At 45.4% G+C, this 144,179-nt stretch overlaps 2 protein-coding genes across 2 annotated transcripts; one reads left to right on the top strand and one right to left on the bottom strand.

Moving 5' to 3' along the window:
- Positions 1-3,270: 3,270 nt before the first annotated feature.
- Positions 3,271-25,350, bottom strand: ANKRD46 (ankyrin repeat domain 46). Its single transcript, XM_040432606.1, has 4 exons — positions 25,199-25,350; positions 21,839-22,166; positions 19,665-19,898; positions 3,271-4,123 (listed from the first exon to the last, which is right to left on the bottom strand). The coding sequence occupies exons 2-4, from the start codon at positions 22,147-22,149 to the stop codon at positions 3,907-3,909; spliced, it is 762 nt and encodes a 253-aa protein (XP_040288540.1). The 5' UTR covers positions 22,150-22,166; positions 25,199-25,350; the 3' UTR covers positions 3,271-3,906.
- Positions 25,351-57,007: 31,657 nt separating this feature from the next.
- SNX31 (sorting nexin 31) lies at positions 57,008-125,551 on the top strand. Its single transcript, XM_040433461.1, has 14 exons — positions 57,008-57,136; positions 80,252-80,326; positions 103,444-103,558; positions 103,777-103,841; positions 104,470-104,580; positions 108,207-108,297; positions 109,492-109,579; positions 111,170-111,239; positions 118,715-118,807; positions 120,192-120,395; positions 121,908-121,997; positions 122,625-122,702; positions 122,804-122,851; positions 123,457-125,551. The coding sequence occupies exons 1-14, from the start codon at positions 57,077-57,079 to the stop codon at positions 123,535-123,537; spliced, it is 1,269 nt and encodes a 422-aa protein (XP_040289395.1). The 5' UTR covers positions 57,008-57,076; the 3' UTR covers positions 123,538-125,551.
- The last annotated feature ends 18,628 nt before the right edge of the window (positions 125,552-144,179 follow it).

The following is a 144,179-nucleotide window of genomic DNA, read 5'->3' as shown; positions in this document are numbered from 1 at the left end:
GGCTCCTAAATTGAAGGTCAGCACATGGGGGAGTCCCAAAAATAGCCAAGTTAGCATGCTCAGCTGTTTTCAGAGGTTCTTATAGCGGTGAATGGAGAGTTCAATGCGCAAGCGTGGCATCTGCTCCATTGACCATTATGGGACTGCTCGATATAGCCAAGCCAGGCTGTTTTGGAACTTCCATAGCGGTAAAGGGAGGGTAGCAGCGCATGCGCTGCTGCTCTCCATTCATTTCAGAGGCCCCATTCTGGAGATGGAACGTGCACTTTTCTGACGATGACATATCCTAGTGATATGCCTTCAATGCCCAAGATAGTTCAACCCCTTTAATACCTTCACTGACAAAGCAGGCAAATATGTCCTTCAGGCAGCCTCACTAACATTATAGACCCCTCCATCATTTCATATTATGGCACTGTGCTGAATCACTGAGCAAATGCCCACATAACCACCGAAAAGGATTTTTTTTTTTTTAAATGAGTGATTTAATTCAGCGCAGATACAGACAGACCAATCATCACACTGCATATACATTCTCTTGAAAATGATGATGGAAGTTACCTTTGTGTATTAAGGACTATTACAAATGTTTGAACAAGGCCTTTTAACAAAGCTACGTCCAGGCATTTAACTTAGTGCAGAAAAAAAGTTATAAAAAAACATATATGACTGCAGCTCCCAGCAACCACTTTTAGATGATTTTCCCTTTAAAGAACACTCCCACAAAAAAGGCTTACTCTGACCCATCTGATCTATGATATAAACTCTAGTGAAGGTAATCTTCTTACCAGTGTCTGTATTTGAGTTATAACCTCCTTTCTGATCCTCAGCTGTGTCATGTGACCAGCACTCTGACTCTCCAGATAACACAGCATCTTATGTGTGGACTGGAAGTCCGTTTCTCTATGTATTCCTACGGGAGCCTAAATTTCAGTCTTATAGGAATGAATAGAGAAGCAACCGACTTCCTGTCCTGCGTCAGCTGGAGTATCAGTGTTGGTCACATGACACAGCTGAGGATCAGAAGGGAGGTTATAACTCACAACTACAGTCAACGGTAAGAAGATTACCTCCACTACAATTTATTGCATGCGTCTAACAGGTCAGAGAATAAAGATTTTTGTGGGAGTGCTTCTTTAATATAAGTAATCCGATGTCACTGTGGGTAGCAGAAAGCAAAACACAATGAGCACCGACTTGCCCTTGCTACTGATGTCTATATACAAAAACAAGGAAAATTAAATGGGAAATAACACATTTTCCCAAAAGCCCAAAATTTGCAAACAATTCAATGTTTAGAAAGAAAGAGCAAGAAGTGAGTCATGTAAATGTATTTCAATAAAGAACACTGCAATACAGGTACAACAAAAATATGTAAGTGGGAATAGATTTATTCAGTGGAAATATTATACATTACAGATTGCTCTGGTTATACATAATGTTTTTTTTTGTTTTTTTTTGCATATTTCATCATGTGACCCTTACTATTTTCTACTTCGTTCCAGTCTGGTGGTAGCAAGCGGTCATGGGTTCGACTGTAAGACTTCCTGTCTATTAGAAAACAAAGCATTGGGAATACCCTTGTAACATATTCCTGCACATATGGAGCCATGTGAAGTTATACATTTTGGCTGGAGTCCCACTTTAATCATCAAGTGATAACATTTCCAATGTCCAGGCAGTATGGAACACAGTTGGCATACAAGTATAGACAGACACTTCTATTACTGTCGGGTTACTTCCATAGTCATATATCAGAAACAAAACTGCTCCTCCTTGGGTTTTCATCCATTTTAAGGGAATGTATCTTGTATTTTGATTAACTAATACATTTTTTTATTTTTATTTCTGTACTACCTTCCGTACATGATTATTCTGTATCTTGCCTGAGCTTTTGTTAACAGCCTCCAGAATACATTTTACAGCAGCCTTATGGATCATGAGAACCTGCAATCTGGAGATGTCCACTGAATTCTCTGGGAGAGTGGGCATGCTCTGTGACCCGTGCAGGGAGGAAACGGTTAAGATGTGACATCACCTATTATGAATGTTGGATATCAATATCTATATATAGGTGTTATCTACCATTGTAATCCTGCCTGTGATGATCAAGAGACAACTGCTGAGACTCGATCTCTACAGAGCACAAAGTGGCAGCTTAATAAAGAGGCTGCACTTTATTTGAACAGTATTTTATGATTTCCCCCTCCTTAGGATGCACTTGTGATACAGGGACCATAACTTACAGATATCCAAATGATTTCCTAGTGCAATGCTTGCTTTAAAAAATACTGTTCCAACTAGAACTCATGTCGTATCGCCGTACATAACCACATTATGCTATATCATATATAAATATATATCCCTCCTCTTATGGCGCCCCCCTGAGGAGAGGGGAACAACATGTTGTTGACTGCCCACAGACCCCAATTACACAGCCATAGGGAAGCTGTGCGACTTCTCATACACCTCGATGGAGTACTATTTTTGTTTTTAGAGGCATCTATGGGCCCTGGTTTAGACAGTGAGGGCCCATTGAGCGGAGGCTGGGTTGGTAATGGGTAACTGTGCCAACATCATATAAGGAACAAGGTATCCTCAGGATAGGTCATCAATATCTGATTGGCAGGGATCTGACACCGATCAGTTGTTCCCAAGTAACTTTGGAACTTCACAGCTCCATCCATTGTGTAGTGAATGGAGCTGATAACTGCCACCCTGCTCCCATTCACTTCAATGGATGCAGAGATACAGTTACACAGTGAATGGAGCGGTGTTACTCGGCCAATCAGATATAGATGGCCTATCCTGAGTATAGACCATCAATATTAAATTCCTGGAATGCCCCGTTTAAGTTATAGGAAATGTAGCTCTCGGTGATCCCGATTCTTTTTGGGGCGATACCAGCTCGTGAAGGAAGTCTTACAGGTATGCAAGTTAGCTCTCCTCCAGAAGGAAGAAAACGGTCTCGCTCATGCCCTCTACAGGCGGCTACCCTGTAAGTCTATGTCTGACCCATTCAAGAGCCTTAAACATGACCCATCAGTGACACAATATTACCTGTGGATAGGTCATCAGTATCTGATTGGTGGGGGTCCGACATCCAATACCCCTACCGATTATCTATACGAGAAGGCACTGGCGCCCACAGTAGCGCAACGGCCTTCTCTCAGCTTTCCCTAGGCCATGTGACATCACGTTTATTGGTCACATGGCCTGGGCGCAGCTCAGCCCCACTGAAATGAATGGGGGAGAGTCAAATAGGTCATCAGTTAAAATATCTCGGGGGGCGGGGACGGGACTACGGCAATAATCCTGTATGTTAAACTTATGGTAGGAATTTTTTTCCACTTTTAACTAGAATTGTCCGATGATGTGTAATGTATTGTAAAGGCTTTAATTACAGTTTCGGAATATCACAATCCAACCATTTACCCTAAATGCTACGATGTGATACAAGAAAGAAAACCGAACGCTACTAAGAAACGAAGACATCAAAATGAATAACTTGTAACACTTCAGGTTCTCAGACCAAGGAGGATAGGGAAGGGATGAAATGGTAATGACGGCCAACTCCAGTCACCGGTCAGATGGAACCATAAGTCGAGAATCTTGCTCTTCTTCAAGGCTGTCCTAGCCATCGCCAAAAGAGGTCGTTATTTTCCACATGACTAGAAAACCAGTAGCAAGAGTTTGTTTAAGAGTCCTCCATCTACTACATCACGTAAAATAGGGCACGTCGTCTGTATGTCCAATGTCCTTTAATATGGTGAAACCTTCCCACCTTCTGAGAATGTCCCATCATGTAATGAGAAGGAGGGGGTGACAGTAAGTGGTTTGGTCCAGAAGCACAGCACCCACCATCAGCGCTGCGCCGGAAAGCATCAAGCAAGCTTTGCTCTTCTCCTAGTGAACTAGTTCTGGCTGATTTTCCACAAATGGCAGCACCCCGCTGACATAGTATGCAATGCCTAGAGAAAGTAGGGCAATAACAATGAGGAGGAGAAGGACTCTCCAAAAGCCAAGGTCCTCCACAAATTCCTGCCAAGTGGTGCGGAAGCTGGAGAGGACTCCCTCTCCCTGTTGAAGGTTTGGATTCAAGAGGGAATGACTTTCCATAGCACTGTAAGAAAAGAGGACACGTCAATGCACATCTAAGAACACATCTGCAGTCCATTAGAAAGCCTAGGCTTGGAGACTGGAATTCTCTGTAATAGGTCATACAAAAAGTTAAAGGGACACTCCCCCTATATTCTATCTCATGGCCACGTAATTGATCACTATAAAAGGTCATTTTGGGCCGAAGAGAGGCTGACTGTACTAACGGGATAGTCCAGATATAGGTCTGCCCCCCATGATCCCTACTATTTATTCTGCATATCACCTCCCATTTGCGGCTTTTGTTAGATCTACCAGACCTTAAAGGCATTGTCTGGCTGATTCATTTTAAATAACCTGGCATGGTGTAAAATAATACTAATAAGTGTACATTCACACAACCCTATTAATTTTGCCGTGGGCAAAACACGGGTCTGCAAAATACAGATGATATCCGTGCGGCATCATTTTTTTTTCTTTTTTTTTTTTTGCAGAACCTTGGACTTCAATGGGCCCATGGTCTGCATTTGTGGCCAAGAATAGGACATGTTCTATCTCTTTCGGACCGGACATACGGATGTGGAAAGCACATGGATTGACTGGACAATCCCTTTAAGGCCATTTTACACAAGAATGTTTGGTCCAACAAACACACGCTGTGCAATGGCTGCATTTACCAGACAGAAGGCTGCTCCTCTAACGTGAACTCACAGCATCATAAGGATTTATGATGCTATGAGTTCATGCCAGACAGCTGGTCTACCAGACGGTACTCACATAATGTCATGAGTCCAACAGGAGCTGACAGCATCAGAAGTCATTATAATGCTGTGAGCAGCCATCACACTGAGCAGGTCTCCAGGATCGGGCCTAAAAGGTAACTAATACGAATTCCAAGATGAACACCATCTGTAGGTATATAAGTCTTGAATAAATCAGATCAGGTGCAAATATCCCAACTTGGGCAATTAGCTGGAAACTAAAAGGGGATATTGCAGCAGTCCAGAAGGCAAAAAACGTTACATCCAGATGTTCCAGCCGAACATTCGTAATCGGGTGTCACTGCCAGACCGCTGAATATCACCCCAAGAGCAGGGTGTGCAGGCTCACTGGTTTGGGGGCAACCAAAGCCCCAAGTAGCCTAATGTGAGCCAGTAACCTAGCAGAGCATGTGCGGCATACATGCACCTTAAAAGCCCAGGTGCAGTGCAGCACAGCCGAACGCTAGTAAACACACCCTGAGCTGCCTATTAGGAACTGATAACCTACATCTAACGCGTCATACTCGATGTGTTTCATTGGTGGCAAATCATCAGGAGTACACAGAATGCGCTGGTAGGTTAGGAAGCTAGTAGGTGCAGCTGCCACACTAAAGGTGTGTGTGACCGCCCTCCGGCGCTGGAATGGCCGTAAAGCGGCCGCTCCGCTCGCCGTTTTTTAAAGGCTAAGCTCCACCCCCAGAGGGGTGGGGCTACCGACATGCGAGCGGGCAACGCTACTCAGGAGACTAAGCTCCGCCACCGAGAAAGGGGAGGGGCTAACGAGGAAGCACGAGCCAGTAGCGCTGCTCAGAAGGTGGCGTAATAGCAGAGAGCCCGCCCGGCAGCACTGCCCCCATGCCTAGAAAATGCATCTGCCCCAAGTAAATAGAAGTAGAAAGGGATGGATATTTTTTGATACAGATACCTGCCAGGAAAGGAAGGAAGGGACCAATAAGTGGGGGATAAGTAAAAAGCCACCTGTGGCTGTGGCTATAGTCAAAGGGGCCCTGATGACAAAGACCCTAATAAATATGAACAGTGACAATTGTGTATGCGCTAAAAACAGAACCTACCAGGAAAGCTGGCAAGTAGCTGTATAAGGGTACTTTCACACTTGCGGCAGGACGGATCCGACATGCTGTTCACCATGTCGGATCCGTCCTGCGGCTATTTCGCTGTGCCGCCGGACCGCCGCTCCGTCCCCATTGACTATAATGGGGACGGGGGCGGAGCTCCGGCGCAGCACGGCGAAAGGCCGCCGGACTAAAATTACTGCATGTCAGGCTTTTTAGTCTGGCGGCTATCGCCGTGCACCGCCGGAGCTCCGCCCCCGTCCCCATTATAGTCAATGGGGACGGAGCGGCGGTCCGGCAGCACAGCGAAATAGCCGCAGGACGGATCCGACATGGTGAACAGCATGTCGGATCCGTCCTGCCGCAAGTGTGAACATAGCCTAAAACCTGCAGGTGCTAAGCGCAACAATGTGACAACATCAATATGAAAATAGAGAAAGTAACACTGATAAATGATATAGAGAGTGCAAACCACTGCATAATTAATCAAAATAACAGAGTGTATGCTTGTACAGCAGGAGCAACCCCAAGGAAATTTTTCCCAGGGGTCAACTGCTGCAAACAGAGGCTAAAAAATAAATGGTGCCAACGGGACAAATATTGGAAGGAAAGGAACACTGTCCAACATAGCTATATGAAAATGACCAGCCAGACCCTTTTAGCCAAGAGAACTCCTCTATTCAAAGGGAGGGCTGCATAATGGCTATTCAATAAAGCAGGCAAATGAAATGTAATCATTCAAACCCTGGGGTCGGACAGTGCCCAGCCTAAATGTCCATTGGGCCTCCTTCTGGAGAACCCTTTGGTTGAGATTACCTCCCCTGGGGGATGGTCTGACCACTTCTACCCCCTGGAGGGTGACCACACGGACATCACCTGCATGCAGTGCATGGACATGACGTGGGATTGGGGTGTCCGCCTCCTTTCTAATGTCATTAAGGTGTTCCCCAATCCTGCAGCGGAATTTGCGGATCGTTTTACCCACGTATTGCAATCCGCATTTACAGGTGACCAGATATACCAGTCCGGACGACCTACAGTTCACAAAGGATTTGATACTGTAGGACTTGTGTGTGACTGTACTGACAAACACCTTCGCTGTTTTAATGGAGTTACATGCGATACAGCCACCGCAACGGAATGTGCCTGCTATTGAGCCCTCAAACTAGCTGCCCGAGTGTGGGGTTTGAAAAAAGCTATGGACAAGTCCGCCCTTCAAATTACGGCCTCTACGAATAAAGCTACCAGTGACAGGCCTCATAGCTGCTAGGGGAGATTTATGGCAGGAGTTTCCATGTCTTCCCCGTCAGTCATCAGGTCTGAGGCAGCACCAGGTGCCACAATCCGTCTGGTATAAGAGCCCAGCCCAGACTGTCAGTCAGGGGAGAGAGAATCCTGCTGTAGGCTCTGTACGAGTGGTCTCCGCCGGGCTGGCTGAGGGGCCACGGGGCTAGGTGCTAGCCGGGACGTTGAGGGACGCTGTGACTGTATGGCTGGAGAAAGCCGCATTTAAGTTCCACGTGTGAGCAGCGCTCGATCTAGGCGAGTCAGGGCTTGTGTTTTTGTATTAGCAAGTGCCAAGACGGACAGGTGTTCATTTTGTTTAATTTATGTTTTGTTGCTGCGTCTGGACCTGCAATCCGGCTGTTGTGAAGATAATTGTGAGAATGACCCCTGAAAAAAAGATAATCCCTCACAATATATATATTAGAAGTATCTTGCGCACAGTTTCGTGAAAATTAGAAGCTCCTTGCGCACATTTTTATCAAAAATGTACCAGGCCCATCTACCAACAACAAGTTAGCTTTTAACAGATGGGACCTACACTAAAAGACTTAACTCTATTGTGCGTCCCCTATTTAGATCTTGCACTTCAACCCATCTGCTTAGTACTTCTAATGAAAGTACCATATAGATAGATTTTACATTGCCGGGTCCGCATTTCCATTCCTGAAAAAAAACAAAACAGAACATGTCCTATTCTTGTCCGCAATTGCGGACAAGATTAGGAATATTCTATTATAGTGCTGGCGATGTGCGGTCCGCAAAATGCGAAACGCACACTGCCTGTGTCCGTGTTTTGCGGATCCGGACCCTTAACCATGTTTTCAGCATTTGCATGTGTCTGTGTGTATATGTATATATATAATGCTGTATGATCTGAACCACAGGGTGGTATGAATGATGCAGTACATAATCCTGAGTTATAGGATTGAGAATAGCTGTCACGTGCCTTCGAACATGGTGGCCAGGGAGGGTGGATATTGCAATCAGATGCACAACAGAAGAGGACAATGGACCTTTAAGATGACACTCTATACTGTCATATGACAAGCGTGCTCATACAACGGCGTGCTTTGCCTCTATGCGCATTGTTATTCTTTCCTGTAAACCACGTCCTGACGCTTCCTGCCAAGAAGGTTTTCAGTAAAGTGCAGCCAGTAATCCGAAAGTTCAAAGCATAATTCTTTGAAGAGAACACAATGTTCCCGCAGGTGGGAGGTCCTGCTACCACGACACAAGATATGGATAGATGATATATATATATATATATATATATATATATATATCATCAGATACATCTTGTAACATATACACACATGCAGAAGCCAGACTGCCAGCAGAGGGACTACCAGAATGTCTTCCATCATATGGAAGAACAGTCCATGTCAGGCACTGCTGGTGATCCAAGGGGCTCAGACCCCCGCCAAGTCTTAAGGCTGTATTACACAGTCCGATGTGTCAGGCGACTCCGTTTCCTCTTGTCAATCACCTGCTCGCTATTATATGCAGCGATCTCCTCCACACCATGGGGAGTGTAATACAGGCTTTAGAATAAAGGGGCTGTGGATCTGAGTTGCACCTCCCCCTATATAATAGTATCTATCGATAGATCTATAGGAAAATTGGATTTCAGAAGTATTTCCTCAATAATGAGAAAGCATCTTGACAGATCAGTGAGAACTGAAAATCACCCAAAGGTAGAAATGGCTGAATGGCAGGGCGGCCAACCAGACAACTTATCACAGCCAATATTTATTTTACGGACAGATTGGAAAACCATAATGAATGATAAAGATAAGTAATTCAGGTCTATAGCTCAGTATACTGATGGGAACTCATCACCGCCATATATTGCGAGCTGTAAAAAGATAATAATTGCAACAAAATAATTCATCACCAACCTCAAAAAATCATGGACTCCTATTTTTTATTTTTTGCAGGGATACAGGAAAAAAGTTACCTATTTTTACAGGCTGTCCAGAAATAGCTGGACGGTTGGCAACCCTGCTGAACGGGGGTTTAGTAGTGCTGTGAGTACCCTCTTCAGACACTCCTGTACCCCCATGGTGTAGCCATACCACAGTTTCAGAATCCATCTCTAGATTCAAAATAACATTGTAAGAGGTGAGAAGCTGACCTGTGGGCCTCATGCACTGGAGATGGAGAGAACACATTCAACTTGTGTCCTTCCATAATGTTAAGCTCTCCCGCACTGATCATCCTTTAAGAACCTATTAGACTGTACAATTATCATGAATAACCGTTCAGAGGAACAGGCTGTATAATCATGCAGCCGATAAATGAGCAAATATTCGTTCATTGGCTGATGGTCATCTTTCATCAGAATGAATGACATGATATTATCGGGCAGCACATTGGATGAGGCAATCAATACAACTGAACGAGGGAGGAACGACTGCGGTAGTGATCATTCCTCCCCAGTTCACTTTGTATCAGCAAACGAGCGACGATCAAAGTGTTTATCACCTATCGCTGCTTGTCCTGTACCAATACTGGGCAGTCTGATAGGGTCCTAAGGCCGTGTTCACATCTAACCTTTGGAGGTATACATCGGGAGTCCCCAAGACCACTCCAATGTAGATCACTGTATAAGCATATATTGACCATTGACCAAGTTTTTTCACTCTGTATAGAAGAGTGCAGAAGACCACGGTTCCCCTAAACTGTATTCCAACATATATTGGCCTAGTGTAAAAGGACGCTCTACTCCAGCTGCTGTGAAACGACAACCCCCAGCAGGCAAACATGCTCGGCTGTTCTTCTTACTCCCACAGAAGTGAACGAAGCATTCTGGGAGTTGTAGTTTCTGAACAGCCGGAGGTTGCTGATCCCTGCTCTACAGCATGGGGGTCCATGGACCTGCTTGGCTTCTGCGAACAGAAACATACAAGATAAACACCAGCAAAAGACCACCGGGTCCATCCAGACGGCCATTATAGGTGTATCCCAGGCCAGTTTACAGTCACTTACTGCTGATTTTCCGACCACCTCTGCTGGTAGTTAGTAGTAGTAGTTATACATCCACTACTCTTTTGTTAATATAATATTTTCTGAAATCGCTTCTGATCTTCCCACAGCTCATTTCAGAGGCACCGTGTGTGGAACATAAGCAAAGTGTGAACAGACCCCAAATGATCTAGTAAAAGAGAGAGGATCGGAGGGTGAAACTCTGCATAGCAGCACACACTGATAGGCCATTCCGGGTCTGTAAAAAGTGGGATGACAACCCCTTAGGCGATTATGACTGGTAGTGGTTGTCACCCAACAGTTCTTACCCATGTAAGATAACCAGTGGTTTCGGTGAGGTTACAGAAGATATGTAATATGATTGATGATAGATATATGTGCAGAATATCGGGTCACATAATCTTGCGTTCATGAAGCGGTTAATAGAGAGCGAGTCTTCGGTGACATCAGGGCACCCACATCAACCTATGTCAGAACTTACAGCACTCCCTGGCAGAGAACTATGAGCAACTAGAGCCATCTGCTGGCCACTCTGGAGAACAGCATGGGATGACACAACCCTGGGATCTCCGGAGTCATCAGAGCTCAGGTTCACTACTGTGTCTTAAAGGGATTGCCCACTCTTTATGTGATGTTTCCAGCACCCTTTGGAAAATAACTAAAGTGACTTACAAACATAATGTATGTAGAATATCTGTCCCCCTTTCCCTCCTTTGAAAACAGTCACCCAATGGTTCACACAGGTCTATCTGCATCCCTGGCTGCTAGTTGTTGGTCATGTGAACTGATCCATCTATCGATCACTGGTCTCCACTGAGCTGCGCTGCACATCCAGCCAGCAAACAGTACATTAGTAAGTGGCTTGTATTACCTTTCTCTACATAATAAATGCTATTTGCTTAAAGGGGTTGTCCCACAAAAAAAACGATTCTACAGTTTTAAAACCAGCTCCTGGATCTGAATACTTTTGTAATTGCATGTAATTAAGAATTTAGTATAGCCACTGAGCTATTCAATAAAATGTATCTGTATAGCGCCACCTGCTGTTTTTTTTCCTTATTTCTTTGATCTGCTCATTAAGCTGGCCGCACATGCTCAGTTTCATCCTTCAACTGCCTCCTGAGCTGTGATAGGGAGAGCTGAGACACGCCCCCCTGAGCTGAGGCAGAATAGACCCCCCCTGAGCCATCAGCTTGATATAAATGAATGGGGAGATCTCTGGATCCATGTGAGGTACAGGGCTGGTTCTAGCTTTGTTAGATAGAGATTCCCATGTACTATATGATGTCTGATTTCCATTTTTTACATTAATAATGGAAGAACCCCTTTAAGTTAGACAACCCCTTTAAATAATATTTGAATTCTCATCTAACTGATATAATGTATAGATAAGTCAGTGCCCATCTTCAGTCACTTAGCAGTGACTGGGAGATAACTACACTGACCATAAATATAAACACAACACTTTCGGTTTTGCTCCCATTTTGCATGAGCTGAACTCAAAGATCTGAAACCTTTTCTACATACACAAAAGACCCATTAATCTCAAATATTGTTCACAAATCTGTCTAAATCTGTGTTAGTGAGCACTTCTCCTTTGCCGAGATAATCCATCCCACCTCACGGGTGTGGCATATCCAGGTGCTGATTAGACAGCATGAATATTGCACAGGTGTGCCTTAGACTTCCCACAATAAAAGGCCACTCTGAAATGTGCACAGTTTTGCCTTACTGGGGGGAGGGTCAGAAAACCAGTCAGTATCTGGTGTGGCCACCATTTGCCTCACGCAGTGCAACACATCTCCGTCGCATAGAGCTGATCAGGTTGTTGATTGTGGCCTGTGGAATGTTGGTCCACTCCTCTTCTGTGCGAAGTTGGAGAATATTGGCAGGAACTGGAACACGCTGTCGTATACGCCGATCCAGAGCATCCCAAACATGCTCAATGGGTGACATGTCCGGTGAGTATGCCGGCCATGCAAGAACTGGGATGTGTTCAGCTTCCAGGAATTGTGTACAGATCCTTGCAATATGGGGCCGTGCATTATCATGCTGCAACATGAGGTGATGGTCGTGGATGAATGGCACAACAATGGGCCTCAGGATCTCGTCACGGTATCTCTGTGCATTCAAAATGCCATCAATAAAATGCACCTGTGTTCGTTGTCCATAACATACACCTGCCCATACCATAACCCCACCGCCACCATGGGCCACTCGATCCACAACGTTGACGTTAGCAAACCGCTCACCCACACAACGCCAAACACGCTGTCTGCCATCTGCCCTGAACAGTGATAACCGGGACTCATCCGTGAACAGAACGCCTCTCCAACGTGCCAGACGCCATCGAATGTGAGCATTTGCCCACTTAAGTCGGTTACGACGACGAACTGCAGTCAGGTCCAGACCCCGATGAGGACGAGGAGCATGCGGATGAGCTTCCCTGAGACGGTTTCTGACAGTTTGTGCAGAAATTCGTTGGTTATGCAAACCGATTGTTGCTGCAGCTCTCCAGGTGGCTGGTCTCAGACGATCATGGAGGTGAACATGCTGGATGTGGAGGTCCTGGGCTGGTGTGGTTACACGTGGTCTGTGGTTGTGAGGCCGGTTGGATGTACTGCCAAATTCTCTGAAACGCCTTTGGAGACGGTTTATGGTAGAGAAATAAATATTCATTGCACAGGCAACATCTCTGGTAGACATTCCTGCAGTCAGCATGCCAATTGCACGCTCCCTCAAACGTTGCGACATCTGTGGCTGTGTGATCAAACTGCACATTTCAGAGTGGCCTTTTATTGTGGGCAATCTAAGGCACACCTGTGCAATATTCATGCTGTCTAATCGGCACCTTGATATGCCACACCTGTGAGGTGGGATGGATTATCTTGGCAAAGGAGAAGTGCTCACTAACACAGATTTAGACAGATTTGTGGACAATATGTGAGAGTAATGGGTCTTTTGTGTACGTGGAAAATGTTTCAGGTCTTTGAGTTCAGCTCATGCAAAATGGGAGCAAAACTGAAAGTGTTGTGTTTATACTTTTGTTCAGTGTATTAACCACCTCCGGACCGCTGTACGCACAGACGCGTCCTGGAGGTGGTTGATTCATTCCGCCTGGACGCGCCGGCGCGTCCTCTCGCGAGACGCGAGATTTCCTGTGAACGCGCGCACACAGGCGCGCGCGTTCACAGGATCGGAAGGTAAGCGAGTGGATCTCCAGCCTGCCAGCGGCGATCGTTCGCTGGCAGGCTGGAGATGTGATTTTTTTAACCCCTAACAGGTATATTAGACGCTGTTTTGATAACAGCGTCTAATATACCTGCTACCTGGTCCTCTGGTGGTCCCCTTTGTTTGGATCGACCACCAGAGGACACAGATAGCTCAGCAATATGTAGCACCAAGCACCACACTACACTCCCCCCCTGTCACTTATTAACCCCTTATTCGCCCCTGATCACCCCATATAGACTCCCTGATCACCCCCCTGTCATTGATTACCCCCCTGTCATTGATCACCCCCCTGTAAAGCTCCATTCAGATGTCCGCATGATTTTTACGGATCCACTGATAGACTGATCGGATCCGTAAAAATCATAGGGACGTCTGAATGGAGCCTTACAGGGGAGTGATCAATGACTGTGGTGATCACCCCATATAGACTCCCTGATCACCCCCCTGTCATTGATTACCCCCCTGTAAAGCTCCATTCAGATGTCCGCATGATTTTTACGGATCCACTGATAGACTGATCGGATCCGCAAAATGCATACGGACGTCTGAATGGAGCCTTACAGGGGCGTGATCAATGACTGTGGTGATCACCCCATATAGACTCCCTGATCACCCCCCTGTCATTGATCACCCCCCTGTCATTGATCCCCCCCCCCCCCCCCCTGTAAGGCTCCATTCAGACATTTTTTTGGCCCAAGTTAGCGGAATTTATTTATTTTTTCTTACAAAGTCTCATATTCCACTAACTTGTGTCAAAAAATTAAATCTCACATGAACTCACCATACCCCTCACGGAATCCAAATGCGTAAAATTTTTTAGACATTTATATTCCAGACTTCTTCTCACGCTTTAGGGCCCCTAGAATGCCAGGGCAGTATAAATACCCCACATGTGACCCCATTTTGGAAAGAAGACACCCCAAGGTATTCCGTGAGGGGCATATTGAGTCCATGAAAGATTGAAATTTTTGTCCCAAGTTAGCAGAAAGGGAGACTTTATTTTTTTCTCACAAAGTCTCCCTTTCTGCTAACTTGGGACAAAAATTTCAATCTTTCATGGACTCAATATGCCCCTCACGGAATACCTTGGGGTGTCTTCTTTCCAAAATGGGGTCACATGTGGGGTATTTATACTGCCCTGGCATTTTAGGGGCCCTAAAGCGTGAGAAGAAGTCTGGGATCCAAATGTCTAAAAATGCCCTCATAAAAGGAATGTGGGCCCCTTTGCGCATCTAGGCTGCAAAAAAGTGTCACACATCTGGTATCGCCGTATTCAGGAGAAGTTGGGCAATGTGTTTTGGGGTGTCATTTTACATATACCCATGCTGGGTGAGAGAAATATCTTGGCAAAAGACAACTTTTCCCATTTTTTTATACAAAGTTGGCATTTGACCAAGATATTTATCTCACCCAGCATGGGTATATGTAAAATGACACCCCAAAACACATTCCTCAACTTCTCCTGAGTACGGAGATACCAGATGTGTGACACTTTTTTGCAGCCTAGGTGGGCAAAGGGGCCCATATTCCAAAGAGCACCTTTCGGATTTCACAGGTCATTTTTTACAGAATTTGATTTCAAACTCCTTACCACACATTTGGGCCCCTAGAATGCCAGGGCAGTATAACTACCCCACAAGTGACCCCATTTTGGAAAGAAGAGACCCCAAGGTATTTCGTGATGGGCATAGTGAGTTCATAGAACTTTTTATTTTTTGTCACAAGTTAGTGGAATATGAGACTTTGTAAGAAAAAAAAAAAAAAAAATCATCATTTTCCGCTAACTTGTGACAAAAAATAAAAAGTTCTATGAACTCACTATGCCCATCAGCGAATACCTTAGGGTGTCTACTTTCCGAAATGGGGTCATTTGTGGGGTGTTTGTACTGTCTGGCCATTGTAGAACCTCAGGAAACATGACAGGTGCTCAGAAAGTCAGAGCTGCTTCAAAAAGCGGAAATTCACATTTTTGTACCATAGTTTGTAAACGCTATAACTTTTACCCAAACCATTTTTTTTTTACCCAAACATTTTTTTTTTATCAAAGACATGTAGAACAATAAATTTAGAGAAAAATTTATATATGGATGTCGTTTTTTTTGCAAAATTTTACACCTGAAAGTGAAAAATGTCATTTTTTTTGCAAAAAAATCGTTAAATTTCGATTAATAACAAAAAAAGTAAAACTGTCAGCAGCAATGAAATACCACCAAATGAAAGCTCTATTAGTGAGAAGAAAAGGAGGTAAAATTCATTTGGGTGGTAAGTTGCATGACCGAGCAATAAACGGTGAAAGTAGTGTAGGTCAGAAGTGTAAAAAGTGGCCTGGTCTTTCAGGGTGTTTAAGCACTGGGGGCTGAGGTGGTTAACAAAACCCTTTTTTTTTTTTACCAGAAGACCAAATACAAAGTGAAATAAAGTTATCCACTTTAAGTCCTCATGCACACGACCGTGTCCGTTTTGTGGTCTGCAAATCACAGATCTGCAAAATATGGATGCGATCTGTGTGCTGTCTGCTATTTGATGGTCCATGGTCCACGTTTGGCAGACATATGGTAGCAGAAACCTCACGGATGATTTGTGCGCTTTCTGCAACCGTATGTCCATTCTGCAAAAAGATAGAACATGTCCTATACGTGCCCGCAAAATGCAGAACACTGACCCAGTGAAGTCAATGGGTCCGCAAAAAATGCAGATGCAAAACGGACGTTATCTGCAATTTGTGGACTGCAAATACATAATCATGTGCAGGAGGCCTTACAGCACTGACTACATTCACATCATTTCAAAGATGTCTGTCGGAGGTATACATAGAGAGTATTTCAGGATGTATACCTCCGGCAGAAGGCTATGGCTTAGTCATACAGCACTATGGATGGCAACACTGCAAGGTGTGTGGGATTAGCTGCGATTTGGAACACAGCAAAATAAAAAATAAATGCTTGACAGTACATGCCCCAACCAATTGGTGTCCTCCTGCAATCACAGTAGGACTGTAGTCCAAAAAAAGGACTGATGGCAAACACCCTACCTCTTGGCAGCGGATGTGCAGGGACAAAACTAGTTCAGGATCTGACAGTGGCACAGTCACTGTACTATGTTTACATCAGGTCTCATTTATACAACCGTATTTTTGGTCCACATCCGATCTGCATTTTTTTGCGGATCAGATACGGACACCTTCATTTCCACAAAAAATCTGTATGTCCGTTTTGTGACCCCGCAAAAATGATAGAACATGTCCTATTCTTGTCTGTTTTGCGGACAAGAATTGGCATCGTTACAATGGACATACGGACGTCATCCGTTTTTTTTTTTTTTGAGAAATAAACCCTTATTAATAGGTTTTTTGAGAGTTCTATAACTCAGAATATCTAAGAATTTGACGGCTCGTGTAACGACTATTTTAAAAGTAATTCGACTGTACGCACGCGATTGCCCGGAATCTATACTGTATTACCGGCGGCAGAATTTCTGGCTCCACCTGTCGGCCGGTTATGAATCAGAACATAGATTGAAACAGAAAGCTACAGGAAGTAAACCAGAACCTGAATTGCATCAGATGGGCACGTACGAGCTAATGTGTAACCGCAGTTATACCACAAGCAAAGGTCGCTTTCACTGCTGTGAATACCAAGTAAGAATTCGTCTCATGTGGTCAAAGTCACCGTCCGGGTCAAGAAAAAATAAAAAAAGCACATTAACTGGGGAATGAACTGTCACTTACCAATGCCCTCCTTTTCATCAGAAAAAGTTGCAGATCCATCAATTCTTGGGGTCCTATTCGGTCATCCAAGATGTCCGCGCCACTTCTTACACGGTACATCGGTAGGCCAAGACAATTCTTACTTGTCCAGCCTTGATCACGTGAGCAGTGCTAGCCAATCCAAGGACCGCAGGAATGGTCTTGGACTACCAAACGCACGGCAAGCATCCGACAGTCTGAGAAACGGTGTGGACATCTTGGAGGGCAGAAGAGGAGCCCAGGAAGTGATGGATCTGCAGCTAGATGGTCACCAGGTAAGTGTTCTGTCCATTCCCCAGTTAAAAAGAATGTTTTTTCTTGAACCAGAGGGTCACTTTAAAGATTTCCTGTGGTGTGGGGGAAAAGTAGATATTGCGATTTCATGATGTATCACAGTACATGGATTGAGGACCTCTTAGAAGACAATTCTCCCTACTTCCTTCATACCCCTGGCTCTCGGTTCATGTGCAGTAAACTCTGCTCCAGTTTACAACAAAAAAATAAAAAATACCGTAAGGAATTGCCTACATGACAATTCCCTCCATGATGTTTGTTGCCGGCGTCACTTTTAGCTTGGTGCCGCTGTGTATGTAAAATTCCTGTTTCCCTGTAATTAAACGTTCTCCACTAGGAATGATGACACATTGCTGGGATCCTGTACAATGGGAAGGACTACTTATGATTCTTCATAACTGCCCCCTGCAGAGTGGCGCGCCCGTCCTCTGGGAGGGGGACGAAGCTTCCTTCATTCCCGGGATCAGATGGTGCCCCACTGATCATGAAGTGATGGCCTATGCCTGTGACAGGTCACCTCTTGTTAGGATGGGAATATCCCTTTGAGATAACTATTCTGTGTTCAGTAAGTAGTAGTGAGGGCTCAAGCTTGCAACAGAAAATGAAAAGCATTCCCCAAGAGTTGATCCATAAGGGAGAGGTAAACCTGTATTCACATGTCGCTGTAGACAGATCTAAAGGGGGTTTTCTGGGGCATCTTGATGGTCTATCCTCAGAATAGATCTTCAGTATCTGATCGGTGGAGGGTTGACTCCCAACACCCGCACCGATCAGTTGCTGGAAGGGGCTGCGGCCTCTGACTTGGCCGGTGAAGTCACATCCATGGACTTTAGGCATTCACGGGAAAGGGATTGAGCTGCAACCCCAAGCACAGCCACTATACAACATGCACCTGGTAAGCTACGAAAAGTGCTCCGGCTTCTTCAAACAGCTGATCGGTGGAGGGTTGACTCCCAACACCCGCACCGATCAGTTGCTGGAAGGGGCTGCGGCCTCTGACTTGGCCGGTGAAGTCACATCCATGGACTTTAGGCATTCACGGGAAAGGGATTGAGCTGCAACCCCAAGCACAGCCACTATACAACATGCACCTGGTAAGCTACGAAAAGTGCTCCGGCTTCTTCAAACAGCTGATCGGTGGAGGGTTGACTCCCAACACCCGCACCGATCAGTTGCTGGAAGGGGCTGCGGCCTCTGACTTGGCCGGTGAAGTCACATCCATGGACTTTAGGCATTCACGGGAAAGGGATTGAGCTGCAACCCCAAGCACAGCCACTATACAACATGCACCTGGTAAGCTACGAAAAGTGCTCCGGCCTCTTCAAACAGCTGATCGGCGGAGGTGTTGAGAGTTAGACCCCTGTTGATTAGATATTGAGGACATTGAGGATAGGTCATCAATATGTAATTTGTGCAAAATCCCTTTAAAGAAGCACCCCCACCAAAAATGTTTATTCTCTGCTTGTTAGAAAGGTACAGGATGTAAACTGTAGTGAAGGTATTCTTATTACCAGTGACTGTATTTGTTAGAACCTCCCTTCTGATCCTCAGCTGTGTCATGTGACCAGCACTCTGGCTTTCCAAACAACATAGTAGCTTATGTGTGGACTGGAAGTCAGTTTCTCTATGTATTCCTATGGGAGCCTCAATGTCAGTCTCATAGGAATGAATAGAAAAAGTAACTGACCTCCTGTCCTGGTCACATGACACAGCTGAGGATCAGAAGGGAGGTTATAACTCACAAATACAGTCACTAGTAAGATTACATTTTGTACCTTTCTAACAGGTCAGAGAATAAACATTTTTGGGGAGTGCTTTTTTAAAGTATAACTGTCGTATTTCTTTTTTTTTGTATTGGATTGTGGTGATTAATATCTCCTTGGTGGCCCTATTTCAACTTTTCACTGTGTATTCAATTACCCCTTAATTCCACATTTTTGTCCCCTGTACTGCCTACTTTTACCTGTGCTTATAATAGGGTTGGATTCGTACTTGTTCTATTAACCCCTCATCAAATGCCGTTTAGGTTTCTGTGCTAATAGTATTAATTAAATGCTGTGCTCTTTTGATTACCACATGGTGACATCATTTCAGGCTCTTCTGATGACACGTTAACACTGAGGAGCAAAGGCAGAAGTTAGAGAAGAGACAATTATTATGAAGGAATAGAAACTGCTCCCAACATACCAATCTTCCTCAGTGGATCCTTCCGACAGAGTGCTGTGCCCCTTTTCCATCAGCAGCTCAGAGCACTGGACGTACCGTTCACTTTCGACAGTTTGCATGGTTTCCATCTTGGAGTGAGTGCCCCTGTTGAAGCCCTTCACCTCTTGTTCCTCCAAGGATTCTAACATGCGGATAACCTCTTTATTCACCCCCCTGCGCTTTGCCAGAACAAGTGGGGTAGCGCCTTGGTGATTGCTGGAAGAACATGAGAATTATAGAATGTGTTAAAAAAAAAAAAATGCAATAGGTGTTAATTAACAATTTACTACCATTTTGTTTTTACAGCTACTATGCAAACTGTGTCTCCATGGTAACAGACAACAAACTCTGTAGTCAGATCCTGCAGTCATATTACCTTCAATCCGTCCTCTACTTCTGGCCAACTGTGTTAGCACAAAGCACAGGATGAGGACATGATAAAGAGTCAGATTTTGTTGCCCTTTTGCCCCAAATACAGTTGCTTTTTTGTTGTTGTTAAAAAAAGATTATATTTCCACAAATTTCATTGACATTTCTGTAACACCTGAATGTGCAAGCAGTGCAGAAACGCAGAAAAAGATCAAGTCTCAATCCAGCTTCAGCCCGATTCAGATGGACTTATTTGAACGGTGTTGTCCATCCAATTAAAATGTTCCTGCCTGAAAATGGTGTAAAATAAGTAATCATGATAATAATAAAAAAAAATGCTAAAAAAAAAGTAATACTTGCCTCCCTGATCCCCCAATGCCTGTCTTCTAACGCCACCTGGGTCCCCCACCAGTTTCTACTTCCTGGGTCCTTTCAAAACAGGAAACAGGACCACTCATAGCTAGGAGACCAGCAGAGGACCCGGGAAGCGTCAGAATGAGAGCGGCAGTGAATCGGTAAAGGGAGAGTTAGGCTACTTTCACACTTGCGCTTGATCGGATCCGATCATATTAATGCAGACGGAGGCTCCGTTCAGTACGGATCCGTCTGCATTAATAACTTAGAAAAATTTCTAAGAGCGAAAGTAGCCTGAGCTGATCCGTTCAGACTTTCAATGTAAAGTCAATGGGGGACGGATCCGCTTGAAGATTGAGCCATATGGTGTCATCTTCAAGCGGATCCGTTCCCATTGACTTACATTGTAAGTCTGGACGGATCCGCTCGCCTCCGCACGGCCAGGCGGACACCCGAACGCTGCAAGCATCCATTCAGACTGCATCAGGGCTGGACGGAAGCGTTCTGCTCCGCTCGTGAGCCCCCTCAAACGGAGCTCACGAGCGGACAGCAGAACGCTAGTGTGAAAGTAGCCTTACTTCTTGGATTCAATTCTGAGCCTTTTTAGAAATAATTTTAAATCATTGACTTGAATGTGGCTAAGCTGAAACCAGGTCATGTGACCGACATACGGTGACGTTACATGGCCTAGGAAGAGGCCACGGTGCCCATGGAGTGCCACGGCCTCTATAAACAGCTGACCGTCGGGGGTCCCGGGAATCAGACCCCTACCATATGACCTTGAGGATCAGTCATCAGTATTAAAGGGGTATTCCCATCTGAGACAATGGGGGCATATCGGTAGGATATGTCCTCATTGTCTCATAGGTGAGGGTCCCACCACTGGGACCCACACCTATATCAAGAACCGAGCGGGGAAGGATTTCCCGGCCACCAGCGAGCACTCTGCCCATAGAAGTGAATGGGAGCGCACTGCGCTTGCGTGGCCACTGCTCCCATTCATTTCTATAGGGGCCGACGGAAATAACCGAGCCAGCACATGCGCAGTGCGCCCTCCACCGCTTTCAGGGCTCTGTTCTCTGTGTAGGTGTGGGTGCATCTGGGACCCGCACCTATGAGACAATGGGAGCATTGAAATGTGGTCATATAATAGCTGTCAGAAACCAGTCTGTGTGTGCTTTTTTTTATTTTATTGCATCTTGGCTATGGATGCTCCTGCAGGGAATGTGTGTGTAGCGGTAACCTACAGAGGAGATCTGGGCCATGAAACCTTCCAATGACTGCTTGTAGTAGTGCAGCCTGCTAGTCGGTCTCTATCCAAGCAGTAGGTCTGATCATGTATCATGTGATAGAACACGCGATCCTACATGCACGTTCTTCATTGGTAGCAGGAAAGATATCGGAGCTCATGCCCCTGGATGCTGTCAACTCACCAAATATCAATTTTGAGGCCATTGGAGACCAGGAACTGTATGGTGTCCACGTGGCCGCACAGGTGCAGGGCAGTGTTCCCCTGATAGTCGGTGGCGAGGAGATCTGCTCCAAATTTGTGCAGTAGTTGGCAGATGTCTACGTTGCCTCTGGCTGCAGCCAGATGAAGTCCCGTGCGGCCCCGGCTGTCCCGGATATTGGGATCGAATCCGCTTTCTAGAAGGCGCTTGGAGTAGGTGAAGTCCCCATCAATGCAGGCCTGCAGCAGGGGAACGTTGGTCTGGGATGAATCGTTCACAAAGACGTAGGACATGTCTGTATCTTGATGTGCTGGAATTAGGAAGAGAGAAAACCAGGGGATCAATGAGGGACAAATACAATACAAATCTGCATAATCATAGTTAGGGCTCATTCAGACGGCCGCATGCTGTCCGCAAAAATGCGGACAGTTCAGCATGTCTGCAAAAAAAAAACAACGGATTGCATTCCGTTTTTTTGCTGATCCATAGACTTCATGTTTAATTTTTTTGCTAATTTTTTTGCTGAGCCGTGCAATGGAAGAAAAGGGCCCCATAAAAGTGAATGGGACAGCATTTAATCCGCAAAAAAATGGATCCGCATTTTTGCGGACAGCATACGGCCGTCTGAATGAGCTCTTATGATGAGGTCCAAATTAAAGGGGTAAGTCCTGATCCCCCACTCTAATCATCAGGGAAACGGACACATCAATCACTGCAAGCAAGGAGCTTTATGGGTTCTGCAGTCCTGACCATCTCCAGGGACCGCAAATTATAGAGTCAGCATGTGAACGCTCCCCTAAAGACCAGGCTGGTTTGGTTTGCTGCCCTTAGTAGACCGCAGGCAGGTAACAAACGACAGATCTGCACCCCAGCCGCTCCCCAAACACGACTTCTGCCAATGCATTACAAAGCACAATACCAATTTCCCATGAAACACATAATACAGAATTAAAGGGGCCGGCTGCTTTGTGCCTACATTTCTGTAATGATTCACAGCCTTAGGCCTCCTTCACACAACCGTATTTCCGGTATGCATCCGATCAGCATTTTCTGTTTATCGCACACAGACCCATTCATTTCTGTGGCAGCACAAAAAAACGTGGACAGCACCCAGACTTCATCTGTGCGCGCTCTGTGCGCTGTGGATTTTAGAACATGCCTCACTCCTGTCCGTTTTGTCTGTGAAAGTGCTGGATGCACACGGCCGGTATCTGCATTAGGCAGAAAGCAAAACGGATATGGCCGTCTGAATGCAGTCTTATGAAAATAATAATAAAAAAATGAAATAAAAAAAAACTAGAGAGTTTATTGGAATAGAAATAAAAACGGACAGAAACCCAGTATTAAATGTAAAGCCGTAAAACCCCAAATAGCAAGGGTGCAGAGGTGGGGTAAGGTGTAGGGAGGAGCGCACTTCTGTTTTAGAAGTTCACGTTCGGGTTCCGGTTACCGCAGAATTGCGTTATGGATAACGCTAAGGATCCATAACGCAATTCTGCGGAGAGCGAACTTCTAAAACAGAAGTTTCGCTCATCCCCAGTAAGGTGTAGAACAGGGATCAGCGAACTCCAGCTGTTCTGAAACTACAACTCCCAGAATGCTTCATTCACTTCTAGGGGAGTTACAAGAATAGCTGAGTAAGTGTGCATGCTGGGAGTTGTAGTTTCACAGCAGCCGGAGTGCCGAAGGTGGCTGATCTCTGGTGTACAATACCTGGCACAGGTGCTAGCGCCTATAGACTTGACACCATCCCCGCTGCCTCAGACACCAGTATTTACCGGGGCTAAAGCACATGTTGCATCCTCAGAGTTCATACTGATGCCCTATCCTGCCTCTGGATAGGTCATCAGTATATAATCGGTGGGGTCTGACACCCGGGACCCCCGCTGATCATCGGTTTGAGAAGGCACCAGAGCTCGCGGCAGCGCCGTGGCCTGTCCGGCTTTGCCTTGGCCAATGATCTCGCGTTCACCGGTCACATGACCTAGGCGCAGCTCAGCCCTGCCCTGCCCTCTAACCCGTCTTCTTATCTAAGTGAAGATAAGAGTCACAACCAGCACTTCACAGGTAAACACCGGAAGGTGTGACCGGCCCAGATCCCTCACAAATGACATTTATATGTCCCCACCACTACAGCGGGGAGGAGGAGGTTAAACAGAGGGGTGGTCCTGCAGGCTGCCACCCAATTCAGAGTCTATGGGGCCGACGGTCACAGCCGGGACTCAACCACCTCCTCACTGTGCTCGTGCGGTAAGGAGAAACTGGGGGGCTCAGGACCCTATTCTAGTGACTGGTGGGGGGTCCCAACAATCAGACATTAGTCAGGACCTTCTATTCAAGAACCACTTCAGAAAAGCAGCAGCAGCAGCACTCCGATGGTGTGTATTCACTGCATGCCACCCAGATGCCCCAGTCCCTCCATGGCACCATCTTCACCTTGCTGTTTCCTTTAGTTGTGCTGCTCCATTGCATTGCATTGCATTTTTTATTCAAAATCCAGGAAGCTCTGGATGAACAAGTGCCACCAAAAAGCAACATCTGAATATTTATTGCAGGAGAAGAGAGGGATAAACATTTTAACGGACGGCAGTTTCTTATCCAAATCATGTTCGCATCTGAAAGTAATATGTAATCTATGGGAGCCACCAACACAGAATACTGAATGGCAGCGGTATGCTGTTAGGACCGGGTACTAGGGTGGCATCCTCCAATACTGGCTACAAGGGTGGCACAAGACCTGGCAGGCACGCCATTGTGGAGGAAAAGCTGAGGATCCAATCACCTTGTCTCCGCTCAATGGCTGATGTGGTGCCACCCCAAAAGGTCCTAATGGTGGGCACCTACTGGCACACAAAAGGCCGTGTCTGCTTTGTTTGGGCTCTGCTAACCCGGTATTGTGGGCACAGACTCTGGTGTGACATTACCCAATCTATCATCCATGATGACAACTGAGGACCGGGCAGTGCCACTTGGCATCCTGACCACAGTAACTGACTGATGCCAACCTGACAGTGAAGAAAGGCATACCATGGCTGGAGTGGCACATCAGTGCGGCACTGATCGGGTAGACTGCACATGATGCCAGGCTGGGCACAGCGTGGGCAGCCCGGGCACAGCGTGGACAGACCGGGCACAGCATGGGCAGCCCGGGCACAGCGTGGGCAGCCCGGGCACAGCGTGGGCAGCCCGGGCACAGCCTCCAGGCCCAGGCCGCCCCCTCTCCAGAGCTGCTTGCCGACCCACATCCCGGTTCAGCAGCGGAAGCAGCGCTCCAGGAAAGGCCAAGGTCGGCCTCCATGATGCAAGTACCTCCCGGTGACACACACAGCGAGGTGCACTTACCGGCCCCCTGGGGAACACACGGTCCTCGGCCGCTGGTATCTATGATGTTATTGTATGCTGACCGCTGGCGAGGAAGAGCAGCGACAAGATCCGTATGATCAAAGGAATAGCGACACCCAGCGGCCGCCACCGGGCATTACAGCTACACGGGGCAGAGACACAGCAGAAGGAAGGGCTTTGACAAGGAGTGTAATTTTAGCGAGGTCATGGACATGTGATCAGTCACGTGTGTGGGAGGAGTTAGGCTCCAGGACTATTTATCTATTTTCTGCTTCTTCTGTGAGCAATTCATAGAGGTGTGCGCCCCCCTCAGGCTGTAAACGGAAAATCAGGGCCGCCTGACCCACACAGATCTACACTCTATATTTTACACACACAGCTCTGCCCTGTATACTCTACACACAGCTCTGCACTGTATATTTTACACACACAGCTCTGCCCTGTATACTCTACACACAGCTCTGCACTGTATATTTTACACACACGGCTCTGCACTGTATATTTTACACACACAGCTCTACACTGTATATTTTACACGCACAGCCCTGCCCTGTATATTTTACACACACAGCTCTGCACTGTATACTCTACACACAGCCCTGCACTATATATTTTACACACACGCAGCTCTGCCCTGTATATTTTACACACATAGCTCTGCCCTGTATATTTTACACACACGGCTCTGCACTGTATATTTTACACACACGGCTCTGCACTGTATATTTTACACACACAGCTCTACACTGTATATTTTACACACACAGCTCTGCCCTGTATATTTTACACGCACAGCCCTGCCCTGTATATTTTACACACACAGCTCTGCACTGTATACTCTACACACAGCCCTGCACTATATATTTTACACACACGCAGCTCTGCCCTGTATATTTTACACACATAGCTCTGCCCTGTATATTTTACACACACGGCTCTGCACTGTATATTTTACACACACGGCTCTGCACTGTATATTTTACACACACGGCTCTGCGCTGTATATTTTACACACACGGCTCTGCCCTGTATATTTTACACACACGGCTCTGCACTGTATATTTTACACACACGGCTCTGCACTGTATATTTTACACACACGGCTCTGCGCTGTATATTTTACACACACAGCTCTGCACTGTATACTCTACACACAGCTCTGCACTGTATATTTTACACACACAGCTCTACACTGTATATTTTACACACACAGCTCTGCACTGTATATTTTACACACACAGCTCTGCACTGTATACTCTACACACAGCTCTGCACTGTATATTTTACACACACAGCTCTACACTGTATATTTTACACACACAGCTCTGCACTGTATATTTTACACACACAGCTCTGCACTGTATATTTTACACACACAGCTCTGCCCTGTATATTTTACACACACAGCTCTGCCCTGTATATTTTACACGCACGGCCCTGCCCTGTATATTTTACACACACGGCTCTGCCCTGTATATTTTACACACACGGCTCTGCACTGTATATTTTACACACACAGCTCTGCACTGTATATTTTACACACACAGCTCTGCCCTGTATATTTTACACACACAGCTCTGCACTGTATATTTTACACACACAGCTCTGCACTGTATATTTTACACACACAGCTCTGCCCTGTATATTTTACACACACAGCCCTGCCCTGTATATTTTACACACACAGCTCTGCACTGTATATTTTACACACACGGCTCTGCCCTGTATATTTTACACACACGGCTCTGCCCTGTATATTTTACACACACGGCTCTGCCCTGTATATTTTACACACACGGCTCTGCCCTGTATATTTTACACACACGGCTCTGCCCTGTATATTTTACACACATAGCTCTGCCCTGTATATTTTACACACACAGCTCTGCCCTGTATATTTTACACACACAGCTCTGCCCTGTATATTTTACACACACAGCTCTGCACTGTATATTTTACACACACAGCTCTGCACTGTATATTTTACACACACAGCTCTGCACTGTATATTTTACACACACAGCTCTGCCCTGTATATTTTACACACACAGCCCTGCCCTATATATTTTACACACACGGCTCTGCACTGTATATTTTACACACACGGCTCTGCACTGTATATTTTACACACACGGCTCTGCCCTGTATATTTTACACACACAGCTCTGCCCTGTATATTTTACACACACAGCTCTGCACTGTATATTTTACACACACGGCTCTGCACTGTATATTTTACACACACGGCTCTGCACTGTATATTTTACACACACGGCTCTGCACTGTATATTTTACACACACGGCTCTGCACTGTATATTTTACACACACGGCTCTGCACTGTATATTTTACACACACGGCTCTGCACTGTATATTTTACACGCACGGCTCTGCCCTGTATATTTTACACACAGCTCTGCCCTGTATATTTTACACACACAGCTCTACACTGTATATTTTACACACACGGCTCTGCACTGTATATTTTACACACACAGCTCTGCACTGTATACTCTACACACAGCCCTGCACTATATATTTTACACACACGCAGCTCTGCCCTGTATATTTTACACACATAGCTCTGCCCTGTATATTTTACACACACGGCTCTGCACTGTATATTTTACACACACGGCTCTGCACTGTATATTTTACACACACGGCTCTGCGCTGTATATTTTACACACACGGCTCTGCCCTGTATATTTTACACACACGGCTCTGCACTGTATATTTTACACACACGGCTCTGCACTGTATATTTTACACACACGGCTCTGCGCTGTATATTTTACACACACGGCTCTGCCCTGTATATTTTACACACACGGCTCTGCCCTGTATATTTTACACACACAGCTCTGCACTGTATACTCTACACACAGCTCTGCACTGTATATTTTACACACACAGCTCTACACTGTATATTTTACACACACAGCTCTGCACTGTATATTTTACACACACAGCTCTGCACTGTATATTTTACACACACAGCTCTGCCCTGTATATTTTACACACACAGCTCTGCCCTGTATATTTTACACGCACGGCCCTGCCCTGTATATTTTACACACACGGCTCTGCCCTGTATATTTTACACACACGGCTCTGCACTGTATATTTTACACACACAGCTCTGCACTGTATATTTTACACACACAGCTCTGCCCTGTATATTTTACACACACAGCTCTGCACTGTATATTTTACACACACAGCTCTGCACTGTATATTTTACACACACAGCTCTGCCCTGTATATTTTACACACACAGCCCTGCCCTGTATATTTTACACACACAGCTCTGCACTGTATATTTTACACACACGGCTCTGCCCTGTATATTTTACACACACGGCTCTGCCCTGTATATTTTACACACACGGCTCTGCCCTGTATATTTTACACACACGGCTCTGCCCTGTATATTTTACACACACGGCTCTGCCCTGTATATTTTACACACATAGCTCTGCCCTGTATATTTTACACACACAGCTCTGCACTGTATATTTTACACACACAGCTCTGCCCTGTATATTTTACACACACAGCTCTGCACTGTATATTTTACACACACAGCTCTGCACTGTATATTTTACACACACAGCTCTGCACTGTATATTTTACACACACAGCTCTGCCCTGTATATTTTACACACACAGCCCTGCCCTATATATTTTACACACACGGCTCTGCACTGTATATTTTACACACACGGCTCTGCACTGTATATTTTACACACACGGCTCTGCCCTGTATATTTTACACACACAGCTCTGCCCTGTATATTTTACACACACAGCTCTGCACTGTATATTTTACACACACGGCTCTGCACTGTATATTTTACACACACGGCTCTGCACTGTATATTTTACACACACGGCTCTGCACTGTATATTTTACACACACGGCTCTGCACTGTATATTTTACACACACGGCTCTGCACTGTATATTTTACACGCACGGCTCTGCCCTGTATATTTTACACACAGCTCTGCCCTGTATATTTTACACACACAGCTCTACACTGTATATTTTACACACACGGCTCTGCACTGTATATTTTACACACACGGCTCTGCGCTGTATATTTTACACACACGGCTCTGCGCTGTATATTTTACACACACGGCTCTGCGCTGTATATTTTACACACACGGCTCTGCGCTGTATATTTTACACACACGGCTCTGCGCTGTATATTTTACACACACGGCTCTGCGCTGTATATTTTACACACAGCTCTGCACTGTATATTTTACACACAGCTCTGCACTGTATATTTTACACACATGGCTCTGCGCTGTATATTTTACACACATGGCTCTGCGCTGTATATTTTACACACAGCTCTGCACTGTATATTTTACACACATGGCTCTGCGCTGTATATTTTACACACATGGCTCTGCGCTGTATATTTTACACACATGGCTCTGCGCTGTATATTTTACACACAGCTCTGCACTGTATATTTTACACACGTGGCTCTGCGCTGTATATTTTACACACAGCTCTGCACTGTATATTTTACACACGTGGCTCTGCGCTGTATATTTTACACACAGCTCTGCACTGTATATTTTACACACGTGGCTCTGCGCTGTATATTTTACACACAGCTCTGCACTGTATATTTTACACACGGCTCTGCACTGTATATTTTACACACGGCTCTGCGCTGTATATTTTACACACACGGCTCTGCACTGTATATTTTACCAGCAGAAGGACTCGGCTTCGCATGGGTATATTTCATCTATTTCATTTAATGTTTGTGTGTGTTGTTAAAAGATATCGACAGTATCCACTATAACAGTGACATCTACAGCACCCCGCCCCCTTAATATTAAAGGGCTTCTGTCAGCCCACTAAACCCTTTTTCTTTTTTTTTGTTTACTAAAAATCCCTATACTGCGAGCTCTGCATACATAGGTTAAATAATCATTTTGGTTCAGTAGAATTTGATAAAAAGCTATTTTTAAAATATGCAAATTACCTTGCTACCAGCAAGTAGGGCGGCTACTTGCTGGTAGCAGCCGCATCCTCCGATGGTAATGACGCCCCCTCCGCATTGTGATTGACAGGGCCAGGGAACGGAATCGTTCTCTGCTGGGCCTGCCTGTTTGCATTCAAAATCTGGCGCCTGCGCCGTGGCCGTACCTATCTTCAATCTGCGCAGGCGCACTGAGAGGCGGCCAGTCGCTCGGCCGCTCCATCCTCAATGCGCCGATGACGTCACATCTACACCCGGCGCAGGCGCATTGAGGAGCGAGCGGCCGCGTCTCAGTGCGCCTGCGCAGATTGAAGATAGGTACGGCCGCGGCGCAGGCGCCAGATATTGAATGCAAACAGGCAGGGCCAGCAGAGAACGATTCCGTTCCCTTGTAATGCGTTTTGCACTTCACAGAAGTTCGGGCTTGGGTTAGGTGTTGTGTAGATGTTATTATTTTCCCTTATAACATGGTTATAAGGGAAAATAATAGCATTCTGAATACAGAATGCTTAGTAGGTGATCAATTGAGGGTTGTTCGCGTAGTTCCGGGTCTCTTCTTTACTTCTTTAATGATGAGTTGTGGGCTAAAGGACCTTTGGTGACGTCAGATCACATGCTCCAATCACATGGTCCATCACCGTGGTGATGGACCATGTGATTGGAGCATGTGATCTGACGTCACCACAGGTCCTAGCCGATAGTTCATCTTTTAAGAAGTAAAGAAGAGACCGGGAACTACGCGAACAAGAGGAGAAGGTGAGTTAATTTTTTAATTTTTTTTTAACCCTCAATTGATCACCTACTATGCATTCTGTATTCAGAATGCTATTATTTTCCCTTATAACCATGTTATAAGGGAAAATAATACAGTGAATAGACTGTCACCTAGCAACCATGCGTGAAAATCGCACCGCATCCGCACTTGCTTGCGATTTTCACGCAACCCCATTCACTTCTATGGGGCCTGCGTTGCGTGAAAAACGCAGAATATAGAGCATGCTGCGATTTTCACGCAACGCACAAGTGATTGGTTATTGGTTTGGGGGCGTGGTCGGTGAGGTCCGGCTTTCTGGGGTGAAGTCAGTGGCCACCCTATCCCTGTCCTCCGTCTGGCGCAGGGCCCGGACGACACAGGGATGTTCTTTTGAACAGCTCACTCTCAGACAGCAGCACTGTGATGTCTGAGCATGAACTGCAGGGAGAAAGTCACTCCCTCCCACCCCTGCAGCTGACAGAAGTTGATTTTTACCTTCATTTTTTCAATCCCCATCGGCTGCGGAGTGGGAGGGGCGTGGCTTAAACGGGTTGGGCGTGGCTTAGAGGGACCGTGGGTGGGGTTTTTAAGTCCATCTTGCCCCTGAACTGTGACCTCCACAGCACTCTGCTCCCTTAACAGTGTCATCCACAGCACCCAGCAGCAGTGAAGAAAAATGGCTCGGTTGTTAGGGAAACCTATTTTAAAACTGTGTGTATGTGGAGACTAAGGGCCTGCGAGCTTCTATTGGCTGATAAGGTTCATGTGACCAGGCTTCTATTGGCTAATGCATTTTTTGGGAATATCTCAGGAACGGTACATGCTAGAGAGCTGAGACCTGGTCTTAAACCGTCCCGAACACCTGAAAATGTTGTGATTGTAAATGCGACAGTGCGGATTCCTTTAGCGGACATACATACATACACACACACACATACACTCAGCTTTATATATTTTACACACACAGCTCAGCACTATACAGTACAGAGTACAGTATCAAAAGTTTGGACACACCTTCTCATTCAAAGAGTTTTCTTTATTTTCGTGACTATGAAGGCATTAAAACTATGAATTAACACATGTGGAATTATATACATAACAAACAAGTGTGAAACAACTGAAAATATGTCATATTCTAGGTTCTTCAAAGTAGCCACCTTTTGCTTGATTACTGCTTTGCACACTCTTGGCATTCTCTTGATGAGCTTCAAGAGGTAGTCCCCTGAAATGGTCTTCCAACAGTCTTGAAGGAGTTCCCAGAGATGCTTAGCACTTGTTGGCCCTTTTGCCTTCACTCTGCGGTCCAGCTAACCCCAAACCATCTCGATTGGGTTCAGGTCCGGTGACTGTGGAGGCCAGGTCATCTGGCGCAGCACCCCATCACTCTCCTTCATGGTCAAATAGCCCTTACTTTCAAAGTTTTCCCAATTTTTCGGCTGACTGACTGACCTTCATTTCTTAAAGTAATGATGGCCACTCGTTTTTCTTTACTTAGCTGCTTTTTTCTTGCCATAATACAAATTCTAACAGTCTATTCAGTAGGACTATCAGCTGTGTATCCACCTGACTTCTCCTCAACGCCACTGATGGTCCCAACCCCATTTATAAGGCAAGAAATCCCACTTATTAAACCTGACAGGGCACACCTGTGAAGTGAAAACCATTTCAGGGGACTACCTCTTAAAGCTCATCAAGAGAATGCCAAGAGTGTGCAAAGCAGTAATCAAAGCAAAAGGTGGCTACTTTGAAGAACCTAGAATATGACATATTTTCAGTTGTTTCACACTTGTTTGTTATGTATATAATTCCACATGTGTTAATTCATAGTTTTGATGCCTTCAGTGTGAATCTACAATTTTCATAGTCATGTAAATAAAGAAAACTCTTTGAATGAGAAGGTGTGTCCAAACTTTTGGTCTGTACTGTATATTTAAGGCCCCTTTCACACTAGTGTTTAACTTTTCCGGTATTGAGATCCGGCCTAGGGTCTCAATACCAGTAAAAAAACACTTCTGTTTTGTCCTCATTCATTGTCAATGGGGACAAAACTGAACAGAACGGAATGCATGGATCCAGCATTAAAACCATTGCAAGTCAATAGTGCCGAATCCGTTTTCTCAGACACATGTTAGTGATGACCCTCGAAAATGGGGTCTTATAATTAAATTTTAAAAAAAGTACTGCAGACATGAAAAGAGGAATATACGTGTAATAAATACAATTCATCATACAGCACCAGGATATATGACGTCACCCAATTTACTTACAGTAACTTAAAAAGGTATTCATACCCCTTGAACATTTCCCCATTTTTCATGTAAGGCTGGGTTTACATCATGTTTTAAGCCTCCGTTTGACGTATACGTTACAAAAAAAAAGGATGCAAAAATGCAACACACCACGTTCTTGTATCCTGCACAGTCTGGTAAAAAAAAAAAAAGTATACTTTTTTTTATTACAATGGTAGTTTTTTTACAGTGGAAGTCTGTGGTGAACGGATGCCACTGTATGGCATCAGTCTGAGGCATCCGTTTAACATATACATTTTTTGTATACGTTAAATGGATGGGAAAAACATGATGTGAACCCAGCCTAACACCCACAAACTTCAATGTATTTTATTGGGATTTTATGTGAAAGACCAACACAAAGTTGCAAGTATGTATAAAGTGAAAAGAAAATGATTCATGGTTTTCAAAATTTGTAATAAATAAAAATCTGAAAAGTGTTATGTGCATTTATATTCAGCCCCCTGTACTCTGATACCCCCAAATGAAATCCAATGTGACCAATTGTCTTCAGAAGTCACCTAATTACTGAATAGAGTCCACCTGTGTGTAATATATTCTCAGTATAACTACAGCTGTTCTGTGAAGGCTTCAGAGGTTTGCTAGTGATCAAACCGCATCATGAAAACCAAGGAACACACCAGACAGGTCAGGGATAAAGTTGTGGAGAAGTGTAAAGCAGGGTTAGGTCATAAAAAAATATCCCCCAGCTCTGAACATCTCACAGAGCACTGTTTAATCCATCATCTGAACATGGAAGGAGTATGGCACAACTGCAAACCTACCAAGACATGCCCGTCCACCTAAACTGACAGCCCAGGCAATAAGAGCACTAATTAGAGAAGCAGCAAAGAGGCCCATGGTCACTCTGGAGGGTTAGGATTGCAGAGATCCACAGCTCAGTGGGAGAATCTGTCAACAGCACACCTATTAGTCATGTACTCCACAAATACATACATTCTTACACTTAGAATCAGCGCTGGATGCGCTAAAGTTATGTGGAGGCGGGCACCTCTTAATAACTCCAGTGTATCCACCGCCAGCTATAGGGCTTATTAAGACAGGCGACTAAAACTCGGGTTTTTATAAATGTGCCCCTATGTGTGGTGGAAAACTAACACTGCACATCACCCTGAGCACACCATCCCCACAGTGAAACATGGTGGTGGCAACATCATGCTGTGGGGATGGTTTTCTTCAGCAGGGACAGGGAAGCTGGTCAGAGTTGATGGGAACATGGATGGAGCTAAATACAGAGCAATCCTGGAGGAAAACCTGGTAGAGGATGCAAAAGACTTGAGACGGGAGAAGATTCACCTTCCAGCAGGACAACGACCCTGAACATCAAGCAATCAAGAGCTGCAATGGAATGGTTTAGATCAAAGTGTATTTATTTGTTAGAATGGCCCAGTCTAAGTCCAGACCTAAACCACACCGAGAATCTGTGACTTGTAAATTGCTGTTCACAGATGCTCTCCATCCAATCTGGCTGAGCTTCAACTATTTTGCAAAGAAGAACGGGCAAAAATTTCAGCCTCTAGATGTGCAAAGCTGGTAGAGACATATCCCAAAATACTTGCAGCTGTAATTGCAGTGAATGATGGTCCTACAAAGAATTGACTCAGGGGGACTGAATACAAATGCACGCCACACTTCCCGGAATTTTATTTATGAAAAATTTTGAACACCGTGTATTATTTTCTTTTCACGTCACACATGCTTGCTACTTTGTATTGGTCTATCACATAAAATCCCCCAAAAATACATTTAAGTTTGTGGGTGTAACGTATAAAAAATGTGGAAAAGTTCAGGGGGGATGAATACTTTTTCAAGGCGCTGGGACCTGCACCTATCAGACAATGGGAGCATATCCTAGTGATATGCCCCCATTGTATATGATGGGAAAACCCCGTTAAGGATCCATTCACACGGCGGGTTTTACAGCGTAATTTTGGACACAATACTGCACATAACACAGGACACACTGCGCACACAATACACACATATTGCATACAACACTCACACACAACAGACACCGCTAATGTACAATACCGCTAATGTACATAGCTCACACAACGTGTACTCATACAATAGATATACACTACATCAATTACACTATAAGAATCAGTTAAGCACACAGCACTTCGTGTAGGCTGCTGATCCTGGTAAGTGGTAAGCAGTATGCTGGCTGGACATGGACATCTTTACCTGAGACTCCCCTCCACCACTAAGTCCTGCCACATGCCACTAATCCACACCAATTCTGCTAAACCAAATATATACAGTCGTGGCCAAAAGTTTTGAGAATGACACAAATATTAGTTTTCACAAAGTTTGCTGCTAAACTGCTTTTAGATCTTTGTTTCAGTTGTTTCTGTGATGTAGTGAAATATAATTACACGCACTTCATACGTTTCAAAGGCTTTTATCGACAATTACATGACATTTATGCAAAGAGTCAGTATTTGCAGTGTTGGCCCTTCTTTTTCAGGACCTCTGCAATTCGACTGGGCATGCTCTCAATCAACTTCTGGGCCAATTCCTGACTGATAGCAACCCATTCTTTCATAATCACTTCTTGGAGTTTGTCAGAATTAGTGGGTTTTTGTTTGTCCACCCGCCTCTTGAGGATTGACCACAAGTTCTCAATGGGATTAAGATCTGGGGAGTTTCCAGGCCATGGACCCAAAATGTCAACGTTTTGGTCCCCGAGCCACTTAGTTATCACTTTTGCCTTATGGCACGGTGCTCCATCGTGCTGGAAAATGCATTGTTCTTCACCAAACTGTTGTTGGATTGTTGGAAGAAGTTGCTGTTGGAGGGTGTTTTGGTACCATTCTTTATTCATGGCTGTGTTTTTGGGCAAAATTGTGAGTGAGCCCACTCCCTTGGATGAGAAGCAACCCCACACATGAATGGTCTCTGGTCTCAGGATGCTTTACTGTTGGCATGACACAAGACTGATGGTAGCGCTCACCTTTTCTTCTCCGGACAAGCCTTTTTCCAGATGCCCCAAACAATCGGAAAGAGGCTTTATCGGAGAATATGACTTTGCCCCAGTCCTCAGCAGTCCATTCACCATACTTTCTGCAGAAGATCAATCTGTCCCTGATTTTTTTTTTGGAGAGAAGTGGCTTCTTTGCTGCCCTTCTTGACACCAGGCCATCTTCCAAAAGTCTTTGCCTCACTGTGCGTGCAGATGCGCTCACACCTGCCTGCTGCCATTCCTGAGCAAGCTCTGCACTGGTGGCACTCCGATCCCGCAGCTGAATCCTCTTTGGGAGACGATACTGGCGCTTGCTGGACTTTCTTGGACGCCCTGAAGCCTTCTTAACAAGAATTGAACATCTTTCCTTGAAGTTCTTGATGATCCTATAAATTGTTGATTGAGGTGCAATCTTAGTAGCCACAATATCCTTGCCTGTGAAGCCATTTTTTGTTAAATTGTTTATTTTATTGATTTTTTTATCAATGAAAAAATAGTACAGGTACATTGTCTCATTGCACAATCGTAAGAGGCAATACAGGTACATTACTATGTTGCATAACGTCAATTCCAACAAATGTACATTAGTATACAAAACATACATTTTGCATCTGAGGCCAATAAACGCACTAAGGGCTGAAACCACAGAAGGACATAAGACAATTACAATGACACGACACATGGGGGAAGTGAAGCCATTTTTATGCAACGCAATGATGGCTGCACGCGTTTCTTTGCAGGTCACCATGGTTAACAATGATTTCAAGCATCACCCTCCTTTTAACATGTCAAGTCTGCCATTTTAACCCAATCAGCCTGACATAATGATCTCCAGCCTTGTGCTCGTCAACATTCTCACCTAAGTTAACAAGACGATTACTGAAATGATCTCGGCAGGTCCTTTAATGACAGCAATGAAATGCAGTGGAAAGTTTTTTTTGGGATTAAGTAAATTTTCATGGCAAAGAAGGACTATGCAATTCATCTGATCACTCTTCATAACATTCTGGAGTATATGCAAATTGCTATTATAAAAACTTAAGCAGCAACTTTTCCAATTTCCAATATTTATGTAATTCTCAAAACTTTTGGCCACGACTGTACAGTGGATATAAAAAGTCTACACACCCCTGTTAAAATGTCAGGTTTCTGTGATGTAAAAAAATGAGACAAAGATAAATCATTTCAGAACTTTTTCCGCCTTTAATGTGACCTATAAACTGTACAACTCAATTGAAAAACAAACTGAAATCTTTTAGGTAGAGGGAAGAAAAAATATAAAAATAAAATAATATGGTTGCATAAGTGTGCACACCCTTAAACTAATACTTTGTTGAAGCACCTTTTGATTTTATTACAGCACTCAGTCTTTTTGGGTATGAGTCTATCAGCATGGCACATTTTGACTTGGCAAGATTTGCCCACTCTTCTTTGCAAAAACACTCCAAATCTGTCAGGTTGCTCCTTATGGTGTAGGATTGTCAAGTTCTAACCTAGGTGCATCATTTTTACTACACCATAAGGAGCGCTCTGAAATAATTGCAAAGATTGTCATCACGTGACCATCCGTGTCATACTACAGACGCGCGAACCACGCCCCGGGCGCCACGAGGGACACCGAAGACCTCACCACCAGATTGCGTCGGACCTCGCAAATTCTCCCAGGAACAGCTGACCGTCATCGGAGGACCTGTTCCAGCAGCGCCGGTGGGGGGGTAAGTGATCTCTGCAGCCGTAGACAGTGTGGGACGCCGCGCTCAGGCACAGAGCACCTCTTTTTACCACAGCACCGTGCAGCATCACAGCAATTTGACTGTATTATATTGATTCCATACATACAGCCCTAGGTCAAGGAAGATCGTTCCTGGTCCAATACAAGACCAGCATTAATCACTGCACATCTTCACTTGTGAAGGACTATTCCACGGAGGACTATTTTTTATCTACTACATACCCATTTACCATATGTGGCTATTTTATTTTATTATACTTAATTTTTATTCCTTAATTTGATTTTTTATTCCAAGGAATATTTTTTTGACTCTTGGACTATTTATTTAATTTATTTAATCATCAGCCAATTTCATTTATACCTATTACCTATACTATTCCCATAAATAAATTAGATATAATTCTACCCTTACATGAGTGTGCCTGCTTACCTCTTTACCTTCTATTCTTCACTGTCCTGACCGGGTGAGTCAGACATAGCAGTTCTGCACCTCTACCATTTGCTTGAACAGTAGAGCCGTCTATATCATTCACCTTTTCGCACATGCTTTTGGGAGACTTCAGATGTGTTTTTGCAAAATGTAGCCTGGCTTGGATGTTTTTCTTCGTAAGAAAAGGCTTTCGTCTTGCCACTCTACCCCATAGCCCAGATATATGAAGAATACGGGAGATTGTTGTCACATGTACCACACAGCCAGTAGTGATGGACGAACATCTGCCGGGAGGGTTCACGAACGCGATCAAATGTTCGCGAACCGCAAGTTCGCGGCGGGTCCCATTTATTTTAATGGCAGGCAAACCTGAAAAACCTTCAGCTCATATTTGCAGCCAAGAAATAATTACTAGAAGTGCACAAATAGTCCCACAACATGGACAGTGACATACCAGATGTAATATTCGAATTTGCGATCTACATTCATTATTTTTTTTAATGCGAAATATCGGCAATTTAATTTTCACGTACGCGCATGCGCACACCAGTTATAATTATTTTTTCCAATACTGTTTGTCACTGTGTGTAGCAGAGGGAACGCAGCAAAACGGCAAACAAAAGCTGCAGTACCCAAATGCACTATATAGAAAGTATATTGTTGGTATACACCCCGCTTCTATCAGTGGGGGGCCACTGGTATATCACACCAGTTATAATTATTTTTTCTAATTGCGTTTGTCACTCTGTAGCTGCAGTATCGCTGCAGAACCGCTCACCAGTCACCACCACTGCTGCACAATACAAATCCACTATAATATGCTTTCTATGTTAGAAAGTACAGTATATTATAAGTGTATTACACCCCTCTGTACTGCACACCTATCAATAGCACACCTATACCAGTCCTTAAAAGGACTTTTGTGGACCTATTTGATAGCGTTTTTGTCCCTAACAGTCTGTCCCTGCTCCACACAGCAACCTCTCCCTACACTGACAAAAGACTGGATGTAAAATGGCGGCCAGATCGGGTCTATTTATAAGGTAGGGGGTATGTCCATGTCCTGAAACGTCTCAATTGGCTGTCCTGTACCACCTGATGGATGTGTCATGGGTCAAAGTTCTTCACAATGTAAAAGAATATGGCGGGCGCGAATATCGCCATATGTTCGCATGTTCGGCGAATCGCGAACGAACAAAGTTCGCCGCGAACCGACCGCCGGGCGAACTGCAAGGCTATCACTAACAACCAGTACTTGCCAGATATTCCTGCAGCTCCTTTAATGTTGCTGTAGGCCTCTTGGTCGCCTCCCAGACCAGTTTTCTTCTCGTCTTTTCATAAATTTTGGAGGGACGTCCAGTTCTTGGTAATGTCACTGTTGTGCCATATCTTCTCCACTTGATGATGACTGTCTTCACTGTGTTCCATGGTATATCTAATGCCTTGGAAATTCTTTTGTACCCTTCTACTGACTGATACCTTTTACCAATGAGATCCCTCTGATGCTTTGGAAGCTCTCTGTGGACCATGGCTTTTGCTGTGGGATGCGACTAAGAAAATTTCAGGAAAGACCAACTAGAGCAACTGAACTTTATTTGGGGTTAATCAGAGGCACTTTAAATGATGGCAGGTGTATGCTGACTCCTATTTAACAGGATTCTGAATGTGATTGCTTAATTCTGAACACAGCTACATCCCCAGTTATAAGAGGGTGTGCACACTTATGCAACCACATTATTTTATTTTTTTTTGTTTTCTTCCCTCCGCCTAAAAGATTTCAGTTTGTTCAGGGGCCCCCCAGGGAAATCCCCTGGGCCCCTATGGGCCAGTCCGAGCCTGGGTGTGTAGACTTTTTATATCCACTGTACCTGTACATTCATCTTCTCCTCTCTTATCTTTTTCCCCATCTCCTGCTGTCTAGCAGAACCCTCTTCCCTCCAGGCGCCCCCTCCTGGCAGATGGAGACTATTATCAGTGTGCTGTAGCTGTACCCATGACAGTTGCACTGGCTGCTTATACCTTCCAGTACTCTGAAGCCACTGAAGAAATTAACCTGCTGCAGCCATCTGTAACCTACCTGCAGGAACTGTTTAAGGATTCTCATCTCTCCCTGCAGGAACTGATTGACAATTCTCATCTCCTCTGAAGCCATCAGTAACCTACCTGCAGGAACAGCTTGGGTATTCCCATCTCCTCTGCAGCCACCAGTAACCTACCTGCAGTAACTGCTTGAGGATTCCCATCTCTTCTGCAGCCATAAGTAACCTACCTGTAGGAACTGCTTGAGGATTGCCATCTCTTCTGCAGCCATCAGTAACCTACCTGCAGGAACCTGCAGCCGCTGCCTTCTCAAACAGCTGATTGGCAGGGTCCTGGATGTCTGACCCCCACTGATCAGATACTGATGACCAGAGGATAGGTCATCAGTATAAAATTCTCAGAAAAACCCTTTTAAGCTAACTGGGGGCACTATAATGGGTATTATAATTACTGGGGGCACTATATAGGAGCATTATAATTACCAGGGGCACTAAAGAATACAATATGGAGTGCACTACTGCTAACAGGGAGCACTATCACTTCTCTACTATCCCCCTTAACAGAGAAAAATAAAACTGGTTATTTCATTTTAAATTGCACCTGCCAGGAGCACTGGCAGAGGCAGACTGGCCATAAATCCTACAGGGAAATTTCCTGGTGGGCCGACAACTAGGGGGCCAGCAGAGCCATCCTCATGGCCGCCGGCCAGGTACATAAAGATCTGATGCTCTCAGCATTAATTAATGGTAAAAGCATCAAGTAATTATGCACCTGGCCAACAGCCGCAGGTGTCCTCCTGAATTTAACCATATTCCTGTCCTCAGGATGGTGATACAGTTGAATGCTGCAGCAGGGGCGGCAGTGTATTGTGCTGCACTGTGGTATTTGGTTCTGCTGAGACGGTATTTTGCTAGCCCTGACTTCTGTCAATTTGGACCTGCCTACAACAAGGGGCCACTTTTAGGTTTTTTTCCAGGGTCACTTTTAAGTTCCCAGTCCCCCCTGAGCACGGGTCATGTGCACTACCTACAGATTCCAGCATGCTCTTCTACCATCAGAAGGGTCACATTGGGTTCAATGCTGCTCAACATCCGCGCTATCGTCCATGCTTATCCATCCAGATTTTAATGTCCTAACCTACACAGCTAGTATTGGGTTGGGTAGCGATATGGGCAAGACCGTTCCCTGCATTAGTGCCCCGTTGCCGAGCTGGGCTTTGTGACATCAGAGGAGCATAGCTCCTGAGTCCTGGATCACTCAGTGAGAGCGGTGAGAGTGAGGCGAGGATCGTGGAGAGAGGAACAGCAGAGCACTTTCTGCAGAGCAATCGATTTATTTCTCAGGGTTTTTTTTGGCGTCTCCACCCAGGCTGAACTGGATGGACATATGTCTTTTTTCAGCCTTTTAAACTATGTTACTACAGGGGCTGGAGGGAAACTCCAGCCCTGGATACATCTCCATCATTCCCAGAGGCCCCCGAACAACCGTAAGCCAAGACCCATTGGCTATTTTGGACGCCTTACTGCTGGATTAGAAGTTATTGTGCCAGATTTTAAAACACTGTATGTGTAACACCCCAGAGTGGTGTTACCACTCCTGCACCTTGCTACTGTCTTTATTGGTCTAACCTAATATCATCTATGCATTCTGTTCTAGGTTCACCACACTGTGCATTTCTTATGTTTGCAAATGTTTTATGTAATGTGCCTGGTTTACCAGCAGGTGGCAGCAAACATGGCAGAGCTATACTTAGATGGAATGGAACCTTCCCTTCCATTCCATCCTACCCCCCCCCCCCCCTCTGTGGAGAAGTGGGCAAGTCCCATTTCCTGCAGGAAGGGGACCAGTTTTAGTTAGTCTAGCTTACCTCCTGCTTGGGGAAGGTGTGCAGGGCAGTTCTCTGCTGGACATGCCCAAGCCAGCCAGAGCACCCTTAGCTCTGCTGGCCATGGAGGCCAAAGCTTAAAGCCTCAGGAGCATAGTTCCCTGGCATAACTTAAGCATCAGACTACAGAGAGAAGGTGCAGCAGACAGAAGATACAGTCAGCCTGTCAGTACAGCATAGCCAGAGAGAAACAGATGTAGCACAGACAAGTTTGCCTGCCAGTTTCATTCTAAAGCCTGCTGGGACCAAGATGAAGTTTGAAGATTTTTTTTTATCCTCCCCCCTGTGTGTAGTGTACGTGACTGTCACAACCCCATCTTAGATCAGTTTAAACAGCGTAGGGTTCACCCTTTGCTCCTGTGATTACCTTTCATGGTACCAAGGCTTCAGGACAATCGTAGCCTATCAACAGTCCAACACCAAACTCCTTCAGCGGGAACATTTCATGAGATATGACAGGTGTTCCCATTCATTGGCTGTTTCACAGGTAGGTATGCGATCTCGATCTACAGGTATATCGTCTTTTGTATAAACTGGAGGTAGATCTAATGTGCAGTTTGAATGAAGTCCTCTAACTCTCAGTCCTTTGACCCTTTGACTGTTCACTAATGTGTCTCTCCCCGTCATTGTGGTGAGTTTGAGCTTCACTGGTTCTGTAGCCACTTTTAATTTCTTGCAGATTTGATCAATGAAGGTGACGTCACTCTGGGCATCCAGTAGCGCATAGGCGTATACCTTCTTGTTCCTCCTTTTAGGATTTAACCACTTCAGCCCCCAGTGCTTAAACACCCTGAAAGACCAGGCCACTTTTTACACTTCTGACCTACACTACTTTCACCATTTATTGCTCGGTCATGCAACTTACCACCCAAATGAATTTTACCTCCTTTTCTTCTCACTAATAGAGCTTTCATTTGGTGGTATTTCATTGCTGCTGACATTTTTACTTTTTTTGTTATTAATCAAAATTTAACGATTTTTTTGCAAAAAAATGACATTTTTCACTTTCAGTTGTAAAATTTTGCAAAAAAAACTACATCCATATATAAATTTTGCTCTAAATTTATTGTTCTACATGTCTTTGATAAAAAAAAAATGTTTGGGTAAAAAAAAAAAATGGTTTGGGTAAAAGTTATAGCGTTTACAAACTATGGTACAAAAATGTGAATTTCCGCTTTTTGAAGCAGCTCTGACTTTCTGAGCACCTGTCATGTTTCCTGAGGTTCTACAATGCCCAGACAGTACAAATACCCCACAAATGACCCCATTTCGGAAAGTACACACCCTAAGGTATTCGCTGATGGGCATAGTGAGTTCATAGAACTTTTTATTTTTTGTCACAAGTTAGCGGAAAATGATGATTTTTTTTTTTTTCTTACAAAGTCTCATATTCCACTAACTTGTGACAAAAAATAAAAAGTTCTATGAACTCACTATGCCCATCAGCGAATACCTTGGGGTCTCTTCTTTCCAAAATGGGGTCACTTGTGGGGTAGTTATACTGCCCTGGCATTCTAGGGGCCCAAATGTGTGGTAAGGAGTTTGAAATCAAATTCTGTAAAAAATGACGAGTGAAATCCGAAAGGTGCTCTTTGGAATATGGGCCCCTTTGCCCACCTAGGCTGCAAAAAAGTGTCACACATCTGGTATCTCCGTATTCAGTAGAAGTTGGGGAATGTGTTTTGGGGTGTCTTTTTACATATACCCATGCTGGGTGAGATAAATATCTTGGTCAAATGCCAACTTTGTATAAAAAAATGGGAAAAGTTGTCTTTTGCCAAGATATTTCTCTCACCCAGCAAGGGTATATGTAAAAAGACACCCCAAAACACATTCCCCAACTTCTACTGAATACGGAGATGTGTGACACTTTTTTGCAGCCTAGGTGGGCAAAGGGGCCCATATTCCAAAGAGCACCTTTCGGATTTCACTCGTCATTTTTTACAGAATTTGATTTCAAACTCCTTACCACACATTTGGGCCCCTAGAATGCCAGGGCAGTATAACTACCCCACAAGTGACCCCATTTTGGAAAGAAGAGACCCCAAGGTATTCGCTGATGGGCATGGCAAGTTCATGGAAGTTTTTATTTTTTGTCACAAGTTAGTGGAATATGAGACTTTGTATGAAAAAAAATAAAAATAAATAAATCATCATTTTCAGCCTTACTGCTGGATTAGAAGTTATTGTGCCAGATTTTAAAACACTGTATGTGTAACACCCCAGAGTGGTGTTACCACTCCTGCACCTTGCTACTGTCTTTATTGGTCTAACCTAATATCATCTATGCATTCTGTTCTAGGTTCACCACACTGTGCATTTCTTATGTTTGCAAATGTTTTATGTAATGTGCCTGGTTTACCAGCAGGTGGCAGCAAACATGGCAGAGCTATACTTAGATGGAATGGAACCTTCCCTTCCCTTCCATCCTCCCCCCCCCCCCCCCCCTCTGTGGAGAAGTGGGCAAGTCCCATTTCCTGCAGGAAGGGGACCAGTTTTAGTTAGTCTAGCTTACCTCCTGCTTGGGGAAGGTGTGCAGGGCAGTTCTCTGCTGGACATGCCCAAGCCAGCCAGAGCACCCTTAGCTCTGCTGGCCATGGAGGCCAAAGCTTAAAGCCTCAGGAGCATAGTTCCCTGGCATAACTTAAGCATCAGACTACAGAGAGAAGGTGCAGCAGACAGAAGATACAGTCAGCCTGTCAGTACAGCATAGCCAGAGAGAAACAGATGTAGCACATCAGCGAATACCTTGGGGTCTCTTCTTTCCAAAATAGGGTCACTTGTGGGGTAGTTATACTGCCCTGGCATTTTCCAGGGGCCCTAATGTGTGGTAAGTAGGTAATTGACCTGTGAAATCCGAAAGGTGCTCTTTGGAATATGGGCCCCTTTGCCCACCTAGGCTGCAAAAAAGTGTCACACATCTGGTATCGCCGTACTCGGGAGAAGTTGGGGAATGTGTTTTGTGGTGTCATTTTACATATACCCATGCTGGGTGAGAGAAATATCTTGGCAAAAGACAACTTTTCCCATTTTTTTATACAAAGTTGGCATTTGACCAAGATATTTATCTCACCCAGCATGGGTATATGTAAAATGACACCCCAAAACACATTCACCAACTTCTACTGAATACGGAGATACCACATGTGTGACACTTTTTTGCAGCCTAGGTGGGCAAAGGGGCCCAAATTCCTTTTAGGAGGGCATTTTTAGACATTTGGATACCAGACTTCTTCTCACGCTTTGGGGCCCCTAAAATGCCAGGGCAGTATAAATACCCCACATGTGACCCCATTTTGGAAAGAAGACACCCCAAGGTATTCAATGAGGGGCATGGCGAGTTCATCGAAAAAAAAAAATTTGGCACAAGTTAGCGGAAATTGATTTTTTAAATTTTTTTCTCACAAAGTCTCCCTTTCCGCTAACTTGGGACAAAAATTTCAATCTTTCATGGACTCAATATGCCCCTCAGCGAATACCTTGGGGTGTCTTCTTTCCAAAATGGTGTTATTTGTGGGGTGTTTGTACTGCCCTGGCATTTGAGGGTCTCCGCAATCATTACATGTATGCCCAGCATTAGGAGTTTCTGCTATTCTCCTTATATTGAGCATACAGGTAATGAGATTTTTTTTTTCCGTTCAGCCGCTGGGCTGAAAGAAAAAAATGAACGGCACAGATTTCTTCATTCGCATCGATCAATGTGGATGAAAAAATCTCTGCCAAAAAAAGAAAAAGGAGGGGAAAGGCGTCTGCCAGGACATAGGAGCTCCGCCCAACATCCATGCCCACTTAGCTCGTATGCCCTGGCAAACCAGATTTCTCCATTCACATCAATCGATGTGGATGAATAAATCATTGCCGGGATTTTTTTTTTTTTATATATACAAAGTGTTTGCCAAAGTATATGAACACCGCCACCTCCTCAGCTCATATGCCTCGGCAAACGTATCTTTTACTGCAGAGGAGAAATCTCGTCTTGCAGCGCCGCATACACCGACTTGCGTGTAATCTGACAGCAGCGCAATGCTTCTGTCCGAATGCACATCAGTGCTGCAGCTAGTCGATCGGTTGGTCCACCTGAAAGGTAAAAAAAACAAAACAAAAAAGAAAAAACCAGGCCGCAACGCAATAAATTTATTAACTGTTGAACAGAACATAGAAACTTTTTTTAAACTTTTTTAACTGAACGTTTAACTTTTTTACTTACCGGTATTTTTTTTTTTGTTTAGTTTTTTTTACCTTTATAGAACAAACCTCTCCTTCCTCATGGGACAATGTGCAAAGCGCAAATCGCCCAAAGATGTGGCGAAGTACGTTATGCACTTTATCCCAGGTGAAAGGAGAGGTTTGCAGCAGCTGAGAGTAAAAGGACCCTAATAGCCCTGTGTGCCTGTCCTGTGAGATGCAATCCCTATGCTAGGTGTACCTGTGTGTGGTACTTCCGGAAACACTCACCAAAGCATAGGGCAGGGTGGTCAGGACAGTCAGGACAGAAATAGCGGGTGTCACGCCTTATTCCACTCCTGCTACAGACACGACATCTTTTTCGGGGTGACAGTTGGGTTGAGGTACCAGGAACGACACTGGGGAAATGTCGCTCGTGTAGACGGCTAACTACACTGTTGGATGGGGCCACGGAACCTCCTTAGTAAAGGAGGTTCTCGATGATCTCTTCCTGGAATTTGAGGAAGGATCCTGTTCTCCCAGCCTTACTGTAGAGAACAAAACTATTGTACAGCGCCAATTGAATCAAATATACAGACACCTTCTTATACCAGCGTCTGGTTCTGCGGGAAACTAAATACGGAGACAACATCTGGTCATTGAAGTCCACCCCTCCCATGAGCGCATTCAAGTCGTGGACACAGAGGGGCTTTTCAATGACACGGGTTGCTCGCTCAATTTGGATTGTCGTGTCTGCGTGAATGGAGGAGAGCATGTAAACATCACGCTTGTCTCTCCATTTCACCGCGAGCAGTTCTTCGTTACACAAGGCAGCCCTCTGCCCCCTTGCAAGACGGGTGGTTACAAGCCGTTGGGGGAAGCCCACGCGACTAGTTCGCGCGGTGCCACAGGCGCAAATCCGTTCTAGAAACAAATGCCTAAAGAGGGCCACACTTGTGTAGAAATTGTCCACATAAAGATGGTACCCCTTGCCGAATAAGGGTGACACCAAGTCCCAGACTGTCTTCCCACTGCTCCCCAGGTAGTCAGGGCAACCGACCGGCTCCAGGGTCTGATCTTTTCCCTCATAGATCCGAAATTTGTGGGTATAGCCTGTGGCCCTTTCACAGAGCTTATACAATTTGACCCCATACCGGGCACGCTTGCTTGGGATGTATTGTTTGAAGCCAAGGCGCCCGGTAAAATGTATTAGGGACTCGTCTACGCAGATGTTTTGCTCAGGGGTATAAAAATCTGCAAATTTCAGGTTGAAATGGTCTATGAGGGGCCGAATTTTGTGGAGCCGGTCAAAAGCAGGGTGGCCTCTGGGACGGGAGGTGGTGTTGTCGCTAAAATGCAGAAAACGGAGGATGGTCTCAAATCGTGTCCTGGACATAGCAGCAGAGAACATGGGCATGTGATGAATTGGGTGCGTTGACCAATATGACCGCAATTCATGCTTTTTTGTCAGGCCCATGTTGAGGAGAAGGCCCAGAAAAATTTTAAGTTCGGAAACTTGGACTGGTTTCCACCGGAAAGGCTGGGCATAATAGCTTCCCGGGTTTGCGGTTATAAATTGTGTGGCATACTGGTTGGTCTCTGCCACGACTAAGTCCAAGAGCTCCGCAGTCAAGAACAGCTCAAAAAATCCCAGTGCCGAACCGATTTGAGCCGTCTCAACCCGAACTCCAGACTGGGCGGTGAAAGGGGGAACTACTGGTGCGGCTGAAGTTGGTGACTGCCAATCAGGATTTGCCAGCACCTCAGGGACTCTAGGGGCTCTACGGGCCTGTCTGTGCGGTGGCTGCGACGGGGTAACTATTGCACGTGCCACCGTACCAGCTTCAACTGCCCTTCTGGTGCTCGCTACTTCACCAGGTTGTACGGCAGTGCTGGTACTAGGTCCAGGAAGGGCTGCGCTGCTGGTGTATGCCTCACCACGTGATCCGGCAGCGACAGCCCCACTCTGCTGCTCTTGAAGCGGATCCTGCGTAACCTGTGGTCTAGCGACACGGGGCCGGGTACGCCTGGTGCTGCCAGGGACCTCAACCTCCTCGTCCGAACTTTGGGTCAGAGAGCCACTGCTTTCTACAGGTTCATATTCTGACCCGCTAGATTCGTCAGATGAGGGTTCCCACTCCTCATCCGACTGGGTCAGAATCCTGTAGGCCTCTTCAGAAGAATACCCCCTGTTTGACATTTTGGACTACTAAATTTAGGGGTATTCCCTGAGACTACCCAAGAAAAAAAGCAAGCCTGTCTTACAAAGGGGAGGCTAGCGAAGTACCGGAGGCTGCTGCGGTTGATAAAAAATATCAAAACTGATTTTTTTATCGCCGCAGTGCGTGTAAAATGAATGTGCAGTGATCAAAAAATATATATTTTTTGTCACTGCGGTGGGGCGGGCGTGGGTGAACGCACGTGTGGGCGACCGATCAGGCCTGATCGGGCAAACACTGCGTTTTGGGTGGAGGGCGAGCTAAGGTGACACTAATACTATTATAGATCTGACCGTGATCAGTTTTGATCACTTACAGATACTATAAAAGTACAAATGCTGATTAGCGATACGCTAAACAGCGAATAAAAGTGACTGCGGTGCGGTGGGGTGGGCGCTAACTGACGCTAACTACCTAACCAAGGGGCCTAAACTATCCCTAAAACCTAACAGCCAATACCAGTGGAAAAAAAAAAGGGACAGTTTACACTGATCACTTTTTTTCCTTTCACTAGTGATTGACAGGGGCGATCAAAGGGGTGATCAAAGGGTTAATTGGGGTGCAGGTGGGTGATCTGGGGCTAAGGTGTAGTGTTTGGTGCTACTCACAGTTCAGTCTGCTCCTGTGCTGGATCCAACCGACGAAAAGGACCAGCACAGGAGCAGACAAGCCATATAACAGATCATATTTACTAATATGATCTGTTATATGACTTTTGATTGGATTTTTTGAAAATCGCCAGCCTGCCAGCCAATGATCGTTGCTGGCAGGCTGGTGACGAAATACTTCTTTTAATTTTGCCGGCCCGCGATGCGCATGCGCGGGCCGGCTTTGAGCGAAATCTCGCGTCTCGCGAGATGACACGTATATGCGTGATTGTGCGCAGCGCTGCCACCTCCGGAACGCGATCCTGCGTTAGGCGGTCCGGAGGTGGTTAATATGCACACTGGTACAACCATTGATGTGCCATTGCTTTCTCCCTCCCTCACTCTGCAAGAGAATACCGATACTTTCTTTCCTTCCTCAGTATCTTTAGGTATTGAGGATTTATCTTTCTTTGGACGTTCTTCATGTAGTGGTGTATGATGGCGTACTTTGCAAACGCTGCATGTGGCCCTTTTCTTACACTCCTTAGAAACGTGGCCTTTTCTTAGACATCCAAAACACAGTTGGTTATCCAGTACAAATTTTTTCTTTTCATCTGGGGACTTCTCCTTCAATTGTTGGCGCTTATGTATGGAGTGGTTCTCTCCACAGAACATACACTTGAAGGTAGTCTGAAGATTTGTCGGTTCTGTCTCTCTACTGATCCCAATAGTGACTTTGGACTTGCTCTCATAGGTACCTGGACCTTTAGCTGCTGTGTTGGTTGCAAAGCTAGTTGCTCTTGCACGTCTTATCTATCTTGCAGGCCTTTCTTCTAAGGATTTTAAGACGTAAGATGATGTTACTGGATTGCATGCTATCCGTGCTTCCTTATTGATGAACTCAGAGAACTCTATAAAACTTGGGAGGTCCTTACCTAGATCTAACTGTTCTGTCACATAGCGATTCCATCTAGAAGCCACTTCTTCAGGTAGTTTAGTTAGCATCCTGTGGTTTTCTAGATAGTCGTTCAGTACTTCTAGTCCTCGTACATGTGGGATGGCATTGCTGTATGCTTGCAGGAAGTCACCATACTTTTGGAGTTTGAAGTGTTCTTTAGGACCTATTTTAGGCCAGTTATTCAGTTTCTCTCTAAAGGCTCTTTGTACTAAGAAAGAATGACTATATCTTGCATTCAATTTTTCCCAAGCTTGTTTGTAGGCTTCTTCGTTTTTTCTATAGAAGTTACCTTCAAAAACTTCCTTGGCTTCTCCAACATATCACTGAAGGAAGAATAACTTGTCAACTGGACTGAAGCAGTGATGCTTAATGATCATTTTAAAACTTGCCTTCCACTCTATGAACTTCAGTACATCTCCTGAAAATACAGTAGGTTCCGGAACGGGAAGTCTAGCTAGGACTGTTCTCTGTGGTCTTGCTGGGACAAAGGTTGTAACACTCTCCTGAGCATTGCCATGGCATCTAGGAATATAATCATCTGGTTCTATTTTCTCACTTACTTCTGAATTAGGTGAGTCCTTTTCTTTATCTTTTCCGGTAAAGATAGAGGGTAAATTCACACACCTTTTTCCTAACACTGGACTAGGCCTCTCTTTGTTTTTATGAGCAGGGATGGAAGGATAATAACTTATTTCTTCACTACATGCTGGAGATTTCCTTCCATTCTCCTGGGCGTATGGAGGAAAGTAGGAGTCTGTTTCTTCACTTAGTACAGATTTGAACCTAAGACTACTCTGATTCATATCCTCTTCGTGTACTCTGAGTCTGGCTTTTATGATCTTAACTTCTTTCTGCCTTTCCAAACTTTTCATCTGTTGGCGCTGTGCCTCGATTTCAGCTTCTATTTGATGGCGCTGTGCATAACTTTCAGCTTCCATTTGATGGCGTTGTGCATCCATTTCAGCTATCCTTTGGCGCTGCGCCTTGATGGCAGCTTCCATCTCAATTTCTGCTTTCTTGACAGCAAGTTGTTAAGCTAATTCCTTACTTTTGGCTGAAGTATTTGAGGACTCTGATATATGGGTGGCACTTCTGCTAGTGAAGGAAGTCACACTTGAGGTTGTGGTTCCCCCTAAGGACCTAGCATAGTCTCTCATAAAAAGCTCATTCATTCTACTTTATGCTTTAACTGCATCATAGTTTTCTGCAGATGATAGTTCTCTCATGCAGGGCCGTCTTTAATATTGATTGGACCCTGGGCAAGAATTTACTTGGGCCCCCTGGATCCCGCCTTCCCACACCTTAAAAAAAAGCGAAAATCTTATACTCACCTGTGTCCTTTCACTGGCGCTCACTAGCTGCTGGTACGGCGAGGGATGGTGCAACGCAGACGCGCACACCTTACCGCGTCCTGGCACAGGCGGGCGTGATGACATCATCACGCCTGCCTGCGCTGGGATTTCACTACCAAATAGACCTCAGGCCTGTAGCCTATGACAAGTCTTGTCGCCATCTGCAAATTTTAAGGCGCATTGGCGACCATTTTGGTCGCCATCTGGAGCGCTGTATTGCATCAGTGACATGAACACTCTCCACATATAATGTTATATTACATCAGTGACATCACCGCTGTCCACATATAAGTGATATTTTACATCAGTGACATCACCGCTGTCCACATATATGTGGAGATTGGTGATGTCACTGATGTAATATATTACTTACTGGTATATGTGGACAGCAGTGATGTCACTGATGTAATATATTACTTATGTGTGGAGAGTGGTGATGTCACTGATGTAATAGATCACATATAAGTGATATATTACATCAGTGACATCACCGCTCTCCACATATAAGAGGCATATTACATCAGTGACGTCATCCCTTGGCGCTGGGGTGCGCAGCCAGGGCCGGCCTTAGGTGTTCAGGCGCCCTGTGTGAGCTAACCTTGTGGTAGTGTTACCTGCAGTCCTATGTAAAACCACAGATAACACTAGTGCTAAATAATGTAGTAGTGTTACCTGCAGTCCTATGTAAAACCACAGATAACACTAGTGTAGATCATGTGGAAGTGTTACCTTCGTCCTTAGTGTGCCTCCCTGTGTCTATCGCACGGACTCCATGCTGGCGCTGCCTCCTCTTCCATCTTCTTCTTGCCCCGCACAGAACGTTCTGAAGCAGCTGCATCAAGACATAGGAACACTGTGGGCATGGTGATACACACAGGGAGAGACACACACACAGGGACGGACACACACACACAGGGACGGACACACACACACACAGGGACGGACACACACAAAGGGACAGGGACACACACAGGGACGGACACACACACACACAAAGGGACAGACACACACACACACAAAGGGACAGACACACACACACACACAAAGGGACAGACACACACACACACAAAGGAACAGACACACACACACACAAAGGGACAGACACACACACACACACACACACACAAAGGGACAGACACACACACACACACACACACACAGGGACAGACAGACACACACACACAAAGGGACAGACAGACACACACACACACACACAAAGGGACAGACACACACACACACAGGGACAGACAGACACACACACACAAAGGGACAGACAGACACACACACACACACAAAGGGACAGACACACACACAAAGGGACAGACACACACACACACAAAGGGACAGACACACACACACACACAAAGGGACAGACACACACACACACACACACAAAGGGACAGACACACACACACACACAAAGGGACAGACACACACACACACACAGGGACAGACAGACACACACACACACACAAAGGGACAGACACACACACACACACAAACAAAGGGACAGACACACACACACACACAAAGGGACAGACACACACACACACACACAGGGACGCCCCCCCACCCGGGCTACCAAATACCTGTAAGTTCTGTCAGTTGCTTGGCTGGCTCAGGCTGTGTGTTGGGGCTGCTGGCTCGGGCTCCGCCTCCTTCCTCTCTCTCTGCCTGTGCGGCAGCTCAGCTGCGTCACTCTCCAGCAGCCACTGGTCTGCTCTGTTAAAGAGACAGGAGGCCAGGCAGCAGAGCGGAGCGCAGAGCGGCCGCGGCCCCCATGCCCCCTCCTCACTCAGTCTATTTCTATAGACCGGACCGTGACTTTCTGCTGTTAGATGGCCGGCGGGCGGCGGCGGCGGCAACAAAATATAGGGGGCCCAAGTAAAATCCAAGTAAAATGCTGCTTGGGCCCCCCAGGAGCAACTGGGCCCGGGGCAGCTGCCCCTTTTGCCCTGCGGTAAAGACGGCCCTGCTCTCATGAGGTTTACTAAATCTTTAGTGACCGCAGTACATGTGTCCATGGTCCTTACAATGTCCTGGGAAGGTGTCGTAAGCGACCGCAGGTTGACATATGCTGCCATAAGCTCTGATTCAGATTCTTCTACCGTCTCTACCATATCACTCAAGTTCCCTTTCATACTGTACTTTCTTGTTTTAACTTTCCACGAATGCCTTTAACTTACAATTTCCACTTCTCATACATTTTGGCAAACTTTTTTCCTTTTAATGCTGCTTTTTGCTCCAAATTTTCCAGTATCTTTGGGGTCGGTTTTCTGGCACGTGATGAACGTCTTAGTTCATCTGTTTGGGCTATATTTGTTTGAGGCAAGACTAATGCTGCATCAGACTCTAATACCTCAGACAGGTTCCCTTGCTCTTCCCCCTCTACTCTATCTATCTTTGTATCCTCTAACAGTGGCATGGTAATGCTAGGTTCAGACATTTTACTTTAAATGCTATAACAATCAATAAGAATATTAAGAGTCCTTTCACTTTTAATGCAATACTGACAAATACAGAAATAAATGACTTTCACTCTAAATACAACAGTGATAAATGCAGGCAATAAATTACTTTCACTTTAAATGCTTTAGAGTCCGTGTACTACAAACTGTCTTTTGTTTTTATTTAAAGTCTCTTATTTCTGAGCACAAAAAAAAGTCTCTTTATGCCAAAGCCTATATTTTTTGAATCAAAATAATTTTTATTGATTTTAAATAAAATACACATTGTACACAATGACCAGGATCCTGCCAGTCATTTACGTGGACAGAAACCTGATGCAATGACATCACAGAGCAATACAAAAATGTTGTTAAATAACAAAGATGTTGTGCTTTATCCTAATGAGAAAGATTTCATAATAAGGATTTGGAGAAGGGGCAGAGGAATAGCAGAGCAGGGAGAGGCTGGTGCTGCTACTAGGGGGTCATACCATGGGGGAGTAATAAAGCCCACCATAATGCCCCCCCCCCCCCCAGTAGAAATAATTCTCCTTATAATGTGACAGTGCAAAAAATACCCCCTTGTAATGCCCCCAGTTGAGCTAATCTCCCCATAGTGCCCCCATAATGTGCCAGTATAAAATACCCCTATATAGTGCCCCCAGTAAATGCCCCATAGTGCTCCTCTCCCCCCTCCCTCCTAGTGCCCCCCATGTAGATGACCCCATAGTACTCCTCTCCCACCTTCCCCATAGTACTCACCATAATGTGTCCCAGTATAAAATGCCCCTATCATGTGCCAGTAGCCATAGGGCCCCCCTATCATGTGCCAGTAGCCATAGGGGCCCCCTATCATGTCCCAGTAGCCATAGGGTCCCCTATCCCTATCATGTCCCAATAGCCATAGGCCCCCCCGATCATGTGCCAGTAGCCAGAGCCCCCCATCATGTGCCAGCCCAGTAGCCACCAGTATTGACAACAACAACAAAAAAACACTTATACTTACCTCCATGTCAGCGTTGTGATGCAGGCCTCTTCTGGCCTGTGTCCTGCACTGTACGGCTCAGGGCTCATCGCGCCGCCTGCTCCGGCCTCTGATCGGCCTCTGCGCCAGCTCCGTGGATCCGCAAAACACGTTGTGGACGTGTGAATAGACCCTTATAGGAAAGGTTGTCCTTCTAAATGCACAGTCTGGGTGACCCCCGCATGCCGCATCACCTCTGTAGTTTTAATTCTACTTTCATCTCCTTGGAAGTGACCACAGTCCAGACGTTCTGTAATAAAATTAATATAAAAACTGTAGACAAGCTTGATTCTGAGATTCGTTCATTATATGGACACTGGCTCACATTTATCAAGCTCGCCTGTTTTTAGGCGTAAAATTAGACAGGCGTATTTCATTCAGTTGCCAGTCTTTTACCAAGTATTTCTAAAAAGTCTCACAGCAGTCGATGAATTATTAGACTAAGGGCTCATGTACACGACCGTATGTATTTTGCAGTCTGCAAAAAACGGATCCGCAAAAAATACAGATGACATCCGCGTGCATTCCGTATTTTGCGGAACGGAACAGCTGGCCCTTCATAGAACAGTACTATCCTTGTCTGTAATGAGGACAATAATAGAACATGTTCTATTTTTTTTGCGGAACGGAAATACGGACATACGGAAACGGAATGCGCACAAAGTAACTTCCGTTTTTTTTGTGGACCCATTGAAATGAATGGTTCCGCATACTGTCTGCAAAAGGGTCTGAAAAAAAAACTGACACGGAAAGAAAATACGTTCGTGTGCATGAGCCCTAAGGCGCACATTTATTAAATGCCCTAAACTGGCAGTGGATCCGCCAAAGTTATGAAGAGGCGCCGGCCTCTCCATAAATTCAGCACATCCAGCACCACTTCTAAATGTAAGACAGCTTCTGAGCAATCTTTCTCTACGCCTAAGGCCTCCTGCACACGACCGTAGGTGTCCCATTGCCGTATTGCGGACCACATTTGCGGATCTGCAATACACGGGCACCGTTCCGTGTGCATTCCGCATCACGGATGCGGACCCATTCACTTCAATGGGTCCGCAAATCCGGAGATGCGGAATGGTGCGGAACGGAAGCACGGAATGGAATCCTACTGAACCACTACAGAGTGCTTCTGGGGGGTTTCATCCCGTACTTCCGTTCCGCAAAAAGATAAAACATGTCCTATCTTTTTGCGGAACTGGCGGATTGCGGACCCATTAAAGCTGTGGCTTCCCCACGGTCGGTGTTCGTGCATTGCGGCCCTCAATTTGCGGGCCGTAGCACGGCCATGGGGCACACAACAGGCATGGAAAATAGTGAATGAGACAGGCCTGTGGGCCTCTCCCTGCCCAAGCCACGCCCACAGTTTTAGACCTGGCGTAAGCAGGGCAAAGTTGCAGATAGCGGCGCAACTAACCATTGTGCCGCTATCTGCGCCTGAAATACGCCTAATGTAGACTGGGTTCACATGGGCGTCACGTTTTGTGTCCGGATGCGTCCCGGGTGCATTGCAGCAAAATCGTGCGAGTAGGTAGGCAATTGCGTGGGTGCAATGTGTTTTGCACGCGCGTGATAAAAAACTAAATGTGGTACCCAGACCCGAACTTCTTCACAGAAGTTGAGGTTTGGGTTAGGTGTTGTGTAGATTGTATTATTTTCCCTTATAACATGGTTAGCGCGACAAATGTCGTCGTGTAGACGTAGCCTAAAATGCAAGTGGTTTCTTTTGTGTTTTTTTGGTAAAAAAACCCCAACAGATTCATGTGTATTGCGGCACTAAAATGGATATATAAAAAGCAGCGAGGGAGGGGGGCCTCTGAGTCCGGTCCTGCCTACCTGTACAGGTGCACATGTGAGCAGCAGCGCCTGGTATGTCAGGTCACAGGTGTTTCCGCCTATACAGACAGAACACGCCCGCACAGTCAGCTCCAGACCTCACACTACAACAACAGTGAGCTGAGCTCTGCTGCATCCACCACACCTGATAACTGCTCATCTCTGCGGTGACCATGCACATCAGCATCCCTGTCACAGAAGAGCTTGTGGACAACCTGGGTGGACGTTATGTGGTTAGTATGACTAGATCGGCTACTTTTGTCTAGATTTTTAAACTAGATATTCTGTAAAATACTTTTATATTAGGATACATCCGCATGTTCAGGTTTCTGGATGCAGTTTTGGAAGTCAAAGGCAGGATTGCATAAAAAAAAAAGTTGCATTTATCATGAAGGGTGGGTTCGGATTCGCGTTATGGCATTCCGTTATAGGTTCTGTTATAACGGAATATAACTGGATTTTAGGATGGAAAGCAAAACGGAAGCCTTTAAGAGTAAGGACGAGTGAAGTTCTGTTTTCAAGCTCCGCATACAAGGTTCGGGATATCTAAGAATTCCGTTATGGATTCCACTACCACGGACTATAACTTATGGTCCGTGGTAGCGGAATCCATAACGGAATTCTTAGATATCCCGAACCTTGTATGCTGAGCTTGAAAGCACAAGTTCGCTCAACACTATTTAAGAGGCATTCCGTTTTTCTCTGCCCTAATACATGTCTATGGGGACAAATAACGGTTCCATTTATACATGACGGAAAAAATAGTCCTGTCGACAATGTCTAAGTGTCTATGTGGCAGCCTCCGTGTGGGACAAATATTTTGTCCCGTCTTTTCTGCGAGCTGTTTTTCTGCAACGTGTGTAATTTTGGTTTCACACCTTTTGGTTGTGGCTTCAGTTGCTCCTGTATCTGTAACTGAGTTAGGGCTCATGCACACGACCGTATGGCTTTTTTTAAGTGTTTTGCAGTCTGTTTTTTTTTACGGATCCGTTGTTCTGTTTTTTGTTTCCGTTGTGTTTCTGTTTCCTTTCCGTTTTTCTGTTCCGTTTTTTAGTATGCCATATACAGTAATTACATAGAGAAAATTGGGCTGGGCATAACATTTTTAAAAGATGGTTCTGCAGGAACGGATACGGAAGACATACGGCCGCATGAACGCCGCCCCAGGGCACCTTCAGAAGCTAATTAACATATTGAATAAAAGTGTTTTTCTTAGAAAATCGGCGATGGACAGCAATATGGAAGGTAGCATTTAGGTGAAAGACTCCCTTTAAGTTTATTAGACAAAAGACTGTTTGGAAAAGGTCAAATATTACTGTAAAACGCATCTGAAAAAGTGCAGCAAAAAAAATCTCGATTGTGCCACAAAATCATACACATGTGGACAAAAATATGCCACCACCAGAGTGTCGTAGCTTTAAGCCACTTTGTATGCCAAAAAACTAAGTGCACCTTAAGAATTTGTTGTAAAATCAGAAAATAGCGCAGGCGTCACAAAACAGGCGCAACAATATCAATAAATTGTGCTGACACAAAAAAACAAGGGTATCAAGGAGAGAATACAACAAAAAAGTAGTGCCCCATTGCATCCCGATGTCTTCCATTTTTCACTCAAGCCCCATTCACTTCTATGGAGCCAGAGCTATGTGAAATAACACACTATATAGAACACAATGCCATTTATTATTATTTTTTTTTTTTTTTTTTCCTGAAATCGGAGATGATACGTGAAAAATGTACACAGACCCAATGAAATGATCAGGATTCAATCTGGATGCTGTGCATTCACTACATGCATTGTATCCGGACAGAAAACTCGCCTGTGTGAAAGAGGCCTAAGGCTGGGTTCACACCTGAGCATATATGATGAGCGCGTTTTTATCGGGCGTTTTTGAGGCGTATTTTGGGGCATTTTTGGAAACACGCGTAGTACGCACGTTTGTGTGATTAATCCAATGAAAAACTACCACAATACGCCCCAAAGAAACTCCTGTACTTCTTGGGGCGTAGGGCGTTTTACAGCGCGTTCGTACGCACTGTAAAACGCTCAGGTGAGAACCGTGCCCATAGGGAAACATTGGTATTTGCCTGTTGAGCGTTTTACAGCGCGTAGGAACGCGCTGTAAAACGCTCAGGTGTGAACCCAGCCTTAGAGTATCTGCTAATACTGCAGATTACTTTCTCTTTTTTTTTTTTTTGTGAATTTGCATGAGGAAAAACCGCAGCTAAATACAGTACCAACAAAGTGAATGGGATTAGATAAAGCTCTGCACTGGCAGTGGATCCGCCAAAGTTATGTAGAGTCCCCCTAGACTTCAAATCTGCACCCACAATCGCAACAAAACTGATAAATGTGTGTGAAAGAAAGGCGTCACTATAGGTTTTGTTGCACCCCTGCTCTGCACCTTTTTGTGGCCAGCCCCTTCCTCGCCTGACAGGGCCAGACAATGGCAAAGCAGCCAGGGAGGGGCTGGCCACAAATTACTAGTGTCTGTGCCCCTTTTTTGTCGTATTCTCTCCTTGATACCCTTGTTGGGGTGTGTGTGTGTGTGTGTGTGTGTGTGTGTGTGTTTTTGGGGTATTGTTTGGGACAGGGATAGGAAAGATTTTTCTAATATACTTTATTCAGGTAAAACCTTTATTTGTAGGAGAAAACCCAGGGCTGAAATGTCCTTGTAAATAACTCCATTACAGATGAAGGAGCACCCCGCCACTATCTCCTATGGGTAACATAATGTCATTATAAGTATTTATTTCCAGGTCTCGTACAATGTGCATATCGATTTCTATGTAACTGTTATGTTCATGTGTAATATGCCTGGTTCACCAGCAGGTGGCAGCATAGATGGCAGAGCTACAGGTACAGCGAATGGAGCTTTCCTTTCCATTCTAACCCAACTCTGTGGTGTGGTGGGCGTATCCCACTTGCTGCAGGGAGGGGGGAGTTGTAGTTGGAGGTCAGTGTGGAGTGCCCCTCTGCTAGGGGAAGGGAGCAGGAGCCCTGTCTGAACCAGTTAGAGCAGCGGTCCCCAACCGCCGGGCCGCAGCCCCGGACCGGGCCCTGGGAGATAGTTTGCCGGAGCGCAGACGCCAGGTGCATGCGCTCCCAATGTGTACATCTTGCCAAAGTCAGTGGAGAAGGAGGGAGGGAATCCCTCCCTCCCATGACGCGGCCGCTGCAGAGCCCAATACAATGAGCGGGCTCTGAGGTGCCGCACCACTGCCACCAATGAATGTGTCTAATACTAAAGTAGGAGGAGGGACGGGGGAGGGTTTACCGCTGCGCCGTCTCAGCTTGTGCTTGGCGAACGGCGGCCTCCTCCTCCTCCTGACTCTTGTGTTCTCAGACCAGTCCCCAGCCATTAGTGCTCTGAAAAGCGCAGGTACCCACACACTGTCCCACAGGTGGGGTCACCTATTATTATTTCTGATGTACATGGTGCTATTACATTAGTACCCCCATGTACCTCAGATTAAAAGTGGCCCCCAAGCACCTCATCAAATAATGGGCAACATTGGGTTAACCATTAATGTGAGGTACACATAATGAGGTTTCTTACTATTAATGTGAGGCACATGCAGGTCCAAATTGATAAAACAATGTGCCTCATATTAACAGCAAGTTACTCCAGCATGTACCTGATGCCATTAACCCCATGTTGTCCATTATGTTAAGCGGGGTACTTGACGAGTTTGCTATTAATACGTGGCACATGGTTTCATCAATTTAGACTCCCATGTTCCTCACATTAATAGCCAGTAACATTATCATACTGTAGTACCCAACACCAACCCACACATTAACCCCATGCTGCTCAATGTCCATTATGTCAGGAAGTACTTGCTGGTGTTACTATTAGGCCCCCTGCACACGGCCGTTTTTTTTCCCGTTTACTGGCCGTTTTTTGCGTTCCGTATACGGTCCGTATACGGAACCATTCATTTCAATGGGTCCGCAAAAAAAACGGAATGTCCTCCGTATGCATTCCGTATTTCCGTTGTTCCGTTCTAACATAGAACATGTCCTATTATTGCCCGCAAATCACGTTCCGTGGCTCCATTCAAGTCAATGGGTCCGCAAAAAAAAAACGGAACACATACCGAAATGCATCCGTATGTCTTCCGTTTCCGTTCTGTTTTTTGCTGAACCATCTATTGAAAATGTTATGCCCAGCCCAATTTTATCTATGTAATTACTGTATACTGTACATGCCATACGGAAAAACGGAAACAAAAAACGGAACAACGGATCCGTGAAAAACGGACCGCAAAACACTGAAAAAGCCATACGGTCGTGTGCAATAGGCCTTAATGAGGCACATGACTTTATCAATTTAGACCTCTATTTGCTTCACATTAATAGTAAGTGACCCCATCAAGTACCTCCTCACATAATAGGCAATTGATACTTTGCAAAAAGTAAAAATAAAAAAATACTCGCACGTTAACCCCATGTGCTTAACGTGTGAGTATTTTTATTTTCTGCATGGTATTGAATTGGTGTTGCAATACTTTTTTTTATTTTTTTTGGAGTCACATAAATGTAATCGTTATATATTTTAATATGCACCTTGCACCTTGTGTTTTGTCATGCGGGTGAATCAGTCAGCGCCACCCGGTCCCTGGAAAAATTGTCTTGCAAAAAACTGGTCCTTGGTGCAAAAAAGGTTGGGGACCACTGAGTTAGAGCACCTTCATCTCTGCTGGACATGAGGCCACAGCTTGAAGCCTCAGAAACCAGGAGTAAAGTTTTCCCTGGACAAAGCCAGAGACAGACCAGATTACAAAGCGAAGTACAGCCTAAGGCCTCATTGACACGGCCGTGCCAATTTTTTACGGTCTGCAAATTGCGGATCCGCAAAAAAACGATGCCGCCCGTGAGCCTTCCGCAATTTGCGGAACGGAACAGGAGGCCCACTGAACGGAGCAACGGATGCGGACAGCGCATGGAGTGCTATCCGCATCTTTTGTGGCTCCATCAAAGTGAATTGGTCCGCACCCGAGCCGCAAAAAAATGCGGCTCGGATGCGGAACCAAACCACGGTCGTGTGAATGAGCCCTGCTGTTATCAACTTCATACAAGGTCTGGACTCAAGTTATTTTGTCAGCCCCTACGACTACCCCTTTTTTTTTTTTCTTCTGCTTTTTGGAGGACAGCGCCTGGGGTCCAGCATATCCAGGTAGGAGCACCGTGACACGTGCACCAACATTAAGGGACATTTAGGCCACCCTACACCACTCTGGCATTTCTACACCTGGACCATCTATCATATCAGTAAAAGGAGCCCTGTGTTTTACTGCAACTGGCGTCACGACAAACATGTACTTTAAGGGACTCCTTGCCGTGCGCCCGACTTTACCGCAGGAGCAACTGAAGCCGTGACCAAAGATGTGAAACCAAAATTACATATGTTGCAGAAAAATAGCTCGCAGAGGCTGCCGTTATATGGGTAATGGTTGCGCTAAAAACAACCTGGACCACATAGACACTTGGCAGCATGCGCCACTATAATACATTTAAGTGCAATAGTCTTGCACCACAACTGCTAAGTACTATCGGCGCAAAACGCCTGCGCTGCAGACAAAATATGGCTCATTTAAGAACAACTGTGCGTCAAATAATAAAGCAAACACTCAATTGGGCCCTTGCTGGGACCCTCGGGATAAATTCACATAAACAATTAGCGGTCAGATCACCAAAAAAATCCCTTTAGGGGTCCTAACTTATATTTATATAAAACTACATTCTTTATTGTTTATATTAAAACCATTCACCATAGAAAAGAAAAATGATGTGCAGGTAAAACTATCAGAGCGTAGCAGGGACAATTGTATGTATTTACTGATGATGGCAGCAATGGAATCGGTGCATTATGTTGTAACACTGTGTTCTTAATAAATACTTTATTTAGGTCAATTGTGTGGGGTTATTATTTCATCTCATGACCTTCATACATTTGCACTTTTTTTTAATATATATTTTCCTTCTCTTTTTACACTGTTTTATCTCACAGTAACATATACCGTACTTAACATATACTGTGAGATAAAACAGTGTAAAAAGAGAAGGAAAGTATATATAAAAAAAGTGCAAATGTATGAAGGTCATGAGATGAAATATTAACACCACACAATTGACCTAAAGAAAAGTGTTAATTAGGCCCCCATTTACATTCAGTTTTTTGCGTTTCGTTTATGGAACCATTCATTTCAATGGATCCGCAAAAAAAAACGGAAGGTACTCTGTATGCCTTCCGTTTCCGTATTTCTGTTTTTCCATTCCGTTCTAAGATAGAACATGTCCTATTATTGTCCACATAACGGACAAGGATAGTACTGTTCTATCAGGGGTCAGCTGTTCCGTTCCGCAAAAAACGCAATGCACACGAACGTCATCCGTATTATTAGCGGACCGCAAGATACTGAAAAAGCCATACGGTCGTGTGCATGAGGCCCAAAATGACAGACAAAAAGGCGAGCTTAGTAAATATGCCCCAATGTGTCCTATACTTGTCGGCAAAATGCAGATTGCAGACCCACAGAAGTCAAGGGATCCATAAAAAATGCAGATGTAACACGGACAATATCCGTACTTGACAGATCCGCAATTTGTGGACTGCAAAACAAATACGGTTGTGTGCATGAGGCCTTCTCCCCTGAGCGGATCAAAGTGCAGCTTGGAAATTCCTGTTAGGACTCGTGCACACGGCCGCTCCGTGCATTGGGGACCACAATTTCAACGTGAATGGGTCCGTAATCCGCCCGCACCACAAAAAAAAAAATAGAACATGTTCTATTTTTTTTATTTTTTTTTGCAGTTCGGAGGAACGGATAGAAACCCATGGAAGCACTCTGTAGTGCTTCCGTGTGGTTCCATGCCTCCGTTTCGCACTACACCTTCCAGATTGCAGACCCATTCAAGTGAATGGGTCTGCATCCATGATGCGGTAAGCACATGGCTGCCCGCATATCGCGGATCCTGTGTTTGCGGGCCGCAATATGGGCACGGCCGGGCAACGGCTAAGTGCATGAGGCCTTTTGCTGAGAGTTGGGGAACAGAGAAGTCAGTGGCCGCCATCTAAGCTCTCACTAGGGTAAATTTTCAGATTTTGTAGACATTTTGCATTTTTAGTGTGTTTCTTTTCTGCTGCATTTTATTTATTTTTTTATGCAAAAAAATGCCAACTCCTGATCTTGGCTGGAAGGCCATGAAGTTTTTTTTCATTAGTAGTGCATTTTTTGGGTCAATGGTGTTGCAAGCTCTGGGTGTTTTTTACCTTATGTTCTGGCATTTTTGTCCTGTAGAAAAAAAACGCAAGTGCCAATGTGTGTGCCAATTTTTATGGCATTCTGTGCATTTGTTAATCAATGCAGGAACGCTACAAAAAAGGTAGCACCCTATGATAGTAACAATAAGGCCTCTTTCACACGGGCGTTGCGGGAAAAGGTGCGGGTGCGTTGCGGGAACATGCGCGATTTTTCCGCGCGACTGCAAAACATTGTAATGCGTTTTGCACGCGCGTGAGAAAAATCGGCATGTTTGGTACCCAAACACGAACTTCTTCACAGAAGTTCGGGCTTGGGATCGGTGTTCTGTAGATTGTATTATTTCCCCTTATAACATAGTTATAAGAGAAAATAATAGCATTCTGAATACAGAATGCATAGTACAATAGCGCTGGAGGGGTTAAAATTTTTTTTTAAAATTTAACTCCCCTTAATCCACTTGATCGCACAGCCCTGCTTCTCTTCTGTCTCCTTCTTTGCTGTGTGCAGGAAAAGGACCTGTGGTGACGTCACTCCGGTCATCACATGGTCCGTCACATGATCTTTCACCATGGTGATGGATCATGTGATGACCGGAGTGACGTCACCACAGGTACTTTTCCTGCACACAGCAAAGAAGGCGACAGAAGAGATGTCGGCTGCGCGATCAAGTGGATTAAGGTGAGTTAAATTATTGTTTACTTATTTTTTAACCCCTCCAGCGCTATTGTACTATGCATTCTGTAATCAGAATGCTATTATTTTCCATTATAACCATGTTATAAGGGAAAATAATAATGATCGGGTCTCCATCCCGATCATCTCCTAGCAACCGTGCGTGAAAATCGCACCGCATCCGCACTTGCTTGCGGATGCTTGCGATTTTCACGCAGCCCCATTCACTTCTATGGGGCCTGCGATGCGTGGAAAACGCACAATATAGAGCATGCTGCGATTTTCACGCAACACACAAGCGATGCGTGAAAATCACCGCTCATGTGAACAGCCCCATAGAAATGAATGGGTCAGGATTCAGTGCGGGTGCAATGCGTTCACATCACGCATCGCATCCGCGCGGAATACTCGCCCCTGTGAAAGGGGCCTAAGTATGTGAGCAGGGGATTCAGGTGACTGCTGCCAAACAAAAAAAAAAAAGTGTCTGGGCAGCTGATATCTTCGGAGTGGTAGGACAGGATCCACCTGTACCTCTGTGTTTGGACAGTGATCCACCTGTACCTCATCGCTCTGTTTCTTGCCCTCACATTTTCGGCTAGGGACTGGAATGAGCAAACAATTCCTCCACATTCTTTAGATCAGTTGTTAAAGGGGTTGTCCGGTTTTCCACATTGATGACCTGTCCTGAGGCTAGGTCATCAATATCTGTCACGGCGGACGTGCACAGTTAAACAGATAACACACCAACCAGGCTCTCGACGAGAGACAGGGGAAGGGTCACCTCCAGGGGTCAAGTCCTGGGAAAAAAAGTGTGGGAACTCACCCAAGATCCAGTGCCTCCGCGTGAAGTCACGGCACGCGGCGTACGCAAAGGGCAGGGAAGGTCGGGAGGAGGAGCAAGCAAGTGCCTTATTTTTCGCCCTATAAGATGCACCTAGGTTTTAGAGGAGGACAATAAGAAAAACATATTTTTCATTACACCTCAGGTCAGACCAGCAATCAGACTCCCAATGTTAATCAGACCTCAGCTAACAGCCCCAATAAGATCCCCAATGTTAATAAAAACCCAATAAGACCTCAGATCAGACCCCAATATGAATGACCCCCAATCAGACCTCAGATAAGAGCCCCATGCCTTATAGCAGCCCCCAGTGCCTCTCCAGCAGCCCCCAGTGCCTCTCCAGCAGCCCCCAGTGCCTCTCCAGCAGCCCCCAGTGCCTCTCCAGCAGCCCCCAGTGCCTCTCCAGCAGCCCCCAGTGCCTCTCCAGCAGCCCCCAGTAGCCTCATAGCAGCTCCCAGTGCCTCTCCAGCAGCCCCTAGTGCATCAGCCCCCAGCCAGTAGCCTCATACCAGCCCCCAGTGCCTTTCCACCAGCCCCCAGTGCCTTTCCACCAGCCCCCAGTGCCTTTCCACCAGCCCCCAGTGCCTTTCCACCAGCCCCCAGTGGCCTCATAGCAGCCCCAGTGCCTCTCCATCAGCCCTCCCTTGTCACTCTCTTTCTCCTCAATCCCTCCCTCCCTTTCTCCTCAATCCCTCCCTCCCTTGTCACTCTCTCTTTTTCTCCCCCCTCCCTCCCTTGTCACTCTCTCTCTCTCTCTCTTTCTCCCCCCTCCCTCCCTTGTCACTCCCTCTTTCTCCCCCGTCCCTCCCTCCATTGTTCCTCCCTCCCTTGTCACCCCCTCTTTCTCCCCCATCCCTCCCTCCCTTGTCACTCTCTCTCTTTCTCCCCACCCACCTCGGGTGTAGCGTGGCTGAGCTCTGTCCGGTCCGTGGTACAGGAGCATTTGTTTTCTGTACCCGGCCGGACTGAAAGGAAGTGCACACTAAGTGAGCACTTCCTGTCAGTCCGGACGGGTACAGGAAACAAAAGCTCCTGTACCACGGACCAGACAGAGCTCGGCCACGCTACACTTGAGGCGCTTCCCTCCTGTCAGTCCCTCTCTTCATGCTGCGCCAGAGCGGGGCGCCGACAGTGTTAAGGGGCACAATGCGCTGCCCTGCTGAAAGGGAACGGCGTTCCTGCTAAGAAAAATGTGCAGGAACGCCGTTCCTGCAGGACTCGAGCCCTCGTCACCTCCTAATTTATCCCTGACCTCTTTCCCTGCAATGCTCAGCCCACAGACAAATCTTGATGGTAGATTTGCTGTGTCCACCAGCCTATACTAACAGAACCCTGAACTCCCTGAGATGGTGAAGTGGGGAGAAAGGAGCTGCCAGCTCGCACAGAACCTGGATGGGTAAGATGACATAAACAACCAAACAAGAAAAGACACCTATCTGCTGAGAGCAGGAACAAACAGCCAACCTTCCTTCCTAGCTTCCAAGACTACAATGATGAGTATAATCCGCTCAGAGCACTTTAGCTGGAGACTATTTAAACTAATGACTCCACCCAGTGCACCTGATGGGAGGCGGATCCAGCACAGCATCAAAACAATACTAGACTCGTGCTGCAATCCTGGCTGACCTCCGCACATCGTCAGAGTGGGGCATGACAGTACCCCCCCTTCTACGGGTGACCTCCGGACACCCTGGACCAACCTTATCCGGATGGGACCTATGAAAGGCCCTCACCAGACGGCTGGCGTTGACATCTGACGCCGGAACCCACATCCTCTCCTCAGGACCGTATCCCCTCCAGTGAACCAGGTACTGGAGGGAACCCCGCAGAACTCTTGAGTCGAGAATTCTGGAGATCTCGAACTCCAAGTTTCCCTCGATCAGAACAGGAGGAGGAGGCAATGGCGATGGTACCACCGGTTTAACATATTTTTTTAGTAAAGACTTGTGGAAGACATCGTGGATCCTCCAAGTCTGCGGCAGATCAAGTCGAAATGCCACAGGATTGATCACAGCAGAAATCTTATATGGACCAACAAATTTTGGACCCAGTTTCCAAGATGGCATTCTCAACTTGATATTCCTAGTGGACAACCACACCAAATCACCCACACACAGGTCCGGACCAGTCACACGTCTCCTGTCAGTCATTCGTCTATACCTCTCACCCATCCTCTCCAAATTCCCTTGAATCCCCCGCCAGATAGAGGATAAGGCAGAAGAGAATCTCTCCTCCTCTGGCATCCCGGAGGAACCAGACCCAGAAAAGGTACCAAACTGAGGATGGAAACCGTATGCGCCAAAAAATGGCGACTTACCCGTGGACTCCTGCCTACGGTTATTCAATGCAAATTCTGCTAAGGGCAAGAATGAGGACCAGTCCTCCTGATTCTCAGCCACAAAGCACCTCAAGTAGGTCTCCAGGTTTTGATTGGTACGCTCCGTCTGACCATTTGACTGTGGATGAAAAGCCGACGAGAAAGAAAGTTGAATGCCAAGTCGAGAGCAGAACGCCCTCCAAAACCTGGAGACAAACTGCGTGCCCCTATCAGAGACAACATCCGAAGGAATACAGTGCAATTTAACAATATTATCCACAAAAATCTGCGCAAGAGTCTTAGCGTTAGGCAGACTTGTTAGTGGTATAAAGTGAGCCATTTTACTGAAACGATTGACTACCACCAAAATCACTGTTCTCCCGGAGGAACTCGGTAGGTCCGTAATAAAGTCCATGGACAAATGTGTCCAAGGACGAGATGGAATAGACAATGGAAGAAGTGAACCAGGCGGTCGAGTATGAGCAACCTTAGACCGAGCGCAGGCTTCACAAGCTGCCACGTAATTCTCAATACTCTTACGCAAACCTGGCCACCAGAACTTCCGGGACACCAGATCACAGGTGGACTTACCACCAGGATGTCCAGCGAGAACAGTATCGTGATGTTCCTTGAAAACCTTGTATCGTAGGCCCTCAGGAACAAACAACCTCCCTGGGGGACACTAACCAGGAGCCCCCTCCTGAGCTCCCAACACCTCCATCTCCAATTCAGGGTACAGAGCGGAGACCACCACTCCATCCGCCAAAATCGGCGCTGGATCTTCTGAATCACCTCCCCCAGGGAAGCTGCGAGACAAGGCATCTGCCTTGACGTTCTTGACCCCTGGGCGAAAGGTAACCACGAAATTGAACCTGGTAAAAAACAATGACCATCTGGCCTGTCTTGGGTTCAGACGCTTGGCAGATTGCAGTTAAGCCAAATTCTTATGGTCTGTATACACAGTAACTGGGTGAGAAGCCCCCTCTAACCAGTGACGCCATTCTTCAAAGGCCAACTTGATTGCCAACAACTCCCTATTTCCAACATCATAATTCCTCTCAGCGACCGAGAGCTTCCTGGAGAAGAAGGCACACGGGACCCACTTGCCAGGAGAAGGACCCTGCGAAAGCACCGCCCCAACCCCCACCTCTGATGCATCAACCTCGACCACAAATGGCCGAGATACATCCGGCTGCACCAGAATGGGAGCAGACGCAAAACGCTCCTTAATAGCCGAAAAGGCCTGCAATGCCTCATCCGACCAGACAGACATCAGCGCCCTTGTTGGTCATATCAGTAAGAGGTTTGACTAGCGTGGAATAATTCAAAATAAATTTTCTATAATAATTCGTAAACCCCAAAAATCGCATCAAAGCTTTCTGATTCTCCGGTCGGTTCCACTCCAGAACCGCCCGGACCTTTTCGGGGTCCATACGAAAACCAGAATCAGAAAGCATGTATCCCAAAAATGGAAGCTCTTGCACCGCAAACAAACATTTTTCCAATTTGGCATATAATTTATTCTCCCGCAGGATCGTCAAAACCTGTCTCACATGATCCTGATGGGTCTTCAGATCAGGAGAATAAATTAAAATGTCATCAAGGTAGACTACTACGAACCTCCCCTCCAAATGATGAAAAATATCATTGACGAATCGCTGAAATACCGCTGGCGCATTCGTCAACCCAAAAGGCATTACCAGGTTCTCAAAATGACCCTCGTGCGTATTGAAGGCCGTTTTCCACTCATCCCCCTCCTTGATCCTGATCAGATTGTATGCTCCTCTCAAATCCAACTTGGAGAACACCTTGGCTCCAACAATCTGATCAAAAAGATCAGAGATCAAAGGCAGGGGATATGGATCCCGGACTGTAATACGATTCAGCTCCCGGAAAATCCAAACACGGTCTCAGTGATCCATCTTTCTTCTTCACGAAGAACAAACCTACAGCCACTGGAGACCTAGATGGTCTAATATGACCCTTTGCCAAACTCTAGGCGACATACTTTCGCATGACCTCTCTCTCGGGTTGAGAGAGGTTGTAGAGCCGAGACCTAGGCAACTTAGCCCCCGGAATTAGATTCACAGGACAATCATAGTCACGATGAGGGGGCAATTCCTGAGCCCCACCCTCCGCAAACACGTCCGAAAAATCTGAGCGATACTGAGGCAAGGCCGTAACGGACACTTCAGAAATAGATGTGACAAGACAATTATCCGAACAAAACTTGCTCCAACCAATGATTTGTCTCGCCTGCCAGTCTATAATTGGGTTATGTTTAGACAACCATGGCAACCCCAAAACTATTGGAGCTGGCAAATCCTTCATGACGAAACAGGAAATAATCTCAACATGTGAATCCCCCACCCTTAAATGAATATCATGAACAACGTGAGTAAGGCTCCCTTGAGAAAGAGGGGAAGAATCAATGGCAAAAACGCGAATCTCGTTCTCTAACGTGCAAATACTTAGTCCCAAACCCTCAAGAAACAGAAAGTCAATTAAATTTACCCCAGCACCACAATCAAGAAAAACCTCAACAAACATTTCGAGACTCTAGCGCCACCATAGCTGAAAGGAGAAAACTGGAACTGCAGGGAACTTGCATACCAGTCTGCTCTACCACACCATCCATACTACCAAGTGTGAGGGAGTTTTTTTTTTCTTTTTCTTTTTTCTTTATCACTCTCCCCTGTGGTTCATACGGACAAGAAAAAACAAAATTACCCCTCTTTCCACAAAAGAAACATAAATTGTGCGCTTTACGAAAGTCTCTACTATCCGAATGGAAAGATATCTGACCTAACTGCATGGGTTCCTCTCGTAGGCCAGAATAACAAGCAATATCTCCCTGGGCAGCTGGTGGAACAAAACTACACGCGGGAGGAATCCCCTGCACAGAGGGACCCTTACCCCTCTCTCTGATACGTCTATCCAAACGTATCGCCAAAGACATTGCATCTTCCAAAGTATCAGGGTATTCATGAAAAGCCAGAGCATCCTTCAACCTTTCAGATAACCCCTGACAAAACTGGCTACGTAACGCGGGGTCGTTCCACCCCGACTCAGTAGCCCACCTCCTAAACTCTGTGCAGTAAACCTCAGAAGTATGTTTAGCCTGTAGTAAGTTACGCAATTTTGACTCTGCCATTGAAACTCGATCTGGATCATCGTAAATCAATCCCGGAGAGCCAGAGAACCAGGCGGCAGGGAAAAAGCCCAGGATTGCGCGTCCCCTTTCAGCAAAGACATGACGATACCCACCCTCTGATCCTCATTACCTGATGAAAATGGGCACAAACGAAAGTACAACTTACATGATTCCTTAAAACGGAAAAAATCATCAGTACCCCCTGCAAATTTCTCCGGAAGAGCGACTTTAGGCTCCCCAACAATTTGTCCTGTACCTGAAGCCAACACCCTCTGACATTGTGTGACCGTACTACGTAGATCCGCAACCTCCAGGGACAAACCCTGCATGCGGTCAACCAGTGCTTCAATTGACGCCATCACATAAACACTGAGAAATGGCAGTCACAGTATGGCGGATTATAATGTCACGGCGGACGTGCACAGTTAAACAGATAACACACCAACCAGGCTCTGGACGAGAGACAGGGGAAGGGTCACCTCCTAATTTATCCCTGACCTCTTTCCCTGCAATGCTCAGCCCACAGACAAATCTTGATGGTAGATTTGCTGTGTCCACCAGCCTATACTAACAGAACCCTGAACTCCCTGAGATGGTGAAGTGGGGAGAAAGGAGCTGCCAGCTCGCACAGAACCTGGATGGGTAAGATGACATAAACAACCAAACAAGAAAAGACACTTATCTGCTGAGAGCAGGAACAAACAGCCAACCTTCCTTCCTAGCTTCCAAGACCACAATGATGAGTATAATCCGCTCAGAGCACTTTAGCTGGAGACTATTTAAACTAATGACTCCACACAGTGCACCTGATGCGAGGCGGATCCAGCACAGCATCAAAACAATACTAGACTCGTGCTGCAATCCTGGCTGACCTCCGCACATCGTCAGAGTGGGGCATGACAATATCACACCGATGGGGGTCTAACTCCCGACACCCCCACGATCAGCTTTTTAAAGAGATCACATCGCTTGTACGATCGCTGTTTCTCTTTACCTGCTTCCCATTGATGCTGCAGCCGCCGTGTAGTTCCTCCATCTCATTCAAGTGAATAGGACAGAATAGCTCTGATTGCACTGCGCCGTCCTATTCACTTGAATGAGTTGTAATGAAGTACGAGCACTGTTGTCTCTTCACGCAACTGATTGGTGGGGGTCCGACTCCGAGCCCCCCGCCAATCTGATATTGATAATCTATCCTGTAACTGGACAACCCCATTAAAGGAATTTTCCATTATGATATGAATGAGGCTTATTTGTTTAGTTTTTTTAGTCTTGATGCATTGTGACTTGTTTTAGTAGAAATATTGAGACGGACACATCACTGAAAATGCAGTTAAGGGCTTATTCACACGGTCGTTGTGGTTCCGTTCCGTGCATTGGGGACCGCAACTTGCGGCCCCAATGCACGGGGAACGTCTGTGCGGCAGCCAGGATGGATCGAGATCCATTCAACTTGAATGGGTCCGTGATCCGTCCACACCACAAAAAAATAGAGCAAGTTCAATTATTTTTTGTGTGCGGAGGCACGGACAGAAACACCACGTGCTTCCATTCAAGTAAATGTTGCGGAGTGCACACGGGCCGGTGCCCGTGTATTGCAGACCCGCAATACGGCTACGGAACAACAATGGCCGTGTGAACAAGCCCTAAGGGTCCATTCACACATCCACAAAATGGGTCTGGATCTGTTCCGCAGGTGCGGACCCATTTATTTTCAAATAAAGGTGCGGACAGCATACACTTCCGTTCCGCGGCCCCGCAAAAAATGAGAACTTGTCCTATTCTTGTCAGCAGACACGGACAAGAAAAGGCATTTCTATTAAAGTGCCGGCAATTTGCGGACCGCAGAACACTTGCGGACGTGTGAATGGACCTTTAGCATGCACGGTATTCTCCAACATGGCTGACGCCTATGGATGCCTCTTGGAGAATGTGGTGTGCATTGAATGACTCAATTCATAAAAAAAAAAATCACACACCAGTTTTCTGTGCAGATTTTCATGCAGAAAATCCACAGAATAAGGGCTCATGCACACAAACGTATTTTTTTTTCCCCGTGTCCGTTCAGTTTTTTTGTGGCCTGTATGCGGAACCATTCATTTCAATGGGTCTGCAAAAAAACTGAAATTACTGTCTGCGTTCTGTTTCTGTACGTCCGCATGATCGTTCCGCAAAAAAGATTCTGTTTTGCACACAAGGATAGGCATTGTTACAATGGATCCGCAAAAAAAACTGATGCAATACGGATGTCACATGAACGTCGTCCGTATTTTTTGCAGATCAGTGTTTCGCGGACCGCAAAATACATAGGGCTCATGCACACGACCATAATAGTGCACCAGCTAAGTAGTTGATTTATAAAATCTTATCTTCACTGTGTGGAAATTGACCTGCAGCGTGGCAGATTTTCAGTGCAGATTTCATCCTTTGCAGCGCAAATGATGAGCTCAGGGGCAAATCTGCGACAAAATCCGCAAGTAACAAATGCAGATTTTGTTGCTGGGATGCAAGGAAATTCTCCCAAAAATCTGCATGTAAAATCCCCGTGTCTCTGTACCCAAATGTGGTAGATTTGATTTCAGAAATTTTCTGTGACTGAAAATCGGCTCCGTTCACATGAATGGGGCTTGAAGAAATCCAGGAGCTTCCTGCCAAAACAGCCTCATTCAGATGAATAGAACTTATTTTTAAGTGGCAGAATATTTCTGCCATGCAATTCGTGGTGGCAATCTTCCCTCTGGCGCTCCCTGGGCCATGCACAGTGAATGGAGGGGCACGCCTTTTCTTCGGTCTGGGCACTTCTTGACTTTCTGGGCTTCTTGCCTGATGGTACTTAGTATGCCGTCCATGATGGCAGGTTGGCAAGGTACAAGACAGGGGTATGGATGCAGGGCTGCCGGATGGATGATGGAGTTAATAATCGGGCCTGTTTTAATTAGAATAAATAAAGTCTTTCTTTACGGAGTAGATGATGAGAGTGGCAGTACAAACGGCAGCAATTGGTACAGTCTGGAGGTATCTCACAGAGCTTACTTTCCCCAATGGCTGTGTATGGGTAGTGGCAATGATGATAGTAGTAGTTTCGCTCTAAATAGACTTTGTAACTTTCCAAGATAACCAAAGGCTATTCTGTGCGTGCCAACTCTTTCTGCAGTTCCCAGTTGGAGATCTAGAGCCAGATGGCCATTCTGTCTCAATGTGGTGGATGCCGGAGACAATTAACTCTTTTTACAGCAGTAAAGTCTCTTGTCATAAACAGGCGGTACCTTACTGACGTTATCTTGCATGGCCTTGATGGTTCTGGACCTTCTTTAATGTCCGGTCTCTTTCAGGGATACCAGGGGATCTTCTCTGGCAGCTTTAGCCTCAGAGATGAAGGTTCTCTGGACTCTGAATACAAAACAAGAAAATTGTGTATATACGGTACACGTCCCTATGATATAACACCAAAATATTGAGAAAGAGGACGCTAAAATGGAGCAAAATAATAAATGTTTTATTAGTGCTTATATAGGAAAGGGGTGGACCTATAAAAATCAACTAAGACTGAACCCGTCTACCCTAATATATCTGGCCTCTACTAAAATTGGGTATAACTCCCTAGCAATTAGGAGGGCTATATTGATTATAATAAGGGGATAGACGGACTGATAATCTAAAATCCGCAGCACTAATACTCGGATATGGTGCTCCGAAAGGCAAGGTGCTGCCTGTATAATTGTGATGTGCTAACGGAGAAAGATACTGTGCGCTATAGCCCCTGGGGAGACTTATAGTATTTTGAGGAATCCCCAACCCACTAACAGGGGCTAACACACACTGCAAGCACATGAACTGACCAGCACATGAACTGACCTCCTAATTGCTAGGGAGTTATACCCAATTTTAGTAGAGGCCAGATATATTAGGGTAGACGGGTTCAGTCTTAGTTGATTTTTATAGGTCCACCCCTTTCCTATATAAGCACTAATAAAACATTTATTATTTTGCTCCATTTTAGCGTCCTCTTTCTCAATATTTTGGTGTTATATCATAGGGACGTGTACCGTATATACACAATTTTCTTGTTTTGTATTCAATTATTAGTTTATCTTCACCTAGGGAATGGCAGGTTTTTTGTCAGGCAGCCTCAATACAGAGCAATGGATGGGTGACCCTGGAGAGGTTTTTTCTGAGAAGGAGATCACATTCTCCTCTCAAGCAATTAGTATCTCTTCAGCCTTTAAGCAAGTGACCCGCATCTATAAAAATGTTGTCAGGTCTTGGTGGGAGGTTCAGTCCTTAGAGGTTTATCTCAAAAATAAAATTGTTCCCAGGGGACTGCGTAACCCTATTATACCAGCTTTTCGGTTAAGATCTCCTGATTTCATTAAAAAGTGGGAAAAAGAATCGGTGGAGTCCTCTCTGAGACTGATGACACTACTATTAGAAGAGGAGAAAAAAGTTCTGGTTTTGGCTGAAGGTGAATTAAAGGAGAACATTGAATTAGTCAAAAAATTTAACGACCACTCTGATTTTGTCAAGAAAGAAGCTCTTCTTTAGTCGTATATTGAAAAATATACTGCCCAACTTAAGGAGAAGAAACACTCTCTCTTTAATAGAGATATAAAAGATTTCAGAGAGGGCAAAGTTTTTGACTACAGTGTCAAGCACTCTGATGCTTTAGAGCTAGACACTGATGTTTCATCTTCTGACTGTGACACTGAGCAGGACACATCAGACAGAGTAAATCCCACCCAATCATATAGGAGGCAAGGTGCAGGTAGAGGCAGAGGCAGAGGTAAGGGACGGAATAAAGGGAGAGGTGGTAACACTGGTGGTAGGGTTGGTTTTTTAGACAACACTCCCCCAGTGTCTCAGTACCTACTTCGGAACAAAAATTCTACAAACAGACCCTAGTTTTACCGCGTGCCTCTTACTCCAATAATTTGGAAGAACTACAGGTTATTAACCTTTCACCTCGCCCTCTCACCACTTTAGAAATACAAGTCCTCCGTAAAAGGTTATCATTTGTACCTATTCGGAGATTTGATCTTTTTGGCTGGGTAAAAGATTTGCACCTCTTTGCTCGCAAGTTGAAGTGGCGGAAATTTTTTGCCACTCACGATCGACGCAAATGTGAGGAATTAGGGATAGATCCGTCTGATCTCCCTGATGTGCATATTCTGACAGACCTTTACTCTGAAGCCTTACGAAACCCTGGTGAGGGCCCCTTTACCGGTTTATGGCCTACCTCCAAAAAGATGCCTCCGATAAATGATAACACACCCATTGACACATTTATGTCTGTGGTGACTAACAAGCTCCGTCAACTGGACACATTGAAGGGTAGTGCGGATAATTTGAGTTGGCTTGAAAAGGAAGCTCTGAAAAAACTACAGCTGGATACTGAATTGGTCATTAAGCCATCTGATAAAGGTGGAAACATTGTGGTGTTGGGACATGAGAAATATCAACAGATGTGTCTCAATATACTTAGTGACCATTCTACTTATAGGAAGCTTCCATCTGATCCTACAGATGGGTTTAGACTCGAATTGCGAGACATTCTAATGAGAGCATTGGCTAATAAATTGATTGACAAAGTGGAATTTGCCTTCATGCTTCCTGATTTCCCCATTCTTGCCACCCTATACAGCCTACCTAAAGTGCATAAAGGTATTGATCCCTTGAAAGGCAGACCAATTGTTTCTGGTACAGGCAGTCTTACTGCAAACATCAGTACATACGTGGATACCATTTTGAGACCCTTTGTTACCAGTTTGCCGTCCCATGTTAGAGATACCATGGATGTGTTGGCAAGGCTCAATGGTATCCATGTTGATAAGGGTACCAAATTGGCCAGCTTAGATGTGGAGGCCCTCTACAGCTCCATTCCCCATCATTTGGGCTGTAGAGCGGTCCTCTCATTTCTCCAACAGAGAGGTGAACATCTGATAGGCCATAATGCCTTTATTATGGAACTTCTTGAGTTCATATTAACGCACAATGTGTTTTTATTTGACGGTAAGATTTTCCACCAGCTCAGGGGAGTCGCGATGGGCAGTCCCTGTGCCCCTACTTTTGCGAATCTCTTCCTGGGCTGGTGGGAAAGGGAGCTGGTTTTTTCTGATGACATGGAACAGTTTGTTGGTGCTGTCCCCCTATAGATCAGATACATAGATGATGTGCTGGTCCTGTGGGGGGGCAGCACCACTCTGTTCCATGAGTTTGTGGCAGCTTTGAACAACAACGAGCTGGGTTTATTTTTTACCTCAGAAATAAATGAGAGCCAGATTTCATTTCTGGATTTGACCATTAAACTCAATGCATCTGGGGACATTGTTACCAGCATGTATAGAAAAACCACGGCTACGAATAGCCTACTCAGATGGGAGAGTGGTCACCCCAAAGCTCTCAAACGAGGTATTCCTAAGGGGCAATATCTAAGGGCCCGTAGGAATTGTTCCCAGATATCCGACTTCAGAAAAGCTGCTGTGGACCTTCAAGGGAGATTTTTATCTCGAGGTTATCCTTCCCAGTTACTTAAAGAAGCTAACCAACACTCTTTGAGTTTGAATAGGGATTCGCTACTTTCTCCCAAATTAAATCCACAAGGGTTGGAGAGTATGCGAATCATTGGCACATTTGATAGTGCCCATGATCAAGTGCGCAATGTGCTATCGGAACACTGGGACATCCTGAGATCTGACTCGGACATTGGTCATCTTATTCCGGATAAACCAGCGATTACCTTTCGTCGTAGCCAAAACTTGCGTGACATTTTGGTTCACAGCATGTATCAGAGTCCCAGACAACATACCTGGTTACATAATCCCGTTTCGGGAACTTTTCCCTGTGGCTCTTGCAAGTTTTGTGGCTACATCAATAAGAACAAATCATTTATCGGCTGTACATCTGACAGAACATTCTTCATTAGACCATTTGTGAACTGCAAAACTACTGGCGTGGTCTATTTAATGACATGTATATGCAGCCTGAAATATGTCGGTAAAACGATACGCGAGTTAAGACGGCGTATAGGTGAACACGTATCCGACATTAATAAATGTCAGGACACACCAATCGCCCGCCATGTGGTTGAATGCCACAGTGGCAATGCGTCCGTCATTAAATTTCAGGGCATTGACACTGTGAAGAGGACACCACGTGGAGGTGATTTGGATCGCATCCTCCTACAAAAGGAGGCGCAATGGATTTTTAGGCTAGGTACCATCAAGCCTAATGGTCTAAATGATGCCATCTCCTATGTTCCGTTTATTTAATGGTATCATAGTACCTCCCCTCTCTTCATATTTTGTCCTTTACTAGATGATATGTATTTGATTGTTATGTGGTTATTGTTCTTTTGTGAATGATTTGAGTGTTGTATTCACTCATTCACATACTTTCGATATTTATTATATACACACTTGTTATCTATCATACATTCTAGTAGTGCCATTTCTTGTAACTTTATGACATTATAGGCTCGATACTAATTGCCTACCTTCAGGTTCTCCGATGTTGCTTTTAAAATATTGCTGCCTGTCATTTAATAAAGCCGCCGATATTTCCCATATACTTTGATATGCAACAGTGCTGATGCGCTGACCCCCTGAACACATCCATATTCCTCCACTGCCGTCAGCGGACCAGCCCAGTATGGTTGTATCAACTGGTGGATTGGCTGCCGGCAGGAGGTGTGTTCTAGGGGGCGGGGTGTTTCCCCTTTAAATCACGGCGTCTGCCTGGCCGCTCGCGGCCATTACAGAGCCGAGACTATGTTTGCAACGAACAGTACACCGTCTCTCACACTAGGCTTCGGTGTTCCTTGTTGATTACATGGCTTAGCAAGCCGATCTCAAACCTGTGTTATCGGCGCTAGGCAGTGTAGGTGTAGTGGCTACCTGGCTCCTGATGACGTGCATTTACCAACTGCACAGAAACGCGTAGAGCCGTAGCTCAGTGTGTTTAGACTGGTTGTTTGTTGGTCTGTCTCTGCCAGCATCAGCAATCGTCTATGTGGTTAACTCACCTATGTTGGTGGTTTGAGTCTCTGAGTCGGCATAGTGCACAGCCGCTCTCAGTACTCACTGCCGCTGCTCAGTGACACGCTGGTCACTGGTCAGTTCATGTGCTTGCAGTGTGTGTTAGCCCCTGTTAGTGGGTTGGGGATTCCTCAAAATACTATAAGTCTCCCCAGGGGCTATAGCGCACAGTATCTTTCTCCGTTAGCACATCACAATTATACAGGCAGCACCTTGCCTTTCGGAGCACCATATCCGAGTATTAGTGCTGCGGATTTTAGATTATCAGTCCGTCTATCCCCTTATTATAATCAATATAGCCCTCCTAATTGCTAGGGAGTTATACCCAATTTTAGTAGAGGCCAGATATATTAGGGTAGACGGGTTCAGTCTTAGTTGATTTTTATAGGTCCACCCCTTTCCTATATAAGCACTAATAAAACATTTATTATTTTTCTCTGGACTCTGGCCTAGTTTTCAGGAGCTTGCACGTGTAGGTCTTGTCTATAGCTCTGCTAAGACTAAATTAACTAATCAGGGGGCAGGAGTACCCAGTCCATCTTCCTAGTAACCTAAACAAATCTGCCAGTGTTAACTATATATTGCCCATATATATTGCCCATATATTCCTATTAGTGCAAAAAGGAATGTTTCAACAATAAATCACAACAGTCAACTCGGCAACATTAAATTATATATAATTATAAACATTTAAACTAAGCCATTTTGCACCAGTTTTGATAACGCTCCCCCTTAGTACCTTGCCATTTCAAGCTCTGCTCGTCCGGTTTGTGCTTACAGGCTGCGATGGCGACGTAGCGGTATACACCGCGTGACAATCACTGGGCAGAGCAGTATACAGCACCAGACCGCTTAGGACAGTGATTGGCTGCAGCAGTCACATAATGTGCCGTGTACCGCAACATCACATGCCATATTCACCTACGTGTTGTCCCTGATCTTGTGACTTTTTGGCATTTTATGAGGAAGGGGTAGCATGTAATTGGGGACTGTAGCAGTGCCCGGTGGCTGACAGTCTTCTGTACTAGTAGCAGTGCCCCTAATATTGTAACCCTCTCATTTCAGCTATATTCTGTGTACCTGGAGGGCTTTATCCTTTTCAAAGTGCGATACAAGAATCTCCATTTCTGGGATGAAAAGGTAGGTACTCATATTTACGTGTGACTGGTACCAATAATTATGCAAGTCGGCCACTTCTCTGGGGGCTATGTGCTGGGGATACCCTTCTTCTAGGTTCAAACTTCCTTGCAGGAGCTGCTGTTTACCAAGGCCTTGCACATTACAACCATACTGGTTGCAGAGGGGTTGGCCAGCAATGTAAAACGTGCAGCAGATATGGGGGTCAAGAAGAATTATACATGTTGTATTTCATCTATATTCATCTGTGAGTGTGGGTATCTTTCTTTTCTATTTGTCAATTACTGGTAGAGGGTTTGCACTGATCTTTGCGTGTACCAAATGCGAATAGATTGTCAATACTAATCCTCTGGGTCCCTGGGTTTTGACAACTACTACGAGTGGGTATTTGGATACTTTGGTGGAAATTTACTCTGTATTGCCGCCCTAAGTTGCAAGTATGAGAAGAAATGGGCACGGGGTATATCATACTTTTGTGCCAAAGTCTCGAATGTCATTATGATTCCTTGGTCACAGATATCACCAAGGGTATTAGCTCCCGCCAATTTCAATTTGTCCGCTCCCATCACCACCGGCATGTTTGGTAAGGATTGATTGTCCCATAGAGGTATGTCTGAGACAACCTCTGTGAATTTGACCAGTGATTTAGCCTCTTTCCAGACAGTCTGTGCCAGTTTATGCAGTGGCAGCATGGACCATTGAAATGTAGATGACCCTTCTAATACTGACCATAGGGTATTGCAGTTTAGGTAGGTTTTTAGGAAGTACTCAGAGGTCGGCATGTCTGCTGTTGTGAACCATGTGTTAATAAGCCGTATCTGGCCGGCTAAGTAGTATGTAAAATAGTCCGGAAACTCCCTTTATTTTTGGGCGTTTCAATGTATCTAGGCTGAGTTTAGCTCGGGATCTGCCCCATATAAAAATCCTAGTCATGGCATCCAATTCTTTGAACATTATTGAGGGAACACTACGTACGAGTATGCCTAGTATTGGCAAGTGGTCTGATATTCCTCTGGGCAAGTATGTTATGGACCGTAAGTTTAACAATACAAGTTCATTGCCTAGTATATAGTCTGTCCTAGTTAAGGAGTTGTGACAGGAGTAAACATTAGACCTGGGAAATTTAGATCTCCAGAGATCATGCCACCGAAATTCTGTTAAGAATCTCTTAAGCTGCGAGGGAGACGCTATATTTGATGGGGTCAATCGCGGGATCCAACATCATATTTAGATCTCCCATGCAGATTACTTTAGCATGTGGGTAAGTTGCCGCAAAGGTGGCTGCTAGGTGTAAGATCTGCATGGAACCAGGGGGAGGGTTATAGACTCCTAGTAAAACATACTGTACATTGTCAATAAGAGCATGAACAAAGACATATCTGCCGTCCGTATCAATGACCAGTTCTTTTGCCTCCCATCTTAGTCGTTTATGTACTAGCAGAGACCCCCCCCCCCCCATCCCCCTCGAGGATGAGGAATGACAGGAGTGTGCGCACCGTTGTACCCAAGGCTTCTTTAGGGTCATATATGTAGTAGGTGTAAGATGTGTCTCTTGTAGACACAATATTTGTGGATTGGAGTTTCTAATAAAGGCGAGCACCATTGACCTTTTTTGTGGCGTGCCTAAACCCCTAACATTCCATGAAAGAATTTTTAACTCATGGAATCCTGGGTGTGACTGTAGTGTCAGGAGCCGAACCTACTGCAATGGCTGTGATGGGGTATAACAGAATCGTTTGATCATCTTAAACAAAAAAAAACATTAGAAAACTAGGTGTACAAACTACTCCTTAACCATATATAACACCTGTAAGGTACGTTATGTCTGGTGTAGCTTCTTTCATGCCAGTGAAACCGGGAGGCCTCCATCATAGGTGATGATGTGACAGAGGCATGCAGACTGCAGCAACTACTAGGATACCTCTATTTAAGTAAATACCTAGGTATGATTGAGGTGGCGCTTAGTAAGTGTTTAAACAGATAACCGTATAAACAGGAAGCTATAATAAATCATAGGTAAATCGATTCAACTTACCCTAGCCAGTCCAATGGCGCCATCTGATGACCTTTCTTTACAGAGTTTCAGGGGATTCCTCCTCTTGGAGTTCTTCGCCGTAGGGCTAGCCACTCAGCAACTTCTCCAGGCGAGGTAAAGAAAACCGCTCTATCTCCGTCTACCACTCTTAATTTTGCAGGATATCCTCCGGCTCTCTGCAGGGTGAATCGAGTATGTCCTGACTTCCCGGTGTTAGGGCCCCTCCAGGAGGTCTTTTTACTGGTACTGGCCGGTAAGTCTCAAGATTTGCCCCATAGTTCTACGCCTGCCACGGAGCTCAGCTCACGAACATCCAGCCGTCTAGGCTGCTGGCTTCAATATCTATATTTAACTAAAAACCATACTATCCTGCAGTTTTCACACTGGCCACTAAATAATTGTTGCCTCTTGTAAAGATCACTTCACTGAAGTTACCTGCTTATCTATACACAGAGGTGATATAATTACAGGCAGGATTAGAACGACAGAAAAGACAGGATCCACCATTCACAGTAAGTGATTGTCAGAGCGTATCTATTCTTTCCTTGTACAATGACCTCTGCACAGGTCACAGATCATGCCTAGAGAACTCTCCCATAGAAGTCAATGAGGTCCCCTCCTGACCATTGTGTCTATGGCTCATGGGGCTGCCGTAAAGCAATTTTCTTTATGCTTTCTAAATGCTGTTAAGAACAGCTCAGGCAAGATGGCCGCCCTCATAATCATGTTCAGGAGATACTTGCAGCGTTTTGGTGTCAGTCTGATGAAACTGAGCCAAATGCATCCATCCTGACACACCATGTAAGTCAATGGGGACGGATCCGTTTTCACTGACACAATATGACACGATAGAAAACGGATCCGTCCTCCGTTGACTTTCAATGGTGTTCAAGACTGATCCGTCTTGGCTATGTTAAAGATAAGAAAACCGACCAAAAGGAGTGAGTCAAATCTATTACAAATATCACTAATACTGGAATAGTTCAAAAATAGCATAATTTTATTGGAAAATCACAAGAGGATACATAATTAGCACAAGTCACACAAGAATAATTAATACAGGTCACAATACATTAAAAACCAAGGGGACCGATGGTGAACTGCCGGTACGTATAAATAAAGTGCATGTGCATAAGACTTTCCAGTTGGTCATCAATAAAAGGATATGTAATATCCACACACTATGGCTCAAAACTAACATGAGTTACCTAATTGCATTATTTATACAAGAGGTGCCAGAAATGGACGTGATGATACACACCACCTTTGGCTATCTGAGGCAATGAGGTAAATAAGTTGTAACCAGCACATAGAAAAATTATACTGACCACACAATTCTAGTATACCGTACAGCAACACCACCGGTCCACTCCCCAACGCACGTTTCGCGTACAGCTTTTTCAACTTTGTTTGGGCTATATATAGGTTCCCTATGTTAAATATAATACAAACGGATCTGTTCTGAACGGATGGAGACTGTTGTATTATCTGAACGGATCCGTCTGTACAGATCCATGACTGATCCGCACCAAACACGAGTGTGAAAGTAGCCTTTATAGTCTACCGGTATATGTGAATATTCTATGTCATTATTAATTATTTATTTTAAAAAAAACAGGTAGATGGTGTGTGTGTGTGTGTGTATATAAATATATTTAAAAAAAAAAAAAAAAAAAAGTCTTTAACTTTAATTGTTTGGACTTTCAGCACAGCAAACATCCTCACTTAAAGAGGACCTTTCACCGCTCCTGACATGCCTGTTTTAATAGCTACATGCATTTGCAGTACACCAGTCCTTCAGGGGGAGCGAATGTGAGGACACGGGGGCAGGGCCGTCTTTAATATTGATTGGACCCTGGGCAAAAATTTACTTGGGCCCTCTGGATCCCGCCTTCCTACACCTTAGGCAATCACGCCCTCCACCACAACACACACACAAAAAATCCACACATCTGGTAGAGTCCAGTGAATGACTGTAAATACTTCCAGTTCTGAAGACTCCAGCGGCTCAGGATCAGTGCTCTGGGCAGCTGGGCTCAGGCTGGAAGTGGGCACCGCTCTGCAGGAAGGAGACCAGGGCTCGGCTTACCCTAGTGTTACAGTGCACCCCAGCACCCCACAGTATGCAGTATAGCACCCTATAGTATACAGCAACCCACAGTATGCATTATAGCACCCTATAGTATACAGCACCACACAGTATGCAGTTTAGCACCCCACACTATACAGTACCCCACAGTATACAACACCTCACAGTATACAGCACCCCAAACAATACATGATACAGCCCCCCACACTATACAGTACAGCAGTATAGCACTCCACACTATACCGCACCCTCAGTATACATTATACAGACCCCCACAGTATACAGTACAGCAGTATAGCCCCCCCCCACACTATACAGCCCCCCACAGTATACAGGCCCCCACAGTATACAGCCCCCCCCCCCCCACAGTATACAGGCCCTCACAGTATACAGCCTCCCCCCCACAGTATACAGCCCACCACACAGTATACAGCCCACCACACAGTATACAGCCCACCACACAGTATACAGCCCCCACACAGTATACAGCCCCCACACAGTATACAGCCACCACACAGTATACAGCCCACCACACAGTATACAGCCCACCACACAGTATACAGCCCACCACACAGTATACAGCCCCCCCACACAGTATACAGCCCCCCCCACACAGTATACAGCCCCCCCACACAGTATACAGCCCCCCCACACAGTATACAGCCCCCCCACACAGTATACAGGCCCCCCACACAGTATACAGGCCCCCCACACAGTATACAGGCCCCCACACAGTATACAGGCCCCCACACAGTATACAGGCCCTCACACAGTATACAGCCCTCCACACAGTATACAGGCCCCCCACACAGTATACAGGCCCCCCACACAGTATACAGGCCCCCCACACAGTATACAGGCCCCCCACACAGTATACAGGCCCCCCACACAGTATACAGGCCCCCCACACAGTATACAGGCCCCCCACACAGTATACAGGCCCCCCACACAGTATACAGGCCCCCCACACAGTATACAGGCCCCCCACACAGTATACAGCCCCACCCCCTCAGAATACAGCCCCCCCCCCCACAGTATACAGGCCCCCACACAGTATACAGCACCCCACTATACAGTAGTTTACAGTATATTAACATAACAGCCCCTGTTACCTTTTTCTGATGTAATCTTCACACAAAAAAACTCCACAGTTAACTTCTGCAACACTCCACAGGACCTGTGATGACCTCATAGCCATGTGACCAGTAATTGCTAGGTTACTGGTCACATGGTGATGATGTCATTAAGGTCCTAAATCACAACTTTAACACAGTCCGATCATGATGCCTGGAATCCTGGTATAGCTGACAGCCTGACACCCGGGGCAGTGGCTAGCAGGGTTTAAGAGGCAGCTGCCTTGGGCCCCCCAGGAGCAACTGGGCCCGGGGCAGCTGCCCCTTTTGCCCCTTGGTAAAGACGGCCCTGCACGGGGGTAGTTAACAGACCGAAGGTTACTCTTGGTACTCGCAATTTGTAGAAGACCCTGAGCAGGCGTACAGCAGTGATGAAGAGGCTGGCACATGGATCCTCTGGGACACTCTCTGTATATAGGGGCCAGGCCAGGTGGTAGGTGAGGTGCCCTGGGTGTTGGAAGTTTAGTGTGCCAGTGGCAAGATCCCTTATAGTTCATGACGCCAGTGCCGGTAACAGTGGCACATCGATTTGTTGTAGGAATAATTGAGGTACACACAGTTGTAGTGAACCAGAACTCCTTTTTACTGAACAGTTCAACTATTTACAGGCTTCAGATAAAGTTCCATATGCAGGATTATGGTATCAGGCAGGCTTGACATAAATGGCAGGTAAAATCCTAGCAAGATAACTCAGAGGGAATAAACTCACAGATCAGGCTGTACTTTCTGCAGAATCCTGTCTGACTTTCTCCAAGGCCCGGATGCCTAATAGCTGGCTTTATCCTTGAAAGGGGAAACTTTCCTCTGGTATGAATCCACTTGCTGCAAATAACCTTCTGCCTTTCAGCTTTCTACTTTGCTGGTTAAAATTAGCACTGCTCTGTACTTTGTAAGATGCAGGATAACTTCAGGAGGGAACTTCTTCTCCTGGAGGCAAGCTAGGAGCCTGGGCTATCTAGCTGCATGTTAGAAGCTGAACCTCAGCTCCTGCCTGGCTGAAGTCGATCTTTGCTTCTCCACACACCCCTCTCCTGGACTGGACCTGACTATATATACTAGGGGGTTCCCTAGCTCCCTCTACAGCTTAGGAGGAGGAACTACACCCCTAACAGGCCTGGTACACAGGAGATAATATGAAAATACACATTACAATGCAATATAAAATACCATGACCATGTTCCACAGGAGGTGGAGAACAACATGACCCAATTGACCCTTGAGTAGTGCCCACCATTACGTAGTGCCGGTAACAGTGGCACATCGATTTGTTGTAGGAATAATTGAGGTACACACAGTTGTAGTGAACCAGAACTCCTTTTTACTGAACAGTTCAACTATTTACAGGCTTCAGATAAAGTTCCATATGATGTCATTATCATCGCGCCGCCTGAGCCAGGCAGCACACAACGGGGGACACAGGCCGGAAGAGGCCTGCATCGCATCACTGCTAATGAAGGTAAGTATTAGTGTTGTTTTTTTGTTTAGTTTTTTTTGGGGGGGAGCTGGCATTTCTTACAGCCCCATTTTTTTGGGGGGGCACTATGGTGACATTTCTTACTGGCACATTATGGGGGGGGCAGCACTATGGGGGCATCTGGGGGCTTTAAAGTGGCTTTTTTTTTTTTTTTTTACTGGCACATTATGGGGGGCACTATGGGGCATCTGGTGGCACTATAGGGGCATAATTTGGGGGCACTATGGGTTAGTGGGGGCTCTGAAGGGGCCTTTTTTTATTGGCACATTATGGGGGCATTATGGAATCTGGTGGCACTAAGGGGGCATTTTTTTACTGGCACGTTATGGGAGGCACTATAGGTGAAAGCATCACTATGGGGCATTATTTGGGGGCACTATGGGGGAGTGGGGCACTATTGGGGCATCTGGTGGCACTAAGAAGGGGCACTTTTTTTACTGGCATATTATGGGGGACACTATGGGGAAGGGGGAGATGAGCACTATGAGGGCATTTACTGGGGCACTATATAGGGGTAGTTTATACTGGCATACATTATGGGGACATTAGCTCAACTGCGGGCACTAAGCGGGGGTATTTCATGTACTGTCATATTATAAGGAGAATTATTACTACTAGGGGGTATTATGGGGAGCTTTACTACTACTGGGGGGCTATGAGGAACATGATCACTAGTATGGGCACTATAGGGGCATTATTACTACTAAGTGTGCTCTGGCAGAGAATTATTTCTATTGGTGGAATTTTGGGGAGGACTGTTACTTTGGGGGGGGGGGGGGGCACCCTGGCACAGTATCGGCTTAGCACAATTATTTTTGGGGGAAATTATCTTGTGTGTATATATATAATATACTATTAGTGTCTGGGCGCAGTTATTTTTTAGAGCACTGTGTGCCAATAATTGTTGAAGGGGGCAATTTCTGCAGTATAGTATTGGGGAGCACAGTATTGGGGGTGGCAGGAAAGGGTCTTAAGAAGATGTGAAGATGATGGAAATGTGGGAAACTGTCTGTCAATCTCTGCAGAGACGGGAGATGGCTTAAAAATCATTATGGTGGTCTGGTCTGAATGGAGAAGATGGGGAAAGAGAACGTCTACATCAGGGGTGACATCACTGGATGTAAGAGGTATGTGGCGCTATGTAGGAGAGGAGATGCTTCGGCTGCTCCCCCTGCCATTTGCAGAAGGAGGATTCAGAGCTGGGTGAGGACGGCCAAAGGGGGCAGCAGGCCACGGGCGAGTGGCAGATGGTGGGGGGGAACCACAGGCCTTGAGCAGGATCTGGGGAGGGAGGAGAGCGGAGGAGCTTCCTTGCTGTAGCCGGCGGTCTATTGTATAATGTGAAGCAGGCAGTGCAGCCAGGACAGACCTCCCCCCTCTCCGTATGATGTGTAGAGACAGGCCGCAACTATAGAATGTCAGCTGTACAGTGTTTGTTGGGAGTGGCCTATTATATGTAGGAGGGGCTTTTAATAATGGGCGGGGATAAAAATTTGCACGCACCGCATTTTTTCACTCCTACAGGGCTTTTAGAAATGGCCAGGCAAAATAATCAGCGCAGCACGCTACACGCCCCGCATTTTTAAATATGAAGGGGGCTTTGAAAAATGGTCCGGCAAAAGAATTGGCACAGCGCACTACATGTGCCACATTTTTTGCCTTTCAGCCCCCCCTAGACAAAATTCCTGGGTGCTCCCCTGTACACACCCAACTGGTTATCTCCCCTCTGTACCCTTACTGCAGACTGCTAGCAATTCACTCATAACTTCTAGTAGAAATAATAAAGGAATGGGACAACATATAGTTATAAGAATAGATGCTCCAGAATTGTTATTACATAAGGAATGCATGGAGCTATTAAAACAGGCAGGTCAGGAGTGGTGAAAGGTCCTCTTTAAAGTCCATTTATATGGGACTAATATCGGAATCGGACATTTGTATGAACTCTCATTCCTGTAAATCAGCCTGTGTAAAAGGTCGTTCATCAGTGAAACTGTTGTGTGTGCTGGCTCCTAAATCATCATTTCTGGGCAGCAGATCGTCCTGTGTAAACAGGGATCTGCTGCCCAGAAACAATGAATCTGTAAGAAGACAAGTGACTGCAGTAGTGATCGCTCGTCCTCGTACAGTGGAAGTGATTGCTACATATAAATGCAGCTCTCACCTCCTCTGACGATCAGCCTGTTCAGTGGGATTGTGTAGTGCGCCATTACTTTCTTAGTGACCAGAGAGTTCCCCCTAGTAGTGATTCAATTAGAGCATCACACATTACACCCACAGTGCTCCTCTGTTGGCTTCTTTATCTAGGTCTCTCAAAAGGACAATAGAGCTGTCATACTGTTATCCCAATTCTATACATACCGCTATAATAAGGATTACATTTTGGGTAGCATATTACCCTCACAGCAACAGTAAAGTAGTTGTAGCTCTCTGTGCCTACCGCTATAGAAGGAAAATATTTTGTCATTTTCAATAGCATAGTACTGCCGACATGAAAAACAAAAATTCAGAAAATATATATTTTTCTTTTATAAATATTGTGATGGAAGAGACCCCTTTTAAGAATGATGTATTTCAAAAATGCATTACGTGCAGCCAAACATGTGTTTTGAGAGAACAAGAGTATCGGCATAATATGATCTGTGTGATGTGCCTGGGTTTCTGTACACTGTGATGAACGGATAATGCAGGTTTTTGTTTTTCTTTTACAAGCATTTTGAAGCTTTTTGTTACATGACTATAAAAGTTCAGGAATGTAAACAATGTGCCGTGTCAGGCAGAAAATGACATACCAAGAGGCTGTGGGAAAGTCCACAAATACCCTCGTCACTGTCGTGTCAGGCTGGGTTCACATTGGTGTTGTGCTCCATTATAGGATCAGAGCAGAAAAAATGACAGCCATGCTTCATCCGACACATGATGGACACCAAAAGCACCTGAAGGAGGGTCAGTCAGGTTCCTGTCATAGTGTCTGTCAAAATAGTGCTGCGTGATATGCTATGCTGTCACTTGATAACCCCTTAGTGACCAGCCTGTTTTGGGCCTTACTGACGACCTTAACAGAGACCTCCACAGCGCCTGCCCCTTTAACAGTGACCTCCACAGCATCCTGTCCCCTTAACAGTGACCTCCACAGCAATCTGCCCCCTAACATTGACCTCCATAGTGGACCGTCTTCCTAATTGTGACCTCCACAGCAGCCTGCCCCTAGGGTGGCCAGAGGTCCGGTTTTAGGCCAGACAGTCCGGCTTTCAGACTCCTTGCCTTCCGTCCGGGGCAGGGCTTGGACGGACACAGGGATGTCCTTTTGAACAGCTCACTCTCAGACAGCAGCACTGTACTGTCTGAGTGTGAGCTGCAGGGAGAATGTCACCGTCCCTCCCACCCCTGCAGCTGACAGAAGTTCATTTTTACCTTCATTTTTTGAATCCCTGTCGGCTGCGGAGTGGGTGTGGCTTAGCGGGACCTGGGGGCAGCGTTTTTAAGTTCGTCTTTTGAGGGTGGCCTGAATGGCCACCCTAACTGCCCCCTGAACTGTGACCTCCACAGCACTCCGCTTCCTTAACGGTGTCCTCCACAGCGCTCTGCCACTTTAAAGGAAATCTGTCACCAGGATAATCGCTATTGAAGTAAAGCCACGGCCTAGTAGCACTTAGTACCTTATTTCCAGATGTGCCTTTGTTTCAGCAATAGATGTTTTTATCCTCTGAAAATCCTGTTTATTTGGTATGCAAATGAGCCAGTAAGGTGCCCAGAGGGGCGTCACTCTTTTGCCGGAAGGAGCACAGACACGCCCCCTGCTAGTGCCCAAGCCCGCCCTCATGCTTGGAGAAGGGAAAGGGGGGGGGGCAGAGTTATGGCTTGAATGTGATGTAGGAGGGGTGGGTGGACACATTATGGCAGGGGGTGTGCCTGGGCTCCTTCCTGCAAGAGTGACGCCCCTCTGGGCACCTTACTGGCTCATTTGCATACCAAATAAACTGGATTTTCAGAGGATAAAAAACATCTATTGCTGAAACAAAGGCACATCTGGAAATAAGGTACTAAGTGCTATTAGGCCGTGGCTTTACTTCAATAGCGATTTATCCTGGTGACAGATTTCCTTTAAAACTGACCTACAGCAGTGAAGAAAAATTGTTATGTAAAACTGTGTGTATGTGGAGACTAAGGGCCTGCGAGCTTCTATTGGCTGATAAGGGTCATGTGACCAGGCTTCTATTGGCTAATGCAATTTTTTGGGAATATCTCAGAAACGGTACGTGCTAGAGAGCTGAGACCAAATTTGTGTGCCAAATTTCGTAAATGTAAATGCAACGGTGCGGATTCCTTTAGTGGACATGTATACACACACAAACACATACCTGTACATACTCAGAGAGATATATATATATATATATATATATATATATATATATATATATATACATATATACAGTACAGACCAAAAGTTTGGACACACCTTCTCATTCAAAGAGTTTTCTTTATTTTCATGACTATGAAAATTGTAAATTCACACTGAAGGCATCAAAACTATGAATTAACACATGTGGAATTATATACATAACAAACAAGTGTGAAACAACTGAAAATATGTCATATTCTAGGTCAGTGATGGCGAACCTATGGCACGGGTGCCAGAGGCGGCACTCAGAGCCCTCTCTGTGGGCACCCGCGCCTTGGAAAAAGTATATGGCGTACCAATATGCTTTAGACTTTTCCTGCCATTCATCAGCACAGGATGCACTATGAACAGCACAGGCAGCGCGCTGAATGTAGGCAGGCTGTTATAGCTAAATGATAAAGTACATGGAAGATATACTACACTGCTCAAAAAAATAAAGGGAACACAAAAATAACACATCCTAGATCTGAATTAATTAAATATTCTTCTGAAATACTTTGTTCTTTACATAGTTGAATGTGTTGACAACAAAATCATACAAAAAAATGGATTTTTTTTTTTTTTTAACCCATGGAGGTCTGGATTTGGAGTCGCACTCAAAATTAAAGTGGAAAAACACACTACAGGCTGATCCAACTTTGATGTAATGTCCTTAAAACAAGTCAAAATGAGGCTCGGTAGTGTGTGTGTGGCCTCCACGTGCCTGTATGACCTCCCTACAACGCCTGTGCATGCTCCTGATGAGGTGGCGGACAGTCTCCTGAGGGATCTCCTCCCAGACCTGGACTAAAGCATCTGCCAACTCCTGGACAGTCTGTGGTGCAACGTGACGTTGGTGGATAGAGCGAGACATGATAACCCAGATGTGCTCAATTGGATTCAGGTCTGGGGAACGGGCGGGCCAGTCCATAGCATCAATGCCTTCGTCTTGCAGGAACTGCTGACACACTTCAGCCACATGAGGTCTAGCATTGTCTTGCATTAGGAGGAACCCAGGGCCAACCGCACCAGCATATGGTCTCACAAGGGGTCTGAGGATCTCATCTCGGTACCTAATGGCAGTCAGGCTACCTCTGGCGAGCACATGGAGGGCTGTGCGGCCCTCCAAAGAAATGCCACCCCACACCATTAATGACCCAATGCCAAACCGGTCATGCTGGAGGATGTTGCCGGCAGCAGAACGTTCTCCACGGCGTCTCCAGACTCTGTCACGTCTGTCACATGTGCTCAGTGTGAACCTGCTTTCATCTGTGAAGAGCACAGGGCGCCAGTGGCGAATTTGCCAATCTTGGTGTTCTCTGACAAATGCCAAACGTCCTGCACGGTGTTGGGCTGTAAGCACAACCCCCACCTGTGGACGTCGGGCCCTCCTATCACCCTCATGGAGTCTGTTTCTGACCGTTTGAGCAGACACATACACATTTGTGGCCTGCTGGAGGTCATTTTGCAGGGCTTTGGCAGTGCTCCTGTTCCTCCTTGCACAAAGGCGGAGGTAGCAGTCCTGCTGCTGGGTTGTTGCCCTCCTACGGCCTCCTCCACATCTCCTGATGTACTGGCCTGTCTCCTGGTAGCGCCTCCATGCTCTGGACACTACGCTGACAGACACAGCAAACCTTCTTGCCACAGCTCGCATTGATGTGCCATCCTGGATAAGCTGCACTACCTGAGCCACTTGTGTGGGTTGTAGACTCCGTCTCATGCTACCACTAGAGTGAAAGCACCGCCAGCATTCAAAAGTGACCAAAACATCAGCCAGGAAGCATAGGAACTGAAAAGCGTCTGTGGTCACCACCTGCAGAACCACTCCTTTATTGGGGGTGTCTTGCTAATTGCCTATAATTTCCACCTGTTGTCTATCCCATTTGCAAAACAGCATGTGAAATTGATTGTCACGCAGTGTTGCTTCCTAAGTGGACAGTTTGATTTCACAGAAATGTGATTGACTTGGAGTTACATTGTGTTGTTTAAGTGTTCCCTTTATTTTTTTGAGCAGTGTATATTGGTATTCAGGTTAAATTGCCGTGTTGGCACTTTGCGATAAATAAGTGGGTATTTGGTTGCAGTTTGGGCACTCGGTCTCTAAAAGGTTCACCATCACTGTTCTAGGTTCTTCAAAGTAGCCACCTTTTGCTTTGATTACTGCTTTGCACACTCTTGGCATTCTCTTGATGAGCTTCAAGAGGTAGTCCCCTGAAATGGTTTTCACTTCACAGGTGTGCCCTGTCAGGTTTAATAAGTGGGATTTCTTGCCTTATAAATGGGGTTGGGACCATCAGTGGCGTTGAGGAGAAGTCAGGTGGATACACAGCTGATAGTCCTACTGAATAGACTGTTAGCTGCTTTTTTCTTGCCATAATACAAATTCTAAGTAAAGAAAATCGAGTGGCCATCATTACTTTAAGAAATGAAGGTCAGTCAGTCAGCCGAAAAATTGGGAAAACTTTGAAAGTAAGGGCTATTTGACCATGAAGAAGAGTAATGGGGTGCTGCGCCAGATGACCTGGCCTCCACAGTCACCGGACCTGAACCCAATCGAGATGGTTTGGGGTGAGCTGGACCGCAGAGTGAAGGCAAAAGGGCCAACAAGTGCTAAGCATCTCTGGGAACTCCTTCAAGACTGTTGGAAGACCATTTCAGGGGACTACCTCTTGAAGCTCATCAAGAGAATGCCAAGAGTGTGCAAAGCAGTAATCAAAGCAAAAGGTGGCTACTTTGAAGAACCTAGAATATGACATATTTTCAGTTGTTTCACACTTGTTTGTTATGTATATAATTCCACATGTGTTAATTCATAGTTTTGATGCCTTCATAGTCATGAAAATAAAGAAAACTCTTTGAATGAGGTGTGTCCAAACTTTTGGTCTGTACTGTATGTGTGTGTGTATATGTGTGTGTGTGTGTGTATATATATATATATATATATATATATATATATATATATATATATATAGCGTTCACCATAGGGGATAAATTACATGAAATTTGTGTAGTGTGGGTAGTTATGGACTCGGCGATACCAAAGCCTATTTTCAATAGAAAAAAGGCATATATATTTTTATTTTATTTTATTTTATAAATGTTTTGTTTACCTTTTTTTTTTTTACCACTTAACACCTTTTGAGAACCCAGGACGAGAGTGCTCTTCCTAAATAGCCGGTACTTTGCGCCCCAGGACAAGCATTCTCGTCCAGTAGTCCTTACTTCTCCTTACTGACAGCCGGATCCCTGCTGCATCCACCAGCATCAGTGATAACGCCGATGCCGGTGGATTAACCCCTCATATGCCGTGGTCAGCAGTGACCGCGGCATATGAGAGGTTTGCACTCCCTCTCCTTAGCCATCGGGTCCCCGTGCTGCGGTGACAGGGACCCGATGGTTGCCATGGCTGTCCAAGCCATTCCAAGGCCTTGGGGCCTGGCAGCTACGGAGGCCTATGAGGCCCAGCCCCCAGGCTGGGTCTCATAGGCAAACTATCAGAGTATTACACTGTGTAAGGCCCCTTTCACACGGGCGAGATTTCCGCGCGGGTGCAATGCGTGAGGTGAACGCATTGCACCCGCACTGAATCCGGACACTTTCATTTCTATGGGACTGTGAACATGAGCGGTGATTATCACGCATCACTTGTGCGTTGCGTGAAAATCGCAGCATGCTCTAAATCAGGGGTGCACAACCTCAGAGCCAAGGTTTGCAGCCCCCTGGACAGAAACACAGTTGATCGTGAGATCAGCTGTGTTTCTGCCCGCAGCGCCATGCGATGGATCATTACAGCTCCTGCTCCTGCACTGTAGCAGGAGCAGGACGGGTCCCCAGCTGTCAGTGACAGCACAAGACCCGAGGAGAAGGCAGAAGCAGTGTATCAGCGCTTCTGCCTTCTCCTCACACAGGTGAGTGCTATGCAGGGTGGCCCCGGCTTGGGGGCAGAGGAGTGAAGAGCTGCAGGTTCAGGAGACTCTGATTAGCTCTGCCTGTGTACAAAGCACCCACAGCAGGCTGGTTTCCCCTGTAACTGGGGATCCTTTGGATGCCCCAGTTACAGTGGAAATGGTGTGCAAAAAAAAAAAAAAAAAAGGCTGTGTCCCCAAAGGAATTTCAGTGACCTCTTGGGGACAAATTATGTGGAAAAAATATATTAAAAAATAAGTTGCGTTAATCAGTTGGGGTAGTCATAGTGCAACTTTTCTCCTTTCAGGTCACCTTTCAGTTGTCCTTTTCAACTAGCTGTCGTCCTGTACAGCGTGGGCGAAGGTAGAAATAAAAAAATAAAAAAATAAAAATATATATAATAAAATAATAATAATAATAAATATATATATATTACACATACATACAGGTGCATCTTAAGGTAATCAGGAACTCCAGAGCTTACGGGTTGCACGTGCATGGCTCATGTTACGCATGGGTTCCTCATTACGTCTCAGGGTTCGCTGTTTGTCGCCTCTCAGGCTGTTATCGGTGCGTTACCTTGGTAAGACACGTTCGCCAACATGGAACGAAAGATTACATACCTGACACATCATTCAGGTTCGGCGATCCGTTCCACATTTGTTATTTTGCATAGCACGCAGTCACCTGGGGTCATGAACATGTTAAAAAAGGCCATCATAACAGTGGATTTGTTGATTTCCTGGTCGCAGGTTTCCACACAGTTCTAATCGCGCTGCCTGAAGCCACGTATGAGTGTAAAAACTTACAGTCCGCGGTGAGAGTCCCCACAACAGTGGACAGGTTGATAGAGGTTGAATTAGAGAAAGGGTTCCTCATAGGCCCCTTTTCGGTTCCCCCGTTCGACCACTGGCGGGTCAACCCGGTGGGGGTAGTCACAGTTAAATTCAGCAAGAAGGAGAGGCTGGTATATGACCTTTCATGTTTCCAGCCTCAATTCCCTCATCCCATCTGAAGAAGTGAGTATGAAGTATTCGTCCATAGGTCAGGCCATTGCCATCATCATGCAGGCAGGGCCTGGGGCTCATCTGTCCAAGGCAGACATATCAGATGCCTTCAAACTACTTCCCATCATGCCTGCGCTCTGGCAGTGGCATGGTATCAAATGGAAGAACCTGTATTATTTTGCCACCAAACTAACATTTGGCTCCAAGAGTAGCCCCTGGCTATTTGACCAGTTCTCTCGGCCCTGCACTGGGTGTTGGAAGTCAAGTTTCACTGCAGTCATGTTGTTCACTATCTGGATGACTTACTGCTAATTGAATACCCAGGGCGCACACCCCAGGATCTGGACACCCTACGAGTAGTTTTTCCCAGCTAGGCGTGCCAGTGTCTCCTAAGAAGTTCATCCATGGTGATCACTTTCCTGGATATCATACTAGACTCCGTCAACATGTTAGCCAGTTTACCGGAAGATAAACTGATCCGGATCAGGGAAGTCCTACACAGATTCACAGTCACGAGAGTATAAACAAAGGCGGAGTTACAGTCGTTGCTAGGGATGCTAAACTTCGCCATGCGCATTATTCCACAGGGTAGGTCATTTATTTCCCGTCTGTTAGCTCTTCTTCCCGCGGCTCCACAGCAGCACAGCCCGGTTCAGCTAGACGCTCAGGTTGTAGCAGATCTAGTCATGTGGGATCTCCTTTTTCATCCCCTCAGCTATCAGTTCATCTCCTGTGGATTTTTCCGATGCTTGCTTCTTCCAGTATAGCTTTTGCAGCCATTTCTGGCACCCACTGGCTGGCCGGAGGAAGTCAGACAGATCCCGGGGTTTCTCAAGTCTTCAGCCTTGTTTGAACTATACCCCATAGTGGCTGCGGCGTACATATGGGGTAGTTCATGGTCCAATTCCACAGTCACGATAGTCTCTGATAATGCAGCTACGGTGGATATTTAACGACAGGTAGATCCAAATCCCCACTAGTCATGTCCTTCACCAGGAGACTAGTTTGGCTCTCGTTACGGTGTAATTTCCGCTATTGCTGTTCCCATATCGGGGGTACCCCAGAATGTGGCGGCTGATGCTCTGTCACGGGCTAATTTTTCGCCAGAAGCGTACAACGTAGGGGCCGTGATACCTCCTCACTCACAGTTGATTCTGGATTGACCAGTCACATAGTTACGGCACATGCCCTGGTAGCCAGGTCTCTTTCGGTTAACACGGCCATGACTTATAAGACAGGATGGAACAAGTTCCTCACATTCCAAGCGAAGTATCCTCAAGAGAGTACTAGCTTCATTGGTTATGTTTTGGCCTTTATAGGGTACTGCCATTCAGATATGAAACTCTCACACAACACCGTCAGGTCCTACCTGGCAGGCGTTCAACATTTCTCGGCCATCAACAACCCGGAGTCGGGGTCCCTATTTTTTGTTCATTGTTAAGGCAGCCCTGAAGGGCCTGGGTAACTGCCACGTGACAAGCCAACCACGACAACAAGCCATCACTGGAGAAGTCTTCAGGGGCTTATCTAATATACTAGACTGAGCCCCTTTTGGTACACTCCCCAGTCTCGTGCTCAAGGCTGCCATTTACTTAGGGTTCTATGGGTTTTTGGGGCCAGGCGAGTTCACGTGTACTTTCTCCAGCAGCAGCTACGTCAGCATCGCCCAGCTGGGCCCGTGCTCTGGTGGATACACACTGTCCTTGCCAGTTACCAAAACTTCTCAAACCGGACCCCCGACACTAGTTAAATTTTTCCCAACGACACACCCATGGTGCCCGGTTCGCATTTTCAAACGGTTACTGGCATCTTTGGCAGGCCGAGACCCTTGCAGTCCTCTGTTGCCGTTTCCCAAAGCTCCGCTCACTACCTCCCAGTTTGTCAGTCACGTCCGCACGTTGGTGTCAAATTTAGGTTTGAACCTGGCATCTATTTCTGGTCATACGAAGTGCCGGCTCATGTAATCCAGAAGTTAGGTCGCTGGCGCTCCTCATGTTTCAACAGGTACATACCTCGTCCCGATCGTGAAATGTCTCTCGGTTTTGAGAGTCTTGTTATGTAATGTTGTTTGGGAATAAACGGTCAGGTGATGTTTGATAGCAGTGTTTTTGCCCACTTTAGGCCCCCCCCCCCTACGCAGTGGTAGCATGTCTCCAAGCCCAGGCGACACAGGAAAGCCATGACCACAAGTGTGAAGGCCGATTTATTGGCCTGTATTTGTGGGAGGGGCGCCGGCAGCTCACTTATACCCAGCTAACACCTTCCCCTGAGGCTGACGTTCCATTGCAACATACCCTCCCAACCCGCCCTCATTTTCATCTACACATTACAGGGTATGCCCACTTTAGGCTTTCCCACCTACGCAGTGGTTACGGCACAACTCAAGCCGCTTAGTTAGTTACTCAGGCAGGTAGAGGGTACCATGTCTCCAAGCCCACGTGTCACAGGCAAGCCATGACCACAAATGCAAATGAGTCTCTAGGAGCAATGGGGGCTTTGCCGTTACTCCTAGAGGCCCTGCTTTCTCTACAACTGCAACACCCTCTGTGCTTTGATTGACAGGGCCAGGCAGGCGTGATCACTTTTACACTGCCTGGCCCTGTTAATCAAACTGCAGAGGGCAGGGTAGTTGAAGAGAGAGCAGAGATTCTAGGTGTAATGGCAACGCCCCCGTTGCTCCTAGAGGCTCATTTGCTTATTCAAAAACATCATTTTTCTCAGCAACGTGGGCACATACGAACATGAGACCAACACAGATGCCTTCAGCTGCCAAGTGCACATGTAACCGGTCAGCCAGTGTCATAGCTACAAATCTGCTGACAGTTATAATGGCTCATTTTGTCTGGGGAGCAATCGTTGGGGTACACAAAATGGTCGCCGTCTTGTTAGTACACACAAAACCTGTCCTAATCACACAGCAGCACAAGTTACTTTAGAGCAGTGGACTAAATAGCTGCCTAATCCTCCTCTCTGCTCAACTTGTCAGGGATTATGAACAAGAATACAGTTTAATAGGAGACATGATGTACAGAGAGGAGGGTAGGGATGTGGATAATAAGCAGCAGCACTTGTATGCAGTCTCCATTACCACAGCCTGTCCTGTCCATCCCCTCTGTACTTCATGTCTCCTCATGAACTCCATTCCCACAGAGATTAATTTGAAGATTTTATCATCTATATTCAGGATTCTAAACACTCACAAGTAGGAGAGGAGGATAAGGCAGATCTTTGGCTCAGAGTTGTAAAGTAACTTGTCCTGTGTGATTTAGGACAGGTTTTGTGTTAACTAATAGGATGGCGGCCATTTTATTTCTTATAATGATTACTTCCTATACAAAACAATCCATTATAACTAATGAAAGTTAATTTTGAAAGACATATTAAAGGGATTCTCCAGGAATTAAAAAAATGAAAATACTTAAATATTGCTTTATTATAAATATATTCCCAATTACAAGTGGAAGGGCAATGAATAAAAGAGGCAGAACTGCAGAATCTGCATAGTCTAAATAAAGCGAGTGCTTCCTTAGTTCCACCCTTGTCAGGCATTTATTTGCTGAGCTGACAGCTTTATGATGATAGTACTAGACCTACAGTGCATAAAGCCCTCAGGGCTGTCCAGTAATAATACCTGCTGAGTATATGCACACTAGGTAATCTATTGGAACATTAAATTTAAAGATAAAACATCCTAGTGGTACAAAAAATGTTAGTAGTCTCTCCCCTCTAAAATCCGTATCGAAGTAAGCATAAGCCATGTACACTAGGTGACCCAAAACCTAACCATCCCTTTCTTGTGAAAATCTGGTCCTCCTAATCCTGAGAAGGGCATCTTTTAATTTTTATGCAAATCTATTTTTCGGTGCACAGTGGATGGGGCTGCTCAGTTATGTGCACTGGGCTTCCCATGCGTTATTGCTCTTGGCTCTGAAATCTCTGGGACTGTCAAGGAATGGTGCACCAAACAGAGCAGCCCTATCCTCAGTGCATCCTGAAACCTTATTTACGTAACAATTAACACCTTAAGGTGAAAATGGCAAGGTCCTTAAGACCAAGCCGTTTTTTTGAAACTTGACGTGTCCCTTTTATGTGGTAATAACTTCGGAATGCTTTTACTTATCCAAGCCATGTTTTCTCGCGGCCCATTGTACTTCATGATGGTGAAAAAAATTTTGTCGATATAATTCACCTTTTTATTTATAAAAAAAATCAAAAATTGACCGAAAATTTGGAAAAATTAGCAATTTTCAAAATTTTAATTTATCTGCTTTTAAGGCAGACAGTGTTGCATCATAAAGGAGTTATTACTTTACATTTTCCATATGTCCACTTTCATGTTTGCATCATTTTGTAAATGTAATTTTATTTTTTAGGATCTTATAAGGCTTAGAATTTTAGAAGCAAATTTTTAAGAAAATTTCTGAAGCCCACTTTTTTAAGGACCACTTCAATTCTAAAGTCACTTTGTGGGGCTTACATAGTGGAAACCACCCATAAATGACTCCATTGTAGAAACTACACCCCTCAAGTTATTCAAAACTGATTTTACCAACTTTGTTAACCCTTTAGGTGTTCCACAAGAATTAAAGGAATAAGGAGATGAAATTAAAAAATTTCACTTTTTGGCAGATTTTCCATTTTAATTTTTTCCTGTAACACATCAAGGGTTAACAGCCAAATAAAACTTAATATCAATTATCCTGATTCTGCAGTTTACAGAAACGCCCCACATGTGGTTGTAAACTGCTGTACGGGCACACAGCAGGGCGCAGAAGAAAAGGAGGGCCGTATGGTTTTTGGAGAGCAGATTTCACTGGGATAATTTTAAATTGCCATATGACATTTAAAGACCCCCTGATGCACCCCTAGAGTAGAAACTCTAAAAAAGTGACCCCATTTTGGAAATAACAGGATAAGGTGACACTTTTATTGGTACTATTTTGTGGTATATATGACTTTTGATTGCTCTATATTATGCTTTTTGTGAGGCAAGGTAACCAAAAAATGGCTGTTCTGGCACAGTTTTTAGTTTTAGTTTTTTACAGTGTTCATTTGACAGGTTAGATCATGTGCTATTTTTATAGAGCAGGTTGTTATGGAGGCAACAATACCAAATATGTCTTTTTATTTTTCTTTTGTTTCGGTTTTGCATAATAAAGCATTTTTGAAATCATGTTTGTGTCTCCTTTTTCTGAAAGCAATATTATTTTTATTTTTTGGGCGATTATCTTATGTAGGGGCTCAGTTTTTGCAGGATGAGATGATTGCTTGATTGGTATTATTTTTGGGTACAAATGACTTTTTAATCACTTGATATTACACTTTTTGTGATGAAAGGTGACAAAATGTCTTTTTTTTAGCACAGTTTTTATTATTTTGACCAGACTGGGTGGATCATGTGATATTTTTTTAGAGCAGGTTGCTACGCACGCGGCGATACCTAATATGTCTGTTTTTTTTTAATTATTTTATGGGAAAGGGGCTTTTTTTTTTTTTTTATTTAAACTTTTAATTTTTTTATAGTTAAAAACACTTATTTCACTTTTATTATTTTAATTTTTGTCCCACTATGGGATTTCAACATTACATGGTCTGATCCCTGTTTCAATGCAGCACAATACATAGTCCATGCAGTACAATACATATCTGTGTATTACACAGTAGAATACACTGATAGTTTGCCTATGAGACCCAGCCTGGGGGCTGGGCCTCATAGGCCTCTGTAGCTGCTGGGCCCCAAGGCCTTTTGAATGGCTTGGGGCTGCCATGGCAACTATCGGGTCACCGCAACGCGGGGATCTGATGTATGAGAGGGAGCGCAAACCTCCCATATGCCACGGTCAGCCCTGACCGCTGCATATGAGGGATTAATCCACCGGCATCTGCGTTATCACCGATGCTGGTGGATGCAGCAGGGATCCGGCTGTCAACAACAGCCAGATCCCTGCTGCTGATCGTGGCACCGCACATTGGGGAACAGAAGGACCGCAGAACGGGAATGCTTGTCCTAGGGCACCAAGTACCGGCCATTTAGGGGTCCTTAAGGGGTTAAAAAGTTTTTAAAGATCGGAGGAGTAAATTTTCACAGGAAATGTATGCTTAAAGGAGTTATCCCATGGCTAATGTAAATGTACATGACAATCCCTTTGTAACAAAGCTAGAACCAGCCCTGTGCCTCACATGGATCCAGAGATCTCCCCATTCATTGCTCTGCTAGATTTATATCAAGCTCAGGGGGTGTGTCTTTTTTGCTGCAGCTCAGGGGGCGTGTCTTAGCTCTCCCTATCAGAAATCAGGAGGCAGTTGAAGAATGAAACTGAGCATGTGCGGCCATTTCAGTGAGCAGGTCAAAGTAAAAAAACAAACAGCAGGTGGCGCTATACAGATACATTTTATTGAATAACTCAGTGGCTATGCTAAATTTATAATTGCATACAATTAGGCTACTTTCACACTACCGTTCAGAGCGGGTCCGTCTGATGTCTGCTCAGACGGATCCGCTCCTATAATGCAGACGTTTGTATCCGTTCAGAACGGATCCGTCTGCATTATAGTTTGAAAAAAATTCTAAGTGTGAAAGTAGCCTGAACGGATCCGTCCAGACTTTACATTGAAAGTCAATGGGGGACGGATCCGTTTGAAGATTGAGCCATATTGTGTCTTCTTCAAGCGGATCCGTCCCCATTGACTTCCATTGTAAGTCTGGACGGATCTGCTCGCCTCCGCACGGCCAGGCGGACACCCGAACGCTGCAAGCAGCGTTCAGGTGTCCGCTCACTGAGCGGAGCGGAGGCTAAACGCTGGCAGACTGATGCATTCTGAGCGGATCCGCATCCACTCAGAATGCATTAGGGCTGGACGGATCCGTTCGGGGCCGCTTGTGAGCGCCTTCAAACGGAGCTCACGAGCGGACACCCGAACGCAGGTGTGAAAGTAGCCTAAAAAAGAATTCAGATCCAGGTGCTGGTTTGAAAACTGTAGAATATATTTTCATGGGACAACCCCTTTTAAGTGCCAGAATTTGTTTTGTGAATGAAATATTAAATATTGCTGTTTATTTTCTACATAACACTTCTGGCTGACTTTAAATTACAGATGCGTGATATATTTGGAAATAGGCTCCCGACATTTCCACCAAAATATTATCTAGCGATGACTAAATCTATGGCTGTACAAAGGAGAATAATGCTGGAGAGCTACTTGCAGGAAGGTAATGTCACTAAAGATCCTATGTCTTTGCATTAAAGGGGTTTTCTGGGTCTTCTGTATTGATGGCCTATCCTCAGGATAGGGTGAGGTGGGGGTCCGACTTCAGGCATAGCCAGCACATGGAATAATGCAGACCTGACAACCTGGCTCAGCAGGGATGGATATAAAATGCTATTATATTATATATCTATTGACCTTGTTCTGTTTTTGTTTTTACAGTTGTTTTAGATCCTGTTGTTTCTAACAGTGATATCTTCATCACATGTTTCAAGAAGTTACAGTTGGTAAGCATGCGCTCGCCATTTTTGGCTATAAAAATATTTGACCCCTTAGTCACTAACCTCAAGTTGACACAAGCCTTTCTTTTAGGGTGCTTTCATACCACTGTTTTTAATTTCCAACAGGGAATGAGGTGCTTTTTTTTTATTTATTTATTATTTTTATTTTTTTTATACTATTGTGTGTAATTTCACGGATTATGCTATTTCAGATTTTTTTGGGATTGCAACAGTGCACCTTCCCTTTTTTGCTGGATGGAACAGCACAGAGTACATCTGCACTTTCCAATATAGTTTAAAAAAACATCCGCATCTGTTAAACCAACGCATTCGTTTTTGCAAGGTTTCTGAATAAAAACTGATACATGTAATGGGAACAAACAAACAAAACGTTGTATGACAGAGGCCTTAGGCTGGGTTCCTAAATTCAGATTTTTTCATATGCTTTTTGAAAGCCAGTGGTGGATATGATCCAGACCTACCCTTTGGCTTAAAAAACTACATAAAAAGCCACCACTACCCATCCCATTGCCATTCTAAATGGTACATCTGTACTCTTGTACAGCATCTGTGAACCCAACTTTATGACCTTGTGAAAGCTGATCTGAACTGATAATGCATCTATATTTTTCAGGAAACATTTAAGATGCCAGCTATAAAAGTGATCCTCAAAGTTTACTTGCCAGATGGCAGACAGGTTAAAGTAGACTCCAAGACTTCCGACACTGCGGAGAGAGTGCAAGAGGTCAATTATTTATCCATTTTTTTTACCTTGTACAGCTGATTATAGCATCAAGAACTTGAAGAGCTTTATTACTGCAGCCTATAGGTGTCAACTGACCTGTCAATTAAGCTTTAGGCTACGTCTACACGACGACATTTGTAGCGCAACATTTTGTTGCACTAATGTCGCGCGACAATTTTTATAATGGCAGTCTATGGTGTCGCACTGCAACATGCAACATGCTGGGACTGTGACGCGACAGTCGCAGAAAATCCATTCGAGATGGATTTTTCTGCGACTGTTGCGTCGCAGCATGTTGAATGTTGCAGTGCGACACCATAGACTGCCATTATGAAAATTTTCACGCGACATTAGTGCAACAAAATGTTGCGCTACAAATGTTGCAGTGTAGTTGTGCCCTATCTGTCGCGCGACTTATTGTCGTCGTGTAGACGTAGCCTTAGACAGGCTGAGAAAGATGAGATATTTGTAGGAATGCTCTTTGATCTGTGCAGAGGTCAATGTGCAGGGAGGGGGAGTAGATAAGCTGTGACAATCGCCTATTGTGAAGAGTGGATCCTGTATCATCTGTCATTGTACTCACTGATAATGAGAATGCTGAAAAATATTTTTACAAAACAGTATCCGTCTATTAGGCTTAGTGTGAAAACTTTTTTTTTTTTTTTTTTTTTTTTTTAATACAGATGATGACATGGATAATTAGCCGAAACATCGAAAATGAGTGAAAATACATTGAACATAAACTTTACTGATCATCTTAGACAGCTTATTTTGATTGCAGGGATATTAAAGGGCTTCTGTCACCCCACTAAAGTGATTTTTTTTTTTTTGGGGCTAGTTAAATTAGTTATATTGCGATATATGACAATATAATTGTGTTACTTACTTTGATCCAGCAGTTTCTGCAAAAAACGAAGTTTTATAATATGTAAATTCGGTCTCTACCAGCAAGTAGGGCGGCTACTTGCTGGTAGCTGCTGCAGAAATCCGCCCCCCCCGTCGTGTTGATTGACAGGGCCAGCCGGGATCTCCTCCTCCGGCCAGCCCTGTCGGCATTTCAAAAATCGCGCGCCTGTGTTGATTCGGCGCAGGCGCTCTGAGATGAGGAGGCTCGTCTCCTCAGAACTCCCTCAGTGCGCCTGCGCCGATGACATCACCGAAATAGAAGACGTCATCGGCGCAGGGCTGGCCGGAGGAGGAGATCCCGGCTGGCCCTGTCAATCAACACGACGGGGGGGCGGATTTCTGCAGCAGCTACCAGCAAGTAGCCGCCCTACTTGCTGGTAGAGACCGAATTTACATATGATCAAAGTTCGTTTTTTGCAGAAACTGCTGAATCAAAGTAAGTAACACCATTATATTTTCATATATCGCAGTATAAGTAATTTAACTAGCCCAAAAAAAAAAAATCACTTTAGTGGGGTGACAGAAGCCCTTTAAATACTGTTTTGTGATATTTTAATACTATGTCACAAAAACACATTTACTGTAATGGTTTTTGCTTTGTAAGGGCTCTTTCACACTTGCGTTCTTGTCTTCCGGCATAGAGTTCCGTCGTCGGGGCTCTATGCCGGAAGAATCCTGATCAGGATTATCCTAATGCATTCTGAATGGAGAGAAATCCGTTCAGGATGCATCAGGATGTCTTCAGTTCCGGAACGGAACGTTTTTTGGCCGGAGAAAATACCGCAGCATGCTGCGCTTTTTGCTCCGGCCAAAAATCCGGAACACTTGCCGCAAGGCCGGATCCGGAATTAATGCCCATTGAAAGGCATTGATCCGGATCCGGCCTTAAGCTAAACGTCGTTTCGGCGCATTGCCGGAGCCGACATTTAGCTTTTTCAGAGTGGTTACCATGGCTGCCGGGACGCTAAAGTCCTGGCAGCCATGGTAAAGTGTAGCGGGGAGCGGGGGAGCAGTATACTTACCATCCGTGCGGCTCCCCGGGCGCTCCAGAGTGACGTCAGGGCGCCCCATGCGCATGGATCATGTGATCACATGGATCACGTCATCCATGCGCATGGGGCGCTCTGACGTCATTCTGGAGCGCCCCGGGAGCCGCACGGACTGTAAGTATACCGCTCCCCCGCTCCCCGCTCCTACTATGGCAACCAGGACTTTAATAGCGTCCTGGGTGCCATAGTAACACTGAACGCATTTGGAAGACGGTTCCGTCTTCAAATGCTTTCAGTACACTTGCGTTTTTCCGGATCCGGCGTGTAATTCCGGCAAGTGGAGTACACGCCGGATCCGGACAACGCAAGTGTGAAAGAGGCCTTAATTATTATTTTTTTTTGTAATAATATGTTTGCAAAGAAATGTAACTTTTACCATAAAAGAGCTGGAAAGTAAAAGTAAAATTTTTCTGCCATACCTTTTACTAGAGAAATTAAACACCAGACCCTCTATATAGCAGGCTGCCTATAAAGCTACTCTTAATTACACTACGTGTCGTCTCCCTTGTGTAATTACAACTGAATGGAGCGAGTCTGAGACAACGGGCAGTCTAATTAATAAAGAGGAAGCAGCGCTCACATGGAGTGCCGTCTTAAATTCAAACAGCTGATCGGCAGGGGTGGCGGTTGTGGAAACTCGCCAATCGGATATTGATGACCTTTCCTGAGGATAGGTCATCAACACAAACGGGCTGCACAACCCCTTTTAATAGCATTACGGTTTTCTTCAAAGGCATAATGCTAAATAAATAGTAACACTGTTTAGTAGCTTTTTAGGCACAGCAAATCCTAACCTTACAATAGAGGAGTCCTATAGAGTAGTGGTAAGTCTATTGCCTGCTATACACAAGGTCTGTGGTTTAAGAGATTTATCAAGTCATTTTCTCAGTAAAGGTTATGGCAGAATAAAATGGAATCCCCCCCCCCCCCCCCCCCCCATCTTTTCTTTTCTGGTAAAAGATACATTTTCTGCAAAGTCATTATTAATGAAAGAGGAGCAAAAACCATTACAATACAATAAATGCATTTTTGTAACATACTTGCTATAAAAACAGTATTTGATATCCCTGTAACCATAATAACCTGTACAATATAGTGAACACATTATTTATGGTGATCGGTAAACTGCATAAATAAAAATGGCTGTTGTGTATGGCAACATGGCCATTAAAAAAACTTATGGCTATGAATGTAAGAAGGGAAGATGAGGGGCCAACATGGTTTGCCTATATGGGGCCCTGAAATTCCTGGTGACAGCTCTGATGGGAGCCCTCTGCTGTCTGCATCGCACAACTGCATTTATATGGGGAATGGTCAAGTGAACCTGCCCCCACACATTGCCTGCCATTGAGTTTGGGCCCCATAGCAGCTGCTTCCACTGTAGCTAAGCCCTTGCACAGGACCCAGCACCATATTCCATACATGGTTAGCCTATAGATGCTGCAGAACAGGACACATCCATAACCCACACCAATATGCAGATATGGGGCTATGCATCTCCTATAAAAGCACGTTTTTTACCATTTACAATTTTTAAAAAACAAAACAAAAAAAAACAACCTCCAATGCTAGTTCAGTTCATGTGTGAAGGCTCCATTTTTCTCAGGGTGGTTTGTAGACATGGCATATAGATTGTTTGTTTCATTTGTACTGTATACTTTTATTTCTCAGGTTGCCTTGCTTACATTAAATGTATCCAGAGAACTTATGGAATATTTCAGCTTGTTCATTACACATAAAGATGCTAAAGGCGTTTTCTCAGGTAGGTTCTTGGGTTTGTCTTTGTAATCATATGAACAATGACGTAGCTAAAATGGAAGATTCCTAGTGAAGTTATTATGTTCATCACGAAAGAACCATTCTGAAATTAGAGTATACATCCTTATGTATCACTTTAAGGGTCCATTCATACATCCAAAATTGCGGAACGGATGCGGACCCATTCATTTCAATGGAGCCGCCAAAGAATTTTGAGCATGTTTTATTCTTGTCCGCAGCCACGGACAAGAATAGCCATTTCTGTCATAGTGCCAGAACGCACATGGCCGGTATCCGTGTTTTGCGGATTCCCATTTTGCGGACTGCAAAATGCTTGCGGACGTGTGAATGGACCCTAAGCACATGCCTAAGGTGGCCTTGCAGGAGAGTGTGAGCAATATCTGACCAGCACCAAATTCGCGGTGGAACGCTGTGGTGGGAAGGAGCGGGCTCCACACGTAACTGAAGAAATCCCGGCAGTCGTAACTTACTTTTCGGTTATGCTTTTAATTAATTAAATGAATTAATTAGAAGCATAAGCGAAAAGTAAGATACGACTGCCGGGATTTCTTTCTTCAGTTGTAGGAGTGTGTGGCTGCTCCTCAGGGGCATTACTACTGTGAAGGTGGCACAGAGAAGGCATTGCTGCTGTGAAGGGGGCACAATGGGCATTACTACTGTGAAGGGGGCACATAGAGGGCATAACTACTGTGAGGGGGCACAATGAAGGGATAAGTACTTTAAGGGGGCCACAATATGGGCCTAACTACTGTGAGGGGCACAATGTAGTTGTTATTAGGGGACACATATCTGGACATAACTATTGTGAAGGTTGTACAAAGAGGGCAATGGTATTGTGAGGTAGCACAATTTTTTTAAAGTATTGGGTGGGGGGGTCAGAGAAAGAACCCGCCCCGGGTACCAAACACCCTAAGCACGCCACTGCTGTGGATAACCTAAATGCCCAGATGGGGATACTCAAAGAACAGGGTGGCAAAGGGATCACTGATGGCAATGTAAAAATCCAGTGATCTGTTTGTGGACTGGGCCCATATTCCATGACTCCATTATCAGTCACCTTGCTGAACAGCAGTTATAATTGTAACAATGTATCAGTATCCGGACTGGTCAGTTATATTTTCTTCATGTATAAATCTCCAGTATACATTGTGACTAATCCTCTTTTTTTTACCTGCAGTGGTGAAGCGCGTTGCACCTTTTGAAATCCCATTTATAACCATTTGGAACATAAATAATGATTCATTTCAAATTTGCATCAGGAAGTGGTAAGTGGTAGGAAATTAGGATGTGCACATTCTGCACCTGAGATGCTAAAGTGTTAAAGGGGTTCTCCGGGCTTTTAATATTGATGGCCTTCTCCTCAGGATAGGTCATCCATATCAGATTGGTGGGGGTCCGACACCTGGCACCCCCGCCGATCGGGGGAAGGCGCGTGCATGCCATCTCTCTTCCTGCTGCTATTTCTATAGGAAAGCAGCAGCGAGCAGGAAGAGAGAAGGGAGACGGCACGTGCACACTGCGCGCGCCGTCTCCTCATACAGCTGATCGACGAGGGTGCCGGGAGTTGGACCCCCACTGATCTGATATTGATGACCTATGCCAAGGATTGGTCATCAATATTAAAAGCCCAGAAAACCCCTTTAGGCTGGCAATATGCATTGAAATAAAGAAAACCATGAAATGCAATGCAGGCAGCATGTTATAGAGCAGGAGGAGCTGAGCAGATTGATGCATAGTTTTGTTGGAAAAGATTCAGTAAAATGTATAATTTAGGCTGGTTTTAGATGAGTTTGTTTATTCGGGGTATTTCCCAGCCTAATCGCTGCTCCTGTGAAGTGAACTCTCCATAACGATTTATGATGTTGTGAATTCCAGACTCGCCACCGATCTGCTGAACTGTTATCACATAACGTGGTGACTACAGTTCAGTAGATTGGCGGTGAGACTGGAATTCACATTATAAATCATTATAATGTTGCGAGTTCACTTCACTGGAGCAGCCTGGAGTGCTCAGCTACAGTATATTTGGAAGTCCCATTGAAATGAATGAGGGGCATCCGCACAAGCGGTAGGGCTTAAGGAAATAGCCAAGCCAGCGCTCGGCTATGCGTGGTGCGCCCTCCGGCACTTTGCAGGCTCTGTTCTAAGGATAGGTGTAGGTCCCAGAGGTGCGACGCACACCTTTTAGATATTGGGGGCATATCCTAGTGACAGCTATCTCTGTATACACACTTAGGCCTATTGCACACAAAAGTTATTTTTTTTCTGTTTACGTTTAGTTTTTTTGCTTTCCGTATACGGAACCATTCATTTCAATGGATCCGCAAAAAAAACTGAAGTTACTCCGTATGCCTTCAGTTTCCGTATTTCCGTTCCGTTCAAAGACAGAACATGTCCTATTATTGTCCGCAAAACGGACAAGGATAGGACTGTTCTATTAGGGGCCAGCTGTTCCATTCCGCAAAAAACGGAATGCACACGGACGTCATCCGTATTTTTTGCAGATACTTTTTTGTGGACCGCAAAATACTGAAAAAGCCGTACGGTCGTGTGCAAGAGGCCTTACATAGAGAATGCTACCAGTCACTTGTAACACCTCCTCCATATGTACAGATGAAGTCATAAAAAACTGATTTAAATGCAGATATGATCCAATTAATGAAAAACTTTAAGATGTAATGGTAATTTAAATTCTGACATTTGGTATTTAAAATTGTAATTATATTCTGATTTTTGAAAGTAAAAGTAGCGGTATGTTAAGTGTACACAGTAAATGGTTCTGGATGATGCAGGTGTTACACGGATCTCCCCACCAAACCTTTACAAATAACGGCATGCTATCCTTGTGTCTGCAGGTATATGACCCCCTCTACTGATGCTATGCTAATGGGCTGTCCGGCCGCTGTGGATTTACTCTATGCCCAGGTATGATGTGAAGCATTATACCATAGTCAGGTTTGCAAGCTGTGCCATATTTTATTTTGCTTGCTTATATAGCGCTCACCTATTCCGCAGCGCTTTACAGACATTATCATTGCTCGCTATCTCCAATGGGGCTCACAATCTAATTTCCCTATCAGTATGCCTTTGGCGTGTGGGAGGAAACCGGAGAACCCGGAGGAAACCCACACAAACGCATGCAGATTTGTCCTTGGTCAGATTTGAACCAAGTGCTAACCACTGAGCCACCGTGCTGCCCATATTTCCCTGTTTATTCACACAGACTGGTTGCATATGTGTTTTTCATGCTTTTTCTCTATGTAATGCAGTTAAACTATTGCTATGTTTCAATAACTGTGTCTTTAATTCAGGCTTGGATCTAGTTCAGGCTTTAGTTCAGACTTGGATTGGTCAAGGTCCCGTATGGGGCCCTTCCATATTTAGGTAGGGAAGATAAGTTGTACCACCATAATACCCCTCAAATTTACACTGCCTAAATAATACCATGAAATGACAAAAGTGCTACAAACATAGTGGCCACATAATATGGCCATGTACAGCCTACATAACAATACCATGCAGTGCCCAGATAATACCATAACCAGCACTTTATGGACATAAGGCTACCTGTTTTATAAGGCAACTTATCCGGAAAAAAGAGTTTTTTTTGTTTTTTTATAGTCGCACTGTAATAGTCTTTCTCTGGGAGACACATCTTTGCCTATTATTTTCCCATGGAGCATTGCCACTAAGTCTCCATACACAGCTGGTCTCTTTAAGGAGAATCACCACCTTCCTTAAGTTGAAGTACAGCCACACGATCAGGTGTCCCTTTAGCATCTGCAATTATCAGAGATACAGTATGGGCCTGTAAGACTCCCTCATTTCCAGATCTTTATCCAGTTTTGGCATCAATATATCTGTTTCGTACATAAATGCAGGAAAGTTTCCTTTATTTAAAGGGTCACTGTGATTTCAGATGTAGATGTGCTTTTCATCTTTTAATGTGTTATTGGGACATCTCAAAAGTTTTGATTGGTGGGGGTCTGAGAACTTAGTCTATAAGCTTCTTGCAATGCAGTTCACCTTCTACAGAACTTCTACTCTGCACCGCTCTCTGTTTCTTTCCTCTGGCCTGCTTTTCCAGTAAAGTTCTTGTATAGATCTTGTCGCCGAATAACCGTGAGCCAATAAAAACGTTAAACTGGAGCCAATGCTCACATACATGAACACCATATAAATGAAATTGCACATATGCCTATGGTAAACGTACTACAAAAGGCCTATAAAAAAACTACCAGACCGCGTAGAATATAAATACATTTTATTATAACAATATATAAGAAACAATTCATACATAGAAAATAGGTACGGGGCTGCGCCATCCCGGAGGAAGCACATAATGGGTAACTGATTCTCTGTTATACTATTTTGCACTCTGCACTTGCACTTTGTTTATCTATATGTGGATATTGTATTGAATCATCACCCCTGTGTCTTCCTCCTGTGGATGTTGCCCTTGACTGTACCTATTCTCTATGTATGAATTGTTTCTTATATATTGTTATAATAAAATGTATTTATATTCTATGCAGTCTGGTAGTTTTTTGATAGGCCTCTTGTATAGATCTTGTATAAACTCCTATGTGTAGTTATTACCCAAAATAAAGTCCATTCTAGATAAATATATATATGTACTTGAAATACAGTAATAAAGTCTCACATTTTTATTTCTTTTTCTCTGAAAATCCACACCTGGATTTGGGGATTTTCTGCCATTCTTCTCTGTAGATCCTCTCAAGCTGAGGTTGGATGGGGAACGCTGGTGGGCAGCCATTTTCACGTCTCTCCACAAATGTTCGATTGGGTTCAAGTCAGGGCTCTGGCTGGGCCACTCAAGGACATTCACAGAGTTGTCCCTAGGGCACTCCTGTGTTGTCTTGGCTGTGTGCTTGTCACGGCTGTGTCATGCTTGTTGCTGTGTGCCGTGACACGTTAGCCGTGCATGCAGTTGCCAGGGGCAACGTGTCGGTTACTCTGCTGGTGTGTGCACTGACCCTTATATCTTAGTTCCTTCCCTGTCTTATTCTGGAGGGGTTGACTTCCTGGTGTGTTCTGGGTGTAGCCTCATGTATCTACTTAATCTGGTGTTGTGAGCGTGAGGTAAGTGGTACTCCAGCCTCTGTTTTTGCTAGAGCTATGCTCCTGTCCTGGATTTTCCATCTTTCCAGTGTGAGGGCCACCTAATTAGACATTGAGGTCATACGATGTCACCTTCCCTACCTATCCCATTTATATGTTTAGTGTTGTTTATGTTTGGGTTGGTGTTATATGTCTGGTTGTTGTTACATGTATGGTGGTGTTTGTTGTCCAGCATGTTTGCTAGACATTCCCCTGTTTATCTGAGCCTTCGGAAGAGGGCCTCAGGGTTCCCCGGAGGGGGAACCACAAGTCGGTGAGCAGGTCTGCCTGGGGCCTCCATGCATCCTGTCCGAATGGGGGTCCAGGCAGTTTCTGGTTTGCTGGATTCCGTGTTTGTTGTTTTTGTGCTGTCCTGTTGGGTGAACAGGTTCCAGTACTGTTGCATGGAGTCCAGTCGTCGTTGTTTTCAGCGGCAGGTAAGTGTGTGTTTCTGGGCTCTTACCTGCCGATCCTGTAGCTGTTCACTGCCTTTCCCTTCCTTGCATCTAGGCCGGTTGAGACTCCTGTTCTTCCATGTGTTGGAAGAACAGGTTGTCTCATTCCTGCTCCTATTCAAGGGATTATCAGGGCGACTCTGGGTCCGAGGTTCCTGGATATGAGACGTCTTACAATCTGGGTCCACTTTTACGGTTAGGAGTCAGGGCGAGGATTAGGGCTAACTCTAGGAGGTGACCTGCTCCCTTATCCCAGCTTCCAGGCCTAGTTGCTATTCCCCCTCTCCCCACCATGACAGTGCTTTGGGTCATTGTCTTGCTGGAAGCTAAACAGTCAGCCTAGTCTGAGGTCCAGAGCACTCTGGATCAGGTTTTCAGTAGGAATATCTCAGTACTTTGCTATATTAAGCTTTCCCTCAACTATGACCAGTCTCCCTGTCCCAGCCACCGAAAAATACCACCACAGGATGATGCTTCATTGAAGAGATGGTATTTGGCAGGAAATGAGCAGGGCCTGGTTTCCTCCAGACATGACACTTAGAATTTAGGCCAAAAAGTTAAATTATGGTTTCATCTGACCAGAGAATCTTGTTGCTCACAGTCTTTTAGTTGCTTCTTTGCAAAGGCCAGACGGGCTTTCATGTCTTTTTACTGAGGCTTCTTTCTGGCCACCCTGCCATAAAGCCTTTTAGAAGATTCTCCTGTCTGATCATAGGGTCTTTGGAGCTCACCCATAGTGACCATTGGGTTCTTGGTCACTTCTCCTACCAAGGCCCTTCTCTGATGATTATTTAGTTTGGTGGGGCGGCCAGCTGTAGGAACAGTCCTGGTTGTTCCAAACCTCTTCCAATTAAGAATTATGGAGACCACTGTGCTCTTGGGAACTTTCAGTGCAGTGGAAATAGTTTTGTACCCTTGACCAGATCTGTGCCTCCCCACAATCCTGTCTCTGAGCTCTACAGGCAGTTTTTCCTCCTCCATGGCTTGGTTTTTGCTCTGATATGCATTGTCAGCCGTGAGACCTTTATATAGACTCTGACTTTCCAAATCATTTCCAATCAACTGAATTGACCACTGGTGGACTCCAATTAAGGTGTTGAAACATCTCAAAGATGAGCAAGAGAAATAAGAGGCCCCCAGAGATAAATTTCAAGTGTCATCATAGCAAAGGGTCTGAATACGTATGTCCATGCAAAATTTTAGTTTTTCCTTGCCCCTTACATGTGCTGGGATTCTGGCCCTAGATTGCAGCCCACAGCAGGGAACGCAGCTCCAACTCCACTGTTATTGAACAGGCGGTGCAGAAACATTGGTGGCTAGCCACGCTGAAAATGGCTGTTGTGCTTAAAATGGAGATGGGGGGGGGGGGGGGAATGGAGGGAGAGAGAGAGAGACGCTGGAGGGGATGGAAGATGCAGTATATGTGTACTCTACGTGCGTGTCAATGCTCACATGACTGATCAGGCATGTGAAATCTGATGTACCCGATCCCAACCTCTGCCTTTTGGGTAGAGTCAAGAGGCCTCCATAGGTTGACCAAAACCACTGAAATCGGCAAGTTTGGCTGATAAACCTCTAAAGGGTATGGGCAACTTTACTGTCCATGAATTTATGGAAAGTTGGCAACACTGAATCGAGAGACGATAAAGGAGCCATCAATCGGTTGGGGTCTGGTGGTTTGACTAATTGATCAAAGCAGAACAAAACAGTAGCCGCACCCTAGTTAGTTATAATGCTTTCAATGTGTATTACATTCCAGGCATCATGGCACATTTTGTATGCAGTGGCGTCGCCAGGGGGGGGGGGGGCAGAGGGGGCCACGGCCCCCCCTACATCACACTGTGCCCCCCCAACTAAAATGCCCCCCCAACTGAGCGGCTGCAGCCGGGCACAACAGGGAAATGAGCGCTTCCATTGCGCTCATCTCCATAGTCATCTGCCTGTGCTGCGGCAGGGGAGGGAGGGGCGTGTCCCTTCCCCTTCCTCTGATAGGCTGCCGGCCTAGTGCCTGCAGCCTATCAGAGGCCGGCGTAGGCAGCGCGATGATGTCATCGCGCCTCCTGAGCCGTACGGCCTGCATCACTGACATGGAGGTAAGTATAAGTGTTTTTTATTTTTATTTTTTACAATAGTTTTACAGGCACATTGGGGGGGCTCTTGTTACTGGCACATGATAGGGGGGCCTTATGTTACTGGCACATTGTGGGGGCTCTTATTACTGGCACGTGATGGGGCGGGGCACTTATTACTGGCACGTTATTGGTGGGCACTATAGGGGCATCTTTTGAGGCCACACAGAAAGGGTATTTTTGTTATGGGGGGCTCTGTACAGTAGCATTTTATACTGGGACACATTATGGTGGGTACTATGGGGAAGGGAGGAGAGGAGCACTATGGGGGCATTTACTGGGGGCACTATATAGGGGTATTTTATACTGGCACATTATGGGGACATTAGCTCAACTGGGGGCATTACAAGGGGGTATTTTTTGCATTGTCACATTATAAGGAGAATTATTTCTACTGGGGGAAGGGGGGCATTATGGTGGGCTTTATTACTCCCCCATGGTATGACCCCCTAGTAGCAGCACCAGCCTCTCCCTGCTCTGCTATCCCTCTGCCCGTTCTCCAAATCCTTATTATGAAATCTTTCTCATTAGGATAAAACACAACATCAGCTCCACCGAGCCCCCGGCCAAAGTGTTGAAGTGGTGTCTGAGATCCTCAAGGGTCAAGCCAAGTAATTGTAAGTTTTCCTGTGAAATATGTTTGTTATACACATATAGCCTACACTGTGCCACACAATGTACAGTGTACCGCTACACTGTGCCACACAATGTACAGTGTACCGCTACACTGTGCCACACAATGTACAGTGTACCGCTACACTGTGCCACACAATGTACAGTGTACCGCTACACTGTGCCACACAATGTACAGTGTACCGCTACACTGTGCCGTCTGTTCTATAAGCACCCTTGTTCTGTGGCGGCGGACAGAAAATAATCTGGAAGTGCCCCTCCCGAGACCAGGCTCTGGATCCGCCACTGGACTGCTCACAGGAGTGTACATTTCTTCTAAACTGTAATCCGTATCCTCTGACCTGCAGAAATCGGCACTCGCTCGGTAACAACTAACAGGCAGTGCCTGTAGGCTGTAGCCTGGCCCTGTTACAGAAGCTAGCCGAGTGGTGTAAGGTTAAGGTACTAGCAGAGATGAGCGGCCGCTGAATCCTGATTTGAAGTTACTGCAGGATATGGATTACATTTTAGAAATGTCAAATGTACACTCCTGTGAGAGGCGGGGAGAGGGATCTGTGGATGACACTGTTATAGGGAGGGGGATCTGTGGATGACACTGTTATAGGGAGGGGGATCTGTGGATGACACTGTTATAGGGAGGGGGATCTGTGGATGACACTGTTATAGGGAGGGGGATCTGTGGATGACATTGTTATAGGGAGGGGGATCTGTGGATGACACTGTTATAGGGAGGGGGATCTGTGGATGACACTGTTATAGGGAGGGGGATCTGTGGATGACATTGTTATAGGGAGGGGGATCTGTGGATGACACGGTTATAGGGAGGGGGATCTGTGGATGACACTGTTATAGGGAGGAGGATCTGTGGATGACACTGTTATAGGGAGGGGGATCTGTGGATGACACTGTTATAGGGAGGGGGATCTGTGGATGACACGGTTATAGGGAGGGGGATCTGTGGATGACACTGTTATAGGGAGGGGGATCTGTGGATGACACGGTTATAGGGAGGGGGATCTGTGGATGATACATATAGCATAAGATGCTATATACGGTATGTGTCATCCACAGATCCCCCCATAGCAGTGTCATCCACAGGCAACTAGGACATGTTGAAATCTGAGTGATTGTATATATATTTTTAAACCACAGACAGCAGGACTTTTCTTCCCAGTTGCGGTTTTAGGTATTGGGTAAAGTATCGCAGCATTTCTAAGCATACTTGTGTAAATGTATCGTTGTTATAGCTGCCCCCCCTACTTTTGTCCTGGCCCCCAGTGTGCCCACCCAAAATTTTAAATCTAGAGACGCCACTGTTTGTATGTATAGTTTTGTCTTGTTAATGGGGCTGAACTGTAGTACCGGCCACAGCTACACAAACGGATGTGTCATTGTATGGCTCTCACTTCAGCAATGTAGACCCTTCATCTGCTTAACTATAGGGATCCCAGGGGCCAGTAAACTCCCACTGATCACACATTGATGACCCATGAAAAGGATCATCAATAGATTTCTGTGGTCTTGTATTTGTCAACGAGGTTCGGGGCAGCATAAGGGCAGGGCAAATGATGGGGACTTTTTGACACGGTCAAAGCCCCAACCACATGCGGTGGCCAATGGCTGCACGACTGTGCGAGTAAAACTGAAGTATTACCTTCAAGATGGTGCAGTCAATGGTCATTGCACGCTTTGCCATTTTTGCAGTGTGGTTCAAGGTGTTTTCTTTTTCACAGTATTATTTTTTATTTTTTTAGTCCATAAAGCTGCATTTGGATGTTACTTTAAATTCTATAGTGAAATATTGAGTTTACATGACAGCGTTGTATGCAGCATGCTCTGAGTACGGTGGTATTTCCACTGGATTCTCTCTAGCATTTGAACGACTCGTATTTAAAATTTAACAAAATGTAAAAAAAAAAACCTGTGAAAAATGCTAGAAATTCATTGTGCAATCTCCATTGTTTCATTCTTTGGGGAACAGATACTTATTATTAAGGAACGCTACATGAACAGTACTCATTTATTGGCTTAAACCACGCCATCTGTTCTTACTTATTTACAGGCGGTTCAGGAGTTGGAGATGAACTGGTCCAGGCCGACAGAACAACAGACAAACCTGCTTAAGCAGTTAATAAAAACGGATAATAAAGTCAAGGTAATGTGAAAAAGCTAAATGTAATCTACTTGCCATAGTTTTGCTAGAGCTCCAAAGTGCGTGCACAGCCCTCGTATTTTACAAGGCAGCTCACCCCATTTACTTGAATGCATAAGCCATGGACCCGTTTGGCGCCAACTATGGGGTGAAAAAACCTTTCTAGTTTAATCGCAAGCAACCCCTTAAAGGGTTATTCCACCTTTTCAACACTTTTTGTCTCTTACACACCAAACCTGTGGAGGGCAGCATACCTACCTCATTACCACTGCTCGTTTCTGTCTCCTTCAGTCCACCACTGTGTTCGCTGTGCTTCTGTCCCCGCTTGTAAATTTCCAACATGCACAGGATTCGCGTGTGCTGCTGAAGCCAATGACTGGCCGCAACGGTGACGCGTGCCTTGTGGGGGGGACATGACACTGCAGTGACCAGTCATTGGTTGCAGTGATACACTTGACCACCATCCATGCCAGAAGTCAGAACCGGAGCATGGCGACTACTGCAGTGGCCTAAAGCAGCTAGAACTGAGTAAGGGTGGGTTCACACTAGCGTTATGGAGTCCGTTATAGCTTTCCATTATAACAGGGTTATAACGGAACATAACAGAATTCATAGGATGGAATGCAAAACGGAAGCCTTTAAGAGGCATTCCGTTTTGCTCCGTCCTAATAAAAGTCTATGGGAAAACATAACTGATCTGTCTGGGTCCCGTTATGCAAGACGGAAAACAAAGTCCTGTCGACAGGACTTTGTTTTCCGTCTTGCATAACGGGAACCAGACGGATCCGTTTCGATTCCCATAGACTTCTATTAGGACGGAGAGCAAACGGAATGCCTTTTTAAAGGCGTCCGTTTTGCATTCCGTCATAATGCAAGTCTATGGGCAGCAAAACGGATCCGTCCTTCTGTCTTATGGATTCCGTTATAACCCTGTTATAACGGAAAGCCATAACGGACTCCATAACGCTAGTGTGAACCCACCCTAACTTTGTTTGCCTTCACAGGTCTAGGGGAGATGGGGGGAAAGCTAAAAAGTGTGAGAGGTTGACTAACTCTTTAGGCGCCCATAGTAGGGGTGTCACTCCTGTAAATTTCAGTGTTTTGAGATATTAAGGTGAGTACTAAGATACCAAATTTAAAGCATTGATAAAATAAATCCAATATCAAACTACACGGCCATTTTCACATGGTGCAATTTTATGTTTAAAACCAAAAACGGGAGCAATCCTGAAAGGAGGAAGGGTATAAATTCTCCTCTTCTCAGATCCTCTCCTTGTTTTGGCTAAGAGCCCATGTTTGGAGGTAATATTTATTTGGTATGGATGGACCTTTTACTGCTATGTGGTCAGGAAATATATCTACAGGTTCTTGACATTTTATATTGCAGTTTTTGGAGTTGATGCAACAAGTGGAGCACTACAGTTACCAGAAGTTGGACCCCGCTGCCACAGATAATCTAGACGCCAACACGATGGTCACCGTGTCTGTGGGAAATAATGAACTATATTGCAGCTTTCAGACATCTAACCAGAAGACTGAAATAATTAGTCTCCATATTGGCGAAATCACTGGCTGGCACGTCATGCTCCATGTAAGTAGTGAGAGAGTTTTATGGGTTATTGGTTGATTTAGATGAGGATTTTGGCTAGGATCAATGGGGCAGAGCTCTAATGTCATAAGACTGAGGGTGTTTTTGGCAAACTCTCTCACCCACTTTTTCAGACCTGTAAAGGGAAGCTTGCTTACCTGCGTCCTGGCACTGGCTCCTCGTTGTTTCTCCTCCAGACCTGCGATGCTCTGCTGGGCTCCCTTGTGGTAAATTTCCAGTTTTACTTCCCAATGTGAAGGTGCACGCTGCCATGGCTAGAAACTCTGCAAACACAAATAAGGTACAATAATGCCATAATCATAGAAAACATTCTGGTGCTAATGCTACGCTTATGTTGCAAATTTGAGATTCTTGGCAAATACATTTTGTACAAAATTATTTGGGCCCGTCTGCCAAACGTCAAGGCGATCTCTATAAGACGGGAACCTAACACTATATACTACCTGTTATGTGCCATACTGGCCGCCATAAGATTCAGAGAGCGCAGGTTCCACATGCATGCTGGGTCCACTCTGCTTTTTACAATTTTTGGTGCCATAACGGCCTCCATTAAATCCAGGGATGCAGGTACCAACATGCATGCTGAGCCCACTCTATACCTCTCCTGGTGCCAAATGGCTTCCAATAAATACAATGAGAGCAGGCTACACCCCTGGATTTAATGGAGGCCGTTATGGCACCAAAAATGGTAAAAAGCAGAGTGGACCCAGCATGCATGTGGAACCTGCACTCCCTGAATTTTATGGCGGCCAGTATGGCACATAACAGGTAGTATTTAGTGTTAGGTTCCCGTCTTATAGAGATCGCCTTGACGTTTGGCAGACGGGCCCAAATAATTTTGTACAAAATGCATTTGCCAAGAATCTCACATTTGCAACATAAGCGTAGCATTAGCACCAGAATGTTTTCTATAATTATGGCATTATTGTACTTTATTTGTGTTTGCAGAGCGCTGCTGCATTCTCCCCCCCCCCCCCCCCCCCCAAATGTCCAGTTTTGATATCGCCGCAGCGAATCACTGGCCGTGGAGGAGACCAGATCCCCTTGCCTTGTGTGACAATTTGTAATGACATAAGGAGAGATGGTCACTATGCGGCCAGTAATTTTCTGTGTTGATGTCAAACCAGATGTTTACGTTGAGAGAGCCCAGCGGAGCATCACAGGCCGGGAGGAGAAGGAGCGGGGAGCCGGCACTGGGAATCGGCTAAGTAATCTTCCTTCTACAGGTTTGGCAAACTGGTGGTGGGGGAGGGTGTTGTCCCCATTCTTGCACAACCCCTTTAAAGGGGAACAGAAATGCTGAGGACATATCTTTGGGATAGGTCATCAATCATAGATCAGTGGTGGTCTGACTCTGACACCCCAACCAATCAGCTGTTTGAACAGCCCAGCCCTGTACATTGGGGAGCAGCCCTTCATGGTACTGCGGAGCTTCTTCCCGTTCAGCAATGCAGTTCTAGAAAACCCCTATAAATGAATTTCCTTATTTTTCAGCAACCGGAAAAGACCATTGACCAACAGATGTTCAAATTTGGGTACAAGACTGGAGAAGTCCTGAAATGGATTATAATATGGACAAACCAGGTTTGTCAGGGAAAGGGGACCAAAGCCGTGGTGCAAGAGGGTACATCGCGATTCCGAAATGTCTGAACAACATAAGAGCTAGAAGTGGCCACACTGAAGATAATGTAATTCTGTGTGAGCGCTCATCATGGCCACAGGGGGGCAGTATCGCTCTTGTCACACAGATCCTACTAGGTGTCGTCCTGGCTGTGTGTGTAATTTTAATTTTTTGCATTACTCTAAAGGGTGTTTTCACGTGTGTGGTTTTCTTTTAATTTTTTTTATTCCCAGCCAAAGCCAGAAGTAGATTTAAAAGGAAGGGGAATATACTGTAAAGGAAGGACTTCTCCTTCCTGCTGGATCCACTTCTGACTTTTGCTCAAAGTGCATCAAAAACTGCAATGACTTCTCCCCCCGCCCCCCCAAAAAAAAAGAAAAAAAAAAGAGATGTGTGAAACCACTCTAAGGTGGCATAGGTCAAGTCAGGGGATTCGAGTCCAGCTGAGACTCGAGGAGCAGAAGGGGTCAGGGAAGTTGAGTATTCCTTTTTTTCTCTTTTTTTTCCTTTTATACTACTCTGAACCTCCCACCCATCTAATGCAGACAATGCTGTGATGTAATCTATAATCTATAATATATCACTTTTAGGCGTTCCTCCTAAGCACTTGGTTGAAAAAGATGTTAAGTGAAGAGCCAGTGACTTGTACCAAGGAGAACTTAGAGATTGTAAGTAACTGTGTGTAGTTCTCAGAACTTTTCAGAACTTGTAGTTTTTGGAAAATATTCAGTTCTATATTTAAATGTCAATGACCCTTTCTATTCTTTAGCAGGATAGCAGGACCTCTGCAAACATTTACACCAGAAAGCAAAACAAGGTAGGTCCATCAAAGTATCTGATAGAGAGATATATATATATATATATATATATATATATATATATATATATATATATATATAATTTATTATTCCTGCTAGAAGTTATGAATGAATTGCTAGGATTTTGCAATAGAGGTCCTGATGGGTGTTACCAGTTGGGGATGTGTCCCTGCACAGTCTGACACTGGCAGAACTGATTGGGCAGTGTCAGACCACAAGGGACACACCTGCAACTGGCAACAACCAGTTGTACTTTTATTCATAAACTTCAAGTAGGAATAATAGAGGAACAGCAATAGAATCGTAAGAATAAATGCTCCAGAATTGCCATTTCATGTGGAATAGAATAATTTACTAAAACAGACCTGGCAGGAAGGGTGACAGGTCCTCTCTGACACCCTGTTTGATGGACCTGTAGAGGGGGGATCCTTGCATGGTTTGGAAGGGATGGGCCCCTCTCTGAGGTCCCTGTGTTATTACTCCCTCATAGTTGATCTGATTATCTGATCGTCATATGACGAAGGCGTATTACGGGTAGGTTCTGCAGTTACTGGAAGCCAGTTACGGGCTCTGATTTATGATGTCTATGTTTTTGTCTTCACAGTCAGATGTCCTTAAGAAAAAGCATTCCTCCGTTTCCTACATAAAATGCGATTCCTCGGATCTGGCTGACTGCAATCTGTAGCTTTTCTCCATCCTTGACATGAAGGAATATGAAGTCTACACTTCGCCCAGCAATGTCATTGTACTCGCTGTCAACGTGCACACTCTGTACAGAGGGGGACATTATTTTGCGGCAGCACTGACCTGTAGATGCATCCAGAGGGATCAACGTAATGGACGGGATTGGTCAGCGACTATCTCTACAAGACATTTGGATTAGCCTTCTGCTTGAAGTAAAGGCCCCCATACCCATTAGTGTAGTGTCATCTGAACTAGCGGGTGGGGGGCTCCCGACTCTCCCTCAACAGATGATTTCGGGGGAGAGAAGAATCAGGTGAAATGAAGACTTTGGCCTGATCCTTTTCTTCTCCAGAGAGATGAGGTGTCTGACAGCAGCTTACTCCCCTTTGCCCACTGAATACACACAAACCTTTGGCCAAAGAGAAACATGGATGGGGGAGTCGGGAGAACGAAAGAATGGGCATATTGAAATCCATCTGCCTAATCCTCCTCCGCATCTGACACTGGTGGAGAGTTGGGAGGCCCACCTATACACCTCAGACGACACTTATCTAATATGAATGGCTAGATTAAGTTTTAACTTTAGTCTTCCTTGAAAACTATTCCCTTTTTATTCACACTTCCTGTCAGGGTACGTTAAGAGTTGTAGTTACTAAACAGCTGGAAGGTCCTAATTTGGCGAGCAGTGATGTAGACCATCATACCATTAGAAAAGGTGCATCTTCAGCTGCAGAAAACCTAATGGTTCCATTATTTCTGTGGGTTCTGTTTTTTTTATTTTTGTATTTTTTGCACTTTTTTTTCAAGTAAAACTAGTTTAAAGCGCTTGCGCCAAATATGAAGGTTATCCCTTATCCAGAGGATAGGGAATGACTAACTATTTGGTGGGTTTCCACCCTCTGGGTCTTCTACTGATTCCAAGAATGGGGGGGGGTCCCATGTTTTCATCCTGATGGAAGGGCAGGTACCAATCGTTCTCTAGGAGACTGCTGGAGACAGCAGCGCACAGCACTTGCCTATTTCCGCCAGTTCCATAGAGAACGACTGTAGCGGCAGGCAGGGTGCATGCTTGGCCTGTCCCTCCATCAAGATGGGAACATAGGATCGGTGGGGGTCCTGTGCATACCTGGCACAACCCCCTTTAAGGGGGAGTCTGTCACCAGGAGATTCACTGATAACCCAAGCACAATGCCTTGTATGTCTAGGTCAGCTGAATGTCACGATTCCTTTCACAAAGCAATCAATTGTTTCATTCTGGAGAAAAAAAATACTTTTAATCCATATGCAAATGAGCAGTAAGTGCACCAAGGGCAGGCCCAAGCCACTCTGTGCAATCTTGCTCCTATGGTTTTCTCCTTCTTAATAGGACCAGGTTACTGCAGTTATCACACCTGGCCCTGTCCAGGAGAGGGAGGGGCTAGCAGAGGAAGCGGGAGGAGCAAGGGTGCACAGTGTCTTGGGTCCGCCCTCGTTGCACTTAAAGGCGTTTTCCGGTAATAAGTATATTTTACATAATGCCCTCAGCCTGCCTCCTGAGAAAAGAAGATACAAATTTACCTGCTCATTTATTAAGGGACTTGTGACTATTTTAGTCTTAAAAATTGTTGCAAGTCCATTTTTTAACAGGTTGTGCGACCATATGTAGTTGCACGTCCAGTTTTATGACGTGTTGGGCGGGAGGCGGAGCAGTAGTGTACCAGGGGCTGTGCCAGCGGCCGGGACCGTGGCCCTGGCAAATTTACTAACTTTATGCCTAGAAACAGGGGCTGGAGTCGTTTTTTTCTCTCCTTAGATTTGACAAATTTATGATGAGGCGCACGTCCAATCTTATGTCAGCACAGGGGGAAATCTAAGAATGGCATAAAAAGGTGGTTTTCGTAAATAACCCTCCCCCCTTCCCCCCTCATTGTGCCTGGTTTATCTGTGAATTTCCCGGTGATAGTCCATTAATAGGAGACAGAAAGTAGAGAGTATGAAAAATCATTCTATAAAGAAAAAGCTGCCTATTTGGTGTCTCTAACCTGTATTATGTAGATTACAAATGTTGTAAATAAAGTTTGGAAAAACTTTTTCCCAATTTTCTTCTTAAAAAAAAAAGTTCCTGTCACATGTTGTATGTGTATTTTAATATATGTAATAAAGTATGAAATTTTCGTTTTTTTTTTTTTTTTTTTGACAATTCCCTAGTAATTTGCTGCATATGTGGCTGATCCAGGTCCGCAGGCGCCCCTGTGTGAATAGTGTGGGCAGCCTTCGGCTACTTTCATATCTCTGGTTCAAATTCCGACAGGCTGTTCCAGCAGGAACAGCCTGATGGAATTTTCCAGATCCGGCGGTGCTGGATGCGGACGGACTGTTCGCCGGCCCCGTTAAGTATATAATAGGGTCTGGCGGAGATCCGTATGCATTTCAGCAAGAGGTGTGAAAGTAGCCTTAGGCCTCATGCACATGGCCGTTGCCTAGCCATGCCAGTATTGAGGCCCGCAAACAGCGGGTCTGCAATATACAAGCACCGGCTGTGTGCTAACTGCATCCTGGATGGGGACCCATTCACTTGAATGGGTCAACAATGCAGAAGGTCCGGCACGGAACCCCACGGAGGCACTACAGAGTGCTTCCGTGGGGTTTCTCTCTGTGCCTCTGCACCGCCAAAAAATAGAACATGTTATATATTTTTTGCAGTGTGGACGGATCACGGAACCGTTCAAGTTGAATGGGTCTCGATTAGAGATGAGCCAAGCGATTTTGGATGCTACATCTGAAGTCGCTTTGCTAGAAAATTTGCAATAATGCTGTACGGAGATCCATCCACGTACAGCATTAGAATGTACGGCCTCCGATGAGGCGAAGTCGGTTATTCACAGATTCGTGCGCGACTTTGTTAAAGAACTTCGGCAATTGATTATTACAGTGAAAAAACATGGAACTGAAGAGAGTTCGGTTGAAGTGGTTTTTCATTGTACTAATCAATTACGCGACTTCGTGAATAACTTGCTTCGGCTCGTCAGAGCCCATACATTCTAATATTGTACGGAGATTAATTCGAAGTTATGAATGAAGCGACTTTGATTTAAGCGCCTGAAACTCGCTTCGCTCCACTCTAGTCTGGATCCTTCTGCGGAATCTGCAGGGATGTTGCCCACAAATTACGGTCCCCAATGCCAAGCAACGGTCGTGTGCTTGAGGCCTTGCACAGACTTTCATTGAGATTAGGTCAACTATACTGGGCTGTTATTATCTACTTTTCCTATGCTTTTATCACCCTGATAATGATTAACAGGTCATACAATACACGGCTCTCCTTATCGTGTTTTCTTGCCTGGTGTGGAGTGTCGGAGGCTGGGATGACCGGCTCCAGTGTCTGAGTACTCCCTTCCCCCTGTGCACACAAGCATCCGAATAATCTGGTTTTACTAGAACAGTCCCAGTTTGTTCAGGCCTGCAGAGCAGGAAAGCCGGCCCTGTGTACATGCAGAAGATCCTAACCCTTGTGTAATAGAAAGCTTCCCTCCCACCAGCTTGTCCGATTTCAGCTACGCCTGTGAAAATCGGGCAGGAAGGTAACAGGTGAGCAACACCTGGGAAATGTTATGGCCTGCACACACTGCCTATTATGGCGAATAATTACACCTATATACGTTTTTATTGTTGCGGACTGTATGAAAGAGTTGTCAGAACATATTGGTTCACATTTAGACGCTTTCATACAGTCAGTGTTTGGTCAGTGATTTTCATCATTCATTGTGTACACCGATCAGGTCCAAACCTTTCCATTATCCGTATCTGTGTGCAGCCTCCACTCCCGGTTTCGTCTTATGATCACTTGAGCTGACCATACACATCCAATAAATGTTGGCCGACAGCTATGTCTGCACACCCCCTCCCGGCTTCCCCGTACACAAAAACATTCGGCTGGGCTGAACAGGTCTGTGTATTCCATGGGGAGAAAGCTGCCGCCACACAGTTCTGGCAGCGCCTCATCTCCCGTGAGAACAAAAGGATAGGGTGAAAATATTCATTTTGCCCAATCCTTGCCTCCCCTGACATCATCTGTTGATCCAATAATCTTCCCATACACATTAGTGTGTCGTTCCTTTGTGAACTCGCAGACTATTACATTGCCCCCACCACCACCTATGCCAAATTCTCAAACCAACCTATTCCCTCCTAACAGCAATACAAAACATAGAGGGTAAGTCTACTACTTTCGCACCTGCGGCACGACGATCCGGCAGGGAATCAGCCAGACGCAGACCGCAGCGGTTTGTGTTTCGCTGATTCTAGTCTCTGCAGAGTTTGACAAACTGACATCTTAGTTTCTTACTTTTTCATCATCCTGCCACCCCCCAATACTGTGCCCAAGGTGCTCCCCAATACTATACTGCAGAAACAGTCCCCCTGAAAATACCAGTACCATGCAGATAGTGCCCCCTTCAATAATTATTGGCACACAGTGCCCTAAAAACATAACTGCGGCCAGGAAATAGTGTCCCTGACACTAATACTGTGAACATAATGTCCCCCAAAATAATTGTGCTAAGCTGATATTGTGCCAGGGTGCCCCCACAGTAATAGTGCTCCCCACCAATAGTAATAACCTGTCAGAGTGCACTTAGTAGTAATAGTGGCCATATAGTAATAATTTCCCCACTGTGCCCCAGACATAATACTCCCATAATGCCCATACTAGTATTCGTGTTCCCCATAGTCCCCCAGTTGTAATAAAACTTACCATAATGCCCCCGGTAGTAATAATTATCTTTAAAATGTGTGACCGTAGTATAATGCCCCGTTGTGAGGCAGCAAAAAAAAAACAACTCCTTAGTGCCCCCAGTAGAGCCAATGTCCCCATAGTGCCCCCTAAACCCTTTCTTAGTGTCCCTAGTTGAGCTAAGGTCCCTATAATGCCCCCACAATTTGTGTAAGTATAAAAGGCCCCATACAGTGCCCCTATAAGGCTCCTCTCCCCCCTTCCCCACAGTGCCCTCATAATGTGTGCCAGTATAAAATGCCCCTATAGGTGTGCACTATGTGGTTGAGGATGAGCACTAATGTGTGCCAGTATAAAATGCCCCCCAGTAGATGCCCCCATAGTGCTCATCTTCCCCACTTCTCCAGAGTGCCCCCCATAATGTGCCAGTATAAAATGCCCCTATAGAATGCCCCCCCCCCATAGCGTTCCTCTCACCCACTTCTCCATAGGGCCCCCCATAAGGTGTGCCAGTTTATAATGCCAATATATAGGGCCCCTGGAATACCCCTTTTAATTGACCCAAGCTCTCAGCATCATAAGGATCTATGGTGCTGAGAGGTTCAGGTCGGTTAAACCCATAGTCAGGCTGTAAAACCCTTCAGTAATAAGCGCACAGCAGTGTAGGGAGGCCGTATAGCCGATGTATGATGCCATACAGGCTGGGTAGGATATCATAAATACAGAACTCTCCTCGCCTAGAAGGATTATTTCTATGGGAGAATAAATCTGTACATAAGAGCAAATTGCATTTATTATGTACAGAAAGTTAATACAAGCCACTTCCTACTGTATTGTGATTATCCATCTTGCTTCCTTTGTTGGCTGGATTCATTTTTCCATCACATTATACACTGCTCGTTTCCATGGTTACGACCACCCTGCAATCTATCAGTGATGGTCGTGCTTGCACACTGTAGGAAAAAGCGCTGGTGGCCGGGACCGTGGGAGCTCACATAGGCTGGTGCAGGGATGCTCAACCTGCGGCCCACCAGCTGTTGTAAAACTACAACTCCCATCATGCCCTCATGTAGGCTGATAGCTGTAGGCCGTCCCAGCATGCTGGGAGTTGTAGTTTTGCAACAGCTGGAGGGTCGCAGGTTGGGCATCCCTGGGTTAGTGCTTTTTTCTACAGTGTGCAAGCACGACCATCACTGATGGATTGCAGTGTGGTCGTAACCATGGAAACGAGCAGTGTATAATGTAATGGAAAAATGAATCCAGCCAGCAAAGGAGGCAATATGGACAATCACAATACATTAGTAAGTGCCTTGTATTAACTTTCTCTACATGATAAATGAGACAACCCCTCTAAGGCGTATGGTCATCTACAGACCATTTACTGCACAAGCAATTCACAGATAGAACAGGGAGCTTGTCTGTTGGCAAAAGTAAAAAAAACAACATCAAAAGTGACAAAGCACAGAAAGATCTTCAGGACAATGTTGACCTTGGTCAATACTAGAAGTTGACACCCTCGAGAGTGTGGCGCTCCTGTAATGTGACGAGAACAACCCCAGGCAGCGTCATGCAAACACGGCCTGTCTGAATAGGCCCCTATTGTTGCTACACTGGGCTGAAAGTTGCTTAGACGGCGAATTTCCCTGCCAGGCCAGCAGAAGCGGTGAAAGCGTTAACCGTGTGTGGTGCTGCTAAAATGAGCTGGGACGGCACAAAGTAACAAAGGCCGCTGCAGTGCAGACCGACCAGAGGCAAAATGTTACAAAAATGTCCAAGTGTAACAGGAGGTTTCCATGCAAATGATGTGCAAATAGAACCCAGCGCATACAGGGCAGGCAGGAGAATAGCGCATTGAAGTGGTAATCTGTGCGAGCGCATCTGAATACAGGGCCGGCCGACTCCCACGCCCAGAGCCCAAAGGCATGAGATAACTGGAAACGGGCGCCTGCTGTGCACTGATAAACCGCTTAGCAAGTCAATGCAAACCGCACGAGCCGAGCTGGGAACATTTACATGCATTACACCGCCTGGGGCCTTTATAGGATCAGTTTAGGCTACTTTCACACTGGCGTTTTGGCTTTCCGTTTGTGAGATCCGTTCAGAGCTCTCACAAGCGGTTCAAAACGGATCAGTTTTGCCTAATGCATTCGGAATGGATAAGGATCTGCTCAGAATGCCTCAGTTTGCCTCCGATCAGTCTCCATTCCGCTCTGGAGGCAGACACCAAAACACTGCTTGCAGCGTTTTGGTGTCCGTCTGATGAAACTGAGCCAAACGTCCTGGCACACAATGCAAGTCAATGGGGAGGGATCCGTTTTCACTGACACAATGCAAAAAGGATCCACCCCCCCATTGACTTTCAATGGTGTTCAAGACGGATCAGTTTTGGCTATGTTACAGATAATACAAACGGGATCCGTTCTGAACGGATTCATGCGGTTGTATTATCGGTGCGGATCCGTCTGTGCAGATCCATGACGGATCCGCACCAAACGCGAGTGTGAAAGTAGCCTTTGCTGTATTTTTAAACGGATCCGTCCTAATGGTGGAACAAAGTGTTATTTGCACATCCGTTTTGATCTTGTTTTAACGCATCTGTTTTTGTTCTCTCTATTGCGCATGCGTGAAAAGAAAAACGGACCCATTAAACGGAATAAATGACGGATGCCATTGACTTTAATGTAAAAGAAAATGGAACCGTCACTTTCCGTTTTATTCCAGTCTTTTTATGCCGGAGAAAAAAAAGGTGCACGCAGCATTTTTTTGTCCTGCAAAGGATGCAGACGGAGGCGTACTGACACATTCTTTTGAATAGGCCTAATACTGGGAAAAAAAATTCAGTTTTTCTATCTCTGAGACGGAACAGAAGAACGGAAATTCAAACGTGGATGTGAATTCCCCCGTAGGCGTTTTTTGCAAACAGTGTGTCTGCCCACTGTCGTTTTCTCCATGGTGTTTTTTCCTTCTATACCGAAGGTTATGTCAAAACACGAGAAAAAATTCCATCTAATGAACAAAAATCCCACTAGCAAATTGCAAAACACGGATGGCGTCCGTGTGCGTTCCGCAATTTGCAATTTGCGAAACGGCATGGACAGCCATTAATATAACTGCCTATTCTTGTCCGCAAAACGGACAAGAATACGACAGGTTATATTTTTTTTGCGGACGACGGAACGGAGCAACGGATGCGGACAGCACATGGAGTGCTGTCAGCATCTTTTGCGGCCCCATTGAAGTGAATGGGTCCACACCCGAGCCGCCAAAACTGCAGCTCAGATACGGACCAAAACAACGGTCGTGTGCGCTCCATGGCTGTATTGTGGACCGCATTTGTGGATCCGCAATACACAGGCACTGTTCCGTGTGCATTCCGCATCACGGATGCGGACCCATTCACTTCAATGGGTCTGCAAATCCGGAGATGCGGAATGGTGCGGAACGGAAGCACTACGGAGTGCGTCCCGTACTTCCGTTCCGCAAAAAGACAGAACATGTCCTATCTTTTTGCAGAACGGCCAGATCGCGGACCCATTAAAGTGAATGGGTCCGCGATCCACTGCAGCTGCCCCATGGTGGGTGTTCATGCATTGCGGACCGCAGCACGGCCAATGGGGCGCACACGTTCGTGTGCGAGAGGCCTAATACAGCACCAGCAAAGTGTATGAGACAAATCTCATGTACACGCTGCTTTTTTTCCCCTTAGGCCTCATGCACACGACGTTGTTTTATTCCGTGTCCGTTGTGCCGTTTTTCATGATTTTCTGCGGACCTATTGACTTTCAATGGGTCCGTTGAAAACTCGGCTAATGAACCATTTGCCATCCGCGTCCGTGATCCGTGGTTCCAGTCCGTCAAAAAAATATAACCTGTCCTATTATTTTCGCGGAAAACGGTTCGCGGACCCATTCAAGTCAATGGGACCGCTAAAAAACGCGGAGGCACACAAGATTACTTTATTTTCCTTTATGTCTGGTGATCCTCCAAAAATAAAGGAAGACACACGGAAACGGATCACGGAACAACGGAACCCCATTTTGCGGAACGGAACACAACAACGGTCGTGTGCATGAGGCCTTAGGTGCAGAAAATGACCTGCTGTGCGGATTTTGAAACCTGCAGCATGTCAGTTGTTGTTGCTGGTGTTTTGTGTGGATTTAACCCTTTGCATATGAAACTGTATGCAAATACGCACCAAAAACCGCATGCTTTACTTGGTGCGGAAATGCACAGAAATCTGCATAGAAATCTGCAGAGATTTACTGTTCGTAACCTGCACCCGTGGCAAGGTAAATTAAAGGGGTAGTCTCACTTCAGCAAGTGGCCTTTATCATGTAGAGAAAGGTAATACAAGGCACTTACTAATGTATTGTGATTGTCCATATTGACTCCTTTGCTGGCTGGATTCATTTTTCTATCACATTATACACTGCTCGTTGCCATGGTTACGACCAGCCTGCAATCCAGTGCTTGTACACTATGGGAAAAAGCATCGGCCTCTCTAGTGGCCGGGAGTGCGCATAGACCGGTGCTTTTTCCTACAGTGTACAAGCACGGCCACCGCTGTTGGATTGCATAGTGGTCGTAACCATGGAAATGAGCCGTGTATAATGTGATGGAAAAATGAATCCAGCCAGCAAAGGAGGCAATATGGACAATCACAACACATTAGTAAGTGCCTTGTATTAACTTTCTCTACATGATGCATGCCATTTACTGAAGTGAGACAACCCCTTTAAGGCCTCATGAACGTATTTTCATTCCGTGTCCATTCCGTTTTTTGAGAACCATGTACGGAACCATTCATTTCAATGGATCCGAAAAAAAAACGGAAGGTACTCCCGTGTGCATTCTGTTTCCTTATGTCCGTTCTGCAAAAAAATAGAACCTGTCCTATTATTGTCCGCATTACGGACAAGGATAGAACTGTTCTATTAGGGTCCAGCTGTTCCGCTCCGCAAAATACGGAATGCACGCGGACGTCATCCGTATTTTTTTGCGGACCACAAAATACATAGTCGTGTGCACGAGCCTGAAGGCTGATTTATTTGAACAGATAATTAGTGAGTATGATTACAACATCGCCTATATTTGCTCCTTTTCTCTTATCACACATTCGTAAATGTGATGATAAGATGGTTAGAGCGAATCAAAGTAAACTAAGTAGAAATTTATCTGAATTTCAGGAAAAATTTGATTCGCCACAAATCCGAATTTCTTGGCGCTTCGTGGTAACAAATACATTTTTCCCATACTCACCTTATCCATTTGATCGCAGAGAGGCCATCACGGCCATCTTGATTTAAGAAAACATCAATTCTTGTGTGCGCTGACGTGTGGAGTGATGACGTCACCGCACCTGCTTAGCGTGATGTCCTGGTGACGTCATCACATCAGCGCATGCGAGAATGGCCACGTTTTCTTCACTCACGATGGCCGCGATGAGTAAATGCATAAGGTGAGTATTTATTTTAACCCCTGATAGGCTGAATATGAATCTCAGATGCCGCGATCAGCGTTGAACGTGGCATCTGAGGGGCTAAATAATAGGGGGCGGCGCGATCGCTGTTCCCTGTCACTGCGCCCCCTCCATACAATGGAATTCGATTTGTTACGTTAAGTAATTCGTAACTAATCGAATTTCTTGTCGAAGTTCAGCGAAGCAGCCGGACCGAATTTTTTGAGTGTGATGGTCCTAAGCCACTTTATTGTCAATCGCACTTTTTCTGGGCAGATTTAAATTTTGGCGTGAATCCATCTTTATGGAGTGAATACTGACGTTGGTATGTGACAAATTTGGCGCAAATTAGATGGCTTGTAACTTTTTGTAACATTTTGCACTACTTTTTTGGCTGATAAATCTCCCCCGTAGTTGGCAGCAGTATGTGAAGAGAGGCTGTAGGTTGTTTTCTATGGAACATTATTGGACTGTAGTAAGGTCACTAATGGAGGGGTCCGACCGGCTCCTATATAATGGAGGAGTCCGACCGGCTCCTATATAATGGAGGAGTCCGACCGGCTCCTATATAGTGGAGGGGTCCGACCGGCTCCTATATAATGGAGGGGTCCGACCGGCTCCTATATAGTGGAGGGGTCCGACCGGCTCCTATATAATGGAGGGGTCCGACCGGCTCCTATATAGTGGAGGGGTCCGACCGGCTCCTATATAGTGGAGGGGTCCGACCGGCTCCTATATAGTGGAGGGGTCCGACCGGCTCCTATATAATGGAGGAGTCCGACCGGCTCCTATATAGTGGAGGGGTCCGACCGGCTCCTATATAGTGGAGGGGTCCGACCGGCTCCTATATAATGGAGGGGTCCGACCGGCTCCTATATAATGGAGGAGTCCGACCGGCTCCTATATAGTGGAGGGGTCCGACCGGCTCCTATATAATGGAGGGGTCCGACCGGCTCCTATATAATGGAGGGGTCCGACCGGCTCCTATATAATGGAGGGGTCCTACCGGCTCCTATATAATGGAGGGGTCCTACCGGCTCCTATATAATGGAGGGGTCCTACCGGCTCCTATATAATGGAGGGGTCCTACCGGCTCCTATATAATGGAGGGGTCCTACCGGCTCCTATATAATGGAGGGGTCCTACCGGCTCCTATATAATGGAGGGGTCCGACCGGCTCCTATATAATGGAGGGGTCCTATCGGCTCCTATATAATGGAGGGGTCCTACCGGCTCCCATATAATGGAGGGGTCCTACCGGCTCCTATATAATGGAGGGGTCCTACCGGCTCCTATATAATGGAGGGGTCCTACCGGCTCCTATATAGTGGAGGGGTCCGACCGGCTCCTAGAAGTTTACAGTATTTTGTTCAATACATTGTTTTTATTAGATTTTGCATCTAAAAACACGTTTTATTAAATAAACAAGAAACATGAGAAAACGTTCCATTGTCTCTTTTTTAGTTCCTCAAATCAATTTTATACTCAATTGGGACCAGTGGTGAAATGAAAGAGTTAGACGCCTTTCACACGGGCGAGTTTTCCGTGCGGGTGCAATGCGTGACGTGAATGCATTGCACACGCACTGAATCCTGACCCAATGGGGCGGTGTACATACATGAGCGATGTTTTTCACGCATCACTTGTGCATTGTGTGAAAATCGCAGCATGTTCTATATTCAGCGTTTTTCACGCAACGCAGGCTTCAACCTCATGCACACGACAGTATTTTTTTGAAAGTCAATGGGTCCGCAGAAAATCACGGAAAACGGAACAACGGACACGAAACCCAACAACGGTCGTGTGCATGAGGCCTTCATAGAAGTGAATGGGGCTGCGTGAAAATCGAATTGCATCCGCAAGCAAGTGCGTATGCAATGCGATTTTCACGGATGGTTGCTAAGGAGATGATTTTAATAAATAGGGACAAGCCTCTGGACCCCATTAAAGTCCATTTACTTTATTATTTTCCATTATAACATGGTTATAATGGAAAATAATTGCATTCTTAATACAGAATAATAAGTAAAATGTCCCTTGAGGGTTAAAAAATAATTAAAAAATGACTCGCCTCATCCACTTGAACGCGCAGCCGTTATCGTCTTCTTTTTTCTTCTTGCAGGACCTGCAAAAGGACCTGCGCTGACATCATCGCGCTGACCATGTGGGGAGCGCGATGATGTCAGCGCAGGTCCTTTTGCAGGTCCTGCAAGAAGAAGAAAGCAGACGATAACGGCTGCGCGTTCAAGTGGATGAGGTGAGTAATTTTTAAATTATTTTTTAACCCTCAAGGGACATTTTACTATGCATTCTGTATTAAAGAATGCGATTATTTTCCATTATAACCATGTTATAATGGAAAAAAATAAAATCTACAGAACAACGAAACCCAAACCCGAACTTCAGTGAAGAAGTCCGGGTTCGGGTCTGGGTACCACATTCAGTTTTTTATCACGTGTGTGCAAAACGCATTAAAACGCTATGCACTCGCGTGAAAAAAACGGAACAATGCAATGCAACGCAATCGCACACAAATTGCATGCAAACTTGCGCGGGTTTCCCAGACTGAATCCGGCCTGCTTTTCTGCAAGGGGCCTTGGGCCTCCTGCACACACAGGTTTTTTTTTCCGTTTACATTCCGTTTTTTGCGTTCCGGATATGGACCATATACGGAACCATTCATTTCAATGGACCCGCACAAAAAAAAACAGAAGGTACTCAGTCTGCCTTGCGTTTCTGTATTTCCATTCCGTTCTAACATATAATGTCCTATTATTGCCCGCAAATCACATTCTGTGGTTCCATTCAAGTCAATAGGTCCGCAAAAAAAACGGAATGCATACAGAATGCATCCGTATGTCTTCCGTTTTTGTGGAACCATCTATTAAAAATTTTATGCCCAGCCCAATTTTTTTATGTACTTACTGTTTAAACATTATTGTATGCTTCTGTTTCCGTTTGCGAAAAATGGAACGGCAAAACGTAACGGAAGCGGAACAGAGACACTACTGAAACAGAAAAAATTAAAAACGAATCCGTTTAAAACGGACCGCAAAACCATATGGTCGTGTGCAGGAGGCCTTAATAACATGCGCAACTCTGTTGGGCGGGAACTGGGTCTTCCACGGGGGGGAGGGGGGGGGGGGGTGAAGATAATGTAACCAGGACTGTCACCTCCAGAAGGTGTTCTTCACACATTACATCAAAGATAAACTTGTGCAAACCTTATTTACACACAGTGGGCTTCATGATGGCCAGGTCTCCAGTCAAAAGAGATTAACCCATGCAGGGTCACAAACAATATAATAATGATTTAGACAATATAATAAGAGGAATTATTAACAAATACTTCATAGATATTATAAGACTAACTTCACATGTGGAAAAAGTAAAAAAAAAATATATATATTGCAGCTTTCTCAATTCACTGCTATGGGACTTCCGATATAGCTGAGCCTGCTTTTAATCCACTATTTTTGGAAGTCCATTAGCGGCGGAGAGAGCTGTGCATGTGCGCCCTGCTCTACCTTCATGGCATGGCATTCTTAAGATAGGAGCATGTCCAGGAAATGGGACAACGCCTTTAAAGGGGTTGTCCGGGTTCAGAGCTGAACCCGGACAAACCTCTATTTTCACCCAGGCAGCCCCCCTGACTTGAGCATCGGAGCCGTTCATGCTAAATCGCCAAGGGGCAAGGGCTCTTTTGTTTACAATAACACCCTGCCGAGCGGAGCCTTCCGCCCAACAGTGTGTTCGGTGAGGTCACCGGCTCTGATGGGTGGGCTTTAGCGCTGTCCTAGCCGTTTTACTGGCTAGAGCAGCGCTAAAGCCCGCCCATCAGTGCCGGTGACGTCAGCGGGCTCCCTGAGCAGCCGGAAGAAGAGGGTTCAGCGCTCCTGCAAGGGACGTGCTATAGAGCACAGTAAAGCATCCACAGGGTCAGCTCTGTCCCTCCGTGCAGGCTGTAGCCTGCATGCCAGCCAGGCCTCTTCTCCTTTGACCAGGCACGTGCATGTCCTCTCCCTTTGGCTTCTTCTAGGCGCACACATCCTTATCTTCCCCAGCTAATGGCTGGCAATAGTGGGGTATTTTAAGCACCTTCCAAAGTGGGAGGGTGCCTGAGCAATAGGTTCCTTAGTTTCTAAGTTCCTGCAAAGGTGTGCTGTATCCTGTTGTCTGCCTGCTTACCTGTATTGACCCTTCACTGTCTAAGATGACTCGTACCTGTTTACCATGTTGACCCTTCACTGCCTGAGCTGACCTGTGCCTGTTTTCCCGTGTTGATGCTACGCTGCCTGCCCAGGCTTCGGACTCAATTTCTTATTGCTTGTAGTCTGCCAGCCCTGACCTTGACCTGTTGTCACAGTGTAGGGGGAGGGGAGAAACACCAGAATGACAACAGAAGAAAAATTACCAGGAACAAGGCCTCAAGGCTAAGGAAAGGGAAATGGGGACCACCTAAGGAAACCCTAAACCCAGCCCTACTCCTGTCAATATGAATAGACCCTGAAGGTGGAAATATTCACCATAAACCTAGGCCCTAGTAACCCCGAAAAGCCCTAGGATTAGTGACAGGGTATGAGACTACTGGTTCCTTCCCAGATGAATGAACCAGCGTCTCCCTGAGGCCCAGTAAACAACGAGCAAATGGGAGCAACAAAATACCAAAGGAAGTACACTAATCTTCCATAGAAAATGGATGAGCAGGAACAGGAACTCAGATGAGGACCACACACCAGCTCTTCCAACTCCAGGCAGAGAATATCAACTGCATGGTATGAAGTGTGAGTCCAGACTAACTAGAGGAGCAGTAATGACCACAATCTGCATCTGGGACAAGAGGTGTGGTCATTACCAACAATTAGGCCCCTTTCACACGGGCGAGTATTCCGCGCGGATGCGATGCGTGAGGTGAATGCATTGCACCCGCACTGAATACCGACCCATTCATTTCTATGGGGCTGTTCACATGAGCGGTGATTTTCACGCATCACTTGTGCGTTGCGTGAAAATCGCAGCATGCTCTATATTCTGTGTTTTTCACGCAACGCAGGCCTCATAGAAGTGAATGGGGCTGCGTGAAAATCGCAAGCATCCACAAGCAAGTGCGCATGCGGTGCGATTTTCACGCACGGTTGCTAGGAGACGAGATGGATGGACACCCGATCATTATTATTTTCCCTTATAACATGGTTATAAGGGAAAATAATAGCATTCTGAATACAGAATGCATAGTACAATAGGGCTGGAGGGGTTAAAAGAAATAAATAATTTAACTCACCTTAGTCCACTTGATCGCGGCCCGGCATCTCCTTCTGTCTCCTTTGCTGAACAGGACCTGTGGTGAGCATTAATTACAGGTAAAGGACCTTTGGTGACGTCACTCCGGGCATCACATGATCTTTTACTATGGTGATGGATCATGTGATGACCAGAGTGACGTCACCAAAGGTCCTGTTCCTGTAATTAATGCTCACCACAGGTCCTGTTCAGCAAAGGAGACAGAAGGAGATGCCGGGCTACGCGATCAAGTGGACTAAGGTGAGTTAAATAATTTTTTTTAACCCCTCCAGCGCTAGTTTACTATGCAGTCTGTATTCAAAATGCTATTATTTTCCCTTATAACTATGTTATAAGGGGAAATAATACAATCTACAGAACACCGATCCCAAGCCCGAACTTCTGTGAAGAAGTTCGGGTTTGGGTACCAAACATGCGCGATTTTTTTGCACTCGCACGGAAAAATCGCGGGTGTTCCCGCAACGCACCTGCACATTTTCCCGCAACGCCCGTGTGAACCCAGCCTAACACTGCAACAAGTGAAAACAGATGTCAGATGACCTAACGTGCAGCCAGTCTCTCAGATCTTCTACCCTCTGTCACTGGAGGGACCGTGACACCTGTCTCTTTAGTATAATTCTGCCTGTTTATGGCCTCTGTAAGTCAGCTGTTAACCGCACAGAGACTACTCCAGGAGGTAGCAGCCTGGTGGATAAATACCTTATTCACACGTTCATGTCCGTGATTACATCAGTAACTAGATGGTCAGTGGTTCATCTGTCAAGATGTCCGTGAAAGATCTGTGTTTGGTCCATGTGTCCGTTTTTTGCCCTCCATGTGTCATCTGTATTCCACGGACAATGCTCAGATGAAAATTAATTTCAAGAGAGTTTTCTTGCAATGATTCATGTCTGTGTATTTTCATGGGCTCACAGACTATCCTGGATGTGAGGGATCCATGAACACAGACAAAAATGAGGCGTGATTCTGTGATTTCACCACAGCAACACAGGCCGTGGAAATCCACAGATGTGTGAATAAGGCCTTAGCATTAGGGCTCATGCACAAGGCCGTTGCCGTTTTTGCAGTATGCAAATTGTGGATCAGCCAAACACGGATACCGGCTGTGTGTGTTCCGCATTTTGCAGAACAGAATGTCCTGCCCACTATAGAACTGTCCTATCCTTGTCCATAAAATGGACAAAAATAGGACATGTCTTATTTTTTGCAGGGCCATGGAATGGACATATGGATGCGTACAGCACATGGGTGTGCTTTCAGCATCTTTTGCTATCCCACTAAAGTTAATGGGTCCGCATACGACCTGCAAAAAATGCGGATCTGATACGGAGCAAAAAATACGCTTGTGTGCATGAGCCCTTAGCCCAGGCAAATCTGTTTGTTAATGACTCAAGCACACAGATGTTGCCCGGCCATAGCCGTATTGAGGTGTGCATTCAGCAGTTCCGCAAAAAACGGGGAATGGGTCCGCAATTCGGGAGATGCAGTGCGGAACGGGAGCCCACGGAAGTACTACGGAGTGCTTCCGTGGTGTTTCTGTCCGTGCCTCCGCACCGCAAGAAAATAGAACATGTTATATTTTTTTATGGTGCGGACGAATCACGGACCCATTCAAGTTGAATGGGTTTTGATCTGTCCCGGCCGCCGCACGGATGTTGCCGGTGCATTGGGGACCACAAATTGCAGTCCCCAATGCACGGAACGGCCGCACAAGGGCCGTGTGCATGAGGCCTTAACGCAGTGGTTCCACACCCACCGCCCACAGAGTATTAGATCCTGGTGTAAAGTTGGCAAATCTTAAAGGGGTTATCCAATATCATAAACCGCTCCCCCCTATATGCCGGGCCCCTCACAGGGAATATACTTACTTGGCTCCCTGCAACAGCAGCAGGGGAGCGGGGTAAGTATATTCCCTCTGAGGGGCCCGGCATATAAGGGGGGGGCAGTTTATGATATTGGATAGCCCCTTTAAGATTTGGACATAGTTGAACCTTCTGATTGATATGTGTTTGTATGTTTTTGGTCTATCTATATATATTTTGCGTATTGTCTGCTGGATTGGCTCACCATCTAATGTATATTCGATTTTTGGTCAGCGGTGGATCAGCAAGTTGAAGTTTTGCCAATAGATTCCTCTCTCCCCAATGACATCACACCTAAACTTGGCCAACCCAACGCTATGTGTGCAAGTGGAGGATGGGAGTAAGAGCTGCCAGCCAAACACTATAGTCACATTGATACACACATCAACAAGTTGCACAACCTGACTTTTTCATGAGGAACAATTGCATTTGCAGTGTAAACAGCCAACATTTGTTCCCAGCCAAAAGTGGCGGTCTAGACAGTTGATTGAAATCTTCAGACACTGCTGATGCAGCATACTAAGCAGCCTTCTTCTGAGCTCTCCTCAAGGTTTAGCCCCAGTTCACAAAACAAATCTGCAATATGGTCTGTGATACAGCAATCTTCCCGGACTACCCCATACACCAGCAGATTGGATGAGGAACATCTATCCACAAGGGGCATAAGGGAAATAAAACTGGGCATACACTAGATTTTGAAGATCCAAAAAAGCAGATCTAGGCTATTTTCACATTAGCGTTTTTACTGGATCCGGCAGGGTTCAGCAAAAACGCTTCCGTTACTGATAATACAACCGTCTGCATCCGTTATGAACCGATCCGGTTGTATTATCTGTAACATACCCAAGATGGATCCGTCATGAACTCCACAATGCAATTCAATGGGGGGACGGATCTGTTTTCTATTGTGGCAGAGATGGAAAGAAAACTACATGTTGCGGTTTGCTCTCCGGTATGGGAACGCAACTAAACGAAACGGAGTGCATTTGGAGCATTCCGTTCTGTTTTGACCCCATTGACAATGAATGGGGACAAAACTGAAGTGTTTTTTTTTTCCGGTATTGCGCCCCTATGATGGATCTCACAACCAGAAAACTAAAACGCTAGTGTGAGGGTAGCCTTAGACCACTTTCTGCCATCTATGGAAGCCTTTTTGTTACATGAATGAGGAGGACAGACACATATCTGTTGACAAGGTGATCTGCTGTGTAGGACTTTTAAGTAAGAAAATTGTTTGTCAAACAACAGATCTGCATCCCGTCACTAGAAGCCCAGGCTAAAGGCTAGAGCTACACGGCGACATGTGTTTTTTTATAATGATATTCCATGGTGTTGCACTGTGACATGCTGCAACTGCGACACAACAGGCGCAAAAAATCCATCCCTTGTTATCCCATAGGGACAGTATAGCGCCAGGAGGGAGGGTGCTGCTGCATGTAAGTGTATGTCTAGATAGATTGTGTTGTGTTAGCGTAGTTTAGGTGTATCGTAGTGTTGTTAATGTATTGCGGTGTGTGTCTATATGTATATATATTTATATAACCTTTTGATATAAATATACAGTAGATATAGCAGTAATAATAGACTGTAGACTTGTATTTGATTTAATAAATATTTTATTGTTCAAAACACAGTTTATAGTCCTTTTGGTCGCCGCCGTAATAATCCATCGCACATAGTTCACAGTAAGGTATAGCAACAGGTAGTTAGTATTTATAGTATACTAGCAGAAGGACCCGGCTTCGCACGGGTATATTTCATTTCATGTTTCCGTGTGTCGTAAAAAGATATCAACAGTATCCCCCATAACAGTGACCTCTACACTATCTGCCCCTTTAACAGTGACCTCCACAGTGGCCGCCCCTTTAACATTGACCTCCACAGTGGCTGCCCCTTTAACATTGACCTCCACAGTTCCCGCCCCTTTAACAGTGACCGCATCTTTAACAGTGACCTCCACAGTGCCCGCCTCCTTTAATAATAACTTCCACAGTGTCCGACCCGTTAACAGTGACCTCCACAGTGCCCGCCCCTTTAACAATGACCGCCCCTTTAATAATGACTTCCACAGTGCCCGCCCTTTTAACAGTGACCCCCACAGTGCCCGCCCCTTTAACAGTGACCCTCACAGTGCCCGCCCCTTTAACAGTGACCTTCACATGGTCCGCCCCTTTAACAGTGATTTTCACAGTGCCCGCCCCTTTAACAGTGACCTTCATAGCAGCCGCCCCTTCGCTCCATGCATGTAGCAGTGTAGTTGTGCCGTCATACTTCATATAACTGAATATTTAAGGACCTGCGAACTGCTAAAACCTGTGATCAGTTGTTATGGCAACCTGGAGTAGGACCTGCGAGCTTCTATTGGCTAATAAGGGACATGTGACCGTGTAAATGGCAGTTCGGATTTAAGTGAAAGGCTTGCTGGCTTCTATTGGCTAATGCAGGTCATTTTTTTGGAAATATCTCAGGAACGGTACGTCCTAGAGAGCAGAGATCCGGTCTAAAACCTTCCCGGACACCTGATGTACCTAATTTGGTAAAGATTGGTCCAGTCGTTTGGTCGCGCATAAAGAACGTCAAGACAGACGACTAGACAGACAGACACTCATTTTTATATATATATAAGAGATAAGAGAAATAGGAGGAGTCATCAATAGACGACTCACGCCTATTTATGCATATTAATTATTGATATTAACACAAAATATTAATAATTAATATTTCCTTTAACAGGAGCAGTGATTGCTAATGCCATCACTCGTCCCCATGAGAAATCACTATTTGGGGGCAGCAGACCGTGATCAGACAGCACAATCGGCCTCCGGCAAACTATAATTTTTTGCCATGTTTGAAAATTGCAATTGCCCGATGAAGGAGTGTTTGCTCAGGTAATCAGCACCACTTTTATAAAGGCAGATCATCGCTAACGAGCGTTCCTATGAGAACTTGTTCGCAATGATCTGGCCGACTATCTGCAGGAAACAATTGATAACGTCTAAAGTGACACCTCTGGAACCAATTCTCTTCTGGGCCAACAAATTGAGAGGCTAGGGTAAAATCCTAATTGTCGGAGGTTCCCCAAATAAGAAACATTGAGCAAAAGCTAGACTCATGCACGCGACCGTATGTATTTTGTGGTCTGCAAAATACGGATCCTCAAAAATACGGATGACGTCCGTGTGCATTCTGTATTTTGCGGAACGGAACAGCTGGCCCCTGATAGAACAGTCCTATCCTTGTCCGTTATGCGGACAATAATAGGACACGGAAATACGGACATACGGAATGCACACGAAGTAAAGTTACATTTT

The sequence above is a fragment of the Bufo bufo genome, chromosome 5, assembly GCF_905171765.1.
Source record: "Bufo bufo chromosome 5, aBufBuf1.1, whole genome shotgun sequence".
NCBI lineage: Eukaryota > Metazoa > Chordata > Amphibia > Anura > Bufonidae > Bufo > Bufo bufo.
Note: the sequence above shows the minus strand (reverse complement) of the source record. Positions and strands in the feature narration are given on the sequence as shown.

Excerpts from the sequence above, each read along its gene's own strand:
- ANKRD46 (XM_040432606.1), bottom strand. The coding sequence starts at position 22,149 with ATGTCCTACGTCTTTGTGAACGATTCATCCCAGACCAACGTTCCCCTG. Across the intron at positions 19,899-21,838 it reads GGCCTCAAAATTGATATTTG|CAATCACCAAGGCGCTACCC; the intron begins GTGAGTTGACAG and ends ATGTTCTTCCAG. Across the intron at positions 4,124-19,664 it reads GGATCCACTGAGGAAGATTG|TGCTATGGAAAGTCATTCCC; the intron begins GTATGTTGGGAG and ends CTTTTCTTACAG.
- SNX31 (XM_040433461.1), top strand. The coding sequence starts at position 57,077 with ATGCACATCAGCATCCCTGTCACAGAAGAGCTTGTGGACAACCTGGGT. Across the intron at positions 104,581-108,206 it reads CTGCGGAGAGAGTGCAAGAG|GTTGCCTTGCTTACATTAAA; the intron begins GTCAATTATTTA and ends TTTATTTCTCAG. Across the intron at positions 122,703-122,803 it reads CCAAGGAGAACTTAGAGATT|CAGGATAGCAGGACCTCTGC; the intron begins GTAAGTAACTGT and ends TCTATTCTTTAG.